Below are 144,179 nucleotides of genomic sequence, written 5' to 3'. Positions count from 1 at the left end.
ACATTATTGAGTGCAACCCATTTTATTAATAAAATATTAACATTTCAGGTCGCAATCTATTTCTTAGTGAACCATGATATTCTTGGGTGAAACACATTTTATTAATAAAAATTTTAACACTCTAGATCGTAACATATTTCTTAGTAAATCATGACATTCTTGGGTGCAACTTTATTTCTTCTTATATATAATCATTACATTTTCGTCTTTAACTTATTTTCTTATAGTGAGAAAATACAAAACTCCATCAACTTAAACTCTAATAACATTTTAGCCGGAACGAAATTTATTAATAAAAATATTAATATTCCAGATCACAACTTATTCTTAGTGAACCATGACATTCTTGAGCGCAACCCATTTTATTAATAAAAATACTAACATTCCAGATCACAACCAATTTTTGAGTGAACCATGATATTCTTGGGCTCAACCTATGTTATTAATAAAAATATTATAATTCCAGATCGCAGCCTATTTCTTACTGAACCATGGTATTTTTAAGCGCAACCTTATTTCTTATATATATTCATAACATTTTCATTTTTAACTTATTTTCTTATTGTGGGAAAATCCAATGCTCCATTAATTTAAACTTTGGTAACATTTTAAGCGCAACCTAAAATGTTAATAATATTCATAACATTGATTGTTTATAACTTATTTTTCTTACATTTTATAACATTTTAGATGTAACATGTTACGTTACTACATTGCTCGCTTTATAACATTTTTTGTTCCACTTTTAACCTATAAGATAGGTTTCCCGGTTACAGCATTTTAAGTTATTTTAAAATAGTTACAACCCAATATAATACATATAGGTTAACATTTCCGATGCCGCTAAACCTATTTTATTAAATTCCTTTTCAAATTTCTAGTTACGTCATTTTTTAACTTTATATTAATACGTCGTTCCTTAGGATTCCCCGCGATAACGTCTATTGGATGATTAGAAACATTATGGAGGGTGTTCTATGGGGGAAGCTATCAACCGAACCTAAATAATCTTTATTCCAAAAATTGACAACCCCTAACTCATCTCTCATTTTCGACCTATAAGTCTCTGCCAAGTCATGTATAAAATTGTTACCAAAGTAATAGTAAATCGAAACAAACCTTTTCTTCCTAGTCTCATCTCGGGGAACCAGACTAGTTTCATCCTGCAATGGTCCATAACCGAAAACATAATTCTTACCCAGAAAGTAATACATTCTATGAGGCAGAAAAAAGGCAAAAAAGGATGGATGACTGTTAAGATCGACTTGGAAAAAGCCTATGACCACCTTGAGTGGTCGTTCATCAAGGATACTATTTAGGATACAGGTTAATTTGGTTAACGGTTAATTCGGTTTGAAATCGGTTAATTAACCGAAATAAAATTTTAAATATTAAATATATTATATATAACATATGGGCTCAGTCCAAACCATTTAAAACTCAATTAATAATTTAAGATCCAATAACTTTTAAATCTAAATCAATATTAATTAATTAAAAAATTTATATAAAATTTTTATTTTATAATTATATATTATTTAAATTAATTGTAAACCATTTTCTGAATTAAAAAATTAAAATATATTATATATAACATTTGGGCTCAGCCCAAACCATTTAAAACTCAATTAATAATTTAAGATTCAATAACTTTTAAACCTAAATCAATATTAATTAATTAAAAATTTATATAATTTTTTTATTTTATAATTATATATTATTTAAATTAATTATAAACTGTTTTTTTTTAATTATAAAATATTTAATTTTTTTATATAAATTAGAATTTTTTTAAAAGTTTTGGTTAATTCGAAAATTAACCGAATTAACCGAAATTTATTCGGTTCGGTTAATATTTTCGAAAAAAAGTTCGGTTCGATTAACGGTTAAAGAAAAAAAAATTCGATTAATTCGGTTAATGATAATTCGGTCAGTTCGGTCATCGAATTAACCAAATGAACAACCCTACCTACGGATACAAGTTATTCTAAACAAGTAAAAAATAGGTCAGAAATTACTAGACAAAATATGGCGTCACAAGGCTACTCATCTCTAGGATAGTCTGAACAAAATTTGGCCAACTCTTAAAGCGAACACCTTCTGACAATTGGGAAATAGTCACGATATAGGGTTTTGGGAAGATATCTTAATTTCGGATTTGGGTCCCCCAAAAAATATCATTGTGTATTACATATGGATGAGCATGATATCAAATGCAAAATTAAGGACACGATTACAGTGGATGGTCAATGGAAAAGGGACATTCCTTAGCAAAATCTTAGGGATGAAGCTCTGCACTATATCGAATTCATACCCCAACCCTCAGGAATTGGTGGTGGTTTGGAGAACTCGCTAAGTTGGACTGGGTCTGGTAACGAACGTTTCACAACCAAACAACTTATAATGCGCTAGTTAACATGCTTGTTGCCCCGAATGAATGGTTGTGGTAGATGATCTCTAAACTTCCAAGTCTCCTAAGGATCAAAGTTTTCAACTGGTTGGCTAGTAAGGGTAAACTTCTGAGTATTGTTGAAAGATCCCCAAGACATATGACAAAGGAGGAATATTATCATACGTGTAGATGCGCGGTGGAAGATCTTGCCCATGTCTTTCAAGAAAGTCCGATAGCGCTTGCCATCTGGAGACAACTAATCATCGATAATATGATGGGGGAGCCTTTTCAACAGTAACATAAGACAATGGATTGAAGAAAATGTAATACCCTAAAATTTACGCAAGTGACCAAAATATAAATTTTAAAAGTTTAGTGGCCAAAGTAAAAATTTAGGAAAAGTTCAAAGACTAAAGTGGTAATTTTCCCAAAAATAATTTTTATACCATAAATGAATAGTTCTCCCCGAAGAATGATATTTTTGTGGGAATCAGACTTTTGATTCAGAGTTTGTATAAAAGCTGTAAAGCGATAAAGTTCGGTAAATAATCAGATAATCGAATAAAAAATTCATGAAAATTTGAAAGATGAAATTAAAAGGTTAATAATTTCATTTTCATATTTTTAATTGGTGAAATTTAACATTGATTTTTGAATTTAAATTGATTTTCCATGTTAAACCGAGATTGTTGGATTATAGTGACTAGATTGTAAATTCGAGAAAACTACAAGGACAAAATTGGATAGAATGAATATTTTGTACATATTTGACTTTGAATGAGTATATGGAAAAGTACATGGTAATTTGGCAATTATCATGATTTTTTAAATGGTAATATGGTCTTTTAGCATAAAATAATTTTTTAATTCATTTTAATTAGTTTTAAGACAAGTGTATCATGATATTTTGGTGGAAAAATCAAGAAATTTTCTGTACTTCCTCCTCCAAACTGTGGCCTCCATAGCTAAGGTAAGAATGTTTTTTTTTCATTTTTAAGTCATTTTGTTAGGTTTTTGGACTAAGGTGTGAAATAGAGAATTAATCTACATCAAATTCTTTATCATTGGGTATAAATATTTCATGGTTTTCTTACTTGTGTCATTGGTTTGGTTATTAGGGTGGATGAAGAACAAGTTGGATTTTAATGATTTAAGGATTGCTTTTTTATTTGGTAGATGTTGTTAAGTTGTTTCTAAGCATGTGATGAATAAAATCAGTTGAAAATACATGTACAAGGATTTGGCTAAGGCTAGGGTTTGAAGGAAAGATTTATTTTGGATTGAATATGATATGGAAATATTTGAGATTGCATAGGAATGATGTTCATAAGATGAACTCATGTTTGAATCAAGTTGAAAATCAAGCTAGATACACTTTGTTATATTCGGCCATGAAGAAAAAAAATTGGGAAAATATTGAAAAGTTTCCCTAAACTTAGAAATGGTATTAAAATGATTCTACATGCTTCGAAATGTGATTTAGACCAATTTGGAAGTTTTTGAAAGTGTAGAGACATATTCATATATTTTAAAAAATTTAGAGATTAAAGCATAATTGTTCAATAATTGATGTATTGTGCTAGAATTTAATTTTAGAATGTTGAATTTGATATTAGAAGGTGAAATTGTTTTGAAAAGTTGGTAAAGTTTGAGGACTAAATCACAAATATGGAAAAGTTGGAAATTTAAGTGAAAATTGTTTAATTGTTGAGGTATTATGCTGGAATTAGATGTTGGAATTTTTAATTATGTTAATTGAAGAAAAATGGCAAGGGACCATTTTGAATAAATTGGAAAAGTTGGGGCGAATTCTAAAAGAATTCATTTCATTGGCCAAAAATGTGAATTTAAGATGAATATGGGGATTAGTCAATGAATGTGGATAGTAAGAGAATTGAAGTTGTATTTTTAAAGTGTTAAAGTTAGTAATGAAAATGTGAAATGGAATTTATATTGAATATGTATTAATTGCATAATCAGTAATTTTTATGTTAATATACACCTATTATGTTAGTGTATATTCTAACATATGCTTTAAATTTTATATGTTGATAAATTATACTAGTGTAGATTGTACTCGAGATCGTGAGATGAGTAAGCTTATAGCTAAGAAAAGTACGAGAATAAAGGTTTATATTGAAAATAGAAGTTCACTAGTGAAGCATTACCAGGTGAGTGCATTATGGTTTTTATGTTATCACATATGATATAAGGACGGTTTGCGATGAGCCAACCTCGAATGGTTTTGAAAGAAAAGTTTTAAATTATATCATGAATTATTTTTATATTGTTTATGAAGTGATGTGTCGATCATTTGATTATAAATTACTCAATACATTTATGTGATGTTTTATTGAAACAATGTTTGAATAATTTCTAGAAATGATTTTGAAAGGATTATGTAGTATGAAGTATTTAAAGTATTTTATATGAAATTTGATAAATGAATATGAATGATTTAGGGTATAAACTGCCCAATGCAATGATTTTTGATCAAGAATAATTGAACATGTTAATATATATATTGGATAAATGAATAAGATATGAATATGACACAAAATCCCACAACATGTACATAGAGAGTTGTAGGTACAATTGGCATACCATGAAGTGGAGCGATATATGTTATCTGATCTGGTACATTGTGTACATTAAAGAATGGCACCGTTGGTGAAAATTATCCGAAGCACTTGGAGTTTATATTTCTATTTACTAATGATAGCACCTGGAGTACTTATTTTGCACACTTCTGTAACTCACGTACCTTGCATTTTCTTAAAATATACATTGGGCTATGAAAATGAAATGTGAAAGTTCTTAAATGTGATTGAATGGAAAAATATGAAATGGTTATTGTGACTGATATTGATTACCATGATTTTATTAAAATCATGAGATGATGAGTTTTGCCATGATATGCTTTTTATGTACTAAAATGTTTATATATGTGATGAGTCGAAAAAACTATTGTTTACCGAGTACTCGTATTTGGCACTATATGATTTGTTAATGAATGATTTTTCAGGTTCAATTTTATTAAAAGGTAAAAGGTTTTAATTATCAGCTTTTATATAATATATATTTTATATGATGGTAGTAACACTCTGGTTATTCATGATCTTTTCATAATTTAAAATGTCTTCCTTAGTTTATATGCCTCACTAAGTGGAAACTTAGCGTGTGATTGTTTCACGCGTAGGTAAAAGAAATGGATCGGAGTAAGGAGCATGGTTTGACATTACTTTTGAAGATCGTAACAGCTCTCCAATATCAGTATGTTATTTTCTAATGATTTGGCTTTTCTAGTTGGCATGTATATTATATGATTATTATGCTACTCTAATATCATAGTATAATTCGGACCGTAAACTATTAAATATACAGACTAAAAAATGACACTACTAAGTATAATAAAGAGTATATGCATGAATATTAGTATACTAAGTTATGTTTTAAATGTTATCAATATGGATTTTATAGTATACGGATTTTAGAGAGTTTTAAAAGTTATATGAAACAATATTGAATGAATGACTACATTACTGCCTAAAATTAGGTTTGAAATGAATGATAAAATATTTTCTTTTCAATTTTTACTCGATTAAATGTTTGTGTTAAAGAAAATATGATGTTTTTGAAAGAAACAAAATTTTACGGGTTTTTGAGTAGGAAATGTTATAAAAGGTCAATGTGACATCTTTAACTCGTACTTGAATACGTATACATGTTAAGGGTGTTACAGAAAATCTCCTAAACAAACACCAAATTGAGAATGAAGTTGTTGAGTGTTTCATTATCTTGAGCACAGTGCTTTGGACCCACTAAAAAAGAAGAAATAAGTGTTGGATTAAAATCCATAATTATGGGAACATATTTATAATGTATATTGTTATCATAAAATATGAATAAATTAAGTGATCAATTAGGTTATAAAGTCATAAGATATTAGAAGTATCATGGAAATAAAAGTGTAGATACTATTAAAGTTGTATTTATAATTTGATGAGGGTAGAGTTATAAGTACATACAATAACTGTTTCAATCAGCTATATAAAGGAGTTATGGTCTCCAACAAATTGATATCCCGTATTTTCTCTTATCCCCTCAAAGAGTTAATACCAAAAGAGAATTTTATCTTCTTGAAAGATCACAACTGGAAAGCAATATTCAAGATCTCAACCTTATAGGTAATCTTCAACAATAGATTCATGTACGTTTTCGTAAATCTAATATTTATTTTATTCTTGATTTGTTAACTTTATTAGATCCTGGTTAGGTTTTTCATATTTATTTATGGTTTGGTTCTAACAAGTGGTATCAGCGTCTCTCATGTTAAATTATTAAGAATCGATTGGTATCAACGTCTGTCATGTTAAATAATTAAGAATCGATTGGTTTTAAGATTTATAATTTAGGGATTAAAATTATTCATTGAATATTAGTATATTAACTTTTCGATAAAGATTTTCAATTCACCAATTTTAAATATAGGTTTTGCTATGTTTGGATTTTGCGTTTGGGTTATATAACTATTTATATTTTTCCCCCTTGAATCCTGACGTATTAATGTATTTCAAATATGGTTTTTTCTATCTAGGAAATCATCACGTTGAATGTTTGTGTTTGCGTTTGGTTTGGTTTTTTGCATAATCAATCTAATTAATGTCAGCGTGAATGTTGTTTTTTCATCAATTCATCGTATGTCTTCATATTAATTATTTGTTTTTGGATAATCTATGTCAAATACCACTCATCTTTAAGCTCGGGCTCGAAAATGTCATCGACGTTTTAATTTTGCCAATTTTAACACGGACGTTTATGTTTCACTGCAATTTTGCCACTCCGCCGTTAATCCATTAACGGGACGATGACATGGTATTTTTTTCCGTGACGGCGATGACATGACACCCTCATCAAAACGACGTCGTTTTGGCATGACCGTTTTGATACTCAAAAAGCTCAAAACGACGTCGTTTTGTTGATGAAAAATATGTTTTTCATGGGATTGGAATCATAGACTTTTAGAATCCAAATCTAAATACCCAACCACTAAATTAACTTAAGAACTTAAAATAACCTTAACAAAACTATTATAAATGTTCATCACTACCGCCGTCACCCTCAGCTAGATCCGTTAACGGTAATAACTGTTTTTTCTCTTAAACCTTCACTTGTTCAAGACAACACGTTGTCTCCTCCCTCTGCCTCTCTTCTCTTACCGTTCCCTCATAAAAAGAAAAAACATAAACAAAAGATAACCCGACACACAATGAAGCAAACACAGCAACAAAAATACATTTCTTCACTGTCAAAAACTACTAAAAATACATTGCCGAAAACATTTCACCAATGCCATTTCTTCACCTGTATATGCTTTCTTTCTTGTTTCTCCTGTTGCCGCCATCGACGATTTCGATACCCGAACGTGAATTGGAATCCTTGTTACTGCTTAAGAAACATTTCACCAATGCCGGCGCTCTCCGTTCTTGGATGCCCTGTTCAGTGCCTTGCAATGGACGAACACACTGGACCGGATTACTCTGTTACAATGGCATCGTCGTCGATTTGAACCTCAAAGGGATGGGATTATCGGGGAACATTAAGGTTGACGCCTTAGCCGAGATCAAGGGATTGCGTTCTTTCAGTGTCGTTAATAATTCTTTCCAGGGCGACATTCCGGAACTCAATCGTTTGGTTGAATTGAGGGCCTTGTACTTGTCCGGCAATCAATTTTCCGGTGAAATCCCGCCTTATTATTTTAGTGAAATGGTGTCGTTGAAGAAAGTTTGGTTGTCGGACAACAAGTTCACTGGGAGCATCCCGCTTTCGCTCGGTCAGTTGCCTCATCTCGTCGAATTACGAATTGAAAACAATCAATTTAGCGGACATATCCCGGCTTTTTATCGTCCGAATTTGAACTGCAGTTTATCGAACAACAAACTCATGGGGGACATTCCTTTTCGATTATCGAAATTCAATGAGAGCTAATTCGAGGGAATCCGGGTCTTTGCGGGAAGAATTTGTGTGTTGAATGTGCCAAACCAGTAGAGAATTCGACCGCATTGAAGACGGATCCAGACGAGGCTGTTATGAAACCTAATAAAAGAAGTTCCCAAAAGTATCTTGCTGCATTTATAGTGTTAGGAATGATGCTAAGAACAGTGATTATCTTAGCTTCAATTGGATGGATGAAGAAAAAGAATACCAAATTCTTAAGTTAGCTTGGTGGTTAGGTATTTAGATTTGGATTCTAAAGGCCTATGGTTTGAATCCCATTGAAAACATATTTTTCATCAACAAAACGACGTCGTTTTGAGCTATTTGAGCATCAAAACGGTCGTGCCAAAACGACGCCGTTTTGATGAGAGTGTCATGTCATCGCCATCAAGGAAAAAAAGATGTCATGTCATCGTCCCATTAACGGATCAACGGCGGAGTGACAAAATTGCAGTGAAACATAAACGTTCATGCTAAAATTGGCAAAATTGAAACGTCGATGGCATTTTCGAGCCTGAGCTTAAAGATGAGTGGTATTTGACATAGATTACCCTTTGTTTTTTTAATGCAATTGATATCGAAACCCAAATTGCTTATGTAATATTTTGCGTATAAAAATTAAGTCTGTTAATTTTTTTAATTTCTATAGTTTGTTCTATAGTGAATATATATTTAAAATGTATGTTAAATTTTGATTTGATTACAATTTCATTTTTAATTATTTTAATCATTGCTTATTAAGGAAATTGTTCAGGAATAAATAAATTCGTATTTTGGCTATGTTTCGTATTTTAGTGAATTCATTGAAACAAAATGTTTCCAAAGTGACCTATTTTGCGTAGATTAATTTGTTTAAAATATCAAGATGATTATGTGTTCTTGTAATTCATCCTTTTATTAATTTTCCCAAAGGAAAGCTAATATTTGATCGGATTTTAAGTGACACTTGTGGTAATAAATATGTATTTTATGTGAGTATTACATTAGTCCAAATATTAGTCTTTTGTTCAACAGAGTTTATTGTCAATGTTTGATTGCTACAACAAGAGTATCATTTATTGTTAGTATTACTGTCCAAAGACGGTATTAAAGCAGTGTCTTGTATCTTGGGATGGGAATTAACCATTATTTCCAATTTATTGTTTGCTTATGTGAGCTTGTTATTTATTTTGTTTAGCTAGTTCTTCTGCGACCACAATTTCGGCTAACATCAATTCTATTCACATGCTTAATGGGACAAATTTCATGGAATGGAAAAGGCACTTACTTATAGTGCTTGGTTGTATGGACATAGACCTTGCATTAAGGGAGGAATAACCTGCACCTCTTACTGTGGAAAGTAACCCTGATGCAAAAAGGGTTTTTGAGGGGTGGGATTGTTCAAATCACATGAGTTTGATAATCATGAAACATAGTATTCCAGAAGCCTTTAGAGGAAAAGAATTTAAAGAGATTAATAAGGCTAAGGTTTTCCTTGATGAAATTGAGAAACGTTTCACTAAAAACAATAATATTGAGATGACATGACTTTTGACTTCTTTGATGTCTATGAAGTATAAGGATCAAGGAAATGTGACGGGTACATTATCGGAATGTTCCATATTGCTTCAAAACTTAAGGCACTTAAGATCGAGCTATTTGAATATCTACTCGTCCTTATGGTTTTGGTACCGCTTCCCACGCAGTTTAACCAATTTAAAATCAGTTATAACTGCCAAAAGGAGAAATGGACTCTAAATGAGCTTATTTCTCATTATGTACAAGAGGAAGAAAGGTTGAAGCAAGAAAAAACTGAAAGAACTCATTTGGCATGTGCCTCTAAAGATAAGGGCAAGAAAAGAAAAAAATAAGAATAAAGCTGCTAAGGGTCCAGCTCAAAAGAAACAAAAACATGATAAAGAAAATTGTTTCTTTTGTAATAAATCTGGACACGTGAAGAAAGGTTGTACCAAATTTCATGCTTGGAGTGCAAAGAAATGTATGATTCTTACTTTGGTATGTTCTGAGGTTAATTTAACTGCAGTACCTATAAATACTTGGTGGATATATTATGGTGCTACTACTTAGATAAGTGTTTCTATATTGGGTTGCCTGAACTTCCAAGAGCCAAATGATGGTGAAATACACATTTTTGTTGGTAATGGAAAATCGGTAAAGATGGAAGCAATTGGAAATTTTAGGTTGCTATTAGGAACTGGTTAATATTTGGATTTAAAGGACACTTTTGTTGTATCATCTTTTAGGCGAAATTTGGTTTCTATTTCTTTATTGGACAAATTTGGATATTATTGTTCATTTGGAAACAATAAGTTTACTTTGTCTTTAAATTCAAATGTTGTTGGAATCGATTATTTGAATACGTATGAAAACATTTATTTAATCGATACAATTGCATCCTATAACAAAACCTTGCACGTGGAATCACATGGTATTAAGCAAAAATTAAAAAAGGAAAATTTGACATCATTATGGCATAAGCGCTTAGGTCACATCTCAAAAGGTAGAATTGCACACTTAGTGTCTAATGGTATTTTAGGGTCCGTTGATTTTACAGACTTTAATGTATATGTTGATTGAATCACCCATCTCATGTATACCTTTACGTATATGAGCTACAAATGTCACATCACTTTTAAAACAATTTCCCATTTGAAAATCTGTACAATTTTGTTTCATTTTATAAAACCATTAGAATTGATTTATAATTAAAAATGCATTAACTTAAATATAAACATAAAAAGAGATGTTTCACATTTTACCATTTTACAATAGTTCAATCAAAGGTTTCACATAGCGTTTTTACTAAACCTATTACATGCCAACTAAAATATATCAAAAGTAGAAAGGTATGTCATATTGTTACTGATTAGTTGACTCTGACTTGATGTCTAATGATCTCCTTACTCAGTTGGTATTCAACCTACGCGTGAAATGAACACACGTGAAGCATTACTTAGTGAGGCATATATAATCATAAGTAGCTTATAAACATAATATTGGGTAACAATTCTAATATCGAGTAACTCTTTACAATTTATTGTAAACCTTGTAACTTTGCACCATTGGTGCTATTATGGTCCTTTACCCCCTTTCTATTCATGTTCATTTATTAGAATGCACAATTAGTGCATATACGGGAATTCATCAACTCATAATGAATTTCGTGGGCTGCACACATGTGCATGTACGGTGATTCATCAACTCTTGATGAATTATATAGATTTACGCACAAGGTGCCTATACGGTGATTTATCAACTCCTGATGAATTCCGTGAATATGCACACGAAGTGCCTATACGGTGATTTATCAACTCATGATGAATTCCGTGAATATGCACACGAAGTGCTTGTACGTTGATTCATCAACTCATGATGAATTCTATGAATATGCGCACGAAGTGCCTGTACGGTGATTCATCAACTCATGATGAATTCCGTGGATTTACACACAAGGTGCCTGTATGGTGATTCATCAACTCATGATGAATTCCGTGAATATGCACACAAAGTGCCTGTAGTACACATATTATTGATATATCAATGCAATATATATTTTTAACAACATATCTTTATAACCATTAATGAATAAAATAAATGCACTCACTTGACTATCCTTGCCATGTATCCAACAGGTAAGGCTGATTACTCTATTAGTTTGCCTTTGTCCTTAGTTTTGCTTGTTTTGAGAGCTTGGTTCCGATCTACTCAAACATCCATAAGAACATATACCATACCCAATGTTAGAATATTTTCTAACCATTATACTTTAACAATACTCAAAAGAATATATCATTAACTTTCTATACCAATATCATCCTATTTTTAACATTTTTGTCTACATAGTATCGATACTACTACCCTGGTACCGATACTTCTATACAATGGTACCGATACCCCCTTCTGGTATCGATACCAAAATTAAGTTCGATGTTGCCTAGTATCGATACCCTTACCATGGTATCGATACTACCATACTATGGTACCAATACGCCCTTCCAGTATCGATACTAAAATTAAATTCGATGTTGCTTGGTATTGATAACCCTTATCATGGTATCGATACTACCTCATCGGTATCAATACTGATTGAATCAGTATCGATACAACTCATCTAATTTATCTCATTTTAGCCTATATTATTGGTACTATTCTTAGCAGTACCAATACCCTTGCCCAGAATTTCCAGTTTTCAACTCGATTTTCATCCCAATGTGGTCAATTCTCGTTATATTTACCCCATACAATACTATTAAACTCTTCCTTAACTATCCATACTAACATTCCTTCATTTAGCCTCTTAGAACATCTGAAATCATTCATGAACATTCAATTCTAAGAATAAAACCACTTTTTCTAATATATTCTTAATCCCATCTAATACTTCCAATCTCTCATTTACCTCTTTAGCAAGTCAAATCTACCAGTAAACCTCAATAAACACCAATATACTAACATAACATTTCAAAACCCATTTTCTAAAATCTCTAATATTTTCTTCTTTTCATGGTTTTAATCTCAAGTAATCATTCCTTAAGCTTCTATATCACTTAAGGTTGTAAAAACAACCCACAATCAAAAGGAAAACCTGATTAATCGAAACTTACCTTTGGAGCTATGGAGAAAAGCTTGACCACGTTAAAGAAGAATAAGATAGAAATAAAGATTTTCTCTCATTCTTCCCATTTTACTTAATTAAATTCTGAAATAAAATAATTATTAAATTTATTTCCCCTTTAAAGGACTAAAATGCCCTCTCTATTCATCTATAGTTGCAATCTAGTCTAAAATACTATTCCAATCATTTACCCATATTTTATAATTTAATCACTTAAATTCTCCATTTCTATATCTTTTCAATAAAGTCCTTAATTCAATAAGTGGGGTATTACAATTCTCCCCCTTAATAAAATTCGTCCTCGAATTTAAAGAAGTAACTGAAGCAAAAAGATGTGGAAACTAATTTATCATATCCTCATCTCTTCCCCAGTAGCCTCTTCAACCTTATAATTATGCCAATGCACTTTAACCAACACAATTCATTTGTTACACAATTCCTTGGTTTCCTTAGCCAAGATCCATATTGGTTGTTCCTCATAAGTCAAATTTGGTTGGATCTTTATTTCTTCAAGAGTGATAACATGCGAGCGATCTGATCTGTACCTCCTAAGCATCGATACGTGAAAAACAATGTGGATCTTGTCCATGTCCGGAGGCAAAGCTAACTGATAAGCTATGGGTCCAGACCTTTTTAATATCTCATACGGTCCAATGAACCTCGGACTCAACTTTCCTTTTTGCCCAAAACATAATACCTTTTTCCAAGGTGATTCTCTCAAAAATACTTTGTCTCCCTCCTGGAATTCTATTTCTTTTTTTTCAAATATGCATAGGACTTTTGTCGATATGAGGTTATCTTTAGATTGCTCTGAATAATATTTACTTTATTCTCTATATCTTTCATCAAATCTGGACCAACAAATTCTCGATCTTTCAATTCAAACCAATTTAATGGTTTTCTGTATTTTCTCCCATATAAAGCTTCATATGGGGCCATCATAATATTGGATTGGTAACTATTATTATATGTAAATTTTTCTAAAGGCAAATACTTTTCCCACAATCCCATAAATTCAATCACACATGCCCTAAACATATCCTCTAGTATCTGAATAGCTCGCTCTGACTGCCCATCTGTCTGGGTATTAAAGTTGTACTAAATTTCAATCAAGTACCCAATGCCTCATACAAAGACTTCCAAAATCTTGAAGTAAACCTGGGGTCTCAATCATACACTATTGATATCAGTACTCCGTGCAATCTAACTATCTCTTTTTATATATAGCTCATCATACTTATTCATTGAGTAGTCTACTCGAACTGGAATGAAATGAGTCGTCCTGGTCAATCTGTCTACAATTACCCATATCGAGTCCTTTTTACCCTGTGACAATGATAGCCCTGAAACAAAATCCATCGTGACTCACTCCCACTTTCACTCAAGAATGTATATTGGCTGTAGTAACCCAGATGACACTTGATGTTCATCTTTCACTTGCTGACATGTCAAATATTTTGCAACAAACTCTGTGACAGCTCTTTTCATGCCAGGCCACCAGTAACGACTCTTCAAATCCTGATACATCTTATTTTCACCTGGGTGCATCGTCAAAGGGCTATAATGTGCTTCACCAAGAACATCTTTCCTAATGCATAATCATTAGGAATGCAAAGTCTTTCTCGATAGTATAAACATCTATTATCCCTAATTTCAAAATCCTTGGCTTCTTTTTTTTCCCACTTACGCCAATCTCATTAAGCATTTGTTGTCTCTATCTTACAGCTCTTTAAACCAATCCAAAAAACATCAACTTTAAATTTAATTTGGTAATCAAAGAACCATCTTCTTTTAAATACATGTGTGTATCTAAAGCCCTTAAAGCTGTAAACGTTTTTTGGCTGAGCGCATCTGCTACCACATTAGCCTTTCTCAGGTGATAATCAATTACCAAATCATATTCATTTAGGAGCTCAATCCATATTTTTTGCCTTAAGTTCAACTCTTTCTGAGTCAACAAATAATTTAGACTTTATTGGTCTGTGTAAACATGGCAACGCTCACCATATAGATAATGGCACCAGATTTTCAAAGAAAACACTACTACCGCCAATTCCAAATCATGAGTTGGGTAATTTCTCTCATGATTCTTCAGCTATCTTGAGGCATAGGCCACGAATTTCCCCTCTTGCCTTAGTACACATCCTAATCCGTTATGGGATGCATCACTGAAAACGACATAATCCTTACCTGAATCAGGTTGCACAAGAACGGGAGCCTCTGTTACTATTCTCTTGAGCATATAAAAAATTTCTTGGTATTTTTCCATCCAAACAAAAGGCATATCTTTCCGTAACAACTTAGTTAGCAGTAGAGCTAACATCAATTTTTTTTCACAAAACGCTTATAGTAACCAGCAAGCCCCAAGAAACTCTGAACTTTAGAAACATTCTTTGGGCTTGAATCTTTTTGGGATCTAATCTTATGCATTCTGTAGAGACTATATGACCGAGGAAAGCAATCTCTGCTAACCAAATTCATATTTGTACAGTTTCGCGTACAACTTCTTTTCATGAAGTATCTGAAGCACCACCCGAAGATGTGCATCATGATCCCCTATTGACTTGGAATATACCAAAATATCATTTATTAACACTACCACGAATTGACCTAAGTACTATTGGAATACTCTGTTCATCAAATCCATAAATGCTACAAGAGCATTTGTTAATCCAAACGGCATTACCACAAATTCATAGTGTCTATACCGAATCTGAAATACCGTCTTGGAAATATCCTCCTTTTAAATCCTTAACTGATGGTACCCCGACCTCATATCTATCTTAGAGAACACTGATGCACCTTTGAACTGATCAAACAAGTCATCAATCCTCAGAAAATGATTTGTTCTTTATAGTTACCTTGTTTAATTGATGATAGTAAATACATAACCACATAGACTCGTCATTCTTTTTCATGAATAACACAGGTGCTCCTCAAGGAGAAACACTGGGTCGGATGAATCCTTTATCAAGCAGATCCTGCAACTGTGCTTTTAGTTCCCTTAACTCTGTTAGAGCCATTCTATACGGAGCCATAGAAACAGGTTCGATACCCGGGTAAACTTCAATTCTAAGTTCTACTTCACGATCCAGAGGTAAACTCGGTAACTCTTCAGGAATAACCTCTGGAAACTCCCTTACTGTGGGGATATCCTGCAATCTCGCTTCAGACTTTCAAATGTCTATCATATTAGCTAGAAAATCTACGCATCTTTTTGACATCATTCTCTTGGCAGTCAAAGCTGATATCACATTGGACAAGAAATTTTGCCTTCTCACCTATCACCACAATTTTAGAGCCTTCTGCATCCTTTAGGAATAATCGTTTATGACGATAATATACCCATTCATGATGTGGAGACAACCAATCGATGTCCAAAATGATTCCAAACTCATCAAATGGTAACTCCATCAAGTTTACCAAAAAATACTACCCCTAGAATTTTAATTGAATATTTTCTACACACCCTAGTCACCCTTGCACTTTGGCCCATAGGATTTAGCGCTATCATTTCACTAGCAATTGGTTCTAAAGGAATTCCTCTATTTCTAATCAACTTGGTACTAATATATGAATGTGAAGAACCAGGGTCAACTAGAGCAAAAACATGCTCATAAAAAAGGTGAAATGTACCTGTTATGATTTTTGGATCATCCCTATCTTCATTGGTCTTTATATTATAAAATCGAGCCACTCCCCGATTCTCTTATCTCTGACTAGACCCATATTGACCCCCTGATCTTCCTCTACTTCTACTTGATGCGGCTACCGATCTCTCGGTTTGTGTTGATCTATCCCTAGACTTTAGCAGACAGTTCTGAGCATAGTGACCCTTTTCTCCACAAACAAACAAGTGCTAGAAAGCACTCTACATGTTCCCTGTTGAAATCTGCCACATATCTGACTTTGATTATTTTTTTCTCCAAAAGCTCTACCTGAGCTCACAGCAGAAAAATCAGATTACTTAGGCTTCTGTACAGCTGCAGCAGCATCCGCTCTATCAGTATATCGGGAACCTGAGCCTTTGCCTCTCTTAGCATGAGACGTAGATGAAGACATCCCAATCCTTTTTCCTGACTGTACACTATAATTTACTGCTAATGTCTCCTCTTGAGCTCTTTCAATTACCTTAACTCTATTTATCACTTCCTGTAAACTAGGCAAACTTAAGGCCAACATTATCTCTTTCAACTTTGGTCTCAGTCACTTAATAAACCAATCATGTCGAGCATTGTTATTAGGGACCACCTCTGTTGCGTAACGGTTAAGCTTGTTGTATTCAGCTTCATATTCATACACCGTTCGATCACCTTGTTTTAGGTTGAGAAACTTCAACATCATTGATCTCATGAACTGTTCCTCGATATACTTGTTTTTAAACTCCTATTGAAAGAACTGCCAGTTCACTTGCTCGGGCGACGCATACATTGTTGTGTTTGTCTACCATACCCAAGCCGATCATCTGAGTAATGATACAACTCCTCCCAATTTGTCATGATCGGAGCACTGAAGGCTTTCCAACATTATCATCACATCGTTCAATCATAAGTCTACGTCCATAGGACCTTTACCTTCTTCTCCTCTGAACTCAAGAGCTCCCAAACTTCTCAACTTTTTTGGAATTAGCATTTGCGGTACTAGAGGAGCATATATAGGCGGAGAAGGTTGAAACCTTATCAAAATAGAGTCGAGAGCTTTCATAAAAGCTCCAAACTCCAGAACAAGCATACTCTGAGGTATCGGTGCGTTGGAGTTCTTAGACGGATTTGGATGTTCACTATTCTCTTCATAGCTTTCACTACCTAATTCTTCTCTACTCACTCGATCATCCACTCTTCTTGAATTCTTAGAATCTGACATCTATCATAATATTCATAAATATAATACTTAAGTTAGTAAGGAGAAACATCTTATCATATTCATTTTATACCCTATCAGTAACCTTGACATCTTAGTGTCATGTAAACTCTTTTTACCTTAAAAATCTACACTCGATTCGGTCGAGAATCGGCTAAACCTATAGCTCTAATACCAATAAATGTAACACCCATCTCATGTATACCTTTACGTATACGAGCTACAGATATCACATCACTTTTAAAACAGATTCCCATTTGAAAATCCATACAATTTTGTTTCATTTTATAAAACCATCAGAATTTATTTATAATTAAAACATGCATTAACTTACATATACACATAAAAAGAGATGTTCCACATTTGACCGTTTTATAGTAGTTCAATTCAAAGGTTTTAGAGAGCATTTTTACTAAACCTATTACATGCCAACTAAAATATATCAAAAGTAGACATGTATGTCATACTATTACTGATTAGGAGACTCTGACTTGATGTCTAATGATCTTCTTACTCAGCTGGTATTCAACCTACGCATGAAATGAACACACGTTAAGTATTACTTAGTGAGGCATATATAATCATAAGCAGCTTATAAACATAATATAGGGTAACAATTCTAATATCGATTAACTCTTTACAATTTATTGTAAACTTTATAACTTTGCACCATTAGTGTTATTATGGTATTTTACCCCCTTTCTATTCATGTTCATTTATTAGAATGCACAATTAGTGCTTATACGGGAATTCATCAACTCATGATGAATTTCGTGGGCTACACACATAGTGCCTGTACGGTAATTCATCAACTCATGATGAATTTCGAGGATTTGCACACAAGGTGCAAGTACGGTGATTCAACAACTCATTATGAATTCCGTGAATATGCACACGAAGTGCCTGTACGGTGATTCATCAACTTGTGATGAATTCTGTGAATATACACACGAAGTGTCTGTATGGTGATTCATCAACTCGTGATGAATTCCGTGAATATGTACACAAAGTTCCTGTACAATGATTCATCAACTTATGATGAATTTCGTGGATTTGCACACAAGGTGTATGTACGATGATTCATTAACTCATGATGAATTCCGTGAATATGCACACGAAGTGCATGTAGTACATATAGTATTGATATATCAATCCAATATATATTTTTAACAACATATATTTATAACCCTTAATGTACAAAATAAATGCACTCACTTGACTATCCTTGCTATGTATCCAATAGGTAAGGGTGATTCCTCTGGTACTTTGCCTTTGCCCCTAGTTTTGCTTGTTTCGGGAGCTTGGTTCCGATATACTCAAGCATCCATAAGAACATATACCATACCCAATGTTAGAATATTTTCTAACCATTATACTTAAACAATACTCAAAAGAATATATCATTAACTTTCTATACCAATATCAGCCTATTTTTAACATTTCTATCTACATAGTATTGATACTACTACCCTGGTACATATACTTCTATACTATGATACCGATACCCCCTTCCGATATCGATACCAAAATTAAGTTTGATGTTTCCTGGTATCGATACCCTGGTATCGATACCCTTACCATGGTATCGATACACTTACCATGGTATCGATACTACCATACTATGATACCGATACCCCCTTCTTGTATCGATACCAAAATTAGATTCGATGTTGCTTGGTATCGATACCCCTTATCATGGTATCGATACTACCTTGTCGGTATTGGTACTGATTGAATCAGTATCGGTACTACCCATCTAATTTATCTCTTTTTATCCTATAGTATCGGTATTGTTTCTTAGCAGTACCGATACCCTTGCCCAAAATTTCCAGTTTTCAACTCAATTTTCATCCTAATGTGGTCAATTCTTGTTATATTTATCCTATACAATACTATTAGACTCTCTATTTACTATCCATAATAACATTCCTTCATTTAACCTCTTAGACCATCTAAAATCATTCAAGAACATTCAATTCTAAGAAATAAACCACTTTTTCTAATATGTTCTTAATCCCATCTAATACGTCTAATCTCTCATTTACCTCTTTGGCAAGTCAAATCTTCTAGTAAACCTCAATAAACACCAATATACTAACATGTCATTTCAAAACTCATTTTCTAAAATCTCTAATATTTTCTTCTTTTCATGGTTTTAATCTCAATTAATCATTCCTTAAGCTTCTATATCACTTAAGGTTGAAAAAGCAACCCATAATCAAAAGGAAAAACTGATTAATCGAAACTTACCTTTGGAGCTATGGAGAAAAGCTTGACCACGTGAAAGAAGAACAAGAAAAATAAATAAATCTTTTTCTCTTATTCTTCGTCTTTTACTTAATTAAATACCTAAATAAAATCATTATTAAATTTATTTCCCCCTTTAAAGGACTAAAATGCCCTCTCTATTCATCTATAGTTGCAATCTAGTCTAAAATACTATTCCAATCATTTACCCATCTTTTATCATTTAATCACTTGAATCCTGCATTTCTAAATCTTTTCAATAAAATCCTTAATTCAATAAGTGGGGTATTACATTGATTGTATCAAGGGAAAACAAACCAAAACTAAGAGATTATATGGCAAAAAATCTATAGACGTCTTAGAATTATCATATGGATATTTGTGATTCATGGACATCTTGGAATGGTTAAACATACTTTATAACATTCATAGAGGAATATTAATGTTATGAGTACCTATATCTCGTTCATGAGAAATCTCAGTCTTTAGACGTGTTTAAAGCTTATAAAGCTAAAGTTGAGAATCAACACAACAAAAGAATTAAGAAAGGAATGTCTTATCGTGGTAGTGAGTACTACGGTAGATATGATGGCTCATGTGAACAACGTCCATGACCATTTTCTAAATTCCTAGAGAAATATGGTATTGTCCCACAGGACGCCATGCCAAGATCACCTAGTATGAATGGTGTAACGAAGAGATGTAACATGACTCTTAAGGATATGGTAAGGAGTAGCATTCCTTATTCTACCTTACTTGAGTCTCTATGGGGAGAAGCATTAAATACAACAATATACATTTTGAATAGAATACCTACTAAAGCAGTTGTAAAAACACCTTATAAGCTTTGGACATGTTAAAAGCCTAGTTTAAAGTATTTTTACATTTGGGGATGTCCAGCTGAGGGAAGGCCTTATAGGCAACATAAAGATAAACTGGACTCCAAAATAGTGAACAACTACTTTATTTTCTATTCTGAGCAATATAGGGGCTATAAATTTTATGATCCCACAATTAAGAAAATTTTTAAGACATAAATTGCATCATTTTTTTGAGGATGTTGAGTTTAGAGGTAGAAATAAGGTTAAAGACATTGCTTTTGAGGAGGAATTGAATTCCAATTTAGTTTCTATGATTACTTTTAATGGTGTTCATGTTTCTATACCTATTAATCAAGAAGTGAATCCAGAACCTCAACAAGAAAATATTGAACAACCCTCTATTCAAGATGAGGTAATTGTTCCAGAAGAACAAACTCAACATGTGCCATTAAGAAGATTTATAAGCCAAATAAGAAATGCTATTTTGGATGATTACATTTCATTTCTTAAACAAAAGTAAGATGATAATGGAATGATGGAAGATGATCCAATAAACTTTCATCAGGCCATGGAAAGTACTAACTCTCAAAAGTAGAATGATGCCACACAACACAATAAAATTTGGGAACTTATCTCATTACCTGAAAGTGCAAAACCAATTGATTGCAAATGGATATTTAAAACCAAAAAGGATGCAAATGGTAACGTGGAGAGGTATAAGGAACGTTTTGTAGCTAAAGGATATACTCAAAAGGAAGGGCATTGACTTTATAGAGACTTTTTCTCCAGTTTCATCGAAATATTCTTTTAGGACAATCATGGTACTTGTTGCTCATTTTGATCTTGAGTTACACCAATGGATGTTAAGAATGTGTTTCTAAATGGCAACATTGAAGAAAAATATTTATATGGTGCAACCGGAAAACTTTGAGTCGGGAGATCAAAGGGATATAGTTTGTAAATTAACTAAACCCATATATGAACTCAGGCAAACTTCTCGTCAATGGTATCAAAAATTTCATTAAGTAGTTATCTCATTTGGTTTTGAGATGAATATGGTTGATGATTGTGTATATCACAAGTTCAGTGGGAGTAAGCATATATTTCTGGTTAACATTTTGCTTGCCACAAATGATGCAGGTTTATTACATGAAACTAAGAGATTTTTTTCTAAGCATTTTGAAATGAAAGATCTTGGTGACGCTTCTTTTGCCTTAGGAATCCAAATACATCGAGATCGATCTCAAGGTATTATTGGATTGTCACAAAAGAATTACATCGATAAAGTACTTAAAAGGTTTGGCATGCAAAATAGTAAACTAGTTGACACTCCTATCGCTAAAGAAGACAAATTTAGTCTTTTTTAATGTCCTAAAACTGACCTTGAAATTCAGTAAATGGAAAATATTTAGTACACTTCAGCTGTTGGGAGTCTGATGTATTCTTAAGTATGTACGCATCCATATATTACATACATTGTTAGGATATTAGACATATACTCAAGCAACCTTAGTATGAACCATTTGATAGTATCCAAGAGGGTTATGAGATATCTTCAGAGAACAAAAGATTACATGCTCACTTATAGGAGATCAGATCATTTAGAGGTCATCAGGTATTCTAATTTTGTTTTGCTAGATGCCAAGATAGTAAAAAATCCACTTCATGCTATATTTTCATGCTATCTGAAGGAGCTATATCTTGAAGAGAAAAAAAAGCTAACCAAACACTTATAGCTTCTTCCACTATGGCGGAAAAATTTGTAGTATGTTATTAGGCATCAAACAATGGAATATGGCTGCAGAATTTTTTCATTGGGCTACATATTTTGGACAATGTTGAAAGACTGTTTAAATTATTTTTGGACACAACAGTTCTATATTCCAACAACAATAGGAGTTTTTCTAAGTCAAAACATATTGACATAAAGTTCCTATTTGTAAAAGAGAGATAGAAAAATGAACAAATATCCATTGAACACATTGGAACAAACTCTATGATAGCGGATTCGCTCACAAAAGGTTTAATGCCTAAGGTCTTTCATGAGCACACTGCTCATATGGGTGTTATATCACTTGATAATATCATTGTTTGAGTGGGAGTTTTGTTTACTTATGTTAGTTTTTAGATATTTATGTATTTGGTTATTTTCTGATAAAAAAATAAAGTATTCAATTTATTCACTCTCTTTTATTGTTTAGAGACTGGCCTCACTTATGTTTAAAGAGGACCCGTCGGAAATAGACATGTGCGGTTCACATTGCATCTAACTTTCATGCTACGATCCATGATTGATCTATGTCAATTGATTGTGTTTGTATACATGACCATTGATGGGTCTAGTCATGATAGATATGGCAAAGGCCGCTTTGACCCTATATGGATATAGTTGATGGACGAGAATGTTATAGAATACCTATTACATGATAACAAATTTTGAGCTCATAAGGTTGTAAATTTATTAGGAAACGTATGTTGCCCAAGTGGAGATTGTTGGATTAAAATCTATAATTATGCGCATATATTTATAATATATACTGTTATCATAAAATATGAAAAAATTAAGTAACCAGTTATGTTATAAAGTATAAGGTATTAGAAGTATCATGAAAATAAAAGTTTAGATGCTATTAAAGTTGTATTTATAATTTGATAAGGGGCAGAGTTATAAGTACATATAATAACTTATTCAATCAGCTATATAAAGGGGTTATGGTCCCAAAAAAATAGATATCTTGTATTTTCTCTTCCGTGAAAGAGTTAATGTCAAAGGGGATTCTATCTTCATGGAAGATCTCAACCTAAAAGCAATCTTCAAGATCTCAACCTTTTAGGTAATATTCAATAATGGATTCAGATACACTTTCGCAAATCTAATATTTATTTTATTCTTTATTGTTTAGCATGATTAGATCTTGGTTAGGTTTTTCATATTTATTTATGGTTTGGTTCTAACTATAAGATCATATTTGAGCCTACAAAAATTTTGAGAGAGACAATCTTGGAGGAGATACTCAGTGTAACGAGAGAGATAAATCAGAACAAAAGCATAGAAAACAATGTGGTTGACCAACCTAATGAACAGGGCGAGGAACGAGATGGAAACCACCAAGATAAAACAAGGTTAAATAAAGGGTAAACAACACAAGTGACCACTCAACTATGGTCAAAAATCATTTTGACCACTAATGTTTCAATTTGGTCAAATAAACCACCTGTAGTCACTCATTTTTGTCCCGAGTTTTATTTAATATATATATATATATAGTATATAATATATAGTTTTTTTATAAAATTTTGAAACCATATATATAATATATAGTTTTTAAAAATATTTTGAAAATATATATAATATATAGTTTTTGAAAACATTTTAAAAATATATATATAATATATAGTTTTTGAAAATATATATAATATTTAGATTTTGAAAATATATATTATATAGTTTTTAAATTAATATATTTATATATTATATAGTATAGTATTATATATTATATTTTATTTATTTTTATTTTTTAATTTTCATTTTTCTTTCTTTGGTCTAAAATTCAAGGTCCAAATCCAATAGTTCAAGAGGCCCAGCAGAGAGCCCAACCGAGCGGGCAAGCCTAACCCAACAAGCCGGCCCATCTAAGAACCCATCAAACCAACCCGACCCAAGTTTGCATGAACCATCGAATTAGGGTTTTATCTTTTGGATATCAGCGCCGCAGTACCATATCCGTTGGATTTGAACTAATCCAACTGTCCAGATGGGCCAAATGTTAGGGTTTCTATGCCGAACGTTCAAGGGGAAACATCGATCAGTCCGAGGACTCTTGGAGAGTCCTCGTTTTAGCAACAACAACAACACAAATCATTCGACAAAAATAGCAAAACAAATCAATGTTTCAGTCGAAATGGAACTCTAAATCAACCCAAAAACCATGGGTTCCCAAAGCTATAAAATCATGTACATGTAAAGTAAAAAGAAACAAGTAGGATCGAAGTAAGAGAGCACTTGTAACATTCGAAAGAAAAATATAAATAAACAAGGTATTTTTACCCTTCTCGGCTTGTTTACATGTGTTTGTGTTTGGTGTTTAGTCTGATTTTATTTCGAATTTGAAAGAAGAAGCCAAGAATCGAAAGGGGAATTTTTTTTTCAAAAGATCTTATTCAGATCTAGCCTTTTCCGAGGCTTTTTTGCGAAAAGAAATAAGATTTTCGAAGAAATGAGAGAAAAAGCTTTCTAAAAATAAGTTTTTTGAGGGGGATTCACTGCTGATGAACAGCAGTCGATGTCGATCTACGGCGGCCGACCGATATTTGGGTTTTTGGGTTGAATATTCTTCGTGTTATGAAGAACACCAAGAACAATTCAGAGCATTTTGGGTTTTTGGTTTTGATATGTTTTGAGGGGAGAAGAAAAATGAAATTTGTTTATGAAACTTGGGATTTATAGCCGACTCGAAACCCAACCCTTTTCACTCCAAGATCCGCGTGTTTTTGATCGGGTAGGGGCTAATTGCAGAACTGGTCCCTGATTTATTTTTAAAACTTGTTTTACGCTTCAAATTTGATTTTAATTTCGATTTTACTTTTAAATTCACCCCTCACTTTATTTTATTTTTCAATTTGGTCTTTTCTTTATTTATTTCATGTTTTATTTAATTATATTTAAAAGACTACCACGCTTTATAAGTCATTGATCTGATAATAGTCGTTCTTTTATTTTTTATTATTTCTTTTATTTTTATTTTTATTTTAGTAATTTTTGTCCTTATTTATATTTTGTATTTGTCATTTTTTATTTTTAATTTAATTGACTTTTTCTTTACATTATTTTTATTTACTTTGTATTTTCAATATGTATGACTTTTTTTATTCTATTTATTTCAATTTTCCATTTTATTAATTTGTACTTCTTGGTATATATATACTTTTATGATCAATTCAGTACTTCATTTTGTTAACATCTTTTTTTTTTACTTTTTAGGGGTACTCTTAAATCAATTAAAACTAAGCAACTTGGATCGAATTTTTTACTTTTTAATTTAACTTATAATTTTCTTAATTAAGACAACTATAAATTAAATTAGTACCGAAAGGGCAATACAAGGGTTCTAATCCTTACTTGACTGTAACCGACTCCCGAACTCGATATATTTCTGGTAAAACGCAGATCAGGTAAGAAGGTGTCCGATCAACCTAGATTTAATGTTTTAAAGAAAAATGATCGGTGGCAACTCTAACTCATCTATTCAAGTCGAAGCCCAATTCTGAGCCCAACCCGAAAGACGGTCGCGAAAGCTTGGCGACTCCATTGGGGACAGGTAAGTGAGTCAGGCTAAGACTAATTTATGGTTGTCTTCTTAAGTGAAAATTGTAAGTTTAAATTTTAAGTTAATATTTTTATCCTTATTACTTACCTTTGATTATTTTTCAAATAAATAGTTGTACTGACTTTTTTTAATGATTTCAGCTTATTAAACATTTTTCTCAAGCTCTACACCCGAGTTCCCAACCTTTTCTTAAGTGGAGGTGAAAGCAATGCGTTCGTGGGAATTTATTCTCTGTATAGGCCTAGCATGTAAACTTCAGGATTCATATACTTTATGTCTTCATATGAATTTATTCTCCGTATGGACATAAGGGAATGTATCCTCTCGAGTTTACTTCCACATGAGCTTGTAATGGGCTTAAGAATGAGGGTCTGGCAAACCCAAAGGGACACCAGCAAGGAGAACTCAGGTACCTTCTTTAAAACCTAAACCGGGAGACTACAGGGAATTAGAGCCCTTCCCGAAACTCTATTTCAAAACCTAGGACATTTTACTTCCTTATCATTTTTTACTTTTATTATTATATTATTTTTATCTTACTAATTGATTTTTCTTTCATGTTTTCTTTTTTATCATTTGCATCATAAAAAGAGGTAATTGATCCACAAAAAAAGTTTGTTACATAGAAATAATCCTCATTAATGGACAAAGCGGTTGTAATGGAAGAGGTGAAAAATGCCAAGGTACGACTATGGTCTGAAAAGAATCAGAATGAAAGAGAGACCTTGAAAGAACAACTAAAAAACACTCAGAGACGTTTGTTAGACAACCAATACTAGAATAAGTGTTTGAGGTTCCAGGTAACTGATTTAGAGAAGTCTCTTCAGAAACAGCAAGAGCAGGATGGAAAAACCATAGCTGAGTTGGAGGCCATTATGGACAAGTTCAAGAAACAACCAAGTGAGCTTCAGATAGTTCCTTTTGATGGAGGATTTAGTGGCGTTTTCGTTAGGAAGAGTCCCAACAAAGGTCAAAGCTAAAGATGCAGTCATCCGAGGTTTCTTGGAACAAGTACAAAAACCAGCTCGTCACTTGCACGGTTTAGCAAAGGAAGCGGGAGTGGCCCGATAAGGTATTCAACCAGTGACAGATGAAGGAATAAGACTTGTCAACCTGTTAGAAGCTATCTGGGGTTTAGAGGACTTAGTCAGAATGTACCTTTAATATATTTATGTCTCTTTAAAAATAGAACACTTTTGCCTCAATAAAGATTATTTATAATAACAAACACGTTTCTGGATCACTTTTGCCTCAATAAAGATTATTTATAATAACAAACACGTTTCTGGATCAATACCTCTAATTCTCATGCTTCATGCATTATTTTCATACCTTGCATTTCATTTTTTTATTTTCCATGTTTTTACATTCACATTAACTAATAGAAAATGTCTAATCGAAAGAGGGAACAAATACCGGTTATACATCCACAAGCCTTGGACACACATCATCCTTATAACACTCGCACAAAGAAAAGACAAATGGAAGCCAAAATTGCTCAACTCGAAGAGAACATGTTGAGGTTGTAGAGGGAGTTAGAAGAAAAGCAAGAATAACCAAAGCACTCTGGAAACAATCATTAAAAGCCAAGAGTCTTTGGTTGACCAAATTATTTCCAGGCTATCTGGCCTAAATCAGACAAGCGCGCCCGGGGCAGGGTCATCTAAAGGGGTAGATATGCCACATACCCCACAAGTGGTTATCTCACCTGGAATCCTACCAGAACTACAAGAGGACTCGTTCATTATAAAAATGAAAGCCCTGTCTACTGTAAAGGTACAAACTTCTGTATCCAACCCTGAGAATAATTTGGATAATTACCATATACTGGATTTTGATGAATAAGACAATGCAAAGAAAATGGAGGAAAAGATTTTGGTGCTAGAAGACCAAATGAAGGTGGTTATGGGGGGACCATGATTATTATGGAGTTGATGCTCTAGGGTTGAGTTTAGTCCTGGATTTGGTGCTCCCACCAAAATTCAAAGTTCTCGAGTTTGAGAAATTTGATGGGAATAATTGCCCTTCAGCCCACATTACCATGTTCTGTCGGAAGATGACAGGATATGTAGAAAATGACCAACTGTTGATTCACTGCTTCCAGGAAAATATATTTGGTTCAGCCATCTGGTGGTACAATCAGCTGAATCGATCTCATATCAAGACCTGGAAAGATCTTACGAAGTCCTTCTTGGAATAGTACAAGGATATAAACAATATGAGACCAGATCGAGTCACACTATAAATCATGGAGAAAAAATATAACGTGAGCTTCAGACAATATGCACAGAGATGGAGGGATTTAGCTGTGCAAGTCCATCCACCCTTGGATGAGAAGGAAAGCAAGAAGCTCTTCGTGCAAACTCTGAAGACTCCTTACTTCGGGCACCTGGTTACAATCACATCAGGAATATTCTCTAACTTAGTTATAGTCAGGGAGATGATTGAAATGGTTATAAAACAAGGGAAGATCGAGGGAAGGGAATCAGCAAGAACTTTCTATGAAGAAGAAAGATGGAAAAATTAATAACATTGACACCTACAACGCCAACAAAAGTGTTAGAATATCCAACTCAGAAGCAACTGTAGTTGTTCAATCAATTTCTTCAAGTCAAAATCCAAGGGAACATAGGAAAGAAAGTGAAAATGAGTATTTTGATCCTATTCCCATGACGTACAAGGAATTGTATCAACTACTCTTTGACACTCATGTAGTGTCACCATAACCGGTGGAACCTATTAAGCCCCCATACCCCAGATGGTATGATGAGAACGCTCACTGCGAATATCATGGTGGTGTGTCGGGGCATACTATTGAGAATTGCCTTACATTCATGAGTATCGTGCAAATAATGCGTAACAAGAATTGGATCTACATCGACTCAAGAGCATAAAATGTTGAACAAAATCCTTTGTCTAATCATTAAGAGAGTAGGATTAATGCAGTTATTACAGATAAAGACAGGACAGTTAAGACTAATGTTTCTGAAATAAAGTCCCCTTTGGTTTGGGTATGGAAAGAAATAACGAAAGCATGGTTTCTTGCACCACATTTTGATACATCAAGGAGTGAATATGGTAACCACTGTTGTTACCACAATGAACAAGGGCATGAATTCCAAGATTGCTCGGAGTTTAAAGATAGGATCCAGCTCATGATGGATATGAAGGAGTTGTAATTCTATGACGAAATCTAAGACTCTCTAGAAGCAGATGTTTGTCCAATTGAAGATTCATCTGAAAGCGGATATGGCAGGGGTCGTCCTTTGGTAATCACCCCTAAAGTGATAGTAGAGAAAACACATGGAAAGGTGGTGACACAGTACCCTAACCTTTTTTCGACAAGGACAATAAGTAAGTATCCTAGAAGTATGAATACCAAGTAAGAACTCTGAAAGAGTATGACAACAAAATAGGGCATGCCATGGGGAAACGCTACTTCCAAGAAGCTAAGTCCCCCTAGAGACCACTTGAGCCCTTCAAAGGGGATGTGCTAACAATAAACAAGCCAATAAAGGAGGAATAAGCTATAGAGTTCTTGAAATTTTTAAAGCACAGTGAGTACAATGTCATAGACCAATTACAAAGCCTGCCAATACGTATTTCAATGTACCACAAGACATACCAGTCAGCAAGATGGATTGACTAGTAAATAACATTCAAGCTGATAATCTCATCTCATTTTCTGATGATGAGATTTCGTCTGGAGGACGAGGTTGAGCTAAGGCTTTACACATTACCACTCATTATAAGGGGCAAGCCTTACCGTTATAATGGCTCAACCCTTAATATGATGCCTTTGGTTACAATAAAAAGGTAGCCAATAAACGCTTCTCATATGAGAACATATCGAGCATGGTCCGAGCATTTAACGGGACCAAGAGGGAGGTAATCGGCAAGATTGAGGTGCCTTTAACCATTGGTTCTGCTACTTACAATGTTAAATTCTTGGTAATGGATATTTTGCCTTCCTACAACTGCCTTTTGGGAAGGCCTTGGATACATCAAGCTGGAGCAGTACCGTCTACATTGCACCAGCAAATCAAGTTTGTAATCGATGGGACTCTAGTAATTGTTAATGCTGAAGAAGATATCCTGGCGAGTATGACCACTAATGCCCCATACATATAAGTAAATGATAAAGCAGTAGAATGTTCATTCCGCTCTTTAGAATTTATGAATGCCACATTTTTGGCTGAATGATGAAGGATTTTCAAACCATGGCTCTCCGAATACATTAAAATGGAGATTAAGCAGACCTTGGAAAGAGGTGCCAAGATAAGAAGATGATTTGGGAATCTATTTTAAGGAAGAATCAACCCCGTCTTTCCTATAACAAATCTATACCAGTTCGGGCTAGGTATTCAGCCCATCCAACAATAAAAGAGGAAGAAAATCCAGAAAGGTCGAGACAGAAGGCTGGCTAGATTGAACGGGAAAGATTTTCAATGGGAACCCATGGTTTTTTCACCTCTTTATGAAACATTTAAATCTGGTGATTATAAGTTTGGGATAACCTCACCAGATTTAGAGGCTGCTTTGAAAGATTGGAGTGTTAATGCTATAACAGTAGAGAATACCAAAAATATGGATGGATCAGGAATCCGCCCCTTGCCACCTGAATCGGTGCTTAGCAACTGGGTAGCTGAAGAATTACTTGTGGCTTTCAAATTTACTTCAGAGTAATACTCAAACTATCCCTATTCTCTTACATCTGGGGCAATAGGTGATCTTTAGAAAGGGTGAATAAATGTTTTTTGAAGTTTAATAAAAGATGCAGTTTCTTTCACGACAAACATTTTTCTTATTTCTTTTGAACTCAATTTTCTTTCATTCAGTACTTTTCTTTTGAATTCAATTTTCTTTCTTTCAGTACTTCATGTTTTTTCTCTTTGGAATTTAATTTTCGATCATTCTGTGTGGGATATTTTCCTCTCACACATACACGTTTTATTTCTCCTTCAGGTCCCAAGATAATGATAATGCAGGCATTGATGATATTGACCCGAAAGTGAATTTTGAACAGTTCATTTGTCTTGAGGAAGTTGATGAATGTGACAATGAAGACGTGTGCAGTTTACCTTCTGAATTGTTAATGATGATAGAAAGATAAAACAAGCAACTATTTCCACATGAAGAGAAAATTGAAATCATGAATCTGGGTACAGAAGAGGAAAGAAAAGAAGTCAAAATTGGCACAACTCTCTCGACTGAAGCTAGACAAAACCTAATATTCTTACTTCAATAATATAGAGATGTGTTTGCATGGTCATATCAAGACATGCAGGGGCTAGATATAGATATGGTAGCCCACAAACTACCTATCAAGACAGAATGCAAATCAGTGCAACAAAAGCTAAGGAGAATGAGACCTAAAATGCTCCTAAAGATCAAGGAAGAGGTCAAGAAACAGTTCGATGCTGGCTTCCTTCAAATGGCTAAGTATCTGGAATGGGTGGCTAACATAGTGCCAATCCCAATGAATACTGAGGTAACATATCAAAGAGCCATAGTGACCTTGTTTCATGACATGATGCACAAAGAAATCGAGGTTTATGTCGATGACATGATTGTCAAAGCACAAACTGAAATTGAAAATGTCGAAATTTGAGAAATTTCCTTCAAAGATTAAGGAAATTCAAGCTGAAATTGAACCCCAACAAATGTACCTTCAGGGTAACATTTGAAAAGCTGTTAGGCTTCATGGTCAGCAGGAGAGGTATCGAAGTCGAACCAGATAAAGTCAAAGCCATCCATAATTTACCTCCCTTACAAACACATAAAGAGGTTTGAGGTTTTTGGGTAGGTTAAATTACATAGCGTGATTTATTTCTTAACTTACCAATAAGTGTGACCCAATTTTCCACCTTCTTCAAAAAATATTCTAGAACATGGGATGAGGATTATCATACTTCATTCGATAAAATAAAAGAATACTTATCTCGCACTCCTATCATAATGTCCCCCATCCAGGGTAAACCTCTATTCTTATATTTATCCATATCTGAGAACTCAATGGGGTGCGTTCTAAGTCAGCATGATGAATCCGGGAGGAAGGAAAGGGACATTTACTACCTGAGCAAGATGTTAACTGATTGTGAAGTCATATACCCTCCCATCAAAAAGGTTTATTGTGCTTTACTCTGGGCTACATGTAGACTTAGACAATACATGTTGTACCACACCACTTGGTTGATTTCCAAGTTAGACCCACTAAAGTATATGATGCGTGTGCATGCTCTCAATGGAAAGTTAGCCCGATGGTAGATGATGTTATCAGAATTTGACATCAAGTATGTGAGCCAAAAAGCTATAAAGGGAAGTGTCGTATCGGATTTCTTGGCAAGCAGAACATCTCAAAATTACGAGCCGCTGGACTTTGACTTCCCAAACGAAGACTTGATGGCCATATCCTTAAAAGAAGCAAGTACTTCCACATGTGATTCCTGGAAAATGCATTTTGATGATGCATCAAATGTATTAGGACATGGCATTGGAGTAATATTGATCTCCCCTGAAGGAAATCATTACCAATTCACTAGCAGACTGAATGTTGATTATACTAACAACATGACAGAATATGAGGCTTATGTTTTGGGAATTCGAGCTGTTATTGGACAAAATATAAAGACCTTATGGGTATATGGAGATTCGTCTTTAGTGATCTATCAGCTCCACGGAGAATGGGAAATAAATGATGTAAAGCTGGTAGAGTACCAAAAGCTAATATTGGATCTACTCGAAGAATTTGATGAAGTCTTTTTCCATTATTTTCCTAGAGAAGAAACACAAATGGTCGATGCTTTAGCTAACTTGGCAGCCATATTCAAGGTTAGCGGGGAGTCTGATATGATGCCAATCAACATGCAGTCGTATGAGTACCCAGCTCATTATTACCAAATTGAGGAAGTAAAAGACATTAAGCCCTAATATCATGATATTTTGGAATACATCAAAAACCAAAGTTATCCAGAAGAAGCCACCAAAACTGATAAAAGAACTATTAGAAGGATGGCGGTTGAATATGTTCTTGATGAAGTGGTCTTGTACAAGAAAAGCCATGATCAGATCTTGTTGAGATGTGTAGATGCAAAAGAGGCAAATATGATATTAGAAGAGGTACATAATGGAGTTTACGGAATGCATGCAAATGAACATATGATGTCAAGAACAATTATGAGATGCGGGTATTTCTGGTCCACATTGGAAAACGACTGCATCAATTATGCTAAAAGATGCCACAAATGTAAAATCTATAGGGATAAAATCATTGTTCCACCTCAACCTCTTCATATAATGACCGCACCATGGCTATTCTCTATGTGGGGCATGGATATTATTGGGCAAATTCATCTGAAGGCTTCAAATGGTCATCGTTTCATTCTTGTGGCAATTGACTATTTCACGAAATGGGTTGAGGCTGCATCATATGCCAGTGTTACTCAGTCTACTATTTGTAAGTTCCTGAAAAAAAGAGATCATATGTCGGTATGATTTACTTGAAAGAATCATTACTGATAATGCCACGAACCTGAACAATAAAATGATGGGCGCTGCTTGTGAACAATTTAACATAAAGTATCACAACTCTAATGTTTATAGACCGAATATGAATGGAGCAGTAGAAGCAGCAAACAAAAACATCAAGAAGATAGTGGGGAAAACAACTGAGACATACAAGGATTGGCATAAGAAATTACATTTTGCTATGTTTTTTTACTGAACCTCGATATGAACTTCGACTAGGGAAACCCCGTTCTCATTAACATATGGGATGAAAGCAGTATTACCCATTGAGGTAAAGATTCCATCATTCCGAGTCTTTTCAGAAGTTAAACTAGATGTGTTGAATGGGTCCAAACTCGATATGATCAGTTGAACCTAATATAGGAAAGGAGGTTGAAATTCATTCATCATGGTCAACTCTACAAAAAACGAATGATCCGAGCACATAATAAAAAGGTGTGCCCAAGAGTATTCCATGAAGGAGATCTTGTACTAAAGAGAATTTGGCCAATTCAAAAAGACTTTAGAGGAAAATGGATGCCAAATTGAGAAGGACCTTATGTCGTAAAGAAGGCTTTCTCTAGAAGAGCACTAATTCTGACTGAAATAGATGGGCTGGAACTGCCAAATCTTGTTAATTCCGATGCAGTCAAAAAATATTTCGCTTAGGGTGAAATCTCGAAAGGGTGCCCTAAGTTGAAAAACAAACGTTTAGGGTGAAAACCCGAAATTATGCCCTAAATTTAAAAAAAATGGGTCCAACATGAAAACCCGCAAAAAGCGCTTGAGACCAAGGATGGATCCAAGTTGAAAGCCCGAAAGGGCAAATTGGATGAGGATTCAGGAAAGGTTTTGTGTCATGACATCCAAAATCTTTTGCATACTTAACGATTCAGAGAAATGTGGCACTTCCGAACATTGTCACATTTTCAAAGTCCCCTTGACAAAGGTTGTACTCAAAAGTCATTTAACGGCGTATCAGTTCAAAGGCGCCTGCATTATTAAGATCTAAGGCATCCACTTATATTTGTTTTTGACTTTCCAAAATGTTTGTCATATACTTTGTTACTTTTTCCTTATAAATAAATATGGACATTTCTCTAAGTCAATTCATTTTAAGCATCTTGGGTTGAATTTAAACTTAATGACTTATTCACTCTTGAAAAGATAATTTTGTATTAATATATAAAGATTTTCTTGAAATATACAGGTATTCGGAAGTAAATAAAGGGCTTATACATTATACTTGAGATAACTGAAAGGCATTGCCCAAACCAATCCTAGAAATAAAATTCTATACATCGGATTTAAACATGGTGGAGAATCTAAGATCAAGATCAGAAATTGAAGATTCCAGAATCAAGAGTCATCAGGACTGACAACTAGAGATTGAAGATTTCCCTCCAAATCCTAAAATAACATATTTCACATATGCATTTTAGGACACATAAGAACATTACATCCATAGCATCACATATGTGCATAGTTTTGCAGATTCCTATTAGAGTCAATTTTAACTTCATAGCAAAGGATATTAAACTCGAAACAATTCAATCTACAAGATTCAATTTCAACTTCATAATGAAGGACATCCAATTCAAAGCTCAACTTCACAGCGAATGAGCCATCCATGATTTCAACTTCACGAAGAAGGATATCGTATGTATTGACCTAGTGTAACAACAAATGAGTCATCTGCGACAACAGGGGGTTATCTCCCAACTTAGTACAGCTTAACTCAAAACGAGAAGAGTTATATGTTAATAAGAACTTTCGAGTTCGATTCTATTCAGCTCGAGGGCATATCAATAGCATGGTATACTTTTCAATGGAATTTTAAATCGAGGTCTTTAAGCCAAGAAGAGGACTAAGGTTGACTATGATTTGGCAACAATAAGTGACCTTTTGATTTTGAGCTACGATTTCAACTTCAAAACAAAGGATATCATGTTCAAACACATCTCAAGAGTCACCCACAATACGGCTCAACAATAGGGAGTCGACCTTTTTTGGCTCCCATAGGAACATGCTTGTTTCCAAGCCCATATGCCGAACAAAAATCTGTATCTTTTTAGCTTTGCCCTTTTTCGTTACACGATAATGGGCATAGAGGGGCAGCTGTAGTCACTCATTTTCGTCCGTGGTTTTATTTAATATATATATATATATTATATAATATATAGTTTTTATAAAATTTTGAAAACATATATATAATATATAGTTTTTGAAAATATTTTGAAAATATATATTATAATATTTTTTAAAAAAATATTTATATATTATATAGTATAGTATTATATTTTATATTTTACTCATTTTCTTTTTCTTTTTTTATTTATTTATTTTCGTTTTTCTTTCTTTGGTCCAAAATTCAAGGTCCAAGTCCAAGAGGCCCCGCAGAGAGCCCAACTAGGCGGGCAAGTCTAACCCAGCAAGTCGACCCAGCCAAAAACCCAGCAAACCAACCCGACCCAAGTTTGTTTGACCCAGTAAATTAGGGTTTCAACTTTTGGATATCAGTGTCGCAGCACCAGATTCGTTGTATCTGAACCAATCTAATGGTCCAGATGAGTCAAATGTTAGGGTTTCAGCGTCGAATGTTTAGGGGGAAACATCGATCAGCCCCAGGACTCTTTGAGAGTCCTCGTTCCAGCAACAACAACAACAACAACAAAACAAATCAATGATTCAGTCAAAATGGAGCTCTAAATCAACCCAAAAACAGTGGGTTCACAAAGCTATAAAATCATGTACATGTAAAGTAAAAAGAAACAAGTATGATCGATGCAAGAGAGCAATTGTAACATTAAAAAGAAAAGCATAAATAAACAAGTTATTTTTTACCCTTCTCGACTGGTTTACATGTGTTTGTGTTTAGTGTTTAGTCTGATTTTATTTCGGATTTGAAAAAAGAAGCCAATGATTGAAAGGGGAATTTATTTTCGAAAGATCTTTTTCAGATCTAGCCTCCCCCGAGGTTTTTTTGCGAAAACAAATAAGCTTTTCGCAGAAATGAGAGAAAAGCTTTCGAAAAATAAGTTTTTTAGGGCGATTTACCGCCGATGAATGCGGCTGGGGAGGCGGTGTCGGCTAGAATCTAGGTTTTTGGGTTGAATGTTCTTCGTGTTATGAAGAACACGAAGAACGATTCAGAGCATTTTGGGTTTTTGGTTTTGATCTGTTTTGAGGGCGAGAAGAAAAATGAAATTTGTATATGAAACTTGGGCTTTATAGCCTACCCGAAACCTGACCCTTTTCACTCCAAGATCCGCGTGTTTTTGATCGGGTAGGGGCTAATTGTAGAACTGGTCCCTGATTTATTTTTAAAACTTGTTTTGCACCTCAAATTCGATTTTAATTCCGATTTTACTTTTAAATTCACCCCTCGCTGTATTTTATTTTTCAATTTGGTCATTTATTTATTTATTTCATGTTTTATTTAATTATATTTAAAAGACTACCATGCTTTACGAGTCATTGATCCGATAATAATCATATTTTTATTTTTTATTTTTTTATTATTTCTTTTATTTTTATTTTAATAACTTTTGTCTTTATTTATATTTTGCAATTAATTTTTTTATTTTTTATTTAATTGACTTTTTCATTACATTATTTTTATTTACTTTGTATTTTCAATATGTATGATTTATTTTTATTCTATTTATTTCAATTTTCCATTTTGTTATTTTGCGCTTCTTGGCGTATATATATTTTTTGATCAATTCAGTACTTCATTTTTTAACATCTTTTTTTACTTTGTAGGAGTACTCTTGAATCAATTAAAAGTAAGTAACTTGGATCGAATTTTTTACTTTTTAATTTAACTTACACTTTTCTTAATTTAGACAACTGAAAATTAAATTAGTACCGAAAGGGCAGTACAATGGTGTTAATCCTTCCTTGACTGTAACTGACTCCCGAACCCGACATATTTATGGTAAAAAGTAGATCAAGTAAGAAGGTGTCCGATCAACCTAGTTTTTTTTTTAAAGAAAAATGATCGGTGGAAACTCCAACCCGTTTATTCAAGTCGAAGCCAAATTGTGGGCCCAACCTAAAAGACAGTCGTGACACCACCAAACTATTTAAATGGTTCAATCTAGCCACTGGTCATTAACTTTTTAATGGTAGAGTTGGCATGCTAGTTAAAATTTACAGAGAGAATGACTCATATGTTAACTTTTTGATATAATTATATATTTGGTCCTTGTTACTTACACAAGATGTCATTTTGATCCTAATTTTAATTAAAATTCAATAAATTTAACTGTCTAATTAAATTATGACACATTTTAGTCTCTAATTGGATGACTAAGTTTATTTTATTTTATTTTAATTTAATATATTTATTTTTCTCCAATCAAAGGGTGACACGTGTCACCCTATTAGAAGAAAATAAACCTACTGTGAAATATGGATAAGGGGAATTAAACCCAAAGACTAATGGTAAATTAGAAACATCCAAACCACTAAGCCAAGGCAGCCATTTAGTATAAAATGGAAAACGAATGTATATATCTTGTATTATAATGTGTAAATGTTTTACTTAAAATTAATAATATTTTATATATCTTAAATATATCTTTTAATTTTTTTATTTATTAAATATACTATTATATTTTTAAGTGAAGATAAGAATATTTTTTATTAATATAAAAATATATTTTATTCTTATCTTTTAATAAAATATTAGTAATTTAATATAAAAATATATTTAATAAGTTAAAACTAAAAATAAAAGATATATTTAAGATATAGAAAATATTATAATTTTAAGTAAAGCATTTACATACTATAATACAAGATATATACATTTGTTGTCTTTTATATATCAAATAGCTACTTGGCTCAGTGGTTTTGGCTCCTGCTATGTAACTCAATGGTCTTGGGTTTATTCTTATCTTTTTATTAATATAAAAATATATTTTATTAAACTAAAAGGGGTTCACCCTCTTATTGGAGGAAAATAAATCTATTAAATTAAAAATTAAAATAAAATAAATTTAGCCTTCCAATTAGAGACTAACACTTGTCGCAAATTAATTAGAGGATTTAAAATTATTGAATTTAATTAAAATTAGGATCAAATTGTCATCTTGTGCAAGTAAGAAGGACCAAATATATAATTATACCATAAAGTTAACTGATGAGTCATTCTTTTGGATAAATTATAACTGTCACATCACCTCCACCGCTAAAAGTTAACGATCAGTGGCTTGATTGAACCATTTAAATATTTGGATGGTTTGTTAGAACAAATTGAAACATCAGTGGTCAAAATAATTTTTGACTATGGTAGAGTGGTCACCCGTGTAGTTTACCCTAAAATAAATAGGCATAATGCAATAAAATAACCCTAACGTTTGACAGTAGTGTCAAATTTATTCGTATTTTTTTGGAACATTTGTGCGTTGAAAGTTTATTTTTGGGTCAAAAAAAACCCATGGTGGATGAAAATCGTCAGTCAATTAACCGTCAAAGCCGAGTGCTGACGAAACACACACGCATGGAAGAAAACGTTGATGTGGACGTCGAGGTCATCGAGATCGCTGATGAGGCACTTCCATGTCATTTTTTAAAAATTATTTTTATATTTTTATGTTATTAATTCGTACCAAACAGAGATTGACATGTGTCACTCTGATTTTGGGGGAACAATGAAAATGGTGAAATGCATGAAAGAGGACTCAAACCTCGGTCCAAGGGGTGAAATGGAAGTCACTTTGCCACCAAACTAGGCTACTCACTTGAGTAATGAATGAAACAAAAACATATTTAATGGATTCTTCTGTCTGAATTTCATTAAAAAAAATTAAAACACGTGTTGATATTTCCTCTTCTAATAATAAACTTGATTTTCCCCAACCTTCTTAGAATCTTAGTTTCCCTTTTAGCTCGATTATTCCCCAAATATTAGGGATTATATCCCTAATTTAACACATCATTTACCCTTTGATTTTGTCTCCATCAAAATCAAACAAAGCATTTCATCACGAATCGATTACGCAGTTGACATTCATTGAAGGTGAGTTTATTTTTTAAAATAATTTGTCTGATTATTTTGCATAGTTAGGATAAATGTCAATTTTTTAATGGGTTTTTTTAATTCTTTGTTAGATGTATGGGTTTAGGGTTGGGTTGTTCATAAGCCTATAACTTTATGTGATTTTTTTTTGAAATATATTTCAAATTGGGTTTTTTTTAGTTTTTTTGTTTGGGTTTATGTGGGTTTATGATTTGGGTTTAAGGTTTGGTGTAACACCTATTTCCTGTATACATTTGCGTATATAAGTCATAGGTGTAACATGACTTTTAAAAACATTCACTCATTTGTAAAACCCATAAAATTTTGTTTCGAAATTAAAACAAGACATTTTAGTACAAAAATAAAACATTCGTTGAAACATATTTATACAAATTATCACTTTAAACACATTCCATAGCATTTTTCTTAAAATCGATTACATGCCAGCTAAATTTTCCAAATAAACATGATTGTCCCACTGTTAATGAGAGAGTCAACCTTAGATTGATGATAGTTGGTAATGCACCCCTTACCCGGCTAGTCTTTGCTTTTACCTACGCGTGAAATTAACACACGTTAAGTATTTACTTAATGAAACATAATATCGTAAAGAAACTGCAATTTATACATAAGTATATCATTGCTATTTTATTACGAACTAAATCGCATACTCTATAAGGATTAGATAAATCCTTCTCAGTTAAACCAATTTCTTTCATACAATCATCGAAATTAATCTTAGTATGCCCAGCAAACCTATCTTTTTGTATATTTTTCCCAATTATTCTTTATTTGTCCTATTTATGTTAAATGAGAAAGTAATGTACATGACCAAAGTGCCAAATGATCATTTATCTTTTATAAATGTCATGAGTGGAACTTTATATGTCGTTAATACACCGTTATTTATTTTCATTTGTAGCATCCTTTCATGCCGATTATACACCGTTATGCATTTTCATTTATAGCATCCTTTCATACCGATAATGCACCGTTATGCATTTTCATTTATGACATCCTTTCATGCTGATAATGCACCGTTATACATTTTCATTTATGGCATCCTTTCATGTCGATAATGCACCGTTATGCATTTTTATTTATGGCATCCTTTCATGCTGATAATGCACCGTTATGCATTTAACTTGCATTCGTGGGACCTTTCTGCCAAAAAATGCACCATTTGTCATGTAACTTGCATTAGTGACACATTTCTACCAAAAATGCACCCTTACACATTTAACTTGCATTAGTGGCACATTTCTTCCAAGATGCATCATTTTTCATCTAACTTGCATTAGTGGAACCTTTCTACAAAAAATGCACCTTTAGGCATTTAACTTTCATTTTAGAGCAGTTCCTACTCTAAAAATTATTCATAATATCATTTCTATACACATTATAAACATATATTAAATACTGTCAAACATACCTTAAATCAAAACATTAGAGATTGACTCATTGCAAGTCTCCCTCTTCCCATATAATTACAATAGATGCACTCACCTGATATATCCCCTATTATATAGTAATGACGTCCAACTACTCGACAACTTTATCATTTACCTTTTCCTTGCTTGACTCGAGAGCTTGGATATGATCTACACAAGCATCCATTAAGTAAACATACCATACCAATGTTATTTTACTCTCCAACATCTATACTTTAATCATACCAAAAATTACTATTATTTTCAATTTCTATTACAATTTCAGCCTATCTTACAATTTCAAGCTCAATAGTATCGAAACCGCTACCATGGTATTGATACTTCTATACTATGGTATCAATATTTCCTTTTAGTATAGATATCATTTCTATATTCTGGAATCCATGGTATCGATACCTTTCTCTTAGTATCGATACCCACATCAGTATCGATACTAATTGCAGCCGTATCAATATTGTTCATCAAATATTTTCAAATTTAAACCTATAATATCGGTACTGTTCTTCCAGTACCGATACCCTACCCAGATTTTCCATTTTTCAGTTTGATTTTCACTAAATTTTTGTTTAATTCTCTTACTTTTACATCTAACAATACCCTTAAACTTAACATCACTTAATCTAATTGACTTTCCTCCATTTAGCTTCTTATAATATCTAAATTCTCCAAAGAACATCTTAACTAAGAATCATACTACTCTTTCTAACATGTTTTTAATCACATCCAAGGCTTCTAATATCTTATTTACTTCTTTGACAAGTCATATACTTGTAAACATCAATAAAAACTCATATTTCAACAAATCACTCAAAAACCCATTTTCTTCAATCTCAAATAAAATATCCATTTCTTAGTTTTAATCCTCTTTAACCCTTCCTTAAGCTTACACATCACTTAAGTTTTCAAAAAAAAACCAAAAAACAAAAGGAAAACCAATGTTGAAGAACCCTTACCTTGGCTATGGAGGGCACGAGACTAGGGAAAGAAAAAAAAACTTACCTTTTCTCACCTTTTCCCTTTCCCTTTTTAAATACCCTAATTAAAAATGGATTTTAAATCCATTTCCCTCTAAAGTACCAAAATATCCTTTCATTCTTCCATTCTTCCATTCTTACTAATTGGTCTTAATCACAAATTTCTAAATTATTTTCTTATACTTTACCATTTATTCAATTTAATCCTCCAAATTTTTAAATCCTTTCAATATAGTCACTGACCTGATATTTGGGGTATTACATTTGGGACCAATTTTTTGCTTTTCGATGCATATATGATTGTTGTGGTTTCATGAAATGTTAGTATACTATTTGATTATTATATGAGTGTAGGGACTGCATTGTTTATTTTTAACTTGAAAAGTGGTCTCTCCATGTGTAGTAAAAAACACTTTGTTTTTTCTGCTTTGGGTCCCTTCATGTGCATGCTAGTAGCCAACATAATAATTATTTATTGCTCTTACCATTACAAATGAACAAGGATAAGGAGTACTACATGAATTTACATATTGGTGGAAAATTTTGTGATATCCAAATGTGAGATATGAAGGTGTTCAGATCATTAGGTTGAAAGAGGATCCATATACAATTTCATACTTTGAGGTTCGTAAACTTATTCAGGATGTTTTACATTTCAATATTATACAAATAATATACTTTCATGAACCCTTTAGTGGTGGTTTACAAGATAATCTAAGGGTGTTTTTCGATGATACAAGTACAATTTCCATGTTGAACTACTGGGTGAAATATGGGTTTTAGACATATATGTTGAGCATGAAGTAGACATCCCTGATATTATTGATAACATCTTACTCATAAATGTTGGTGAGGGTAATGATAAGGGTAATTGTATTGCTGAAATGGTTGTCGAAGGAGAGGGTGGTGTTGAGGTTGATACAGATGGTGTTGAGGGTGTTGATGCTGATGTTGGTGAGGGTGTTGTTGATTTTGCTGCTGAAAGGGTTGTTGAAGATGTAGGAGAAGGTGTTGATGGTGATTTTGTTGCACGAAACGATGTTGTCGTTGCAAGTGAAGATGAAGAGAGTAATAGTGAGGAATATAATGCCTACTACATAAATGTTCCATATTTATTTGATGTTGAGGATGGTGAGGAACTACATTCTTCAAAGGAAAATATAAAAGGTAAGGAACAAGTAGAGGTTGACATCGATTATGAGAATGAAACTACAACTTAAACTGAGATACATGAGGAGGTTGTAAATGGGGGAGAAAATATTGGAGCTACAGAAGGTGTAGGTGGGACTGAAACCGATTACTATGAGAGTGATGACCACTGGAGCTTGATTGGGTTAGATGATGATGAACATTAAGAGGTTGCTAGGAGAAGAGGAAGACATACTATTTATAACCTATATGCCAAGAGTCCTAAATTTTGTTTGGGGATGTTATTTATAGATGGCAAAAAATTCAAAGATAGCATCCATAAATATTCAAGATGCAGTAGGAGAGAGTTGAGAATTGTACATTGTGAAACGACTAAGATTAGTTACAAATACATTGCATCAAAAAATTATCCATGGAGAATCTATGTGAGTACAAACAAGAGGATAGGTAGTCTACAGGTGAATACTTTCATAGATGAACACAACATCTCTTTTAGTTTTAGTAACATGATGGTTACTGCTAAAGTTATTGCAGAACATTTTGAAGATACTATTAGAGACCACCCAAAAATGAAGCGTAAAGATATACAAAGAAGGGTGAAGTCTGATATACATGTTAATGTTAAGCTTAATAAATTTCAAAGGGAAAAGAATTTAGTGACAACAAGGTTGGCTAGAAACTACAAAGAAGAATTTACTCAGTTATGGGACTTTGCAGACGATTTAAGGGTAAAACATCCCGGGAGTACAATATAGATGGCAATGAATAGGGTGTCATATATTTCTCCACCTCATTTCAAGAGATTTTATATATGCTTTAATGCTATGAAGAGAGGTTGGAAAGAAGCGTGTAGGCCTATACTTGGTCTTGATGGTTGTTTCCTTAAGGGTCCATTCAAATGTATACTTTTGTATGCTGTTGGAAAATATGGCAATGATCATATTTACCCTATCGCATTGACTGTTGTGGAGGGTGAAAGCACATATTCTTTGTCTCAGTTTCTTAGTATAGTCACAATATACTTTGGATTGGATGATGGATTTGGCTACACCATCATTAGTGACCAACATAAGGTAAATTATGACCCTGTAGTAAATATACATATTTTTGGTTTTTTTAACTAAATCTCAATTTGTTTAAAATTTTTTGATAGGGTATAGAGATTTTTGTAAATGATATCCTACCACAAGTAGAACATAGAAATTGTGCTAGACACGTGTTTGCAAATTGGATTGGCAAGAAGAGAACAAAAGCATATCAGTTTTTATTTTGGAAAATTGTTAAGCCAACCACTGAGATAGAATGGCCGAAGAAAAAATATGTACTATCCAAGATTGATGGTACAGTTGCTACTAAATTGTTCAATAAAAAAGAGAAAATGTGGACCAAGGCTTTTTCGAAAATTGCAAGCCAAGTAGGATATAGTCGACAATAATTTGTACGAGGCATTTAATTTGAGCAATGTTGAGTCAAGGTACAAGAGTATTATTACAGTGCTTGAGGAGATTAGAGTAAAGATTATGACAAGAATAGTTGATAAGATGAGATTCTTGGCTACATGGAAGTACAATTATGAGTCATTAATCAAGAAACATATTTGACAAGATAAAGGACAACATGGAATGGAGAATGATTTTGAATGGAGAAAATGGATATGAGGTTAAGAAAGGGAATAACCAGTTCATCGTGGACTTGAATGAAAGAACATGTACTTGTAGAAGGTGGCAACATTGTGGGATTCCTTGTCCTCATTCTTGTTGTGCATTATGGCATAGTGATGGGGACCCAGATGAGTATTTTCACTCCTATTATCACAAGGACACTTACAGTAATGCGTATAATTATGTTTTACAACCTATTAATGGGCCTCAAGTTTGGAAAAAATCTATACTTGAGCCTGTTCTTCAACTGGTTGATAGAGATATGCCTAAGAAAAATCGAAGGAAGTCAAAAGATGAACCAAAAAAGTAAAGTCGGATATCTTAGTATGATGGGTCTTATTATGACTTGTAGAAATTATGGTGGACATGGACATAATAAAAGATCATGTACTCATTCTAAAACTACAAACCATGTAAGTTGCATTTATGTGTTGTATGTTGTGTTCCATTTATATATTTCATTAATTTGTTTCACTGGTTTTGTTGTAGGGAAGCAATAGGGATGGCAATTCTTTAACATGATCGACAAGTACAATGGTATCAAACTCTACACAAGTATCAAGAAAATAGAAGAAAAAATATAAGGTCAACAGTGTTTTTGATTAATCAACAAGAAATAGAAGATACCAAGGGATAGGTATCTACACTAATTTGAGGATTGAGGAGCAGACTTTCTATGTAAGAACAAATTTTGAACTTATTTTATGGAAATTAAAAATTTATGCTTGTTTTAATATTATTATTTTTTAACAGTCTGGTTCAAGTCATCCAAAGAAAAGGAAATTAGTTGAATAATCTATGGGCACTCAAGAATCAGTTGTACCAACGAAGAAAAAATAAATTGTGGATTGCAGTAGTTCTTGGGGATATGAGTGTTGTTTCTTTTTGTTCCTAAACCCCAATATTTTCCCCCTCATATTTGCATAACTTGATATGGGATAATTGTTTTTATTAAAACTAGTTATTTATGTGGATTGCATTTAATATTTGACATAATCGTTAACACTTAAAATTTTGAATACGACAAATATTGGAAACATTTTGTTTGACTTACACACATAAACATGGTTCAACCTTTTAATTCTTCAGCAAGCACTAAATTGTTATTATAAGTACTATTATCACAAAGATACATATGACACACAATAAAGAGCAAATGAACATGGTCTTGTAAAATTCTTTTTCTTTCTTTAATGTTTTAGATTTTCCCTTTATGCTTTTAATCTTTCATTTTAATTCATTGGCATTAACTTCACTTTGCATACACTCATTCTCTTTTACTTCACTTTGCACACTTTTATTCTCTTCCAATGGCATACTGTTCACGTCACCAGTTGAAGTACCTCCACAACTTCTAATCTCTCTTCTAAGTCTTTTATTTCCATTTGCTAAATTTTGTTCCCTATCACATAATTATCGTAGTAATTGATTTTCTCTTTCAGGAATACTACCATCATACCATTCAAAACACCTACAACCATGCATCAATAAGAGAAATAAATAAATTTCCATTTTCAATTCATATACACATTTCTTATTAGAAGCCAAATAACATGATAAAGTATCAAATTTTCTTACCAGAAAATTTAAGCAACCATAATATCTTCTTCCAGGGTTTAAATCACTCCATGAAGTTTCTCTAGGAGCCAATCTATTGCAATAACATTTTTTCGGCTCTCCATTGTACATGAAATCTCATTGAGAACAACTTAAGATGCTTGGAGAATCGAACCTCTCCATTAGTGAGTTTCTTACCCTGCATACATCCAAATATGGGTTTCAAAGAGAAAATATCAACATTGTTTCTTACTAGAAACCCAAATAAAAACCAAAACAATACTCCAATAGAATATCCCAAATGAATTCAACTCAAACTAAGCTATACAACAATGCTCAAGGGTTATAAACAACCCATTAATAAAATCTATAAAACCCAATCAAAACTCATTCAAAAATCAACCCCAAAGATTATAGAAAACTAATTTGAAAACCCATTTGAAAATAAGGAAATAGTGCATTATTCCGTTCAACAAAATAAACTCACCTTCGAAATCATTGATGTAGTTAGAATAATAGATTGGAAAATAAGAAAAAACACCTTCGTTATCAACTTGAAGTTGTTGCTTCAATGAATTTGAAAAAAATTGTAGGGTAAACAAAACCCTAAACCCTAATATTTTGGGGAAAATAAGGTATGGGGAAATCAAATTGTGAGCATATGTAAGGGGAATAGCAACACGTGTTTTAATTTTGTTTAATGAAATTCAGACGGAAACATCTATTAAATACATTTTGTTTCATTCATTACTCGAGCAAGTAGCCTAGCCTGGTGGCTAAATGACTTGCATTTCACCCCTGAGACCCAGGTTTGAGTCCTCTTTCATGCATTTCACCATTTCATTGTTCCCAAAAATCAGAGTGACACATGTCAATCTCTGATTGATACGAATTAATAATATAAAATATAATGATTTTTAAAAACTGACGTGGCAGTGCCATATCGACGATCTCGATGACCTGGACGTCCATATCAACTTTCCCCTCCACGCATGCGCGCTTCGTCAATACCCGACATTAACCATCAGTTGCCTGACGATTTTTATCCACCGTGAGTTATTTTTGACCCAAAAATAAACATTCAGTGCACAAATGTTCAAAAACAAATACGGATAAATTTGACACTACTGTCAAACATTAGGGTTATTTTATTGCATTTTGTCAAAATAAATACAAATGGAGCAAGTAACACGCCGTCGGGTGTAGAAACGTGTGGAGGAATCAAGATACCATAGAGGAAGGTTGATCAGGGGGTTGCAAAGAGAATAGGAATATGTTCACCCTGGAAGCTGTGTTATGGGATATTCTTGAAAGGATAAAGCTTGCGTGGGAGATGGGAAAACAACAAATTATTTTAGAAACTGACCGTTTTGATGCAAAGAATCTAATCATGACCCAGCAGAAAAATAGGAGGAATTTCACTATTATTCAACATATTGATTATTATCTAAGGAGATATTGGAATTTGAAACTTGAGGATACCAGAAGAAATAACAACAAAGCAGCTGATTACCTCGCCAAATACGCTTGAAATTTGCCGAAAGGTTTGCATGTGCTGATGGAACCTCCTATCGACTTGGTATCTATAATCTACAGTAAAAAGATCATATAGGTTGTTCCCCATTGTAAACAAAAAAGATTTTAAACTTTTAATCTATATAATTTAAATAAAAATTTAGATTCATGGTTTGAACAGAAAACTTGAAATTTACACCATTGGGAAACTTAATAGCAATGGTTAAATCATATTGTTGAAACAAAGAAATCATGTAGATGGGGAAGTACATGAAATCTGCTGTCTTTTAATGAAAATATCGATGGAAGAACAAATTCTAAATGAGAAAATAACTTCAGTGACTGAAAACGTCTTATAATATACAATTTTAACCAACTTTTTTTGGATTTGCAAAAATAACCAACAAATTCGCAACGCGATCTCGAATTCGCAACACGAACTCCAATTTCGCAACACAGTTTCCAAATTCGCAACGCGATTTTCCAAATTCGCAACGCAAATATATAAATCGCAACGCGAATTTGTAATTCACAACACAGAAGTTAAATTCGCAACGCTATTTCCAAATTTGCAACACTAAATTTCAAATTCGTAACTCGATTTTTGAATTCGCAACTCGATTTTCGAATTCGCAACTCGATTTTCGAATTCGCAACACGAATTAATTTCGCAACAGGTTTTATTTTCGCAACACAAATGTTTTGGGTATATAAATACACAACAGCAGCAACTCATAACCAAAATCCCTAAATCACGTTCCTATATCCAACTACACGAACTCCAGCGACATCCGTTCCTATATCCAACGACATCCTTCCCTATCTCTATTTTTTTTTATATAATTTTTTTCTATATAATTTTTCAATGATTTCTCTCCCAAATTATCAACTATCAACTTAATAAAGGTGATTTTCTCTAAGTTAGTGATGATATGTAGTTTATAGCTCTTTTTTTAGTAAATTAATTTACAATTTGTAGAATGAAATCATCTAATGTTGATCATGTTTGGATAGATTTGTGTTTTGGAGGGTCATGGGAGAATGTTCATGGTGTTTTACAATATATTCCTTTACCCATGAATCTTCAACTAAAATTGTCATTAAAAAAGTTAACTTATGAATCTCTAATGTTACGTGTTGCAAAGAAATTGAATTTAGAGCCTCTACGTGGATTTAGGCTATCTTATCAGAGAAAAGGTAAAGTTTATTTGTTAACCGACAATGAACATGTTAAACGATTCATTTCTTACATTAGTGTTTCGCAAGAAGATGATGTTACATTATATGTTGTTGAACCTAGAAGTAGTGAAGTTGGGTCAGTAGCAGGTAGTAATCAACTAAGTTCTTCAACCCCAGTTTATGGTGCTCACAATGTACAACGTTGTTATCAACCTCAAAATTTAATGGTTCCACCACAATTTCATCACCAAGAAAATTTTGTTTCACCACATTTCCAATACCAAACACAATCTCAAACCCCACAACCTTTTCTTAATCCAAATCCCAATCAACTTTCAGCACCAAATTCCAGTTTTCGTATTGACTAGTTAGACGATTATGAGTCAATAGAAAAAATTGTGAGTACTAGTTAGTATTCGAAATTTGATCTTGGTCAATACCCAGACTTTGATCTTGGTCAATACTCGGATTTTGATGATGTTTCAGAAGAAGAAATAGACCCTGCGTGTAATGATTTTGATATTGGTCAGTACCCAAATTTTGATGATGAAACAGCCACTGCCGAGGAAGATGTTGTTGATAATAAAGAGGAGGAAGTTACGACTGTGAATGAACATGTTGAACATCCATTCTGTAATCATATAACCCTGAAGAAGAAAAAGAAGAAGACTAAGTCCCCGAAGAAAAGAAAAAGAAGAAAATGCCACGGGAGTATAACTGGAATATGCCAGAATTACTTTAGATACCGGAAGAAGAGTTGGTAAAGATAGCAGTTGATTGTTACACAAAAGTTATTCGTATTAAGAAAGATGATTGTTTTTATACAAAGGAAGAATTGAAGATAGCATTGTATACGAAATGTGTGGAAAATGGCTATCAACTAAAATTTAACAAATCAAGCAAAGATCAAAACGCAAAGTGGATAAAAGATTACGAAATGTTTCAAGTTAGGACTTTTATTGATAAACATACATGTTCAAGAACCCAAGTTTTTCCTCACCATAGACAGGCAAACAAAAAGGTGTTGGGTGGTTTTCTGGCCGAGTTAATGTTTTTGAATGGCAGGGTATATCGGGGACATGAAATTATGACTGACATGAATGCTCGGTTCAAGATTAGTATCTCATATTCTCAAGCTTGGATAGCCAAATCTTATGCCTTGGAATTGTTGATGGGGTCTCCAGAAGCATCGTTTGCCCAACTGGCGGCTTATTGTCACAATTTAAAGCTGAAAAATCCTGGGTCGGTAACTCATATCAAAACAGATATAGATGGACGCTTTGAGTTACTATTTATCGACATTGGTGCTGCGGTTAGTAAATCAATATAATTTTGTTGACTCATTTTTATTAGTTACATGCATTTCACATTTAAATGATTATATTTCTTGTGTATATTATTTTGTAGATTCGTTCGTTTATTACTTGCATGCGCCCAATTATTATAGTTGACGGAGCACATTTGAAAGGTCGATACCTTGGAGTAAACTTATTAGCAGTAGCCATGGATGCTAACAATGGGATACTGCCAATAGCTTACGGGGTTGGTAAATCTGAAACCTCTGATTCATGGACATGGTTTATGGGGCATCTTAGGGATTGTATAGGTCTTATTAGCAATCTGACAATCATATCCGATAGGAAAAAATCAATTGACAATGTTGTTAGAACATGTTTCCCATATGCTTTTTATGAACTTTGTGGTGTTCATTTGTACAGAAATCTAAAATCAAGGTCTGCTGGTATAAAAAATCACAAATGGACATACGGGAAGGCTGTAAAAGCTTATCGGGAAATGGATTTTAATAAGCATATAAATTGTTTAAGACGTGATTTGCCTCAATGTGCTCAAACACTAGAAGATGTCGGGTTTGAAAGATGGTAAAGAGTACATCAACTTGGAGCAAGATATGGTTTCATGACATCTAATAGTGTAGAATCAATCAATGCTCTAAGTCGTCATTCCTGAAAATTACCCATTACTATGTTAATGGAGTTTTTTCGAGCCTCTATTCAACAGTGGTACTACAAGAAAAGAAATCATGCAGGTATTATTTCTTTAAATTCGTAACTTATCATATTTATATATTTTACTAAGTATTATTTATTTAAATTTATAGGAACATTGGAACGTCGTGTTACTCCATGGACTGAAAAAAAGATAACGAAACGTGTTGTGAAGTCAACGTCATGGAGAGTTGAACCATGTTCAAACACTTTGTTTGAAGTATTGGATAATAACTTAAATGGGCTTGTCGATCAAAATGAAAAGACATGTAGTTGTATGAAATGACAAACATCTGGTTATCCGTGTGGCCATATTATAAAAGTTGCTCTTCATCTAAACTAAGATGATTCAAGCGCATACGCTATGGATTGCTACACTACAGAAGTATATCGATAGACTTATGCCGAGATTGTCTACCCTATTCCACATCCTTCTGAGTGGGACATACCAGATGACTTACAAATAGTTTTGCACCAGTCATGGATAGCAGGCTACCTGGCCGACCAAAAAATCATGATCATATACCGTCTAAGGGTGAAGAGAAGAGGATATCGACATGTAGTCGATGCAAGAAAAGTGGTCATACAAGGTTGACCTGTGGATCGCTAGTTCCATCACAATCATCTTTTCCTCTACCAAAATATAGATCCTCATCAAAATCCAAAGCTCATATGGTGCCAAGCAAAAGGAAATCAAAATCGCAATCAAAATCAAAATCCTAATCACAACCGGCTTCACCTTTTGGGACATATTAACTTAGGTGAGTTTTAAATGAAAACGTTGTATTATGTGTATTTTATGTGTGAATGCATACATTTTCAGTTAGACATGCATTAGTAACTTGAGTTTAAACATTGCTATGATCTGTTTAGTTGTTATCACTTATCAGATTATTGTCTGTTATCTTTTTGAAGGTATTTTCCTTGAATTCGCAATGCAAAAGTCAAATTCGCATTTCGATTTCCGCGTTGCGATTATTGCGAAAGTCAAATTTGAAACGCGAAAGTAAAATTCGCAACGCGAAGATCAAAATCGCAACACAAATTTGACTTTCGCGTTCCGAATTTTACTTTCACAACACGAATTTGACTTCAACAGGTCTTTTTGTAAAGAGCCTACCTTAATTCTTATCCTTAGAAATCCAATTTTGAATCTAAGCCTTTTCAAATAAAAACCTCAAGTCGTACTAAGTTTTTCCCCGCCCGGGCGAAAAACGGTGTCGACACTTGCCTTGAAGCACCTCAATAACAATTTTATATTTAGTAAATATTCTTTAGACGGCCTCAAACACAGTATCGTGTCATCCAAAAATTGAAGATGCGAGATTGAGTCATGGCGGATTATATTGTGGATTCTTTCAAATAGGTCCAAATTTTTCTCTTTCTTGAGGAGTTGGTGTAAAGCTTCAGTAATAAGAATGAAGAGGAATGGGGAAAGAGATCCCTTGTCTTAGGCCTTCGCTTATATTGAATTCTTTTGTAGGGGAGCCGTTAAGTAGAATTGAGATCCTTGCCGATGAAACAAATTCAAATATCCACCTACACCATCTATTACCAAACCCCATGCGATCCATTATCCTCGGTAAAAAGCCACATGTCACACAATCGTAAGACTTGGAAAAATCCAATTTCAATATTATGCCTCCCCTATTACTCGCCTCATTTTCCATTGTATGTAAAACTTCACTCGCTATCCAAATGTTGTCAAAGATTTGCCTCCCTTTAATAAACGCACTTTTGGTTTCGCTGACAACCTTGGCCAAGACCGCACTCAACCTTTTAAATAACACCTTGGACACAATTTTTTAGATTGAGATAAATAAGCTAATAGGCCTAAAGTCTGAAATGCTATAAGTAATGGTGGGTGTCGAATCAAAAAAATAATAATACTTGTTTTTAGAAATATTATATTGTAGTAGTGATAAGCAATGTCGAATCCCTAGGGATTGGGTAGACTTATTTTAAAGAAAATTAAAGCAAACAAAAGGGGTTTTGAAATTGAGAGAAAAATCAAAAGAAAAGACAATTATAATCAACCAAAAATTTAGAGAAATTAATATTAAGCAAATATCCAACTAAAAATATAATTTCAGAATTGGTTCAGAGAATTGATCATAGATACAATAATAAAATTTTCTATTTTCCACTAAATTGGTTATGGTTATTGACAAGCTCTAACAACCTGCCTCTCCTTAGTTTCTTGATAATCAAGAGAAGCTCTTTGATTATTTCCCTTGTTAATGAACAACCCTAGACAACCCCTTAAGATTTAATCCACCAACAACATTAACTAATAGAGAGACCACCAATTCTAGCCAACAAATACACAAGCTCGATTCATTTAGACTAGATTATATACCTTCATAACATAATAAAAAATCAACTATGTTACTTTACCAATAATATTATAGAACGTTTAAACAATTACGGATTTAAAGTTCTAAATGGCAATTTATCAACATGATGATTTAACAATGGGCCCTTTGCAACAATCAATCAAGACAATATTTCTTAATAAAAACATAAGATATATAAATAGTGAAGAAATAAAAGAACAATGAAAATTATTTAGATCTCACAATCCTTGAAGAACCAAAACTTCAATTATCCTTCAGTTGGAACAAAAGTATTTAGTTATTCATAATTGAAAAAACACCAAACGAAAATAAAGATGAAGTCTGTAAATAATCCTAGAGAGAAAACTTAAAACTTAATGCCTCCTATAAAAACCCTAGATCCCCTTTAAAAATGATTGCCCTATTCTAGATAATGAATTTTCTCAAAAGTGAATCCCACCAAAATAGGGATTTTTGAATATCCTTATCATTCTCTAAAGATAAGAATGATTCAATAGTCTTTCAGCCGTCATTAAACTCATTTTTCCTTGTAAATTTGTAAACCTAATTTAGGGTTGTACGGGCTGGTAAGACGTCCCCACGCCTTAACTGCAGACTTCTTCTGTGATAGCTCAGGATGAATAAACCATTCCCACGCCTTAATTGCAGACTTCTTTTGCGATAGCTCAGGATGAATAAGTCGTGCCAACGCCTTATGCGAAAACCTCTTCTGGTCTTGCCAACTTCTTGAATTCTGATTTTTCCTCATTAATTGGGGATTTCGTGAAGATCATACTAATCATTAGATTTTGAACTTGTTTAATCCAAATCTTCAACCTAATCCACTAAATATGAAATATAATCAAAATACATGATTTAAGCAATTTTAGTTATTCAAATATAAGGAAAATATCATAGAATATATGGCTAATATGCATCTTATCAAATTCCCCCACACTTAAACAAATGCTTGTCCTCAAGCATACAATAGTTCAAATTCACAACTCTTTTCAACGTCAATCCTTCTTCTTCCTTTGCTCATCCTTCCACAATCAAAATTATCATGCCTTAAAGACTCAAATCTGGACACAAGTAAGGAACGAGCAATTCGTAGAAGAAATTCTCATAAACCAACAGACATGAATAATTACTCTATTAATATTTTCGAAATCAAAATACAGTGGGATGTAATACCCTCGCATTGGATTCACTCAATACACTTGAAGTGTTTAGGGTGTAATTAAACTCTCAAGCCAAAACATAGAAAGATTTTTACCATAAGCTTGCTAACCTATCACATCCCCACCACTAATCAATGAATTGAATGCATAAAAACCTCAGGGTCTTAAACAGGGTGTAATGGGGCTTAGGTGAGGTTTGATAGGAAATGAATTTGAGTTGTTTTATCGAAGAAGTCATACAAACTTATCCACATGGAACTCAATCTCAAATGTTCTCTTCAAGCCACATAACTTTTTTTTAATTGCACAATCTCTCTTTCTTCCTTTCCTTTGCACAAATTTTTTCTTTTTTTTCAAATGAAAGAGATTGCAACTCGAATCACTATATTCCAATATCTTCCTATCTTCTCAAGATAATTTGAAATTTCCATGTGAAGAAGCTCATACAATCCACCAATTCAAGGTTCAAAAGAGGGGAAATTAACAAAAAAGGATTTGATATTTGCTTGTAACATGGTTAATTTCAAACAAAAAGGCTCAGGCTCAAAATTGGCTTTCTAAGGATAAGAATTAAGGTAGGCTCTTTACGAAAGCTAAAATGGTTGCAAAAGTGTACCTTCAACAGGTCTTTTTTGCCTTCAACATAATGCAGATTGAAATTTTCTTAAACAACAAATCAACTTTAACAAATCAATTAAACAAGCAAAAAACAATTCTTATTTACACATCTAAAAAAACAAATCAACAGCACATTGATACAATTAGCCCCAAACAGTAAATTTCACGCAGCTCACTTCAGGATTAACCTGTATAAACCAAACATTTGTTCAAACAACACTTTCTACAAATCTAAAACCAACAAACAACAAATTACTGAATTCTAGGTACTTAACCAAACATTTTTCAAACTGACAAAGAGTATACATGTTAACAACACTTGCTCAAACTTACCAATAACAAATGGTTGTTTATGCACACTTTCAGCACGCGGATGCAGGTAGGCAACGTCTCGAATATATCGCTCTAGCCATAAAATGATGAAACCACAACCCTACTGCACCTCTATCTCTATCTATGGGAGGTAGAAACTGTTTACCTCCTTTTGTCAAACGTTCCAAGCGCATGCATACAAGAGGACCACAATCCCCTCTGGCTCACGCCGTTTGTTGTGGTGTTGTCTTGTCTTTCATCATTGAAACTTTGAACTTTTTTGGCTTCTTGTTTCCAGAATTAGTCCAATAATCATTCGCATCCAAGTATTTAGCCAAATGAGTGCTCCATCCCTTACAAATAATATCTTTCAAATCAGACAATGGTATGTAATTCAACATGCTGTCATATTATATCATCTTCAGGGATGGGAGCTAAAACTCGACGAGAAGCCAATGACGACGTTCCATAATAGGGATAAACACCTGCAATCATAAATAATAATTCAATTGCGTACATCAAATAAAATTTATGAACACCTTTAGAATATTCAAAAATAAATACTAACCTTATCAACCTCCCATCACGCAGGATAAAGCTTAGCTTTTCTATTATCCAATGCATATGAAGCGTCTCTCTGATCCTTCAAGTGAGCTACGTGAAAAGACGAAGGCATAATAGTCCATCGCGTCTTTTTTATTTTCTTCAATTTCCTTATAATCTGAAGACGTGACACCCATGCATCAATATGTTGTGGATAAAAAAATACATATATTAGTGAATTTAATAAATTTTAAAAAAAAAATCAAAATGCAATATAAAAAGAATATAAGACTTACCCCCCATTTGAAATAGCCATTCTCTTCAACCCCTAATAAAACACCCCACCAAGACCGATCAAGAAAGAAATGCATACTATCGTCGATTTTGCATATGTCAGCGTAACACCCCTGGCTCCGCTCATGTAGATAAAAATCAAGTGCGGTCTTAACCCAAAGGGTATTATCCATAATTGTGTCTGGTAGTGTTCTCCTCTCCTGCTGAGGAATGGTACTGGCCGGTAACTCATACGAAAGCCAACTCTCATCCATCATATCAGGCACGTTTATCAATATGTCGACATAGTATTCCATGTGAATCGGGCTCTTGAACGGTGAGAGGGACCTCTTGAACGATAACAGGGGCCTCTTGAACTGTGGGAGGGGCCTCTTGAATGATGACAGGTGAATTGTATTGCGAAATAGGAGTTCCCGTTGCGAATTTGTTGGTTATTTTTGCAAATCCAAAAAAAGTTGGTTAAAATCGTATATTATAAAGCATTTTCGGTCACTGAAGTTATTTTCTCTTCTTTAAATTGCAATTTAACTCAGTTGATCGTATCATCTAGTGCTGATTGTGGTTCTCTTTAGAATTGGCTGCTTGTGAATATGTTTCATGTATCAGATACCGATTATAATTTCATGGTCATAAAACAAAATTTGACCGAATCCTTACAGAATTTCTTGAATCTGCAATTAAATTCAATTGATTGGATTATTTGGTACTGAATCATAATTCATATTAGTTCGTGCATGAACCCTGACTGTCTAACATTGTTTTTTTTTCCTTCTTTTAAAGTGCTAAAGGCGGGCACGCAATTCTGGGCTGCTTAGCTGCATGATGTCATAGTAGGAACTTAAAACGAAAAAGAAAAATGAATAGCGGTGAGGATTTTCTGAATTTCATACCCTGTGCCTTGTCAATAAAGATACTTAAGTCTCTACACGATCCATCTGACCTTGTTCGAATCATTGCCATCTCCCACTCTTGGCGACAATTTGGTGAGCTAGATAATTCTTTTATATTCTTCCTCCTTTAATATTACAATTTCTTTTCCATTTTGGAAAAGCTCAAATGGAGCGTAGCACCATCTGGAATTAATGTAGTTTGGTTGTTGAGAATTCAGTTTAGTTTTGTTATTTGATTGGTTGATTTTCCTGCTTTTTTCTTGTTTAATGTTGATCTATCTAAGAAATTTGTGAATTTTGAAGTAAGATGGTTTACAAAAAAATGAGAGAGCTGGAACTAATGAAATTTGCATAGTTGAGAGAGCTGGAACTAATGAAATTTGCATAGTGTTTCTTTGCCACTGAGTTAGTCATGATTCAAACTATAGCGTATGCAAGCCTATCCCCTTTTCCTAGACAAAAAAGTAGAGGAGATTAATTATCGTTAGAAGAGAAAGGAACAAAAGGAAGTGACTGGGTTAACCTCCTAGGACAATGGTGGACAAGTAAGAATCAGGAGTTCCTCCAGGTATTTCATTGACTTGTGGAATAATTGACACCAATGGAACACATTATTGTCATGGAGCCTGACAGGCTCTGCTTTTTGTTGGGTTTATGTATTATTTTTGCAAAATGTGTTGCTTCTGTACGATTTGGAGCTGATACACTTTTCAGTTGTATATCGTTATAATTTCTGATTCCAACCTGCTCTGCTTCTTTTAATTAGTTTTCCTAATTCAACTGCAGTGCAGCTATCTGTCTTTGTATATCTGGCGTTTCCGTTTCATGCCAAAAGGCGTTTCCATTGATTAACTAGCTGTATGCTTTTGCTATGTATACTTTCTCCTGTTTCTACATCTCTTTATTCCACTAGGACCACTGCTGATCTTAATAAAAACTGCTTTGTGTCTCATCTGGGCTTGTTGTCTTCTGATGTGGAATTGGTATAAAACAGTCGTGTATTTTACTTTCAAGTTCTGAAAAACTAAAACCCAAAATTGAAAATTCTACAAATATGCGAGTTGTTCTCTAGTGTCGTAATTCATGTGGTCAAGATTTGTTCTGCTGGGCCTTGGTTATTTTGCATGATAGTTTCAGTCATTGCTGACGAATTAGTTTTCAATGGTTTGTAGTGATTAGAAATGGTCTATGTAAACATCTTTCCCTGCGAATGTTTCCTCAATTATCTAGAGTTGATCATGTCAATGAACTATGTGGCTCTACAAAAGGTCATATTGGACCTGGATCCTGCAATTTTATGAAATGGAAAGCTTTGAAGAGGGAGTATAGAGTTTATGCCTTTCTAGCCCGACAGTGTTCATTACTTACTGTTTGGGACTGTCTCTCAGAAGCAATAATTGCTTCTACCACTGGTAATTTTCCAAGGGAAAGTATAAATAATACTTTGGAGGAAAGTTCAACTTCTTATTGGTCAAGTAAAGGAGATAGTAATCCTGCAGTACTTGAAACGTTGACATATAAATTGGCTGCTAATTTTTATCTTATTAAGGAAATCGGGATAAGACCTTATAAAGGTAATTATTTTAATGTTCTGGCAACTTGGTTTTCCATCTTTCATCAAACTGATTTTATCTTAGCTTGCAAATGTTATTATTAAATTCGTATTTGATCCAGCCATCTCAGCAAAATCTGTGAGATTTCGCTTGGGCCATATCAAGTCTTCCCCTAGCAATCATGTGGATGACCCGTTCTCATGGACTTACACCTTACAGAAGTTTGAAATGTCTCAGGTTGGTTCATATCTGGGATTCGTTTTCTTTTATCTATTTGATTGATCATTCTCTATATGTTACCACAAGAACTTCAGTTTTGGTCATTTATAAGCATCCATTGTCTATATTGAATAAAGAAATTATGTATAATACATACAAATACAATCCTGAAATGTTTCCAAATAGTTTCATTTCTGTTTTCTCATTCTTATAGTCTTGTGACATTGATGGCCTCAAGTACGTTTTTATTAATTTAAGCTTTGAGAAACTTATTTCGGCTGAAGCTACGGTCAAAGGCACAGTTAATAAAATCCTATAAGCAATTGAAGCATTCGGATAACAATCTGCAGATTTGACAAACTTACGGTCACATGCACAGTTAATAAAATCCTATAAGAAATTGAAGCATTCGGATAACAATCTGCAGATTTGACAAACTTAAGAATTTCAGTGGAGGATAACAATTCTGTCGGCAAAGTCATTTGTAAGACTTTCAATTTAGAGAAAAGATCATCTAAGTCAACATCCGATGAATTGCCATGAGAAAATGTAGAATGAAAATGAGCACAACATTCTTTCAACTCATTATCGTCTAATGACTTTAACTTATTTGAATCATATAAAAATCCAAAAATACTTCCAAATGTCTTCAATTGCTAAAATCTATTCTTCAAAGAAGTAATTGTCATATCTACTAAAACAACAAAAAATTGACTCTAAATGACTCTTCAGGCGATTCAACTTCGTTATCCTCATTATTCTCTCCAAAAAATTTATTCCTAATCACACGACGTTTTGTGGGAAAGATAGGCTCCACATCCATTTCAAGTGCAAGACTTTTAGCTACATTCATACTAGTTGTAAAGCCTTTATCTCTATATTTTTCAAAGTAGGACATCACACCTTCTAATTGCCTTATGGTAGTATCAATGCACATAGACTTAGATTGTAATTTATTTCTTACCATATTAACAACAAATAAAATGTCATACCAAATGACAACACCAAGCAAAAACTCAAAACTTGAGAGTGCATTCACCAAACTTTCAGCTTCACTTTTTGACTTTGCACCATTTTCACAAGATTCATATAATTCACACAAAGCCAATCTTATTTGGGGACATTGAAATCTAATAGCTTTGACACTTTTAATTCGACTCTCCCATCGAGTATTTGATAAATATTTCACAGTTAATACAGGAACATTATCAAGTAAAATTTTTCATCTCTTTGTAGAATCCGAAAACAATGCATATATGCGTTGAACAACTCCAAAAAAAAAAAGAAATAGCTTTAACACAAGAATGTGTCATATCACCAAGAGTAAGATTTAGACTACGACAAGCACAAGGCATGTATAATGCTTTTGGATTAATTTCAAGAAATCTTTTTTGAACACTTTGTAGTTCATTAAAGAGTCCTAATCCAGATGTATCATCCACTTTTAGAAACTCCAAAAAGAAACCCTCAATTTTAACTTTGTTATTTAATATATTAACACATCGAACTATGAGGGTCATTTGTTCTTGATGGCTGACATCAGGCGTACAATCAAGAATTATGGAAATTAGCCTCTTTAATGATCTTAATGATAGAATTTCTCACACTTTGAGACAAAAGGGAAATGAACTCATTTTGAATTTTATGTCCAAGTTAATGATAATGAATTTCACGATCCAGAATGCGTCTAACATGATCTTGCATAATCACATCAAACTCTGTAATCATTTCAATCAATACCAGAAAATTACCATTGTTATCTTGATATAGTTTTTCATTGGATCCTAGAAATGCAAGATTATGTTTAGCAATACATTTCACAACTGAGAATATTCTTTGTAACACTTGTCTCCAACGCTCTTTCTCTTTCATAATCTCTTCTTGCAAATTTTTATCGATTGTTTGATTTTTATCCAATCTTACTCTCAATTCATTCCAAGTATTCATATTAGTCATATGTTCAACACTATTTTTCATGTTATTTAAGCCTTTGGCTAATATGTTTCCAATCACTTAAGCCATCATTTGCTAACAAACTTACATTACTAATCGATTTGAACAACTTGCAACAAAAACAATATACTTTGTCAACATTTTTGGAATAAACTAACCATTTTCTATCACTAGTCTCACCATTGCTCAACTTTCTAGAATAACAATCATATGAGAAATGTTTATAATATTTATCAATAGGAAATTCAAGATCCATTTCTCTTATAGGACCTTTTTCAACTAATATATCCCTCGCATTATTGTCAAGATTCTCCCAATTTATAGGATCATATATATTCGAATGAGGAAGTGTTTCTTCACCAATGTCTAAATTTTCAACATTTTCACCAATTGACACATCATTAAAGTCAATTGGATCATTCACCTCATCATTCACATTTTCAGAATTTCCAGGATTTTCAGTATGCAAATTTTCAGTTGATTGATTCAAAGTTTCATGATAATCAGCCTTTTTAAACACAAATTTATCAAGAGCACCTTTTTGTGAATTCTTTAACTCCTACTCTAGCTTCCTTGTTTTCCTTTTTTCACTTCCAGAAAAATGTTTTTTAGGCAACATCTCATCAAAGATTCAAACACAAACCAATTCTAATAAATAAGTATAAGAAAAGAACAATTGCACCTAGATTCTTCAATTAGAATTGTAACCCATTGGAGTAAGATAAAATCCCAAATTCTCAATTTGATATTTGACACTGTTGACATAAATATTAGTTCTAACATGAACACCAAAATAAAAACATCAAAAAGTATATTAAAGATACAAGGGTTGGAATAAAATAAACTAAAACTTGAAGTTTAATTTGAAATAAAATAGAAATAAATAGGCTGATGACTACATCCAAAACCCTAAAACTAATATTGAATCTAACCCGAAAATGACCCGACCCTTCGAATACCTTGCACTCTGACAACCCTCGACGACGGAGCAGACTCTACTCACCCCCAAAACCGCCGAACCTACCTCTCAAAACCTAGATCTATGTATAAAACCAAAATGCAAGAACCCTAGAACGTTTAAGCTATTCAGCCTCCTTCCCTATGACCTAATCGTCAGCCCCAACTCCGGTGAGACCCCTCCTTTCTCAAGTAAATTATAGGCTTATTTATTTTTTATATTTATTATTTTGAATATATGTATGAATCGTTACTATGCTCGACAAGGAAAAAATGTTATGTATTCGAACTAAAAAAACATAATCTCTCGATGAAATAGAAGTAAACCAATCAGAAAAAAACACATACATTCGAACAGAATAAAAAAAAAGAATAATATGTAACATTTTGAGTCTGCTATTTCTTGAATATGAGCGTTTACAATGTATTTTTGCTAAGATTTTCCCTTGTTTCAATCTGTTTTTTATCTTCCCGTTCGACTCCTCCCACATCTCGTTGTTATGCTCCTTTTATTTATTCTCCTTAGGTAAAATGATAAGGTCTAATGAGTACGATTCCATTTTTTCTCTGATTTGGTGAAGAAATCCCCACTTTTCAAGATTTATTTATTTTTAAACCTTAGTGGTTTAGGTAAAAATTTGAGTGGGATTATGGAAATGGTGGAGGTATGGGATGCTTGGCTTCAAGTGGGAGCTAAGTTGTTGTAGCATGTGTAATGGGAAAGTGTTTCACGTGGGGTCATGGGTTGTTGAATAAAATAAGAAAAAAGGTGCTTACATTTATCTATTTTTATTATTAGATTAACTATATAATTATTCGTTAAATTATGTAAAAATATTTTTTAATTATTAAAACTTAAAAATTATAAAATTATTATTATTTTTAAGAATGGGTTCCTCCAAATCTGGGCCCTAGGCGGTCGCACTCCCCGCCTGGGCTCAGGGTCGGCCCTGCATGCAAGAACCCTAGAATGTTTAAGCTATTCAGCCTTTTTCCCTATGACCTAACCGTCGGCCCCAACTCCAGTGAGACCCCTCCTTTCTCAGGTAAATTATAGACTTATTTATTTTTTATATTTATTATTTCGAATATATTTATGGATCGTTACTATTCTCCACAAGGAAAAAATATTATGTATTTAAACTAAAAAAACATAATCTCTTGATGAATTAGAAGTGAACCGATCAGAAAAAAAACACATACATTCGAACATAACAAAAAAAAAGAATAATATGTAACCTTTGGAGCCTACTATTTCTTGAATATGAGCGTTTACAATGTATTTTTGCTAAGATTTTTCTCTTGTTTCAATATGTTTTTTCTCTTCCCGTTCGACTCCTCCCACCTCTCGTTGTTATGCTCCTTTTATTTATTCTCCTTAGGTAAGATGATAAAGTCTAATGAGTAGGATTCCATTTTTTCTCTGATTTGGTGAAGAAATCCCCACTTTTTGAGATTTATTTTTTATAATCCTTAGTGGGTTAGGTAAAAATTTGAGTGGGATTATGGGAATGGTGGAGGTATGGGTTGCTTGACTTCAAGTGGGAGCTGAGTTGTTGTAGCATGTGCAATGGGAAAGTGCTTCACGTGGGGTCATGGGCTGTTGAATAAAATAAGAAAAATGGTGCTTACATTTATCTATTTTTATTATTAGATTAACTATATAATTATTCGTTAAATTATGTAAAAATATTTTTTAATTATTAAAACTTAAAAATTATAAAATTATTATTATTTTTAAGAATGGGTTCCTCCAAACCTGGGCCCTAGGCGGTCGCACTCCCCGCCTGGGCTCAGGGCCGACCCTACATGCAAGAACCCTAGAACGTTTAATCTATTCAGCCTCCTTCCCTATGACCTAACCGTCAGCCCCAACTCCAGTGAGACCCCTCCTTTCTCATGTAAATTATAGACTTATTTATTTTTTATATTTATTATTTCGAATATATATATGGATCGTTACTATGCTCCACAAGGAAAAAAATGTTATGTATTCGAACTAAAAAAACATAATCTCTTGATGAATTAGAAGTGAACCGATCAGAAAAAAACACATACATTCGAACATAACATAAAAAAAAGAATAATATGTAACCTTTGGAGCCTATTATATCTTGAATATGAGCGTTTACAATGTATTTTTGCTAAGATTTTTCTCTTGTTTCAATCTGTTTTTCTCTTCCCGTTCGACTCCTCCCACCTCTCGTTGTTATGCTCCTTTTATTTATTCTCCTTAGGTAAGATGGTAAAGTCTAATGAGTAGGATTCCATTTTTTCTCTGATTTGGTGAAGAAATCCCCACTTTTCGAGATTTATTTTTTTTAATCCTTAGTGGTTTATGTTGAGTTAATCGAATGACGAAATTGGCCAAGAGGGGGGTGAATTGGCAATAAAAATTTTGTGGAAGCTTTTGCAGAAAATTGAAAGTAATTGTACAGCGATTTACAGTGGTTCGACTTTCTCAAACAAAGTCTACGTCCACTACCTTAGCTATCCACACTAAGGATTTTCCAACAAATTCACTAATTTGTTCTTTCTTTTGAGGCCAAAGAGATAACCTTACAATTCCCTCAAGAGTATACCCCAACTCTTGAGAACACTCTTTTCTCAAAGAGAAGATTACAAATTTGCAAACTTACAAGAAAACCTCACAAGGTAAGATGTTTGCACAATTCTAGAACAAAGAAAAGAACACTCAAAGATGAATACAATTGAGCACAAAAAGTGTTCTTGAAAGCAAAATGAATATTGAATAAAAATGGGCTTGAAATGCTCAAACTTGAGGTTTGATGCTTTCTCTTTGATTCTCTCTTGATTCTAGTTGCTTGATGTTTCTTGTTCTTGATCAATGGCTTCTAAGCTTGCTTAAATACACCTTGGATCACTTCTGAACGTTGGGGATAATTAGAGAAGATATTATAGCCGTTTTAGTGTGAAAACATTTAATAAAACAGCTTGGACAGTGGGGGGAATCGGTTCCCTATCATAGGGAATCGGTTCCCTAAGTGTAAAATTCAAATATTTCGACCGTTGAACAGGGGGGGAATCGGTACCCCCTTGGGGGGAATCGGTTCCCTCCGAGCATTCTGGAAATCTCGGAGCCAAACCATTCAGGGGGGAATCGGTTCCTCCTATGGGGGGAATCGGTTCCCTCTGAGTATTCTGGAATTTTTGGCTTTGAATTGGTTCGAAATACTTTGTAAAATATTTTGAAATTGTTTTATGATTAAAACTTAATTTTACACTTAAGTAAGGATCAAAAATGATTTTTTGAAATATTTGGAGTAATGTTTTGATATTCGAATAGTTATATCGAATATACTTAGAAAATCATTTGGAAAATCTTAAAATCCATTTAACTTAATTTGTTATATCGAAATATTAAAATGTTTCAACAATCTCCCCCTTTTTGATATAACAAAACATTTTAGTAATTTTAAGATTTTTGAAATCAAGTTTTGAAATTAGAAAAAATGAAATTAGAAATTACTCCCCCTTACTTTAACACTTATTCTTCTCCCCCTTTTTGTTAAATCAAAAAGACATTGTAAAACAAGGTTTTGTAAATCATTTAGCCAATTGATTTATTAATTATAAGCTTTAGCTGCTAAGATCATAATCAAAAGAGAGGTTAGCCATTAGTTTCATAAATCAATATTCATAAATAATGTGATATGGCAAAATTGGTCATATTGCTAATGATAATGTAAATGATGCAAAAATGAATAAAACAAACCAAACATATAAGTTCATACCATTCATATATCCAAAATCCAACAATCCACAAAATCAAACATATCAAAATGTTGAAACAATATTCATTTTGTTCAAAGTTTTAAAGCTAAACATAAAATCAAGCATCCGGATCGGTAGGAGGAAAACGGGCTCACATAGCGGCCATCTCGTGTGTGAGTTCATTGATACGAGCGTTGGTTGATTCATTGTTTGCACGCATCTCCCGAAGAATCTCTAATTGTTGAGCTCCCATTGTGGATAAATGAGACTCTATAGAGGAAAAGCGCGAGTCCATGGTAGCGTATCGGAAATCGAATGTCTCCATAAAGGATTGAAAATATGGAGGCATTTGATGCGTTTGTTGAGCTTGCTCCTCGGGCTGCTCTTCGGGTTGTTCAGGTTCTTCTTCAGCTTCATCAATATCCCTCATTAATTGTTCAAACTCGGGATCTTCGTCAGCCTCGGGTGGAGCTTGTGAAGAACTAGCTCCCGGAGTAGAAGAACGAACCCATTCACCGGTTTCTTTGTCCTTTACCCATCCCGCTCTCGTTAAGGAAAGAAGATTTATTTGTTTCTTAAGAGGAAAAACGGCATCTAGACCGACTCTAAGCCCAGCTTTGGAAAACAGATTACTCAAAAAGCAACCGTAAACTAGAGATGAACAGTGTTTCTTGTTAGGAACAAGATTTACGGTTTCAACAATTTCAGCAAATATAATCTGAGGTAGGTTAATTTTAATACGGTTTTCGAAACAATGTAACCACCAAAGATCCAAAGCTCTAAGAGTAGAATAACGACCTCCGGATGGTCGAAACCACCAAGAAATCATTAGATGAAGAAAACGCTCATGTAGGTCTAAGACACTCGCACTATCTCTTCTTTTATAACGAGAACCTAAGATTTGTTTTTCATTCGAAATACCATCATTATCTAATCCAAAAGTATTGGCTATATATGCCGGGTCAATATATAAGAATTGTCCTAGAAGGTAGGAACAAATTCCTATGGTTTCGGTTTCAGCTTGGTTTTTAACGCATACGGCATTAGAGTAGAATATACGAACAAGTTGATGGTAAACGATGGGTTCAAGATCAAATAGTTTATCAAATTTCCATTCTTGTAAAATGGGAAGATATTTAAAATTGATAGCTAACATAGCTTGACGAGAAGGAATACGTTCTTCCCGGATTTTGTAAGAATCGAAATACTGATAATACCAATATCGGTGATTTCTAGACCCAGGATGATTGAAACACGAATTTTGGATGGTCAAGTTAGGATCAGTGGGATTGGGATTAGAAATTGGAATAGAATGAGGATTTGGAGGTGGATTTGGTTGACGACTGGAACGACTAGATGAAGACCTAGGACGTTTAGGATTTGACATGGTGAAGGAAATCGGAATAGATATAATAACCTGCAATTTTAAAACAAGTGTATGCAATTCAATTAATCCCAAAACTCAAATGAGTCCTCAATATTTCAAGATTCTCTAAATTAATCCTAATGGGCAAAGTTTTTGAAAAGCTTTTGAAAAATATGGTTTTGAGAAACAATATATGTATAGTTTTTTCATAACAACAATATAATTTGATCAAAACACAATAATAACAATTTTTTTTTTTTATTTCGAAAATTTTTAAAAATTTGAAAAATTCTTGTGTTTTTGATAAAATTAGTTGTAACATCTTGTTTCTAATCACTAAATAATCAATGCCCGATCACTATTTCAACCTAGAACTAATTGAAACTAATCCTATGTTCAAAAATAATGAAATAAAGAGTTTAGAAAAGTTTACCTTGAAATATGAAGATTGAGGGGATTTAGATGTTGTTTGCACGATTTTAATGATTCCAACAGGTTTGGAAGATGATTTATGAAGCAAATTCCGATTAATATCGTTGATTTGAAGCAAAAATGGAGATTTGAGGGGTTTAGAGGGTGAGAACGGCGGAGAGAGAGAGGAAGAGGGTTTTTGAGAGTTTGGGGGTGATTCTGCCCGATTTTAGCAGAACCCCAGGGGGGTATCGATTCCCCTGTGGGGGGAATCGGTTCCCCTTCAAAGGGGGAATCGGTTCCCTCATGGGGGAATCGATTCCCTCTGCACCAAAATGCTAAAATCCGATTTTTTAAGCACAAAATGCTAAATTAATCTTTTCTAGTGGTATTGGCAACTCATATATCAAACATTAATTATGTTCAAATAATTAAATTAGTCTTTAATTGTTTTTGAACATAAAATTAATTTTCATTAAGAATCACAAACTCCCCCTAACTAATAGCAAGAATGCAATCAAAAATTATTATTATAAGCATTTTTCAAGATTTATTAAAAGTGCTACAATTATTTTAAACACTAAGTGAAGATAGGTTGGTCAAACCTAATTCTCTCCTAAGTGTCCAAAATATTTCCTTGTCTAAGGGTTTTGTAAAGATATCCGCTAATTGGTGCAAAGTATCAACAAATTCTAGAACTACATCTTCCTTAGTGACATGGTCTCTAATGAAGTGATGTCTTATTTCAATGTGCTTAGTTCTAGAGTGTTGGATGGGATTTTTAGTGAGACAAATAGCACTAGTATTGTCACACTTGATAGGAATGGTACCTACTTCAATTCCATAATCAAAAAGTTGTTGTTTCATCCATAAAACTTGTGCACAGCAACTACCGGCTGAAATGTATTCTGCTTCAGTGGTAGATAATGCAACACAATTTTGTTTCTTTGAAAACCAAGAAATCAACATATTTCCAAGGAATTGACAAGTACCGGAGGTGCTTTTCCTATCTAATTTGCATCCTCCATAATCCGCATCAGAAAAAGCATGCAAGCTAAAGCTAGAGTCTCTAGGATACCAAAGTCCTAAACTAGGAGTGTCCTTAAGGTATCTAAAGATTCTCTTAACAGCTAGTAAATGTGATTCCTTAGGACATGATTGAAATCTAGCACATAAGCAAACACTAAACATAATGTCCGGTCTACTTGCAGTTAGATAAAGCAAAGAGCCAATCATTGACCTATATAATTTAACATCTACACATTTACCTCCTTCATCCAAGTCAAGCTTTGTTGAAGAGCTCATTGGAGTGTTATGAGGTTTCCCATTTTCCAGTCCAAACTTCTTGAGCATATCTTTGACGTACTTAGCTTGATTAATGAAGATGCCATCTTTTCTTTGCTTGATTTGGAGTCCCAAGAAAAATGAGAGCTCCCCCATCATGCTCATCTCAAACTCACTTTGCATTAGCTTAGAAAATTCTTGACAAAGAACATCATTAGTAGAACCAAATATTATATCATCAACATAAATTTGAACTACTAATAAATCTTTACCTTTTCTCTTTAAAAACAATGTAGTGTCAACCTTTCCTTTTAAAAAACCTTTTTCAATTAAAAAATTTGACAATCTTTCATACCAAGCTCTAGGAGCTTGTTTTAAACCATAAAGAGCTTTTGTCAATTTTAAAACATGATCCGGAAAATTTGAATCTTCAAAACCTGGAGGTTGTTCCACGTACACTTCTTCTTTTATAAAACCATTTAAAAATGCACTTTTAACATCCATTTGATATAATTTAAATTCATTGAAACATGCAAATGCTAATAACATTCTAATTGCTTCCATCCTAGCTACGGGAGCGTATGTTTCATCATAGTCTATGCCTTCTTCTTGAGTATATCCTTGAGCAACAAGTCTAGCCTTGTTCCTCACTATATTACCACTTTCATCAAGTTTATTTCTAAAAACCCATCTAGTACCTACAGTAGATTTATCACTAGGCCTTTCAACTAATGTCCATACTTTACTTCTCTCAAATTGATTTAATTCTTCTTGCATAGCCATAATCCAATGTTCATCTTTTAATGCTTCTTTGATGTTCTTAGGCTCTATGCATGAAATAAATGCAACATAATTACAGAAATTTCTAAGAGAAGATCGAGTAGTTACCCCTTTTGATGGATCACCTATAATTTCACCATCTTTGACATAGTTGTACTCTCTTGGAAAAGATACTTCCCTTTCTTCAATGGTTGGATTCTCGAGGGGATCATGAGTTTCCTCATCTTTTGTTTCTTCCTTTGATGATGATTCTCCAACGTCATATCTAACGTCATTTGCTTGTACAATACCTACATCATCATTAACAGAAGAATCCTTCCTCGGAAGGGGATTATCATCGAAAACAACATGTATAGACTCTTCTACAACTAAAGTTCTTTTATTAAATACACGATAAGCTTTAGAGTTTAAGGAATAACCCAGAAAAATTCCTTCATCACTTTTAGCATCAAATTTACCAAGATTTTCTTTACCGTTGTTTAAAACAAAACATTTACATCCAAAAGGATGAAAATAGCTAATGTTAGGCTTTTTATTTTTGAGAATTTCATATGGAGTTTTCTTTAAAATTGGCCTAATCATTACTCGATTTATAACATAACAAGCGGTATTTGTGGCTTCCGCCCAAAAATATTTTGGCAAATTATTTTCACAAAGCATGGTTCTAGCCATTTCTTCTAAAGTTCGATTTTTCCTCTCAACAACTCCATTTTGTTGAGGGGTTCTAGGTGCTGAAAAATTGTGGCTAATACCATTAGAATTACAAAACTCAATAAATCCAAGATTTTCAAATTCAGTTCCATGATCACTTCTAACACTAGTGATAGAGTATCCTTTTTCATTTTGGATTATTTTTGAAAATGTGATGAAATTTTCTAATGCTTCATCTTTAGTACTTAAGAATAGAACCCAAGTGTATCTAGAATAGTCATCTACCAAGACAAATGCATATTGTTTTCCTCCCAAGCTAGTAGTTCTAGTTGGTCCAAAAAGATCTAAATGGATCAATTGTAATACTCTACTAGTTGATACATCATTAATAGATTTAAAAGAAACTCGTTTTTGTTTTCCTTTAGCACAAGCATCACAGATTTTATCATTATCAAATTTAAGCTTAGGCAACCCTCGAACTAAATCACCTTGAATTAGCCGTTGCAGAACACTCATACTAGCATGACCTAGTCTCCTATGCCATAACCAACTATCATGCTCATCCTTAGCAACTAGGCATAAATTAGTCATATCAATAGAATCTAAATGCACCATGTAAATGTTTCCTATTCTATGACCAATAAGCATAATCCGATTAGATGCAATGTCAATGACTTTACAACCATTAATTTCAAATAAGACATTGAATCCTTTATCGCATAATTGACTAATACTCAATAGATTATGCTTTAATCCATTCACATATAAAACATTTTTAATTTGTATGGAAGAGGTATTACCTATTGTACCAATACCTTCAATGTGACCTTTTGAATTGTCTCCAAAAGTCACTTCTCCTCCATTTTTGGCGTTAATCTCAATGAACCGGCTTTTGTCTCCGGTCATATGTCTTGAGCATCCACTATCAAGGTACCATGAGTTTGAATTTGTTTCCCGTGCCTTGTAGCAATGCTCCTTTCCCTACAAACATAGATTAATTTTTGATTTTTGGTACCCAAATTTTTGGGTCCATATTCATTAGTTTCCAAAATCCTAGTTCCCTTAGGTATCCATTTTTGTAGGACATCTTTATCTTTAGTAGTAATGAGTCCTTTAGGAACCCATATACTTCTAAATATTTTACCATTTAAGGTTCGTTGAGTATTTCTATGATTGTAGTTTCTAAAATCTTTTCTAACAAAGTTGGATTTTGAATTTTCTCCTTTTTCAAAACGTTTTGTTCCAACTTTTTCAAAAGAGATTTTAAGATCATCAATTTTCTTTTGATGATCATCATTGACCTTTGAAAGTAAATTTTGCAAATCTAAATTTTTCTTTTCAAACTCTTCTAGTTTGATTTGCAAATCTTTAATTTTACTTTCAAGATCATTGTTGGTTTTGGATATGAGTTTATTTTCATTTTTCAATTTTGAAACATCATTTTTATATTTTAAAAATAATTTCTCATAATCCGAAGCCAACCCATTATATTCCTCTAATAGCTCATCATAAGATAAATCATCAAAATCAGATGAGTTAGAGGTTACCTTAGAATCTTCCCCGAATGCCATCAAGCACAAGTTTGCTACTTCTTGTTCCTCTTCATCGGAACCTTCTTCATCGCTCCATGTAGCCACATGAGCCTTGTGCTTATTCTTTGATTGACCCTTTTTCTTCAATTGTGGGCAATCATATTTGACATGCCCCGGCTTTTTGCATTCATAGCAAATGATTGGGTCCTTCTCTTTTGGTTCATTTTTGAGGCCTTCGTTTCGTTTGAATTTTCTTCCTTGGTAAGGTCTCATCATTTTTCTGAACCATTTGGCAAACAATGCCATTTCCTCGTCATCATCATCATTAGAATCACTCTCATCTTTTGTGGATTTGAGAGCAACTCCAATGTTTTTCTTCTTCTCCTTCTCCTTTGGTGTCTCTTCAACTTTATCAAGGTCCACCTCATCTTCAAGCATCATCTCATGAGTGAGGAGTGAACCGATAAGTTCTTCAAGAGTTAAGGACGATAGGTCCTTAGACTCGATGATTGCCGTCTTCTTTGATTGCCATGATTTTGGGAGGGAGTAGACTAACTTCCTCACAAGCTTTTCATTTGAGATGATCTCTCCATATGATTTGAGACCATTGACAATCGTTGAAAATCTATCCGTCATAGCTTTGATGTCTTCATTTGGTTTCATCCTGAAATTTTCATAGCTATGCGTTAGAATACTAATTTTTGATTTCTTTACCTCATCTGTACCTTCATGTGTGACTTGAAGTTTGTCCCATATTTCTTTGGCGGTTGTACACGATGAAACTCTTCCGTATTCATCTGGTCCAAGAGCACAAAAAATAATATGGATGGCTTTGGAGTTGAGCTGGAACATTCTTGTCTCTCCTTCACTCCACAACCTTGGATGAGTGAGAGGTTTGATGTATCCTTCTTCTACAGCATTCCATGCTCCCATGTCACTTGCTTGAATGAAGTACATCATTCTATTCTTCCAATAGGCATAGTTAGCTCCATTGAAGAAAGGAGGCTTGTTGACGGGCATCGAATCAAGACCGGAGTCGAAGTTTGAAGTGGAGGCCATTGATGACTTTGTAATCGATGTAACTCTTCCCGGATCGACTCAAGAGGCGATTAAACCTTCAAATGAGTTAGGCTCTGATGCCAATTGTTGAGTTAATCGAATGACGAAATTGGCCAAGAGGGGGGTGAATTGGCAATAAAAATTTTGTGGAAGCTTTTGCAGAAAATTGAAAGTAATTGCACAGCGATTTACAGTGGTTCGACTTTCTCAAACAAAGTCTACGTCCACTACCTTAGCTATCCACACTAAGGATTTTCCAACAAATTCACTAATTTGTTCTTTCTTTTGAGGCCAAAGAGATAACCTTACAATTCCCTCAAGAGTATACCCCAACTCTTGAGAACACTCTTTTCTCAAAGAGAAGATTACAAATTTGCAAACTTACAAGAAAACCTCACAAGGTAAGATGTTTGCACAATTCTAGAACAAAGAAAAGAACACTCAAAGATGAATACAATTGAGCACAAAAAGTGTTCTTGAAAGCAAAATGAATATTGAATAAAAATGGGCTTGAAATGCTCAAACTTGAGGTTTGATGCTTTCTCTTTGATTCTCTCTTGATTCTAGTTGCTTGATGTTTCTTGTTCTTGATCAATGGCTTCTAAGCTTGCTTAAATACACCTTGGATCACTTCTGAACGTTGGGGATAATTAGAGAAGATATTATAGCCGTTTTAGTGTGAAAACATTTAATAAAACAGCTTGGACAGTGGGGGGAATCGGTTCCCTATCATAGGGAATCGGTTCCCTAAGTGTAAAATTCAAATATTTCGACCGTTGAACAGGGGGGGAATCGGTACCCCCTTGGGGGGAATCGGTTCCCTCCGAGCATTCTGGAAATCTCGGAGCCAAACCATTCAGGGGGGAATCGGTTCCTCCTATGGGGGGAATCGGTTCCCTCTGAGTATTCTGGAATTTTTGGCTTTGAATTGGTTCGAAATACTTTGTAAAATATTTTGAAATTGTTTTATGATTAAAACTTAATTTTACACTTAAGTAAGGATCAAAAATGATTTTTTGAAATATTTGGAGTAATGTTTTGATATTCGAATAGTTATATCGAATATACTTAGAAAATCATTTGGAAAATCTTAAAATCCATTTAACTTAATTTGTTATATCGAAATATTAAAATGTTTCAACAGTTTAGGTAAAAATTTGAGTGGGATTATGGGAATGGTAGAGGCATGGGCTGCTTGGCTTCAAGTGGGAGATGAGTTGTTGTAGCATGTGCAATGGGAAAGTGTTCACGTGGGGTCATGGACTGTTGAATAAAATAAGAAAAATGGTGCTTATATTGATATATTTTTATTATTAGATTAACTATATAATTATTCGTTAAATTATATAAAAATATTTTTTTAATTATTAAAACTTAAAAATTATAAAATTATTATTATTTTTAAGAATGGGCCCCTCCAAACCTGGGCCCTAGGCGGTCGCACTCCCCGCCTGGGCTCAAGGCCGGCCCTGCATGAAAAAACTCTAGAACGTTTAAGCTATTCAGCCTCCTTCCCTATGACCTAACCATCTGCCCCAACTCCAGTGAGACCCCTCCTTTCTCAGGTAAATTCTAGGCTTATTTATTTTTTATATTTATTATTTCGAATATATGTATGAATCGTTACTATGCTCGACAAGAAAAAAAATGTTATGTATTCGAACTAAAAAAACATAATCTCTTAATGAATTAGAAGTGACCCGATCAGAAAAAACATATACATTCGAACAGAACAAAAAAAAAGAATAATATGTAACCTTTGGAGTCTACTATTTCTTGAATATGAGCGATTACAATGTATTTTTGCTAAGATTTTTCCCTTGTTTCAATCTATTTTTTCTCTTTCCGTTCGACTCCTCCCACCTCTCGTTGTTATGCTCCTTTTATTTATTCTCCTTAGGTAAGATGATAAGGTCTAATGAGTAGGATTCCATTTTTTCTCTGATTTGGTGAAGAAACCCCCACTTTTCGAGATGTTTTTTTAATCTTTAGTGGTTTAAGTAAAAAATTTAGTGGGGTTATGGGAATGGTGGAGACATGGGATGCTTGGCTTCAAGTGGGAGCTAAGTTGTTGTAGCATGTGGAACGAGAAAGTGTTTCACATGGGGTCATGGGCTGTTGAATAAAATAAGAAAAATGGTGCTTACATTTATATATTTTTATTATTAGATTAACTATATAATTATTCTTTAAATTATGTAAAAATAATTTTTTAATTATTAAAACTTAAAAATTATAAAATTATTATTATTTTTAATAATGAGTCCTTCCAAACCTTCGCCTGGGCTCAGGACCTACCCTGATTATTAGATGAGTCGAGTACCTATGGTTTTGCATAGTTTTAAAATTCTTCCCACATAAAATCCATATAATAACGAGAAACAAAATTTAATTTGCACTTTCTCACTTCCTTTCATCCACTTTCATAGCAACCAAGCAGATCATATCACCATTACCAAAAAAAGACACAAAATTCACAGAGGAATCAAATCATCATAGCCCAAAACACTCAGAATGGAAGCCCTAAATACCCAACAAATCATAAAAAAAAACCACCACCACCATAGAACATAACACGAAGCAAGAAATACCCAAAAACAAACATTTCATAGAAGTAGTGACTACAGCGATAAAGAATAACAGCAGAGCAACAATCCAAGACAAAAAAAAGCTAATTCTCAAACAACAAGAATGGTCAATTCAATCAGTAACTTCAAATAAGGAAAAGAAAGAAAGAGAGGAAATAGTACCGAAGGAAGTGCCCGATGATTTGGCCTTGAAATCCACGAACTTTTTTTAACCTTTTATATAACAAAATTTGGGCAGACATATAAAAGAGTTGTCAGTCATGTCGATTTCCGCGTTTCTCTATCTGTGTGTGATAAAGGATTGTTTGATTCAATCTTTTCAAATAAAAAAAAAAGAAAACTGACTGTAACTTGCTTACAGTGCTTGAGTTTTGAACCGTTTGATTATGATCATTGAAGATTCACGTCATAACTTGTTTGAAGGAGATGATTATAATATTGGGAAAGCGGTGGCTTAAACTGTAGTAAACACGCAACTCAATAAATCCTAAAGAAAGACGGCTTCTAATTAAAGGTGTTTAGATCTAATTCGATCTAAAAAATAATCAAAAATCGATTTAAAAAAGTGATAATCGAAAAAAACTGAAATCGATTTAGTGTGTTTGATTTTTTTTAAAAAAACCGATCTATTCAATTCGATTTCGGTTTAAAAATCTGGAACTGATCCAAACTAAATCGAACCGATATATATTATAATGAAGTATAGTCTTACACTATTTGAAATGTTCAACATAGTGTCTATTACACTTAATCTGAATTACTAAGAGAATATTATTCAAGTAAATCTATATGCAAATTAGGACATTATAAGAATTAAATTAACTTGCATTAATCATTCCTATATTCTAAAATGTTGATGCAAGAGCTTAAAAAAAGTTTTCCATGAACAATTACAATTAATTCTATTAGTTGACTTATCATTTCTAGTATTTACATTATTTGATATGGACAGATTGTTTACAGATTTGTGCCAAACTTGATGTGTGTTTGTTCTTTTTATTTTTATATTTTTTTCTACTGTTTGTTTTGCTGATATATGTAGATTAGTTGTGAATTGAATTGAAATTTGATAGATTTAGCAATTTTGATGAGTTGCCTGAGATTATGGTTGGGAGCAGATTTTTTCCTTTTATGTTCATTAACAGTGTTTATTTGATCGATGCTAATTTAGGATGTGAAATAGTGAAATTGTTTGACCCCTTTGACAGTGTTGTTGCTTTGAATTATTTTGAAAAATTAGAATAAAAAAACCGCATAAATCCAAACCAAATCAAACCGCACTTAATTAGATCATATTTTATTTTTAGAAACATTCAAATCGATCCAAACGGTAAATATTTACACTTTCGAATCGGATGACTTTTTAATCAAAAATCGATCTAAACCAACCGCGAACACCCTACTTTTAATTGGATTGGCATTGCCTTGCCTTGGCCGCCTTATCCATATTGAAATCCTCTGCAATTTAGAATTCAGACTCAACCGCAATAATTAAGTCACCTATTTTTTTAAAATTTAAATTCGAGTATAAGAAATATAAAAAATATAATAAAAATTAAAAAATATATCTTTAAACACATATCACTTATTTTATATTAATAAAAATAAAATTTAGATACGTGTCTACCACTTAAATAATTTTAGATCTGTCATTGATTTAATCACATATATATTAAAGGATATACTAAGATAATTATTTTTTAAAAAAATTAAATTTTTTATATAGTTTACATATTATTTTATATTTTTTTATTAATGATATCATTTTTTTCATGAAATTTTATAATTTTATACTTTGAAATTTATAATATAACTTACTAAATTTGTATTCTAACAAAATTTATTGAGTGATCTTAGTGATAAAAATATTATTTTTCTCAGTGATCTTGAATTTAAACAATTATATTTGTAAGGTGTATGTGTGCTATCAATTAGATAAAAATAAAATAATACTAATTTCTAATTACTTTAAACTATTAAAAGATTGCAATTTAACATAAAATAATGCATCTTTTGTGGGTTTAACTCTAGGTAAGGACGAATGTAGAATTTTATATCTGGAATGAATTTTAACTTTTTCAAATTTTAAGAATTGAATTTGAATTTATAAAATTTTAAGATATGAAAATAATTTTTTGATAAAAATATTGGCGTTTTTACCCAAAACTCATCATGACAAGAATTAATTACCTGTCAAATACCGTTTCAGAAAATTTTACCTATCTAACACCCTTTCTGACAAGGTACATATAATGATTCGCGCCTTTTGCTAACGTGGCGCCAGCTCGGGTAAGGCGCATGATGATATGCACCTTTCTTGGATAGGTACTAGATCTGTAAAAAAAATTTGAAACAATGCTTAACATGTAATTAATTTCTATTAGGGTGATTTTTGTGTAAAAACACCAATTTTATTTCATATATTTTTTTGTGTAAAAAACTTTCCTCATTAGAATCTTTAAATCTGGTTTTGTAAATTATTTTATAATTCGACATTTTTTTTTGTTTTTGCATGAAACTAACTACACAATACAATTATGTCTACCAATTATCACTTGACACTTTCTAATGCCTTTTTCACAATTTCAAAATCTTATACGTATAGTCTAGTCTAGGAAACTTTGAGGGTAAGTAATTTAAAATATAAATAATTTTATAAAAGTTTTATAATTAGTATTTATTTTTCAAAATGATGATGATGATGATAATAATAATAATAATAATAATAATAATAATAATAATAATAATAAATATTTTATAATTTAAAAATTATAAATTTCATATATTTTTGAAAAAATATTAACTTTTAAAATTAATTGTTTAAAATATTAAAAACTATTAAAATAAACTTTTAATTATAATTTAGGGATTAAATGAATTATTATTCATTAATTATAATTTTTTAACAACAGTTAATAATGTATATTCATTTTTAATAAAATTAGAATTTAATATTTATTTATATTTTTTAAAATTAATATTAGAAAGAATATTTTAAATATATATGTGATATTTTTAGCTTTACCTTCTTTATTTTTATTGATTTTTTTTTTTGCAAGTTTAGAGAGTAACACAAAAGAAAGCAAAATCTTTAGATTTTCATGTATGCATTTATACTTTTCTTTTATAAACATTTCACCATAATTTTTCTTAATTAATTTGAATAATTACAGAATAAATGATTAATTTGAATTATAACTAATATGTATACTCCATTAATTGGTCGATGATGATGATAAAAAAGAAAAATATTTTATCATAATTTATAATTTATTTTTAATACAATAATTGAAAATACATGAGTTATAATTATACCAAATATTTTAATATGTTTTATTTTCATCATTGATTTTTCAAAAAATTATTATTATTATTATATTTTAATGTGTGTCATCCCCTTAACAACGCATCCCCTTAAACCAGCAGTGGTTTATAAGAATTCACTAATTATTCATTCAATCAACGTATCAGAAATATATTAAAATATAGATTTATAAGAATTATATATATATATATATTAAGAATAACTTTGAAGCTCAATTAAATTTAAAAACGTATTCAACACAAAAATGTTGGTTAAAAAATGACAAAATCAAAAGACGAGACAAAGTTTACTGACACTATTTTTCATTATTATTATTATTATTGAATAGAAAATGTATTTTATTATCTTATTTCCAGGATTTAATAAAAAAATTATTAAAAAAAGAAAAAAATAATTATTTGAGGAAAATGATAAGTGTGAAAGGCATGCGATTTTCTTTATGTCATAAGACCTAATTTTTTATAAGACACGAAATGAAAATGATTAGCTAATTAAATTTTATATTTTTTACAACAAGCAAAACACAACTACTTCCTTAATATTCTGTGGTGTTTTTACACAAAAATCACCCTAACATAAATTAATTAGCTATTAGGTATCGTTCCATAAAAGTTTACAGATCTAACACCCATTCTAGAAATGTGCAGATATCATTCACGCTTTACCCGAGCTGGCACCATGCCAGCGAAAGGCGCAGATCATCATCATCATCTTGTCATAAAAAATATTAAATCGATAAAATTTTCTAAAATATTGTCTAACATATAATTAATTTTTTCAGAATGATTTTTAAGTAAAAACAATAAAAATATTTAAAATATATAATAATTTTAAAATTTCAGAAGATACCTCGATCCATGTGAGTATAGGTATTTGCTTCGTAAGCATTGATGCAGTGTTTGACTTTTACCGAGAGTATGCAAAGTTCAAATGTTGCGTTTGGTTCACGGAATATAAGATTACCAGTGGGAATAAAAGATTACTAGGGAATAGGATTACTGGGAATGTTGTATTTTGTGTTTGGTTAACTTAGCATGAATGTAAGATTACCGTGTTTGGTTATATGAATAAAAGATTATTGGAATAAAAGATTATTGGAATGTATATTTGATCAAATTGTCCTTATTATATATTTGTTTTTTTAACAAGTTTGAAAATATTTATATATTTTCTTTAAAAAAATTAAATTCATTAAATTTATATAATTTTTTTTACAAAATTGAAAATATAAAAAGGTTTAATGAAAGGGTAAAATTTTATATTACCCCTGAACTTCATATAAAATTTTAATTATAGATTTTTTTTTGTAAATTTAAAATAGTTTAAGGATAAATTTGTAATTTAACCTTCGTAGAATTTTTATTATTCAATGACAGAATAAGGATATTTTTGAAAGAATTTTTAAGGGCATTTTAGTCCAAAATACCGGTAATTCAACAATACATAAAGAAAGGGAAGTAATGACATTCTCGGTAATATACAAAAAAAATATACTATTGTAATGTAAGATTACCGAGAATGACATTCCCAACTAACCAAATGAAAAAAAAATATAAATTTCATTCTTCTAAGAATCTCACATTCCACAAACCAAACACATCCAAGGTTTTGCGTGCTGAAGAGATTATTTGTTTTGTATTAAATCATGATAGGATGTGCTGTGTGATGAAGGCAATCACCTATAATTCTCATTAATTGTTTTCTGACAGTCTAGGCTTATGAATTCACAATTTCACATGGGAATATACTGGGCATATGTGTCCAATCAATTAAAGAGAACCCTTGAGGAAAATTATATGATTAACCTTCGAATTTGCAATGACAATTAAGAGTAACTGTTCGTAAAAAAGTTTAAATCATTCAAGTTCGCGAATTTTATCATATAATTTAAATTTAATTTAAAACTTTTTGAGTCGAATCTTTAAATTTTAATTTAAATTTAATTGTAAATATTTATAATATTATGACATTATCTGTTCCCAATTTAAATGCTATTTTATAACCCTATACAATATATATATATTCATTCATATGTGATTCATATTTTTCATATGTGATATACAAATATCATACAAAGTCAGATATTCAACTCAAACTTGAAAATCAATACATTAATTACGTAAAATATTTGAATTATATTTTATAACTAGATTTAAAATTGAAAATTTTTGAGTAAAGTCACATTTATAAAATTATAATATAAAATTTATTAAATTCAATTTTTTCAAATCGAATAAAATATTAACTTTTTAATTAAATTAAATTTATTCCCATCTAATAATAATAAATTAGTCGATGTTCAATTAGGTGCCTCAAATGAAAATGGAGTATTTATAATAGGATTTTAGAAATTTTATTCCTATTGCCAATAAGTGATGCTGTCATCATATTTTTTTTTAGAGAAATGCAAAGGAAAAATATGGACTTTTAACACTAAGGGGTTGTTTGTTTGCCTCTTAATAGAACAATTTAGTGTTGAATGTTGAACCGTTCAGCATTCAGCGTGTTTGTTTCGCACCTCTGAATGATTCAGTGCTGACTGATTCAGCAAAACAGTGCTGAATGATTTAGAACAGAAGTACATTATGAATGATTCAGAGCAATTATCAAACAACATGTCACATTCAGAGTTAATTCATACAGAGCCTCTGAATCATTCAACATTTGAATCATTCAGCGCTTAATCATTCTGAAGTAAACAAACAACCCCTAAGTGTAACTTGATGGTGATGGGAAATTGGAAACTATTATTTTAATTCATCTTTGTTGTAAAATCACTTACGATGATTTTTAGTTTATTATTAGTTTCGACACAACTTATATGATAAACATGTACAAGATGTCATTTATTTTCTTCTACATTATTTTTCTATTAAATAGAGATATTATAACCCAAAATAATTAAAATTTAATATTCTTTATCACTTGATTAATTAATAGATTTTCTTTTAAATTAAAATTTTATTAGATATTTTGATGATAATAATAATAATAATAATAATAATAATAATAATAATTAAAGAAAGGGAGAAAGGGAAGGAAAAGGTAGAGGGAAGAAACTTTTCTGTCTCCAAAACGTGGGTGAGGAACAAAGAAAATATATTTTCTTCATTTTTCTTCATGAATCACATATCCTTGAAGTTTATTTTTTATCTTCCTTTTAATTTTAAGAATATTTTGTAGGGAAAAACATTATTTAAGTAGTTTCATGAGATTTTTTTTTTTGTTTTAAGTTCAAAAGATAAGGAAGAGTTTATGGTTATTGTATTCATATATATTGGATTAAATAAGAAATTTATATTATGTTCGCATTTCATTTTTTAGTATATTTATTTTTTATGTATCAAAATATGGTAAGTTAACCCTAAATATATAATATGTAACACTCTAAACTTGATTGGACCTAAAGTGTCACATTGAGTTGCATAGATAACCCTTAGCTTTCAAAATTAAATCTATTCGTTTTCATTTCATAATGTAAGGTACTTTTACCTTGTTGATTGATTGTGGATCTAGGAAGGAAGAAAAACAACATGTATAAGTGAATGACTCAAATAGATGGTTTGGTGGTAGATGTAAAGGAAAAAGGGTAGGCTATTTATGATATGAAAGATGGTAGCGGAAGATTGTTGTTATGGCTTATGGTTTGGGTTGATGAAACAATGGAATGGTTGTAAGGATAGTATCTTAAAGAAGACTCAAAGAAGAACCAATGTTAACTAACAAAGACCAAGACTTTATATTGCTTCTTTAAGGGGAGGTAACAAGGACTTGGACCGACTATCTATATGAAGATATGAACCACAAGTATCAAAGGGAAAAGGGGTTGACACCACAAGTAATTAATTACTTGATAAGTCGATAAAAGTCACAAGGACTTAAGCAAAGAAAAATATCTCACTTTAATTGATAAGAAATGTCTACTTACAAATGAAATATGACAGCATATTTATAGACTTTGAACGGGCATGGCTGAATTGTTACATGGTGTTTTGGACAAGCCTTGTGTCTCTTTAAAATGACATAACTTAAATGCTAAAAGAGATGATGATTCGGTCCTAAATGAAGGGAAATAATCCTTGGTCGATTGGTTCCTTTTTCTATTCATATTGGTGCCAAATTGAAGAGTATGGAGTGCTTGGCCAAATGGTGATGTATCCTTTTAAGTTGGCACCTAAAAGAGACCACATGCAAGGCACACGGTTGCTGGTCATATGGCATGCACATGGGTTTTCTAGGGAACCTTGTGGTGCAGCCTTGTGCATAGGATGAAGGCTGGTCATGTGCATCATCTTAGGCGTGCATTGGTCATCCTCCAAGCTTGCTTCAGTGTGTAGCTAGCTAGCAAGCAAGGGCTGGTTGTGAATGAGCTTCCTAGCCGAGACCTTCCAATCTTCATAGCTTCTCATTCAGCTACATTGAGCTACACTTGATGTCACCTTTAGCAACTTAGCTTTAAATAGTCCAACTAGCTGAGATTAGCTGTACTTGAGCTCCTCCAGCTAAGTTGAGCTTTCCTTAGTGTTCCTTGAGTTGCCACGTTATTTGTGAGATGTTTGTGAGCTGCATATGACGTCCCAATAATCCATCAAGCTACTCCAATGTGTGTCATGCTCCAATGTTCCTACATGTGCAAAGAAATAAGGTAATTCAATGGCATTGAGCTTATATGAGCTAAATACCTTACTATCATGCATGATTATGGTATTGTGAGCTATGATTGCATGTCATGAGCTAAATATATCATCATATAATATGTGTGAGCTAATGTATAAGACATAGGAGCTAAAATGAATGCATATGAGCTAACAAATGAATGAATAAGCATGTTGTCATTTCATTAATGTAATGAATCATGGTTAAATGGATGCAAGGCTATTCTAACATGCTTATAACATTGTGTATCAATCATAAAGATGTGGGTATAAGTTGTATGCATAAATATCATATAACATGGTATTCATAATAAATGATAAATGGAAACATTTAATAATAATATCCTAAGAAATTATATGTGATCATATAATATATTTGAATGATATGAAAGACATGTTCAACTAAGCATAAGATAGAAATAATAATATGATAATTTATACTAACATGTGAATGCATGCTTATAACATTAAATGATGCATATAGAAGATAATAAAAGATAAAGTAAGAAAGAACTCCCTTAGAATAAGCTTTGAATAAAATCCATGGTGTGATCAAGTCATGGAGAAAGTTGGAGCTAGTTTGGATCGTATCATCCCCCCATTCTTTTAGGCGATTTGTCCTCAAATCGAAGTAGTTTCTCATTGAAGACCTTCTTGATGTAATAAGGATTGAATCCTTATGCTTTCCTCCAATAGATGATTCACACGAAATGTTCAACCTCTTGGATTCAAATCTGGTAACTTCACATCCTTTAATGGGAGGACACAATGTTTGGAAACCATCACATGTCATTTGATTCAAAAATTGTGTCTTATACTCCAAAGATTGTATCCTGGCAAAATATTATATCTTTTCACTCTTACTCCTTGAATCATCATAGTGGTTGGTGAAGAAATTTGACTTTTGATCTCCTTCAAGAAAGTGGATAAAGTCAACAACTTTAAGCTTTGTGCTCTTCCAGATGATGGCCTTTAAAAAGGTGGACAATCCTTGCTTCATACCATCGTTATAAAATGAAAAACTAATAACAAAATGAATAGAATTAGCAAACCAGGGAGGATGTTTAATGGGCGTTGGTTGCTTAATGATGGAAATCTCCATTGGTTTCTGAATTCCCTTCAATATGTGCAATTTACTTGGATTATCAATGATCTCATTCCTTGGCACTTCAAGTGGTATATCCTTTGGAACGTCAAGGGACAAAACTGTTGGATCTTCAAAAGACATGTCGTGTGGATCACCAAAGGTCATGACTATTGGTTCCTCAAAAGACATGTTTCTTGAATCTTTAACTTGAAGTGACATGTATCTTGGATTATCCTGCAAATCAAAAGAAATAATTGGAGGAAAAGAATTGTTAGGTGAATCATGCTCTTTTCTACACCCATCAACTCCAATGTTTCTTATATCAATATGATTTTCCACTCGTTCTACTTGTTGCTCTTGCAAGACTTCTATTTTATCTTTCTTCATGGCTTTAGTTTTCTCCCATTCCTCTATACGTGACTTAAGGGTCACTTGGCATTCATGGACTTGACTTAGAAGCATAAGCGCCAATATGATTTTCTTTCATTGATGTTGGAAATAATACTTATTGGAAAATCTGTCATGAGAAACCTTCTTATCAAATTGCCAAGGTTGTCCTAATATAATGTGGCTTGCACTCATGGGCACCACGTCACAAATAACTTCATCCTTGTATCTTCCAATTGATAAAGGGACAATAACTTGTTCGGTTACCTTGGCTTCCCCCACATCATTGAGCCACTGAAGTTTGTAGGGATGATGATGTTTACACGTCTTTAGGCTCAACTTTTCCACCATGTGAGTACTTGCTACATTTGTAAAACTTCCTCCATCAATGATCACTATACAACCTTATCTCCCACGTGACATTTTGTATGGAAGATATTCTCTCTTTGTTCATCTTCTTGACTTTGAATGTTCAAAGTCCTTTTGACTACAAAGATGTTGGATGGAAGAGACATGTTAGAAAATAAGGAAAAAGAAAATATGTACAAGACCTTACCAGATAATACTCTCACAAAACCTCACGAGTTCACTCCAAGAAACTTGAATGTCATTCAATCCGCTCGTGTTTGAACTCTAGAACTTCAAGGCTTTTACTAGTCCTCTTCTGATCTCACAAGCTCAAGCCTTTTTCCTCTCAATTATCTTTATCTCAAGTTCTAAAATAACTTTACTCAAAACTGTATCAAGTAAAGTTTACTTGTTGTGCGTCGGCTGCAAAAGAGTTAGTAGGAATAGAAGGTAGATAATAATGAAAATGGTGGCTTAGAAATAGAATGAAGAGAATAAAGGACTTACACAAAGTCAATTCACAACCTTCTATCACCACAATCAATTTAAAGGCTTACTTGAATGGCTTGGTGATGAGAATTATTGTTGTGTGCTATCAATTTTTCTTTCTTTTGTTTTCTTTTCTTTTTCTTCCTTTGAGTGCTTACAATTTCTTCTTTTGAGTACTTAAATTTCATTGCTGATTTTTTATTTCTTTCACTTGCACTTCACTTGCACTTCTTTTTTTTGTATTTTGTTTTTGTTATTGTTGCACGTTGCTTCTTCCACCAAAGCTCTGATACCACTTGATGTAAGGTACTTCTACCTTGTTGATTAATTGTGGATCTAGGAAGGAAGCAAAATAACCTGTATAAGTGAATGGCTCAAATAGATGGTTTGGTGGTAGATGTAAAGGTAAAAGGTAGGCTATTTATGATATGAAAGATGGTAGCGGAAGATTATTGTTATGGCTTATGGTTTGGGTTGATGAAACAATGGAATGGTTGTGAGGATAGTATCTTAAAGAAGACTCAAAGAAAAACCAATGTTAACTAACAAAGACCCAGACTTTATATTGTTTCTTTAAGGGGTGGTAATAAGGACTTGGACCCACTATCTATATAGAGATAGGAACCACAAGTATCAAAGGGAAAGGGGTTGACGCCATAATTAATGAATTACTTGATAAGTCGATAAAAGTCACAAGGACTTAAGCAAAGAGAAATATCTCACTTTAATTGATAAGAAAGGTTTGCTTACAAATGAAATATGACAGCCTATTTATAGGCTTTGAAGGGGCATGGCCGAATGGTTACAAGGTGTTTCAGCCAAGCCTTATGCCTTTTTAAAATGACATAACTTAAATGCTAAAAGAGATGATGATTCAGTCATAAATGAAGGGAAATAATCCTTGGCCGAATGGTTCCTTTTGCTATTCAGCTTGGCGCCAAATTGAAGAGTAGAGAGTGCTTGGCCGAATGGTAATGTATCCTTTCATCTTGACGCCTAAAAGAGACCACATGCAAGGCACATGGTAGCTGGTCATATGGCACGCACATGGGTTTTCTAGGGAACCTTGTGGTGCAGCCTTGTGCATAGGATGAAGGATGGTCATGTGCATCATCTTGGGTGTGCATTGGTCCTCCTCCAAGCTTGCTTGAGTGTGTAGCTAGCTAGCAAGGGCTGGTTGTGAATGAGCTTCCTAGCCGAGACCTTCCAATCTTTATAGCATCTCAGTCAGCTACATTCAGCTACACTTGATGTCACCTTTAGCAACTTAGCTTCAAATAGTCCAACTAGTTGAGATTAGTTGGCCTTGAGCTCCTCCAGCTAAGTTGAGCTTTCCTTAGTGTTCCAAGAGCTGTCACATTATTTGTGAGTTGTTTGTGAGCTGCATATGACGTCCCAATAATCCATCAAGCTACTTCAACGTTGTCATGCTCCAATGTTCCAACATGTACAAAGAAACAAGGTAATTTAATGGCAATGAGCTTATATGAGCTAAATACCTTGCTGACGTGCATGATTATGGTATTGTGAGCTATGATTGCATGCCATGAGCTAAATATATCATCATATAATATGTGTGAGATAATGTATAAGTCCTAGGAGCTAAATTGAATGCATATGAGCTAACAAATGAATGATTAAGCATGTTGTCATTTCATGAATGTAATGAATCATGCTTAAATGGATGCAAGGCTGTTCTAACATGCTTATAACATTGTGTATCGTTCATAAAGATGTGGGTATAAGTTGTATGAATGAATATCATATGACATGGTATTCATAATAAATGATAAATGGAAACATGTAATAATAATATCCTAAGAAATGATATGTGATCATAGCATATATTTGAATGATATGAAAGACATGATCAACTAAGCATAAGATGGAAATAATAATATGATAATTTATACTAACATGTGAATGCATGCTTATAACATTAAGTGATGCATATAGAAGATAATAAAGGATAAAGTAAGAAAGAACTCCCTTAGAATAAGCTTTGAATAAAATCCATGGTTTGATCAAGTCATGGAGAAAGTTGGAGCTAGTTTGGATCGTATCATTTCAAAACATGCTAAATGGTACCAAATAAAAATCAGACATACATGACAGATAAAAAACACTTTTATAAATCAGAGCTCCATGACACATAGTTTAAAACCAAAATAATACAAGTTGAGTTATAAATCTGAATACAATAATAAGGGTAATATGAATATATATGCCCACTAAAGCTACAATACAATACTCTGAAAAAAGATGTCAAAGTCATGTTGCAAGGGTGTTCCTCGAACAACTCAAGCTAATAACATGCAAACGGAAAACATTTGAACGTTAAGCTTACAAAGCGCAACAATATAATCGCTAATCTAGAGCAATATTATGAGTCTCATATACATAAGCATGCTAAAGACATGGTACTAAGCAGTAGGTGTGATGCCTCAAATATCGAATTATGGACTTTATTGAAATGATTTAAAAATATGAGGATTTATTGGATTAAATGATAAAATATGAGAATGATTTGGATTAGTGGTTTAGATTAAATTGTAATAATGGATGGTTTAGAGGGCATTTTGGTCATTTAAAGGAAAATGAATTTAAAATTATTATTTAGTAAGGTATTCAAGCTAAGGGAAAAGGAAAAGTAGATACCAAAAAGCTATTTCCTTTTCTTATTCTTTCACATGGATAAAGCCTCCTCCATAGCTCCAAAGGTAAGCTTCAATTAATCAGTTTTTCCTTTTGATTATGGGTTGTTTTTACAACCTTAAGTGGTATAGAAGCTTAAGGAAGGATTAAATGAGATTAAAACTATGAAATGAAAGAAATAATGGAGAATTTAGAAAATGGGCTCTGAAATGATATATTAATATATGAGTGTTTGTTGATGTTTACTGGTAGATTTGACTTGTTAAAGAGGTAAATGAGAGATTAGAAGCATTGAATACGATTAAGAACATATTAGGAAAAGTGGTGTGATTCTTAGAATTGAATGTTTTTGAAAGATTTTAGATGTTTTAAGAGGTTAAATGAAGGAATATTAGTATGGATAGTTAAAGAGTTTAATAGTATTATATGGTGTAAGTATAATGAAATTTGACCCCATTTGGGTGATAATCGAGTTAAAAACTGGAAATTCTGGGCACGAGTATCGGTACTGATAGAACAATACCGAAGCGAATGGGATAAATATGCTAAGTAGTATCGATATTGATTCAATCGGTATCGATAGCGAATGGGGAGTATCGATACCGAAGGAAAGGTACTAGTACTATTCAAAAACAGAATGCAAAAATGGTGTTGATACCATAACATAGTATCGGTACCATAGTATGGTAGTATCGATACCATGGTATAGGTATCGATACTGAGGAGCCAGAAATTGTAAGATATGCTGATAATGTTGTAGAAAAGTTAATAATAGGTTCTATTGAGTAATGTTTAAGTGTAATTGTTAGGAAATAGATTAACAATTGATATTGTACATGTATTTAATGGATATTGAATAGATCGAAACCAAACTTTTGAGTCAAGTAAAGCAAAAGGCAAAGTCAATGTTCCAGAGTAATTAGCTTTACATTTTGGATACCAAAGCGAGGCAAGCCAGGTGAGCACATTTATTGTATGCAATCTAGATAAAGATGATTTGCAATGAGTTCAGTAGAATATTTAAATTTTAAAGTATGTTTTACAGTAGTTAATAAGTTTTATTTGATGTATGGAAAGGATATTATGAATGAGTTTTAGAGTATGAACTACTCTAAAATGAATTAACAAATAATAATGCATATGGGTGCATTATCGACATGAAAGGATGCCAAAAATAACAATGCATATGGGTGCATTATCAGCATGAAATGATACCAAAAATAATAATGCATATGGGTGCATTATCGGCATGAAAGGATGCCAAAAATAACAATGCACATGGGTACATTATCGGCATGAAAAGATGCCAAAAATAACAATGCATATGGGTGCATTATCGGCATGAAAGGATGCAAAAAATAACAATGCATATTGGTGCATTATAGGCATGAAAGGATGCCAAAATAATAATGCATATAGGTACATTATCGGCATGAAATGATGCCATAATTGAAATGAATATGAGTGCATTATCAGCATAAAAGTATGCTATAATTGAAAATGCAAAATGGTGTATTATAAATATAAATAGAACACAGTTTAACTGAGAATGATGGTAGAATCATTAAAGAATATACAATTCGATGTGAACTAAATAATATGGTATACTTATGTATACATAAAGATTATTTTACAATATTATGTCTCACTAAGTTAATATTTAACGTGTGTTGCTTTCACGCGTAGGTCAGAGCAGAGACTAATCAGTAAGGAGTGCAACTGTAGCAACATATATCATCTATTAAGGTTGACTAATCAATAACATTAGGACAACCTTTATCATTTTGGAAACTTATATGGCATGTAATTAAATTTAACAATATATTTTGTAATATGTCCTCAAGGAATACTTACTTAATATGTTAAATTATGTGAAATTAAGTTTGTAACAAGTTTTTAATGGATTTTCAAATTGAGTAAAAAAATTTAAAAGTGATGTGACATCTGTATTTTGTATACGAAAATGTTTAGGGGATATGTGTGTTACATTTATTGGTATCAGAGCTATAGGTTTAGTCGATTCTCGACCAAAACTAGTTCTATTTTAAAATAGAAAAATGATTACATGCCATTAAGTTTGTCAATGTTATTGAGATGGCATCATTAGGGGCTGATTGATGAAACTCCTTACTAGTTTTATTATTATGTATGATTTAATAGATGCTAGAATCCTCAAACTCATGAAGAACGTGGAAGAAAAAATGCAAGAAGGAATGGGTAGTGAAAGTTATGAGGATAATAGTGCACAGCCTCTTCCCTCTGAAAATGCAAGTGCACCTACACCTTAAGGGATTCTGATGCCTGAGTTTGGAGCTTTCATGAAAGCCCTTGATGCCATACTGACTCGGTTTCAATCTCCCATCCTCATTCAGTACCTAGAATGTTAATCCCAAAAGAGCTGAAGAGTTTGGGAGCTCCAGAGTTCTGAGGAGATGAGGGTGAGGGTCCTATAGAGGTCGATCTGTGGTTAAATGATATAATGTTAATGCTCGAAAGTTTGTAATGCTCAGATCTAGAAAAGCTGGGAGGAGTTGTATCCTTACTTAGAGGATCAACTCGAGTATGATGGTCAAACACTACGATGTATGTACCACCGGAGCAAGTGACCTGGTAATTTTTCCTAGAAAAAATCAAGAACAAATATGTGGGTGAACAGTTCAAACGGGCAATGTTATTAAAGTTCCTTAATCTAAAGCAAGGTGATTGAGCCATATATGAATTCGAGGTTGAGTATAATAAGTTTAGCCATTTTGCTATTGAAGTTGAGCCATACGTGATTGGTTTATAGAGGGTTTGAGGCCAAAGTTGAAAGAGATGATGTTAGCCTTGAACTTGTCGAGTCTACAAGAAGTCATAAACAGAGCCAAAGATATTGAAATAGCTCAGGAGGAGACATTAGCTGCTGAGTAGAGTGTTCAGAATGGGAAAAGAGTGGGAATGCCTTCCACTCCCCATTATGTTAAAAGAGGAAAGGGTTCGAGCTACAGATATACTGATAAAGATAGTTTTGCAGCAGCTTCATAGAAAATAGACAATCCCAGTCTTTTGCTATTAGCTCGGGTAAAGAGTATGGGGAAAGGAATCTATGTCAAACCTGTGGAAAATTACACCGTGGAGTATGTGGATTTATCAGTGGAGCTTGTTTTCTATGTGGCAATACGGGTCACTTTGCCCGAAACTGCCCTAAGAAATCTGGGGATAATTCGGCACAGTCTGAAATATCGGTGACAACCTCAAATAGAAGCAGAGGAAGAGGTAGATCCAGGGGACAATCAAATTCAATACAGAGACAAGAGACTTAGGGAGTCACTAGAATTTACAACATTAAGACGAATGATAATAGGATGACCCTGAAATCATAAAAGGTATTTTCCATCTTTTTGATGATCATGTATTTGTTTTAGTTGACCCTGGTTCTACATATTCATACATTAGTACACAGTTGCTTAGAGCTAGAGGAATTCCTTTATAACCAATTGTGAGTGAGATGATAGCGGTAAACCCTAAGGGTTACAGTGTGAGAGTAGCTAGAGTATGTAGCAAATGCCCTATAAAGATACGGGGGATTGTGTTTTTGGCAAACTTAATAGAATTGCCCTTCGATGAATTTGAAATTATTCTAGGCATAGATTGGTTGTCTTCACATTATGGATGGGTCGATTGTTGTAAGAAACGTTTGTTTTTAAAGGATGTTGAAGTTTCAGAAATTGTAGTAATCGACAAAAGAGCGAAATCACCATCAAATGTGATATCAGCCATGACTGCGAAGAAGATGATGTCGAAATGATGTATAGCTTTTCTAGCCAATGTGATAGATACTCAAATTCCGGAAGTTAGAATAAATGATATTCCCACGGTTAGAGAATTTCTAGATCTTTTTACTGAGGAGTTACCGGGATTGCCTCCAGATCGTGAAGTAGAATTCAAGATTGAGATTTACCCGGGTACAGAACCTATTTCTAGGCTCCATATAGTATGGCTTCGACTGAGTTGAGAGAATTAAAAACCCAGCTATAAGAATTACTCAATAAGGGGTTTGTAAGACCTAGTGTTTCTCTTTGGGGATCATTTGTGTTGTTTGTAAAAAAAAGGACGGGTCTATGCGATTATGTATCGATTACCGCCAGTTGAATAAGATAACGATAAAGAATAAGTATAATCTTCTAAGGATTGACGATCTGTTTGATCAGTTGAAAGGAGCAATGATGTTTTCTAAGATAGATCTAAGGCTGGGGTACCATCAGTTAAAGATCAAAGAGGATGATATCTCAAAGACAACTTTTCGAACTCGGTATGGGCATTATGAATTTGTAGTGATGCCATTTGGGTTAACTAATGCACCTGCAACATTCATGGACCTGATGAACCGAATATTTCAACTGTTTTTGGATCAATTTGTGGTGGTATTTATAGATGATATCTTGGTATATTCCAAGTCAAGAGAAGAACATGATGCTCATATTGGAGTAGTTCTTCAGACACTCTGCGAGAAGAAGTTGTATGCCAAATTATCAAAGTGTAAATTTTGGTTAGTCGAAGTTGCTTTCCTTGGTCACATAATCTCTACAGAAGGAATACGAGTAGATCCAAGAAAGATCCAAGCTATAGTGAATTGGCAACCTCCAAAGAATGTTTATGAGGTTCAGAGTTTCTTGGGACTTGTCGCTTATTATAGACGGTTTGTGAAGAACTTCTCAATGTTAGCTTTGCCGCTAACTAAACTGTTACGAAAGGATATGCCATTTGTTTGGACAGAGAAATGCCAAAAAAATTTTAAAAGGCTCAAGAGAATATTAACAGAGGCCCCTGTACTTGTACAACCTGAGTCGGGAAAAGTCTATGTTGAATTTAGTGATGCATCCTATAATAGGCTGGGGTGTGTGCTGATGCAAGAGGGAAAGGTTGTGGCTTATGCTTCAAGACATTTGAAGAACCATGAGAAAAATTACTTGACGCATGATTTAGAATTGGCAGCAGTTGTGTTTGCATTGAAAATATCGTGTCATTATTTGTATGGTGAACGATGCCATATTTATACATATCACAAGAGTTTAAAGTATTTATTGACTTATAAAGAATTGAACTTGAGGCAAAGAAGATGGATTGAGCTTCTAAAGGATTACGATCTAATTATCGATTATCATAATGTGGTAGCAGATGCATTAAGCCGAAAGATTTTTGCCTCTTTACTGGCCTTGGATGCGCATGTGTCATTAAAGGAAGATGGTGCCTTAGTTTCTGAGCTTAATTAAAAGCCGATGTTTTTGGATGGGATTAAATAACTACAAATTCAAGATGAGAAATGCTTGGCGAGAATGGCACAAGTTGAAAAGAATGAGACCAAAGACTTCGAAATAAGAGTGGATGAGTGTTTATATTATAAGAGAATACTTTGGATTCCCAATAATGATGACTTGAAGAAAGATATTCTTGATGAAGCACATTATAGCCCATTGACGATGCATCCAGGAGTTAATAAGTTGTGCCATGATTTAAAAAGTCGTTATTGGTGGCCTGGTATGAAAAGAGCTATATCGGAGTTTGTGGCGAAATGTTTGATATGTCAGTAAGTAAAAGCTGAACATCAAGTACCCTCTGGATTACTTCAACTAATATCCATTCCGGAGTGGAAGTGGAAGCGAGTTACCATGGATTTTGTTTCAGGGCTACCTTTATTGCCTGGTAAAAAGGATTGCATATGGGTTATTATAGACCGATTGACCAAGACAGCTCATTTTATTCTAGTTCGGGTAGATTACTCGATGGATAAGTATGCAGAGTTGTACATTAAAGAAATAGTCATACTGCATGGAGTGCCTATATCAATAGTGTCCGATCGAGACCCAAGGTTTACTTCAAGGTTCTGAAAGTCGTTGCATAAGACATTGGGTACTCGATTGAACTTCAATATAGCTTTTCATTCACAGAAACATGGGCAGTCAGAGCGAGCCATCTAAATACTTGAGGATATACTAAGGGCGTGTGTGATTGAGTTTAAAGGATCATAGGAAAGGTATTTTCCTTTAGTACAATTTGAGTATAATAACAGTTACCAGTCAAGTATTAAGATGGCCCCGTATGAAGCATTATATGGGAGAAAATGTCTATACCATTAAATTGGTTTTAATTGAAAGACCGAGACCTAATTGGGCCGGAGTTGATTAAAGAGATGGAGGAGAAAGTAAAGATTATTCAAGGAAATCTCAAGATAGCCTTCGATCACCAGAAATCTTATGCTGATTTGAAAAGAAAAGAAATCGAATTTCAAGTGGAGATAAAGTGTTCATAAAGGTGTTGCATTGGAAGAAAGTCTTGAGATTTGGGCGTAAGGGAAAACTGAGTCCGAGATTCATTGGACCTTATGAAATCTTGAAAAGAGTCAGATCGGTAGCATATCAGCTAGCTTTGCCTCTGGATATTGATAAAATCCACAATGTTTTTCGTGTATCGATGCTCAGAAGATATCGATCCGATCCATCCCACATTATTAAACCAGAGGAAATAGAGGTCCGAATGGATTTAACTTATGAAGAAGAACCAGTGCGGATCTTGGCTTGAGAAATCAAAGAATTGCGTAACAAAAATATTCCTTTAGTTAAAGTACTCTGGTAAAATCATAAGGTTGAAGAGGCTACCTGGGAAATAGATGAGGACATGAGCATGCAGTTTCCCTACCTTTTCGCTCCAAGTATTTATCTAAATTCGAGGACAACTTTTCTTAAGGGGAAAGAATTGTAATGCCCCAAATATTGAATTATGGACTTTATTGAAATGATTTAAAAATATGAGGATTATTTCGATTAAATGATAAAAGATGAGAATGATTTGGATTAGTGGTTTAGACTAAATTGTAACAATGGATGGTTTAGAGGGCATTTTGGTCCTTTAAAGGAAAATTAATTTAAAATTATTATTTAGTAAGGTATTAAAGCTAAAGGAAAAGAGAATGTAGATACTAAAAAGCTATTTCCTTTTCTTTCTTTCTTTCACGTGGATAAAGCCTCCTCCATGGCTCCAAATGTAAGCTTCAATTAATCAATTTTTCCTTTTGATTATGGGTTGTTTTTACAACCTTAAGTGGTAAACAAGCTTAAGTAAGGATTAAATGAGATTAAAACTATGAAATGGAGGAAATATTTAAGATTTTAGAAAATGGGTTTTGAAATGATAAGTTAATATATGAGTGTTTGTCGATGTTTATTGGTAGATTTAAGTTGTCATAGAGGTAAATGAGAGATTAGAAATATTGGATAGGATTAAGAACATATTTGGAAAAATGGTGTGATTCTTATAATTAAATGTTCTTGAAAGATTTTAGATGTTCTAAGAGGTTAAATGAAGGAATATTAGTATGGATAGTTAAAGAAGAGTTTAATAGTATTATATGGTGTAAGTATAACGAAATTTGACCCCATTTGGGTGATAATCGGGTTGAAAACTAGAAATTCTGGGCACGTGTATCAATACTGATAGAACAGTACCTATACTATAGGCCAAAATGAGATAAATCTGCTAAGTAGTATCGATATTGATTCAATCGGTATCGATACCGAAGGGGGTGTATCGTCGGTATCGATACCAAAGGGAAGGTATCGATACCATTCAAATATAGAATACAAAAATGGTATCGACACCATAGCATAGTATCAGTACCATAATATGGTAGTATCGATACCATGGTATGGGTATCGATACTGAGGAGCCAGAAATTATAAGATAGGCTGATAATGTTGTATAAAAGTTAATAATAGGTTATATTGAGTAATGTTTAAGTGTAATTGTTAGGAAATATATTAACAATTGATATTGTACATGTATTTAATAGATATTGAATAGATCGAAACCAAACTCCTGAGTCAAGTAAAGCAAAAGACAAAGGCCAAGTTTAGGAGTAATCAACTTTAAATTTTGGATACCAAAGCGAGGCGAGCCAGGTGAGTACATTTATTCTATGCAATCTAGATAAAGACGATTTGCAATGAGTTTAGTAGAATATTTAAATTTTAAAGTATGCTTTACAGTAGTTAATAAGTTTTATTTAATGTTTGGAAAGGATATTGTGAATGAGTTTTAGAGTATGAACTGCTCTAAAATGAATGAACAAATAATAATGCATATGGGTGCATTATCGATATGAAAGTATGCCAAAAATAACAACGCATATGGGTGCATTATCGGCTTGAAAGGATGCCAAAAATAATAATACATATGGATGCATTATCGGCATGAAAGGATGCCAAAAATAACAAAGCGTATGGGTGCATTATCGGTATGAAAGGATTCCAAAAATAATAATGCATATGGGTGCATTATCGACATGAAATTTTACCAAAAATAGCAATGCATATTGGTGCATTATCGGCATGAAAGAATTCCAAAATAATAATGTATATGGGTGCATTATCGGCATGAAAGGATTCACTAGTTGAAATGTATATAGGTGCATTATCAGCATAAAAGTATGCTATAATTGAAAATGCAAAATGGTGTATTATAAATATGAATAGAATACAGTTTAACTGAGAAGGATTATAGAATCCTTAAAGAATATACAATTCGATGTGAACTAAATAATATGGTATACTTATGTGTACATAAAAATTACTTTACAATATTATGTCTCACTAAGTAAATACTTAACGTGTGTTGCTTTCACGCGTAGGTCAGAGCAGAGACTAATTGAGTACGAAGTGCATCTGTAGCAGCAGATATCATTCATTAAGATTGACTCATCAGAAACATTAGGACAATATTTATCATTTTGGAAACTTATATGGCATGTAATTAAATTTAACAACATATTTTGTAATATGTCCTCAAGGAATACTTACTTAATATTTTAAATTATGTGAAATTAAGTTTGTAACTAGTTTTTAAAGGATTTTCAAATTGAGTAAAAAAAATTTAATGTGATGTGACATCTGTATTTCGTATATAGAAATATATACGGGATATGGGTGTTGCAGTAGGTACATGCATGATCATAATCAGGTGCTACCTACTTAAGGTTTAATTGTTTCATCATTCAAGTATGTGTCTCATGCTTCCCTTAAATGGGTCTCTAACCACAATAACTGTAATTGTTATGCATTATCTAAATGTAACCCTGACACTATTGTGAAATATCTGAATGTGACACTAACACCGTTGTACATTATCTTATTGCAACACTAACACTGTTATGCATTATCTGAATGTATCACTAACATTTATGTGCATTATTTGAATACAACACTAACACTACTGTGTGTTATCTAAATGCAACATTGACACTGTTGTGCATTATCTAAATGCAACACTTTACTAGTATTTGGTCTCACATAGCCATCAAACACTAATTAACTGAAGGAACCAGTCTCACATAGTATCGGTAAAATTTTCACTAAGTTGCTTAATGATCTCTTAGTCTTACATAGCCATCAGGTAGATCATGAAGGGGGAACCCGGTGTCATATAGAATCGATATAATTATCGCTCAACTAAAGTATTGGCTCGATCGAACACAACCATAAAGCTAGGCTTTAAAGATATTTGTTGTATTGGAGTGATGAAACTACACATGAAAATCTGAGGGCCCTAAGGCCACGAAACATTACAATGCCCAATGAGGGCAACTGAAGTAGTCTAGCTACACACCACTGATAATGCCCCACTAGGGCAACTATGGTAGCCTCTCCATGCGTTAGCATAACTCGGCATACTAAGGTAAGGTCATCCTCTTACTAGCTGTTATCTCATGTGTCCTCTCATCTAGAACATTATATGAGGGTTTATTAGTCTATTATTTCTAATAATTTATTAAGATGCTCTATTCTGGTCATTAGCATTTAAGGGTATTTTAGTCATTATTATCTCTAAGAGGCCTTTATGTGTTTTATGATTTTACGAATATTATTGTGTTTGTTGTTCACTGCATGTAATACTAGCTAACTCAATACCTCTCTCGAGTTCATTACTATGTAGCAACCCTCTAGTCACTCTTATCACACTAGTAATAGCCTAATCCAATCTGACCCGAAGGTCATTGGACCATGATGTCACACGGAACCACCTAAGTGGCTAACCTCAAAATTTTTCTTTAAAATATGAAAATTGATTCAATTATCTGATAAAATCCATCCACAACAAGGAATAAGTAAATTAAGATGTCATTTACAAATATGAGAAACTCCTAAAATATCCAACATAATACAAACACTGAGTTTACAAAAAATAGAGTTACGACTGAATACAATAAGGGTCCATAAATAGTATATGCCCTGTAAAGTGACTCAAGACGTATTCTGGCTGATCTGATTTACTGCTCTGAAATGTCTGTTGATGATAACTCCCCTCGAGCTGCCTCCTAAGAACCTGCGCATGAAAACACGTTCTGAATTCTGAGTTTACGAGCTTAGTGCTTTATAATAATTATACTATAGTAAATGCAGTCACTAGATGAATTAGCTTATGGGATATGTATACAAAATATGAATATGTACTGATCTACTAATATGTGGATGACATCATCATGCGACTGAGGGATTCTACATCTTGGAGCTCATACACCACTCTAACACTACCATAATACCCTCAGGTACTCTAGGATGAGATCTGGAAACTGCATCACAAACAAACACCTTTCCAACTTACTCTGTCCAGTCTTGGGGCATCTATGCCCAATTGGTTACTGAAGTGCCTTGGCACTGACTTAGATCCACTGGCTTTCAAAATATGATAAAGAGACTCGGGTGTCCTAACAGTTTCTCGAGCATAAAAAAAGGCTAGTTTTATGTAATCCTAATTGTTATTGTTTCTATTGTTCTGATATTAATTATGGTTCACACTTGTAGTTTCATTCGCAAATATAATGATATTATGGCATCCTTCGAGTTTATTGCACTATTCATTGGATTACTTATCCAAAACTGCTCATCAGTATCGATACCGATGCCCTGGTATCGATACTAGACTCTGGGTATCGATAATAAAACGAGTATCGATACCAAAATGGTACACTGGAGATGTAAGGCTCGATACCCCTCTTGCGAGTCTCGAGACTGAGCCTGTAATATCGATACCCTATGTGGAAATATCAATATCACTTTTTAAAAACCTTCTTATTTCTACATATCTGAAGAACAATATCGGTATTGTTCCTCCAATACTTCTTTTGAGTACAAAAAGTGATACAATTCCACTCTAAAGGCCCTACTGAGGTCCCCAATTGTTTGTTAATCATTATGTATGATCAAAGGTATCATAAAAGGCCTTATAACAATGAAATAAGCTTCAAGTAGTACAATTAAGTTAGAAGTGATCACCTTTTATTCTAAACTTGCTGGGAGGTGGGCCTTGGAGCTTTCTCCAACCTCTCCCACTAACAAGGAATAAACACATAGATTACTAACTGAATTTAGAGGTTTAGAGAGGTTTGAAAACACTTTCTAAGGTTATAAATCACTAAAAATGAACCAAAACCTTTAGGTTCCTTAAACCCCCACAAAACCCACTCATTGAGAACTAAGGCCAATGTTTGAGTTTGAAGGCTTGGATTGGAGCTTAGGGTGAGGAGATTCTAAAACTTACCTCATAATATTGAACTAGGATTGTCAATCTTCAAAGTTCTAACATTTACCAAGGTTTGGGAGAAGAAGCAAGTGAATAGGCATGAAGATAAATAGACAAGCTTGTGGAGAAAAAGAGGGCTTGTTTCAGACATGATATCACCAATTCTTAATTTGTTTTTAGCTTTAATTTTTAACAATGGCATAATTACTCCCTTGGCCCCTCTAAGCTTGGGTGTAAACTAAAAATACCCCTTTTATTTACTAATAGGCTTATTCAAAGACAATTTCACTTATTCTTGGGGTCAAGGCTTTCTACAACTATGAGTTATATTCGAAGCCCAAAACAAAAATAACCTGAAACTTCTAACCCAAAAATTCAGGTTGTTATAACTCTCCCATCATATTAGAAAATTTTCCTCGAAATTTACCTAGATAGAAGATGTGAGGATACTAGAGCTGTATGTCCTTCTCGGCTTCCCAAGTCGCTTCCTCAACGCCATGGTTTCTCCATAGGACCTTAACCAAGTGAATCCTCTTATTCCATAACTCTTTCACATCATTGGTTAGGACTTCAATTGGTTCCTCTAAATAAGACATGTCAGGGCTAATCTCGATATGCTATAAGGATATGACATGAGAATGATCGGAATAGTATCTTTTGAGCTTGGATACATGGAATACATTGTGGATACGCTCTAACTCTAGGGGTAAGGCTAACCTATAAGCCACATTTTCGACTCTCTTAAGCACCTTATAAGGTCCTATAAAGCGTAGAGTTAATTTCCCTTTGCACATAAAGTAGAGTACTTTCTTCTAAGAGGAAACCTTGAGGAACACTTTGTCACCTACTATGAAATCAATGTCTTTACACTTCAATTCTACGTAAGACCTTTTCCTGTCTGAAGCTTCTTTCAACCTATTCTAAATCAACTGATCTTTTTCTTCAGTCCCTCTGATCAAGTCTAGACCTACTAATTTACCTTCACTAATTCCTATCCAACATAGCAGAGTCCTACACCCCCACCCATATAAGGCCTCAAACGGAGCCATCTGAATGCTCGACTGAAAATTATTGTTGTACAAAAACTCCACTAAACGTAAGTGATCCTTCCAACTACCTTTGAAGTCTATAACGGTGCATCTAAGCATATCTTCAAGGATCTGGATAACTTTCTCTGACTGACCATCTGTCTAAGGGTGGAAAGATGTACTGAAGTTTAGTTTGGTGCCTAAGGATTCATGAAGACCCTTTTAGAAATGGGAAGTGAAATTGGGGTATCTATCTGATAAGATAGAAATCGGTACACCGTGCAACCTCACCATCTCACAGATATACAACTGAGCTAACCTCTCGAGGGTATAATCCATCCTAACTAGAAAGAAATGAGCTGATTTAGTTAGATGATCGACTATGACCCAAACTACGTCGTACCTCTGTCTGGTCATTGATAACCCTGTCACAAAGTTCATGGTCACCATGTCTTAACCTATTAAAAAACTTGAAGAGACCTGATGTTCCATCTTAACCTATTAAAAAACTAGACATCTAGCTACAAACTCTAGCACATGCCTTTTTATGCCCGATCACCAATACAACAGTCTAAGTTCCTGGTACGTCTTATTACTGCCTGGGTACACTGAAAGCAGACTACAATGTACCTCATAGAGAATCTTACTATGTAACTTAGCATCTACGTGTATTCATAAATTACCCTTAAAGTACAACACGTCTCTATCTCGTAACTCAAAACATGGGGCCTAACCTTAACAAACTTGTTTGACCCAAGTTCTCAGCCGGTCGTCTAAACTCTATAACCTCTTGGCCTCATTTATAAATTTTAGCTCGACTCACAACTCAACTAGCAACCCACCTTCATTGGTCAAGCTCAAATGTGTTCTAGGAGAGCTTGCAACTCTGTCATTGACTTCTTACGCAAGGCATCTGCCACCACATTCGCCTTACTCATATGGTATTCTATCACACAATCATAGTCCTTAAGAAATTCGACCCATCTGCGTTATTGAAGTTTAACTCCTTCTGAGTTAGTATGTACTTAAGGCTTTTGTGATCAGTGAAAATGTTACACATCTCACCAAAAAGGTAATGCCTTCAAATCTTTAAGGTAAACACCACTGCTGCTAACTCAAGGTCATGGGTAGGGTAGTTTCACTCATCGGGCTTAAGCTGACGGGATGCATACGCTATGACCTTACCCTCTTACATCAAGACGCATCCGATGCCATTCAACAAGGTGTAACAAAAGACTGTGAAATTCTTATCCGACTCTGACTGGGTCAAAATTGGGGTATAAGTCAAAATAACCTTCAACTGTTCGAAACTCTACTATTGTTTTTATCCCAAAAGAAAGGGAATCCTTTCTGAAGAAATTTGGTTAGCATGTCAGCTATCATTGAAAAGCCCTGAACAAGTTGACGGTAGTACTCGACCAAACCAAGGAAACTGTGCACTTCTGACACATTCTTAGGTGACTCCCACTTGACTATGGCCTGAATTTTCTATGGATCAACCCTGATATTATCTGTTGATATGACATGGCCTAAGAATGCTACATCAGATAGCTAAAACTCATACTTCCCTAACTTGCCTTATAACTGACTTCCCAAAGTGTTTGAAGAATGATACGAAGATGCATTCTCTTCCTCTGATCGGGAGTAAATTAGAATGTCTTCTATGAATACTATGACGAACTAGTCTAGGTATTGGTGAAAGACTCGATTCATCAAGTCCATGAATACCGTTGGGCCGTTGGTGAGTCCAAATAATATTACTAAGAACTCGTAGTGATCGTACCTAGTCCTGAAAGTTGTCTTTATTACATCAGCATATTAACCTTCAACTGATAATAACCGGACCTCAAGTTAATATTTGAGAATACACACACCCTCTAAGTTGATCGAAGAGATCATCAATCCTTGGGAGGGGATAATATTTCTTGACGGTTAGCTTATTTAACTTTCTGTAGTCGATGCAAAGCCTCATCGACCCATCATTCTTCTTTACAAACAAGATCGACGCTCCCCAGGAACAATGTTCGGTCGGATAAAACCATTTTCTAAAAGTTATTGAATCTAGACTTTTTATTCCTTTAAATATGTCGGTGCCATGCAATAGGGAGCAATGGACACTGGGGCTGAACCTGGCATTACCTTAATGCCAAAATCTAGTTCTATGTCGGGTGACAAACCTAGAAAATCTTATGGAAACACATTGGGAAATACTTTACTGCTCAGATACCTCGAGTGTCAAAATTGGGACTCGAGTGTCAAAATTGGGACTCGAGTGTCGACTACGTGAGCCAAGAATGCCTTACAACCTTAGTCGATCATTCGATGAGCTTGAATGACTGACACTATCCTTGACTAACTTGATCTCTCACTAGTCATCACTAACTTAGTACAATCGTTTCCCTGAGCTTGAGCTATTTGGCTTTGCACTTCAGCCTGGCATCATGCTCGGACAACCGATCTATTCATAGGATCATGTTGAACTCGCTTAAGGGTAACTTCATCAAATCTACTAGAAAGATCTGACTCCTGTAAATTTCCACTGGGCATCATCTGAAAACCTTGTCTACTAGGAAATCTGACCTAGGGGACTTGATACCCTAACAACTATCTCTAGGTCTTTTATTAAAATCCCTAATTCCTGAGCTAAGTAAGAGAAAACATAGGAATGGGTGGAACCGAGGTCTATTAAAGTAGTAATTGGAATAAAAAAAGACTGTGAATGTACCTGAGATCACATCGGCTTTATCGTACTCCTCACGGGCTCTCACCACATACTGTTTCGAAGCTACCTTTGGCTCTACTCCAGCCTCTGATCTAACTGGCCCTCTATTCTATTGTCTAGACACTATACTGTCACCCCTAGCTGGCCCTCAACCTCTCTGTACAGAAGGTGTGGATCTTTGAGTCACTATTGGAGTCCCTCCCTGAACTCTCGGAGAGTCCCTCATAAAGCGGTCTAGAGAGCCACAACTATAATAGCCCCTCAATCCCAACTCGTATGTCCATGGGTGTCTCTTTCCGCACTGACTACAAGTAGGGTGAGTAAAGCCTATAGTTAACTCGTTGGCATTAACTCCAGTGACTAAGGTCATTGGTCTCTTCCTAACTTGGATCTACCTCCTCGACATGAACTTTGTCCGGTCCTCCTCGACCAAACTGTTGAGGGTATCCCCAAACCCTAACCAGCCCTCACTATCTTGGACGATGGTTGAACTGACCCTACTAACTTGGTGGTTCTCATAGTTTGTCCCATAGTATTACTAGCCTACGTAGACCTCCTAATAAGGACCCTCTCAATTATCTTTGCGTAACGGGATAACTCAAAAAAGACCCTAGGGGATCAACTGCCTAGTACGACAGGATATTGAGGTGTAGGTCCTCCCTAAACATACGATAGTGGTACTCCTTAGTGGGGATTAACTCTAGTGCGTATATACTCAAACAGAGGAATTCACACTTGTACTCCATCACATATAGTCTATCTGAACTAAGTGCAAGAACTACTCCCTTAGATCATCGGTGTGGGCTTCACCAATTTATTTCTACCTGAACTCTGATAGGAACATCTCTCACGACGGTCACTCTGGCTCCTGTGCCAGTTCTATGGTCTCCCATCAATCAATGTTGTCACCCTTGATCAGAGCGGTGACACAGTCGAGCTTACCCCAGAAGTGGGGTGTAACTATCTCAGGGTGCACAGGGTCTCTCGGAGCCACTAGTTCACCTCTATGGGTCCATCGCCTCCTAAACCAAGAAACTATATGGTCTTCTATCTATGGAGTGTCTCTATTAGGGACTCTTGAGGAACTACTGTTGGCTGGACTAAGGGTATTGACGGGGAAGGTGGTACAACTGATTCACTAGGTAGGGACCTAACAATCTGTCTAAGTACCGAGGTGAGGTCCCTGAAGAAAAAAACATCTCTTGAACTCCTAGATCTACTGGGGCGTTCTGCTGATCTGAATATGGGACGAACTGATCCCCAGAATTAACTGCTAGGGATACATGACACTCTACGCTACCATCCTGACCATGGGTTGGATTGTCTTCCATTAGAAATTAAAAAGAAATATGGATCATTATTGTTATTCCAGTCATAAAAGTACTCTTTACACTTAAAGGCATGTACACTTTCAAACGTTGACCCACGAGCCCTAGAAACAACTAAAACTGACACTCTGATACCACTAAATGTAACAACCTAATCCAATCTGAACCGAAGGTCATTGGACCATGATATCACACGGAACCACCTAAGTGACTAACCTTAAAATTTTTCTTTAAAGACAAAAAATTGATTCAATTATCTGATAAAATCCATCCATAAAAAGTAATAAGTAAATTAAGATACCATTTACAAATATGGGAAACTCCCAAAATATCCGACATAATACAAACACTGAGTTTACATAAAATAGAGTTACTACTGAATATAATAAGGTTATATAAATAATAGTACATGCCCTCTAACGTGACTCAAGATGAACTCTGGTACTCTGGCTGATATGGTATATTGCTCTAGAATTTATGTTGATGATAACTCCCCTCGAACTACCTCCTAAGAACCTGCGCATGGTAACACATTCCAAACGTTGAGCTTACAAGCTTAGTGCTTCACTAATAACTATACTATACTACATGTAGTTGTCGAAGTGATTTTTTCTTAAGTGAGATTTAAAAACCACACATTTTTTAATTATATCTCTTTTGGTTAATTTTTAATTAAAAAGTAATGTTATTTAAAAAACATCTCGTTTCAAAAAATTTGGGATTCCCTTTAAAATAAAAAAAACATATGGTTTGAGGAGTTGCCACCAATCTTTAATTAGGGTGTGATTGGACACCCAAAACGTATTTTGCATTTTAATAAAATTTTAATTTTAATTAAAATAATAAATTGAGGTCTGCATTACCAAAATTTGAGTTCGGGAGTCGGTTACGCGTGGGGAAGGATTAACACCCCCACATAGCTCTAAAGCGATATCTAGTTGATTGATTAATGTCTTTGCAATGAATTTTACAAATTCGAATTTAATTTAGCTTATGATCCCATAAAACAACAATTTATGAATTTTAAAATGAAATATAATAATATTTAATTATTTCCTATCAAGAAGAAAACAACCCTCATACCTTGAGGGGATCGATTCTTACTCCAATCGAAATAAAGAAATATTACAGTTTCATCATAATATTCAAATGCACAAAAACAAATTAAATTAAAAATTACCAATTCTTTTTAGAAAGAAGAAGAATATTCTATTGTTTGCAAACATCGAGATCAGACTTTAGATAAGTTCTAACAATCTTTTCTCGAAGAATTTAAATGAACGAATATTTCTTATTCTATCATTTCCAAATTTTAGGTGATAAATGATTTTTAGGTTTCAATTTTGGGATACACTTTTATTTTAAAATCATCGAAAGTGGCTCTTTAATAAGTTAAGACAAGCCCCTCACAATGATTTTAAAATAAAAAGGGTATTACCCTTAATCCAATTATTTGAATCGCGTGAAGATATGCTTATGAGTATATCATGCGCATTAATTAAAAGATGTCATGTACCTAAATTTATATTTACAAATGAATACAACCATATATATAATTTATAACCATGTTAAAAAAAGGGACTAATAATAGTCAAATTTGGCTAAGGAAACATACATATACGATAATCCAATTAAAATTGTGATACATATAAACATAAATATGAGGCATTATATACGTACACATTAAATCAAACTATGATATACTAAAAGGTAATGAAAACATGACAAGCTGAAATACAATTAACAGGAAATTGACAAATAAGTAGATGAAGGATCAAAGAAAAAAGGTGGTGACTTTAAAAGCTAAACATCTAAATCAACAAGAATCAAGGTCACACATGCAAATATCATATAATATGGGTACTGGAATCACAATGGAACCATAAAACTTAATATATTGAACTAAAAATGGTATTTAACATGCAATACGCATAAAACAAAAGGGATAATCCCAACTTCATTTGATAGCTTGAATGGAAACATTACAACATTAGAGACCTTTATTGTAGAAATAACCCTTGAATCCAAAACATACAAACCCAACCCCATTTGTATCCCTCATCTCATCGCACAAATGTAGAGAAAGGGTCTTTCTTTGGAAATCTCCACAAATGATGCCTTGAACATTTCTAAATACCGCAACTCTTTTGGGTTCTCCGATGAAGGCTAAATCCATGAGGAATAGAAACCCGAATGCTCTCCTCAGTATAAGGTCTTCTTTGAACCAGGTAACATTCTCTTAAACCACACATTTTCATAAAGATTTAAACTACAGAAAAATAAAACCTTAAAAAGGAGGTTTTTTTTGCTTCGTGTTACACCTCTATTATTCCCGTTTATATCTTCTTCTTCTTCTTTTTTTGTTTCTCTCGTTTTTGGTTTCTTTTTTTCTCCCCCTTTCGAATGGTGTTACCCTCTTAAGTTATATGGAGGCCTTGTAAGGTGTTTCCAATATCAGAATGAAGTTTGTATAGCCTTTGGCGTGAGGGCACTTGTTGTTATGGATTTTGCAAGGAACCACAACAATTTTACAAACCATGGCTGAGGGAGGGGGACTAGTACACGTTGCTTCCAAATTATTCCAAACCATCTTCCATGGCGACTTACTATAATTTGGCTACTTAAGACCACTGTTGCAGCAACCATTGTGAAGACTTCACTTGATACAAGCACGCCTTACTCCACTTGGTGAGGTAAGACTTGCACTTTGATTGTAGGGCCTAGGAAGGCAACAAGTGTTCCTAAAATAAGAAGACTTAAAAGAAAATGGTTAAATATGAATGAATAAGTTGGTAAGAAAAAAATTAAAATGGAATAGATGAAGATGATGATATGTTTGAACGGATTTAAAGAAGTATTTGTATATGGAACAATGTTATGGTGATGGAAGAAAGAAGTATGGAAATTATTGTGAATAATGAAGATAGTATCTCAAGAAATAAAGGAATCAAACGAAGCTATATTAAAGCTTAACCCTAGACCTTATAGAAACTTGAGGGATGGTGTTTAAGGACTTTGAGCCTTTAGGTATATTAAACCAAAAGTAGTAGGGTGGATAGAAGGTTGGTGACGCCACAAGAACAAGAGCACTTGATAAGTCGATATAGTTCTCAAAGAACTAGAAAGAGAGAAAATCTCACAAGTTTTGATTAAACAAAGTTAGTTTCATTACAAAATGAAAGCTAAACTATTTATAGGCCTAAGTATGTCTAGGATGCACATACAAGATTTAATGAGTGAACATTCATGGATGAATGTTCATCCTTTAGGGAAATACAATGTATAGTCAATGGTGAATGTATGATGAATTAAAAGAAAAAAAAAATCTTCATGAATGTATCTTCATGGCAGAATCCTTCCTCCCATGTGTGAACATGTTGATTTGTCTTCTTTGGATGAATGTTCATGAATGCATCTTGGTTGAAATTCTTCCCTCTAGTGTGAACATGACCATTTGGCTTCTTGCATTAATATGCATGAATAGATGAACATAAAAGCATTTGAATAAACCTTGAACCTTCTCACAAATGTGTTGATTCATTTTAATATTGTTTTCTCGTCCATGCATGTCTCCATTAATGCCTCCCATGCATAAGTCCTTTGAAGGAGATGAATGGTTGCAAATCTCGTATTTATTTCCAGCCTGCACTGTCTTCAGTAATATGGGAATATCTTGAGTTCCTGATATTGTATTGATGTGATTCAAAGTGCGTTGAAAATTTAATAGACAGGGGATTATATTTCAAGAAGACACCATGACCCAAAGATGCCTCAAGCTTGTGAAAAAAATGGCGATCAATATGAGTGACGTGAATTGTCCATTGGATTGCCTTGAATGTACCTTGCACTAAATACAAAATGTATATAAGTTACAATGCTCAAGTTAATGAATAAGTAATAAGTAGCATTATAATGTAACAGATGATTCCATGGCTAATATAATAATGCAATTGATATGATAACATAAGTAAGGAACGTGTAACATATGCATGAAATAAGCTAATTAAATATGTGACATGCATGAATATCATATAGGATGTAAGCATAGGACAATATATGAATATTCAAGCATAGTTTAGAATGTCAAAGCATGCTTATAACACATATAAAGCATAGATGAGTATAAGTAATAAAATAAGGAAGAATTCCCTTAGAATTATCTTGGAAGAACTTCAAAGTTGTATGCATGTTTTGTTTGAACTTGGTAGTCGTTAGAATCACATCACCCCCTTATTTAAAGCGATTTTTCCCCAAATCGATGATTAGTACATAAGGGAACAACTCTTATCTCCATTGAATTGGAAATTATTTCATCTTTCACTGTTTTCTTTGCTCAAAATACTTCATATGTTCAAGTCTTTGCTTTTGAATCAACAATTTGAAAAATAAAACAAAGTTAGAAGTAGATAATTTAAAATCAAAGAAAAGGAAATGATTAAATTCATGAATGAAGAGTTTGGACTCTTATTGTTCTCCATGGTTAGGTTGATTGAATCTTCCCTTTTATAAGGTTCATTCGATCTTGAGTATGAGGTGAATGTACTTTAAAGGTTAATGAACATGTTCTTTGTAATTTCAAGTGACACATCTTTTGAAATTTCAAAATAAATGGTGCTTGAATCGTCTTATATGTACCTTGGAATAACCCGCAAACTCAAAGAACAAATAGAAGAAAAAATTGATTAGTAGAAAGCAAAACTTTATTCTCCTCACATTCTTTCCGAATTTTCTCTTCACTCTCTTGTTTTGTACTCTCAATCTTTTCAATGCTCTCATTTTCATTTTCAATCACTTCAATGATTTTCTCACACAAAGTCTCATTTTCAACTCCAAATTTCTTGGTTTTCTCACAACGTTCTTCTTGCATAGCTTCAAAGCTTTTCTTTAGATGGTGATGATCTTGAAGCACTTGTTGTGATGATAAAGGAGTCAACGTGATTCACCTCGTCCCATGGTTGAATGAGTAACGATTTAAGAATCCATCATGAGTGGTCGTTTTATCGAATTGCCACGGTCTTTTGAGCAGCAAATGAGTTGTACTCATCGGAATTACATCACAAAGAACCTCGTCCTCATACTTACCAATGGAAAATGGGAGTAACACTTGTTGAGTAATGGTAATTTCATCATTATTAATCCATTGCGCTTCATATGGATCCAGATGTTGCATTGTCTTTAAGCCTAATTTGTTCACTATGAGTGTACTTGCAAGGTTGGTGCAACTTCTACCGTCAATGATCACATGGAAAATTTTACCATCGACATGGCATCTAGTGTAAAATGCATTTTCCATTTGTTGCTCATACTCCATTGATTGAAAAGATAAAAAATCAAAAAACATTGTTAGCGATTAAAAAAATTGAAATGTGAAAATAGAACCTTACCAAATTTCACACAACAAAACCTCACGGTCACTCAAACAAAATTGGTGTCGCTTCACTCAAACGCTCGTGTATGCACTCAGGAATGTGCTTTTGGATTTTGCAATTCCCCTTCTGATCTAACACGCTCTTATGCCTTTTCCCACTCATTTCACTCTTGTTAAGTTCTAAAAGAACTAACTAAAGACCTTCAAATGAAGTGCTTAGGCGTTTGCTACAAAATGATGTTAGGTAGGAAAAAACAAATAGATGGTAAAAGGTTGGCTTAAGAAGAAAGGAAAGAAATTGATAGAAGGAAAGAGTTCTTACTACAAGACACTAACAACCTTCCTAGCCACAATCAAAGTGCTGAAAACAACTTTAGGCTTGTTGGCACTTGTTGATGTATGAAACAACCTTTTCATTTAATGATTTTCTTTTATTTCTTGCTTTATTTTTGCATGATTCTTCAACGATTTTGAATAGCACTTCTTTTTCATTTTGGTTTTTCTTGATTCGTTCAATCAAAACTTCACAACTTGCTTACTTCCACCTTAGCTATGAATACCATATGATACAAGCACACCCTACTCAACTTGGTGAGGTAAGACTTGCACTTTGATTGTAGGACCTAGGAAGGCAGCATGTGTTCCAAAAATAAGAAGACTTAAAAGAAAATGGTTAAGTATGAATGACTAAGTTGGTAAGATAAAAATGACAATGTAATAGATGAAGATGATGATATATTTGAAAGGATTTAAAGAAGTATTTGTATATGGAACAATGTTATGGTCATAGAAGAAAGAAATATGGAAATGGTAGTGAAGAATGGAGATAGTATCTCAAGAAACAAAGGAATCAAACTAAGCTATATTAAAGCTTAACCCTAGACCTTATAGAAACTTGAGGGATGGTGTTAAAGGAATTTGACCACCCTTTAGGTATATTAAACCAAAATAATCAAAATTAGTAGGGTGGATAGAAGATTGGCGACGCCACAAACACAAGAGCACTTGATAAGTCGATATAGTTCTCAAAGAACTAGAAAGAGAGAAAATATCAAAAGTTTTGATTAAACAAAGTTGGTTTCATTACAAATGAGAGATAAACTATTTATAGGCCTAAGTATGTCTAGGATGCACATACAAGATTTAATGAGTGAATATTCATGGTTGAATGTTCATTCTTTAGGGAAATACAATGTACGACCAATGATGAATGTGTGATGAATTAAATGAAAAAAATCTTTATGAATGTATCTTCATGGCCGAATCCTTCCTCCCATGTATGAACATGTTGATTTGTCTTCTTTGGATGAATATTCATGAATGTATCTTGGCTGAAATTTTTCCCCTAGTGTGGCAAGACCATTCGGCTTCTTGCATGAATATTCATGAATGGATGAACTTAAAACCATTTGAATGAAACCTTGAACCTTTTCAGAAATGTGTTGAATCATTTGAATATTCTTTTCTCATCCACGCATGTCTCCATTAATGCCTCCCATTCATAAGTCCTTTGAAGGAGATGAATGGTTGCAAATCTCGTATTTATTTCCAGCCTGCACTGTCTTCAATAATCTAGAATATCTCGAGCTCCCGATATCAAATTGATGCGATTCAAAGTGCGTTGAAAAGATAATAGAAATGGGATTATATTTGAAGATGCAACATAACCCAAAGATCCCTCAAACTTGTAAAAAAATGACAATCAATATGAGTGACGTGAACTATCCATTGGATTGCCTTGAATGTACCATGCACTAAATGCAAAATGTATATAAGTAACAATGCTAAAGTTAATGAATAAGTAATAAGTAACATTCTAATGTAACACATGATTCCATGGCTAATATAATAATGTAATTGATATGATAAGATAAGTAAGGAATGTGTAACATATGCTTGAAATAACCTAATTAAAGATGTGACATGCATGAATATCATATAGGATGCAAGATAGGACAATATATGAAAATTCAAGCATAGTTTAGAATGTCAAAGCATGCTTATAACACATATAAAGCATAGATGAGTAAATAAGTAATAACATAAGGAAGAATTCCCTTAGAATCATCTTGGAAGAACTTCAAAGTTGTGTGCATGTTTTGTTTGAACTTGGTGGTCGGCAGGATCACATCATCATTACTGCCGTAGGGACTATCGATGAGCTGCTAGAGGACCACTGCTAGGGTGGCTATTAGCCTGGGCAAAATTAGGGTATTACAGCTACCCCTCTTTGCTTATTGTTGTGAAACAAGAATGTAGCAAAGACAAATAATGACCTAATTTTCTTCGGCATCAAATGTAATTCTTTGATATTCTATTGACTATTGCCTCCGTCTCAATCAAACTATTAATTCTTATGGATTTGAATATCTTTTCTCTTGATCTTCCCCATCTCACATGTGCATGTCCTTTTAATCGATTGATTCGTTTCTTCGTACCCGAGAATCTTTTTTTCCTCTTACATCTGTCGGTCCTGTGAAAGAGATATATGCCAGAAATTAGCGCGTCTGAGGGTTTATTTAATTATTTAATTTCTTTTTCTTCCTTCTCTTTTTCTTCCTTCTTTTTTTATTTTTCTTTTTAATCAAATTTTTATTATTTTACATCAGAAACTTTGAAAATTGCTTTCTCATTTTTTAAATTACCATATGGAAACATCTTGCCCAAAGGTCTTATAGATGGCCCGAAAGACTTATCATCTAGCTCGAAAGACTGACAGATGACCCGAAGCATTTAATCATCATGCTCGAAAGACTTACTGATGGCCCGAAGAACTTACCAATTTTGGAAATAGTTTACTGGATAAGAAACTTTTGAAATCATTTTCTTAGTTTTTTAGACTAATTTTCAGAAAAGATTTAAATCAGAAACTTTGGAAATTGCATTCTCTTTTTCAAAAATCATGTGAAAACATCATGTCCGAAGGTCTTATGGATGGCCCGAAGGACTTATCATCATGCTTGAAAGGCTTACTCATGACTTTAAGGACTTACCGATTTTGGAAATAGTTTATTGGGTAAGAAACTTTGGAAATCGCTTTCTTACTTTTCAAATATTTCACTTTTTAAAAATACTAAATGAGAAACTTTGGAAATCGCTTTCTTATATTTTAAAAATCACGTGACAATATCCTGCCCGAAGGTCTTATGGATGGCCCAAAGGACTTATCATCTTGCTTGAAAGACTTACATATTACCCGAAGGATTTAATCACCATGCTTGAAAGACTTACTGATGACCCAAAGGACTTACTAAGTAAGAAACTTTGGAAATCGTTTTCTTACTTTTTGGAAATCTCATTTTCAGAAAAGATTTAAATGAGAAACTTTGGAAATCACTTTCTCATTTTTCGAAAGTCATGTGAAAACATCCCTCCCAAAGGTCATGTGAATGGCCCGAAGGATTTATCATCTTGCTTGAAAGATTTACAGATGACCCAAAGGATTTAATCATCATGCTCGAACGACTTACTGATGGCCCGAAGGACTTACTAAGTAAGAAACTTTGGAAATCGTTTTCTTACTTTTTGAAAAATCTCATTTTCAGAAAACATTTAAATGAGAACTTTGAAAATCGCTTTATCATTTTTTTCAAAAATCACTTAATGGTCGGGTAACATGCCCCTTTCAAAGTAATGCTTATTCTGTGGATTGGCCCCCTGTGTTCGTCAAGTTCTGCCTTTCTAGACCTGATTCCATGTATTTGAGGTTTAAAATCTACCTTTCACTTATCGGGATTTTGACATCATGAATCTTCTACTTTCACTGGAAGATATGTAAACAACATGTATTTATGTGTGAAATATGAATGCAATTAAATGTATCAATGTAATGCATTTTGTTTTATGCAAATGATGTTCTCATGAATGCATAAATGTAGATTCAATCTCCATTTGACTCCAAAGTGGAGAACTTAGTCTTCTTCCACTTGATCACCATTCTCTAGGGTTTACTCAGATATTAATGTAAAACCTTATGATTTCCAACTTGTAGTTTTTTGAAGATCCGCCCGATTATCTTGTGGTCTTTATTTTCTTCATTTTGGAGGAAATGTTTTCTCTCTCGAATTCTTGTTGCGGTCAGTAATATGACCTTGCTGACATTTTCTGTCCTTTACATAATTGTGTTGTTAAAGTTGTTTTCCGAGACTTTACCATTAATCGATGCTTTACTGACTTGATTTACAATGTAAGCTCTACTCAAATTCAAGGTCTACCCTTGACACTCCAAGTTGTGAGGTTCATTCTCAACATCTTTTCAGTTTGAACCTTGTTACCTCAAAATGATATGGGTTTGGTAATGCTCCAATATGGCTACCTATGGCTCCCTTCGTGCCAAAATATCTTAATCGTGAATGGTCTCAATATGGCTACTCATGGACATTACTGACATTTAAGTATTGATCAATATTTCAAACAAAATGTCTTGCATTTTTTATATGAGTTGGGATATGTGCCCCTTTTAAATAAGGCGGTCATCTTGTTTTTGATGGGTTACTGACAACGTCACAAGAAAGTGTTACAAGCTCTATTCTTCAGTCCTTCTGATCTCTCGGACTATTTTCTTTCAAGATTGTGGAGTGCTTCATGTTCTAGCATCGCTTATTCTTTCTCCCTAATATAGGCAGAATGAGCCTCACTTGCTCCAAGGGCTTTTCGCATTTGAGATTGTCCTGTTTGAAAATTTTTTCCTTTCTTTTATTTTAGAAATCAAAGAATATAAGAATTTTGTAAAGTATTACCCCTTAATTTAGGCTCACGATCGAATCAAATCATAAACACGAGTTCATATAATATCAAAAGTATCAATAGCTCTTTAATGTTTTCAGAGTTATTGCTCTTTGACAAGTATCAAAATTGATGGGTTGGCTTCAGGTTGGTTTTCATATTTTATTAGGTTTCGGCCACCAAAATTTCATTTCTTTCTCGGTCCTTGTGAACATTGTGACATGCCCTCTTTCTTGGTTTGGTATTTTAATTGGATAAAGAGAAAATGACGCAACTAGCATAATTAATTACTAGATTTTCTAGAACACTTATATTTCAGTTCTCTGAAATATTCCATTTGTTCAAGATTTGTAGACTCCTCTAACAAAGGCAGTGCAGAAATATCAACCTAAAAATGAAAATCCTGAGTGTTCGTGTGAAATTGACTATAACAAGTGTTCCTTAACTCCATTAGTCAATCTTTACCGAAACTTCTTATTTAGATAAATTTGATTTAATTTTGCATTGTTTGGCTAGCTGAATTTAGCTTTATTGTATGTATATATATATTATAATCTCCTTTATTGGGCTAGCTGAAGGGTTCATCTCATCACAAAGTCTTCGACTTTACAATTACAGTGGAGCAAACACTGAACTGCCAAGTACCCGAGCAATGTCATGGTTTGAATGCAATATATTTATAAAGACTAAGCTTTTGAGTTTCCTCTATAACCGATTGCTTTAGTGGAAGAGCCTAGCTTTATTATATACATATAATTACATTCTGGGTATACATATTCAATTTCTTAAGCTTGTCAAGAAATACCTGTTATAGTCTAGGTATTGTTGAAAGTTAAAGAATCTCATATTTAGAGTTAAATTTCCAAGTAACTGACCTAAACTAGATTCGCCTACTCGACTATTCCATCTGTGAAGATCATCATCATCATTGAACATCCTTTAAAGAAGTGTTGTCTAGTAAGTTTTGTAATGTCATACACAAAAGATGCCCCATGTTATCTGCTCCTATGCATACACCTCTTATTCATTCCCTTATGAGATAAGAAGGCTATATCGGTCCCTGCAAGAGAAGGGTATGGTGTTCGAGTGTATCTTCTGGGGTAAGGTCAAAGGTCCTTTTTTATCAGTTTTCAATCTTGCCAATTTGTCAAAGATTTATAAATCTAATCATTTAAAGAGTTTTTAATTCAATTGATATTCAAATAATTTCAAGTTGTAAATTTGATTCAATGCTCTACGTCTTTAAAGAACCATAGATTAATTTAAGTATCCTTACAAAAAAAAATGAAAAGAGACAAAAAAAAACAAGTTCAAACAAGAATTTGCAAATGAAATAACGCTCCATGGTGGATGAAATGATCTTTTCCTAATTAGGATGCCCCATTATTCATCTAATGCAATGGCACTTAACCTAAACAGATGCTACATATTGTGCTTTGATGCCTCAATCATGTCTGTCATCCATTGTTCCACTAATTCTTGTGTCAACATTTCATTTTCAACTATCATTTATATCTCCTTTAACAACGACCTACAACTTCCCGTAGAATGCCCAAATGCCTCCAAGTCGAAATAACAGAAACTATCTTGATGAGTAGGATTAGGCAGAAGGGTTTGATGACACTTTCACTGGCCTTAGTGTGAGGTATTAACCTTTAATAAAATGAGGGTACAAATATGATAGAAGTTTGGAACACTTTCAGAGTATTTCTCGATCATGAGACTTTCTTTGTTCGGTTCGAGTGACTAGCTGCTCCTTTTATTTTACGGTTGTGGAAGCTCTGAACATGACATTCATTCACCTCATCATTTTTCACTTCTTACTCAGTTGGTGTTTTGGAAGTGACTTTTAAGTTTCCTTTGTTGATTGCGTTTTCAATTAACTCCCCATTTGTCACAAGATCCTCGAAGTCATTCGAAAAATTTGCCAGCATTAACTCGAAAAAAGGAGTAGGAAGAGAATCATGAAACGTATATGATATTTCTTCTTCTAACAAGGGAGGCTGAACTTGTGCTTCCACTCCTCTCCATCTTAGGGCATATTCTTTAAAGCTTTCAGTAGCTTTCATCCTTATTCTTTGAAGATCTATACGTTTTGAGGCTAAACCACTAATATATCAATATTGTCCCAAAAAGCATCAACTAGGTTGACCCATGTCTTGATTTGCTCTCTTTTCAAATGGTTATACCATACTACAGCTAGCCCAACAATACTATCAGGAAAGTAATGAATCAGCAGATTATCATCATTTAAGTACTCTTCCATCTTTCTACATAACATCATTAGATGAATTAGGAGATAACTAGTGCCATAAAATTTCTCAAAATTAGGCACCCTAAATTGATTTGGGATAACCAAATCAGGGACCAAACTGTGCTCTCTAGCTTCTAGTTCTTTATGGGAGACGTTAACACTTATTATACCTCTAATTGCTTCATTTAACCGCTTGAATTTATCTTCAAATTTCTCATAATTAATTAGGCTCTTCCCTAGGTTTGAGTGAGATGCTCCAAGGTAGGTTGTCACTCTTGATGCATTAGTCTGATAACACTGGTATCCTTTATCAGTGATTTCCTCTCTATCAGAAGCCTTGGTTGCCAGTGCCTAGATCATTTGATTCGATCACCTTGCAGAGAACCCGATGCTTGATTTCTCATATCCTGTTATAACCCAGCCAACTGCTCTTGCAACCGATCTTATGATTCCTCATGAGATTGCTCCATTGTTTTTATTTGTTTGTTCATGATGATGAGGAAGTAGTATGAATGAATGATCTTGGTATTACTGTCGCAAAACCCTGCCATAAATTATTTTCACATTTTCATAACTAATGCATGTAAAATGTTTAATTAAACAAATGCAATGAAAATGCATGTATGCAAAAGGTGTCATTCCAGAGTTACCATCTTAAAACAACTTTCATTGAACACAAAGGTTTCGATAAATCAAAAACCAATTTAACTTCCACTCATGCTCGGGTGTTGAGTTGTCAATCTGCTTCAATTATCTAGCAAAGCTAACTAAATCAACCAATTTGTGAGCCACGTTGCTTTCTTGGGTCATAGCTTCTTTCATGACGTTGTCTTTTTCCTCTATCTTGAGTACCGATTCTCGGAGCTATAGACACTGCTGTTGAATTTTCCTTGTAAGAAAGTATTTGCGATTATGAAGCTCTTGTACAATCATCTACAATCTTCATCAATGTCTTGTTCATAGCTCTAGTGGCTTCTAGCTCAACATTATTCTCATGCTTGTGGTGTTGATATGAAGCTTCCATATTAGCAATGGACATATTCAACATATGGTTTTCGGCTTGATATCTTCCCAAATCATTAACAGTTGTATTGCGCCTTTTTTCTTCAATACGTAAATCATAAGAAAACTTCTCGGCTCGACCTTCATGCACCTTGGAATTCTTTCTCCATTGTTTAACATCATTATTCAGTTTAGTGACCCTTGTTATCCACTCCTCTGGGATATTTCCTATACCAACATTTTTAAAGACTTGATTAATCCTTTGAAAACCATCATGCATGGCTTCCATATCTTCCTCCTGGATGCCCCACTGATACCCTTACCTTTGGACACTTTTGGCTCAAACTTAATAGGACAATTCGTTACCAAACTATTTCAACCTTTCAATTCGAACTCTAATACTCCATGATCCAAAAGATGTTTGACTCAATGTTTGAAGGATGTGCAATTCTCAATGGAATGTCCTTGAGCTCCAGCATGATATTCACAACGAACGTTGTCGTCATACCAATTTGGATATGGAGGTTGCCAAGGTTTCACATAATGCAGGGCCACCTCTCAGGCTTCTAACAACTTATCATACAACTCATTATATGATACCGGGATATAATCAAAATGAAAGCCACTTCTCGACTTGGATTGAACTGAAGTTTTCAGGTTTACCACCCCTGACGTTGGAAATAAACTATCAAATACCAATGAATTCGAATTGCATGGCTTCTTTTCATCGTTCTGAACTTCTACAGTTGTCACCATTTCATTGAGATTGTTTTCATCGAGCTCTTTCTTTCTTTTGTAGTAGTCTCTCTTTCTTTGGCCAAAGCATCTATTCTATCCATCATCTTGGACATCTGCTCTTTCATCTCTCTTATCTCCTTTTTATCTTCATCGAACATACAATCTTTGGGTGCATACCTCTCCACTATTCTTGGAGCTTCCTCAAAATTCCATTCCTCGGCTGTGTTATAGTTTACTTGATCACGAAACCCTTTGTCCATCAATAAAACCTTTTACTATGATGATCACTCACAAATCAACACCTTTTGATTATGTCATGATCATGCAAAGCAAGCAAAAAGAAAAAAAACATAAAAAAAGTTAGTACAAATAAGATAACAAAATATAAAAAAAAGCAAAAATAACAAAATTAATTAATTAATAAGCTAATGGAAAATAATAATGCGAATGCAAATGCACAAGGTGTTAATTCCAAAAGCGACCACCATAGAATAACCTTCATTTAGACAACAATATTTCATTACACCATTTAGTTAAAATAAAATTGTGATTCTTCATTTCTTCATTTTCTTGAGTCGTACTCCCAAAGTTCTCAATGTACTTTTTCACATTGGATGACGTCGGATGTCCTTAAATTATTTATGGTTGAATCTTGAGATCACTATTTTTACTTCTATTGCGAAGTGGTCTTCATGTCTTTGTGAAGGGTCTTCTCATCCTTGGTATGATTGTATCTATCTCTTGATGGAGCATCTCGGCCTTTCCGCCTTTAAAAAAGGTTTTCATTCAGCTTCAAACTTTTTCATTCATCGGATGTCCTTCTTCATGGATCATTTGAACATCTTTGGATCTTTTTGATTTTGACTACATGGTTAAGAATTTATTGTCTCATTATGACTAACCTTCTTATTTAGTCAATCACTTGAGAATTAACACCTTTGGATGACATGAAGATGCAAATGCAATAAAATAAAAATAAAATAGACTCAGAACAAAAATGGGTTAATACACATAAGATAAACAATAAAATAATAAGTATTGTAATCATTAAATAAAACCTACTCTCACATGTTGGCTACCCAATCATGCTTTAGTAGATCCTACCCAACATGATATCTACCCACATGCTTTGTTATTCACAAAAAAATCATAAATGCTTGATATTTACTTCGTATGCTTGTTTGAAAAATAAATCTAACTACATGATCTCTAGTTCTCATACATTTATCAGGAGAGTAAAATTATACTACAAAAATTAAAAAGACTCAAAAAGTATTTCATTGTGTACCCTTCTCACGGGATTTTTAAGGTTTGGGTTAGGCTCTAACGAGGCTCAGATTTCTAGGTTCACTATATGCTAAGTTCAGCTCTAAAGTAAAAGCTTTTCGAATTGTCCTTGTCAGTTCCCCCCTTAGGCTGCCATACCCTCAATCCTGGCCCATCACATGCTTTTGGATCGAGTTCAATTCAAGGGAACACACCTCCTTATGTCCGTGTGAAGGTAAATACCATCACGAGGACCATAAGGGGTGAGCTCCAGGAGCGATTCACTATCCTATGCGGAGGTGAAAACCACATAAGGGAGTAGCTTCTAACTTCTACTTAAATTGGACAGAGCAGGGTTTTAGCTCGTGTTATGATGATGCAATTGTGCAGTGTGTGAGGAAAATAAAAAAATAACACAATCAGACAAACAAAAAAATAAATTCCCAATTACTTTTAAGACACACAATTAATCTGAAAACATTAGCAAACAAGTCAGTACAACTATTCAGTGGTTAATCAAATTAAAAAATTTTAAAACCAAACAAGGGATCAAAAACCAAATTAGAACAAACTTGTAACTTTCACTTGTAAAGACAATTAACTAATTGACTATCGGCATGACTCTCTAAAAAAGTCCACAGCGGAGTCGCCAAGTTGTCGAAGTGATTTTTTTCTTAAGTGAGATTTATAAACCGCACATTTTTTTAATTATCTCTTTTGGTTAATTTTTAATTAAAAAGTAATGTTATTTAAAAAAAACCTCTCGTTTCAAAATATTTGGGATTCCCTTTAAAATAAAAAACGTATGGTTCGAGGAGTCGCCACCAATCTTTAATTAGGGTGTGATTGAGCACCCAAAACGTATTTGGTCATTTTAATAAAATATCAATTTTAATTAAAACAACAAATTGAGGTAAGCGTTACCAAAATTCGAGTTCAAGAGTCGGTTACGCGTGGGGAAGGATTAGCACCCCCACAACGCCCTAAATCTATACCTAGTTGATTAATTAATGTATTTGCAATGAATTTAACAAATTCAAATTTAATTTAGCTTATGATCCCATAAAACAAAAATTTATGAATTTTAAAATGAAATCTAATAATATTTAATTATTTCCTATCGAGAAGAAAACAACCCCTCATACCATGATGCAATAAATTTTTACTCCAATCGTAATAAAGAAATATTACAGTTCCATCATAATAGTCAAATGTACAAAAACAAATTAAATTAAAAACTACCGATTCTTTTTAGAAAGAAGAAGAATATTTGATTATTTAACAACATCGAGATCAGACTTTAGATAAGTTCTAACAATCTTTTCTTGAAGAATTTAAATGAACAAATATTTTTTATTCTCTCATTCCCAAATTTTAGGTGAGGAATCATTTTTAGGTTTCTCTGTTGAAATACACTTTCATTTTAAAATCATCGAAAGTAGCTCTCTAATAAGTTAAGATAAGCCACTCACAACGATTTTAAAATAAAATGGTACTACCCTTAATCCAATTATTTGAATCGAGTGAAGATATGCTTATGAGCATATCATGCGTATTAATTAAAAGATATCATGTACCTAAATTTATATTTATAAATGAATACAACCATATATATAATTTATAACCATGTTAAAAAGGGGGACTAATAATAGTCAAATTTGGCTAAGGAAACATACATATATGATAATTCAATTAAAATTGTGACACATATAAAAATAAATATGAGGCAATATATACGTACACATTAAATCAAACTATGATGGACTAAAAGGTATTGAAAACAAACGTGACAAGCTAAAATATAATTAATAGGAAATTGACAAATAAGTGGATGAAGGATCAAAGCAAAAAGGTGGCGACTTTAAAATCTAAACATCTAAATCAACAAGAATCAAGGCCACACATGCAAATATCATATAATATGGGCACTGGAATCACAATGGAACCATAAAACTTCATATATTGAACTAAAAATGGTATCTAAAATGCAATGCGCATAAAACAAAAGGTTCAAAATAAGATAATCCCAACTTCATTTGATAGCTTGAATGGAAACATTACAAGATTAGAGACCTTTATTTTAGAAATTACGCTTAAATCCAAAACATACAAACCCAAACTCATTTGTAACCCTCCTCTCGCTGCACAAATGTAGAGAAAGGGTCTTTCTCTGGAAAGCTCCACAAATGCTGCCTCGAACATTTCTAAAGACCTCAACTCTTTTGGGTTCTCTGATGAAGGCCAAATCCATGAAGAATAATAACCCGAAGGCTCTCCTCGGCATAAGGTGTTCTTTGAACCAGGTAATATTCTCTTAAACCCTATTTTTTCGTAAAGATTTAAACTAGAGAAGAAATAATACCTTAAAAGTAGGTCCTTCTTGCTTCGTGTTACACCTCTGCAATTCCCGTTTCTCTCTTCTTCTTCTTTTGTTTTTTTTTTTTTTGCTCTCGTTTTTTTTCTTTTTTTTTTATCCTCATTTCAAATGGTGCTACCCTATTCAGTTATATGGAGGCCTTGTAAGGTGCTGTCAAAATCAGGATGAAGGTCGTATAGCCTTTGACGTAAGGGCACCTGTTATTATGGGTTTTGCAAGGAACCACAACCATTGTACAAACCATGTCAGAGGGAAGGGGGACCAGTACACGTTGCTACCGAATCATTCCAGACCACCTTGCGTGGAGACTTGTTGCAATGTGGCTACTTGGGACCACTTTTACAGCAGCAAATGTGGAGACTTCACTACTGCAGTGGAGACCATCGATGAGTTGCTAGAGGACCACTGCTAGCGTGGCTATTAACCCGGGCAAAATTAGGGTATTACAATAGTCACTAGATGAATTAGCTAATGGCACAGGTATACACAATTTGAGTATCTACTAATCTGTGGAAATCATCATGGTACGACTAAGGGATTCTGCATCTCAGAGTTCACGCACCCCTCTAGCACTACCGGGATACCCTCAGGTACTCTAGGGTGAGATCCGAAAACTGCATCGTAAATGTACACCCTGCCAACTTATTTCGTCGAGTCTTGGGGCATATGTGCCCAGTTTGCTGTTGAAGTGCCTTGGCACTGACTTGGATCCACTGACTGTCAAAAATATGCTAAAGAGACTCGGGTGTCCTGACTGTTTCCTGAGCGTCAAACAACACTTGTTTTATGTAATCCTAACTGTTATTGTTTCTACTATTCTGATATTAATTATAGTTCAAACTTGTAATTTTATTCGTTGATATAATGATATTATGAGGTCCCTCTAGTCTATTGCACCATTCATTGGATTACTTATCCAAAACTACTTATCAATATCGATATCCATGCTCGGGTATCAATACTGACCTCTGGGTATCGATACATAATTGAATATCGATAGTAAAATTGCACACTGAATATGTGGGTCTCGATACCCCTCTTGTGAGTCTCAAGACTGGGCCTACAATATCGACACCCTATGTGGAAGTATCGATACCACTTTTTAAAAACCTTATTATTTATACATATTTGAAGAACATTATCGGTATTGTTCCTCTAGTTCCAATACTGACGCTCAAAAGTGCCCTGTTTTGAGCTCAAAAAATGCTAACTTTCCACTCTATAGGCCCTACTGAGGTCCCTAATTGTTAGTTAAGCATTATGTATGACTAGAGAGATCATAAAAAGGACTTATAAAATGTTGTAACAACAAATGATGCAATTTTCCATAGATATTTTCTACAACTCATGCAACTAAGTAAAGCTCACTGAATGAGCTCCAGGCAATACAGTTGTGTTATAAATGAGGTACCTTTTATTCTAAACTTGCTGTGAGAGTCCAAGGCTCAATCTAAAAAAAAATTCCTTCCCTTTGGCCTTAAAGCTTTCTCCAACCTCTCTCACTAACAAAGAAATAAGCACATGGATTACTAACTAAATTTAGAGGTTTAGAGAGGTTTGAAAATACTTTCTAAGGTTAGAAATCACTAAACTACGCTTTCCAATCTTTAAACTTCTAACCTTTACCAAGGTTTGGGAGAAAACGCAAGTGAATGGGGAAGAAGAGAAAAAAGAAAACCTTGTGGAGAAAAGGAGGGTTTGTTTCAGACGTGAGATCACCAATTCTTAATTGGTTTTCAAATTTAATTTTCAACAACGGTATAGTTACTCACTTAGCCCCTTTAAATTTGGGTGTAAACTAAAAATACCCATTTTTATTTATTATTGGGCTAATTCCAAACCCAATTTCACTTATTCTTGGGTTAAGACTTTCTACAACTATGGGTTATATTCGAAGCCCAAAACGAAAAAACCCAAAACTTCTAACCCAAAAATTTGGGGTATTACAACACTTCTCTTCAATACCCATTAATTTGGAGGGATGACTTATATGTTCTCGATTTATTGACGTTTATAGAGTAAACAAATTCGTTATTATGTAATTTGACTTAGTTATTGTACCTCTTATCAATACATCCTCTATAATGATCCTCGTTCTTAGTTATTCTGTATGCGATCGACTGAAGATACTTGAACATATTATGATTAGTATGGTTTCTTCAGTTGTAACTCACTCCTTCGAGTGTTTCTAGGCATCATTGGTCATTTATGTCCCCCACAGACTATGTTTTTCCATTATGGATCTTTCTTAATCTCTTACTAGTATAGGTTAACTTATTCACTTAGGCCTATAAGGGTATTTTTAGTGACTTTGCATGGTACAAAGTTTCTTTATCATATTATTCGTATACTACACCACCTCACTTGCAGGCATGTCCTTCACAATGATCCATCATTCACAAATACTCGATATGCACTCTTTTAAGGGTACTCTTAAGTTTTCTTACTCATTAAGAGTATTTTGGTAATTTATCCCTCCTAGGGAGCGTTTGGGTCATTTCATAATTTAGGACCCCTTTTCTAAGCTTAGTTTTACATTTTATAGTAATCTATAACCCTTCAAATGTAACGAGTGCTTTTTTGAATACTTTAGTGTTGAATAGTATAAGTACTCACAATATCGATAATAACAAAATTGGTACTCATAGTATAGATACTGCAAGGACAATATCGATATTACAAGAACATTATCGATACTGCAACTTAAAAACCCAGAAATAGGCTCGATAATCACCCAAAAATCATCTCAAAGGTATTAGTTTGATCCTAAAATATGAGTTAAAGCTGAAGGAAGTTATTTAGGGTCATAAAGTACCATAAAAACACATTCTTTACATAAAACATCATCTAGTCATAAAATTAAGCATAAATCATAAAATGCTCAAATACTCAAATCTTAACAAATCTTCATTCTTATGAAAGCCTTAACACCAAAAAGGATTAAAAATACATTACCTTAATGTTAGAAACCCGAAATGAAGCTCATTTAGCCAACCAACACTCTCCTTCAGGACTTGGATGATAAAACCCCTACCTTATTTAGCAAACTAAGAACCAAAAGTTTGAATCTTTAAAACAAGGTTGTTAGAGAGATTATGGACGAATTTGAAACTTAGAAGAAGTATAAAAGTTGCTCAAGAAATAACCTTTGAGCTAGGAACTTGGAGAAGAGATGGGGGAAGTAAGTGAGAATAAATGAAATGAAAGAAGGAGATTAAGAAAGCTAAAGTTCTCATCATTTTTAAAATGAGAAAATTACATTATTGGTACCTCTTCATCTTTCATATTTGCAAAAATCCTATTTTCTATGATCAATCGTGCCAAATTCCAACCCAATTAAGCCCAACTTGGTCCAATGACTTTAATTATGAACTTTATTAAGTCCACATACCTCTCGGGTAAACCCGAAACTACTAGCCCAAAATTTAGGGTGTTACATAATATGTGTTGTTACATGTATGTTTATTAAAGCTCCAAGAGAAATGGTGGAAGAAGGATATTCCAAAAGAAAAGAAATATCTAATTCAACCCTATATAAAGATCACAATTCAATTTTTTGTGGATTTTATTAAGATGAATGTCTCTAATTATTTTTATGTTAATTATATCCTAAGGGAACTATGATATTTACTCTCCTATGTGTTTGAATATTGCTATAATGAGGACTTAATCCTTTGTTATATGAAAATATGAAAAATAATGTATAATTTTTATTATGAGTATGATAGTGTAGATTATATATATATATATATATATATGAATGAATCATGACATTTGATGATATAGAGGTATGGGGAGAAATAAAGAGGGTTGAAGAGGTGAATGAAGCAATGGAGAATATAATGAAATATAGTCTCATGAATTGAAATGGTTCAATAATTTATGTTGCTAAAGACACAAATTTATTGCAAGAGTTTTATTTATGGACATAAAATAGAATTCTCATCATTTATTTGCATTGTGATATCGATAGCAATAGTATAACATTTTATAAATATTGTATAACAATGGAAATTGAAACTTTGATATAGGGTTATGTGATCATTTAAGTAATTTCTTATTAATTTATTATGATAATATATATATATATATATATATATTTTGAGCCTCATTAAAATTCATACTTAGTGTGTGATTGTTTTCATACATAAATGGTTGATCTGATATTCATAAAAGTTTGAAAGTTACATCTTTGAATAGAAATTAGTAGCATCTTAAGATCAACATTTTGTTAGTTAGTGTTGTTTTATGCCATGTACATGATTTAGGTAAATGTGATGAAACACCCTAATTCGATCTGATATAAAATCTGAAAGATTAGAATATTACATGGGACCACCGAAGTGATTAACCTAAATATTTTCTTTTAAAACATTACTTAACATTATCAAATAAGAAATCCATAATAATTTTATGTTTAAACATTCAAACATATTGTTTACAACATAGGAGCTCCCATTAGTGAAATCAAAATACATAAGTTTATAAATCAAGGTTTATGACTCAAATATGAATAAGGTTACTCATTAGTACATGCCCACTAAATATGTATTCAAGATGTACTCTAATCAATCGATCCAAACTGGAATCTCAAACTAGTAATAGCTCCTCAACTTATCACCCTAAGAGCCTACAGACAGAAACAAATTCCGAAAGCAATCTCATAAGCTCAGTGCCACAAAAATAAATCTAATATAATATATGCACTCATTACATAGGCATGCGAACAAGTATAGGCATGGGCACACAAATAAAGGTAGGCATCATGGTGTAGCCGAAAGGTCATTTAGCATATCGAGACTCACACCCTTTTATCCTACCTAAGGTACTCTAGAAAAGACCCGGGTCACTTAGCATCAAAGTATTCATCTAGAAAAGGCCCTCATAGCCCAATACTTAGGACGCCTTTGGAGTCACAGAGCATCAGAGCCTATATCCTGCTAGTCTACTCCTCAAAGTACTCTGGATGCCTCTAGGGTCACATAGCATCAAAGCCTACGTCTAATTAGCAATTTAAGTGCATAAGCACCGACTTAACATATATGGATATCAAACCACACAAGACGATCATCATATAGTTAAAGTAACTCGAATGTCTAAATTATTTCCTAAACACCACACACAAAGGCTAGTTTTATGCATCTTAATTCATGTCATTTCTAGTTATAGTTGTATTCATTAATTGTTCTCACTTATAGTTTTATTCAATGAATTTTTTATGGTCCTAAATACCCTTCCCAAACACTTGAATTTAAACGGGTCTTTTAGTTGATTCAGGATATTGGTACTGATACTAACCCTCTTTAAAGTATTGATACTTCAATACTAGGGTATCAATACCATCTTGAGTATCGATACTAAAACTAGATTTGATGTTTTAAAATTGATTCAGTATTGATACCCTTCACATTCTATCGATACTCCCATGAGTAGTGATACAAAAATAGGCTATTGGAATATGGGATTTAAAAGTGGTTTCGATATACAACTAATAGTATCGATACCCAACGAATATGTATCGACACTCTCAGCCAAAAACCCCTTTGTTTTAGGTTTCCTGATAAACAGTATCAGTACTATTCTTTTAGTACCAATACCCATATCCAGAAATACTCTGGTTTTTATAAAAATGCAACCCCTAACTTAACCCATAAGTCCCTCTAAGTCCATTAAATGTTATACAAAGTTTATGAGGTTTATAAGGTATCATAATAGATTTTTTCCATACTCTAACAATAATAAACTCATCCAAAGCCATGCTTGAACCAAAAATGCACCTATATGCTTCATACTTTTACTCAAGCCTAACATTTACATGTAATGATCTACATATGCTATAAAGGAGGTAGAAGTGCATTACCTTTCACCTAAGTTGTAGAATACCCCAAGATCAAGCTTTTTTTTGCCTTACCTTTGAAGCTATCTTCTACTTCTTTCACTAATCACAAACAAAATAATAAGTTACTAACTCATCTAAAGGCTTAAATAGAGTAAAAACTTGATTCCTAAGATCTAAAAATAGATTAGGTACACTCTAAAAACTTAAAACTAAAAACTCATCTTAAACCCCCAATATGGCTTTGGTGAGGTCTCGGCCATGTGATGCATGCTTGATATAGGTTAATGTTTAGATAGTGACATAGGTAGCTAGTAGGCTAGTAAGCTAACTAGGAAGCTTAGGTAGTTAGCTAAGTAATGTAGGTAGCTATCTAGGTACCTAGTGTCACTCTAGCTGCCTCCAGCTTCCATGAGTCCTCAACTCAGCTTCAAGCTCCTCAGCTACTCTCCAACTAGTGTCAGCACCCATTCAGCTCCTTTAGCAACACTCGAGCTAGTATCATCATGCCTTGAGCTTCCTTGAGCTAAAATGAGATATCTTTTCATATAATTAAGCTAGCTAGCACGAGCTGCCATGGTTTAAGTTAGCTATCCAAAAGCTGGCATAACATTCCTTAGCATCCAATAACCCTACAAACGTATAGAAAACAATTTTGTAAGTCTTGAATCAATGTAAACCAATGTAAATGTAATATGCCGCCTAGGTATGAGCTAAGAATGAGCTAGATAAGTAATGATATACATGAGATGATCTAGATAAATAATGATATGCATGATATGAGCTAAGTATGAATGTATAATCATATAATATGTTCAGTAAAGATGTGTATGAATACATTATGCTAAGCAAAATAAAAAATGAGCATAGTATAAGGACTATAACATGTCATGACTCTACTTAACATAATATGAACTAAGTATAAGCTAAGATAACACATATTATGCATGGCATGTTAATATAAGGCATGTAACCATCATACTTAACATGATGTAACAAGTATGTATGGCATAATATTTTAAGATGAACATGGAAATATAACATAGCATGAAACATGATATAAACTATATGCAAACTAACTATATGATGCATAAACAAGTAGATAGAAGACAAAGTAAGGTAAGACTCCCTTAGCCTTCAACTAAGAGAAAGTTGCTGCAATGAAGAAAAGTTGTAAGTGCAAGAATGAGATTGTATCATAACCCCTTAATAAAATAATGGTAATACCCGCAATGCCTAAAAACCTACGCACTTCAAAGACATTCCTTAGAGGTTCCCATTCAACTACAACTTAAATATTTTGAGGATAACCCTAGTATCATTGGCTGCTATAATATAGCCTAGAAAGCTAACCTTTGACAACCAGAATTCACACTTATTAAACTTGGCGTACAGCTTGCGCTCTCTAAGCATTTCTAACACAATTCAAAAGTAACGATCATGCTCTTCATCTTATAGAGAATACATAAGGATATCGTCAATGAACACCACTATAAACTGGTTAAGGTAAGGGAGGAAGAACTGGTTCATTAAATCCAGGAATGTTGTCAAGGTGTTGATGAGCCCAAACGATATCACTAGAAATTTGTAGTACCTATAACGAGTTTTGAAGGTAGTCTTTGTGATGTCTGCATCCTTGACTTTCAATTGATAATATTCAGACCTCAAATCAATCTTAAAGAACACACATTCCTCCAAGCTGGTTGAAGATATTGATCCTGGGGAGAGGATTTCGATTCTTTGCACTCAACTTGTTCAACTATCAGTAATCGATTCATAGCTACATCAACCCATATTTATTATTCAAAACAAAATTGAAGTTCCTAGAAAGAGATGATTGGTTGTATGAAACCCTTTTCTAACAGTTCTTGAATTTAGGCCTTAAGATCCTTCAACTCCATCAGCACCATACAATAGGGGCAATAGACACCAGAATAGATCTTGGAAAAACTTTTATTCTGAATTTTAATTCCCCAACTAGCTCTAAACGTAATAACTCTTTCAAAAATACGTATGCGAAAGTGCGTACGACTCAAATATCTTATAACACTAGACTCTGAATCCTTGAGTCGACTACATGGGCTAAAAATGCTTCACAACCTTGGTTCATCTATTTTTGGGCGTTCATCAAAGAAATTATCTTGGACTTATTCAAGATTCTTACAGGACACCACCACATTGCTCTCATCAATCTTTCTTAACTTAAGTTGTCTCGCTCAACACCTCAGGCTTAATTCATGCTCAGTTAGCCAATTTATTCTCAAAATTACATCAAACTCTTAGAAGGGTAATTCTATTAGGTTGACTAAGAAGTTTTCCCCCTGAACCTCTATTGGAAAAAATGATGGATTTTGTCTACAAGGATGTCTAACCTTAAAGGGCTTGATACTCAAACTCTTATTTCTAAGTCCTCAGCAGGTATACATATCTCACGAGTAAGATCACTATAGATGCAGGAATGAGTAGACCATAAATCCACTAATATAGTAATAGGAAAAGAAAACACCGTAACAATACTTGAAATCACATCAGTAGCATTGTAATCCTTTTAAGCCCTCACAACGTATTGCCTCAAAGCCACACTTGGTGTGGGTCCGATCGCATACCTAGCAACACCATTATTGTATTGACCGAAAGTAAACCCACCAGTTCTCAAAGGTCCCTGACCTCTCTAAATAGAAGGTTTCAGTCTCTGAGTTGATATTAGTGCCTCACTCTGCATCGTAGGATAATCTCAGATAAAGTGGTCGAGTAGACCACAACCAAAGCAAGCCTAAATTAATCGATGACACTCTTCTGGATTTTTATTACCAAAATGCATGTATCTGGGATAGACCACGCTCCTCATCGACGCACAAGCTCTCGTTACTAATGTTAATACCAATGGCCTCCTATGAGACTCATACCTACCCCCACGGTCAGAATTGTGGCATGACATCTGAGGATGTGCAATGAGGGACTTCCAAGATCCTTGAGAGTTCCTAGTCCTCTTGGTCGAATTATGATGTGTCCTAACTGGCTCTGAGGCCCTCCGACTCTACCATACATAACTGATCATCACTTGGGCTCTCACATTCTGGACCCTCTCTACCATCTTAACCTAGAGGGTAATCTCAGCAAAAACTCTTGGAGGATTAGTTGCCAACTGGGTGTGAATATCAATGTTGATGCCCTCCCTAAATCTCCATTACCTCAATTCTTCGGTCTCCACCAGCTTAGGCACATAACGACTCAAACGAAGAAAGTCCCTATCGTACTCCAAAATAGATTGGTCGCCTTGTGTCAATTGTGCAAACTACATCCTCATATCATTTTCATAAGCATATGCTATGTACTTCTGTCGAAACACAGTCAGAAAGTAGTCCCAAGTGGCTTATTGTGGCTCTAGGGCTAAATCCAAGGTCTCCCACCAATCGATTGCATCACCCTTTAACAGGGCAGTGATGCACTCTAGATTGCCCTCAGAGTTGAAATGTAGCTGGCGAAGGGTGCGCAGAGTCTCTCTCAACTACTGTTTTGCAACTACGTGATCATTATTCCCTGAACCAAAGAAATTCATCATCTTGAATCGACCCTCATGTCAACTAAAATTCCTAAGTTTGGAATGAAATCATCGACTGAATCGCCTGCTAAGGAAGCACGACTCTCATCCCTACCCACATTAATAGGAGCAATATCTTCTGCCATATTTTGAAATTCCAAAAAAGGGAGATTATTATTATTGTCATTCCATATATTCAAGTACTCTTAACACTCTAGAGGCATATATTCACTAACACTTATTGACTCTAACTCGCTGGTCATAGAAAAAACTTAACTTGACACTCTGATACCCTAAAATGTAACAATCTAATATGATCTGACCTAAAATATGGAGGATCATAATATTACACGGGACCAGCAAAGTGACTAACCCAAAAATATTTTTTAAACAGTACTTAACATTATCAAATTAGATATCCATAAAATAATTATCACTTTATACATTCAAACATATTGTTTACAAAATATAAACTCCAATCACTAAAATCCAAATACATAAGTTTATAAAACAGAGTTTACGAATCAAATACGAATAAGGTCATTGAGTAGTACATGACCACTAAATATGTATTTAAGATGTACTTTGATCAATCGATCAAAACTGGAATATCGAATTGGTGATAAGTGCTCAACCCGCTCCCTTAAGAACATACGGATGGAAAAATATTTTGAACGCTAAACTCACAAGCTCAGTGTTACACAAATAACTCTAATATACTATATACATTCATTACATGGGCATGCGAACAAGTATAAGCATGAACACACACATGTAAATTAACACACAAACAAAGGTAAGCATCATGGTGTAGTCAGAGGGTACCTTAGCATCTTGGGACTCACACCCCTCTATCCTACCTGAGGTACCCTAGATAAGAGTCGGGTCAGTTAGCATCAAAATCTTCATCTAGAAGGGCTTTTATAGCCAGGTACCGAAGACGTATATGGGGTCACATAGCATCGGAGCTTATGTCCTCCTAGTCCATTCCTCGATGTACTTGGGAAGTTTTCAGGGTCACATAGCATTGTCCAACTAGTGATTTAATTTCATAAGCATTGACTTAACATATCCAGATATTTAACCATATAAGATGATCATCATGAAACTAAAGTAATGCGGGTGTCTTAACTGTTTCCTGAGTGTCACATACAAAGGCTAGTTTTATGCCATATTAATTCATATCATTTCTAATTATAGTTGTATTCATTAATTGTTCTCACTTATAGTTTTATTTAATGAATTTCTTATGGTCATAAATCCCCTTCCTGAACACTTGAATTGAAACGAGTTTCTTACTTGATTCAGGATGCTGGTACTGATACTAAGCTTAACATTACCGATACCCTCTTTAGAGTATTGATACTTCAATACTAGGGTATCGGTACCATCATGAGTATCGAAACCAAAACTAGATTTGATATTTTGAAAATTGATTTAGTATTAATACCCTTGACATAGTAACAATACTTCCATAAGTATCAGTTCCAAAATAGGTTACTGGAATCTGGGATTTAAAAGTGGTATAGATACCCCACCCTTGAGTATCGATACCCAACAAACAATATCGATACCCGACGAATAGGTATTGATACTCTCAACAAAAAAACCCTTTTGTTTTAGGCTATCCGAGAAATAATATCGATATTGTTCGTCTAGTAATGATATACATGCCTAGAAATACTCTGGTTTCCACAAAAATAAAACCTCTAACTCAACCCATAAGTCCCTTTAAGGCCATTAAACATTATATGTGGAATGACCTACATATGGTATAGAGGAGTTAGAAGTGTGTTACCTTTCACCTAAATTGTATAACACTCCAAGATTACCAAAAAGAAGCTTCTCTTTGCCATTTCCTTTGAAGCTCTCTCCCACTTCTTTCACTAATCACAAACAATGTAGTAAGTTACTAACTTATCTAAAGGCTTAAAAAGATTAGAAACATGATTACTAAAATCTAAAAACAAATTAGGTACACTCTTGAACCCAAAAACTTGAAACCCATCGTAAACCCCCAACAATAGCCTCCATGGCCAAAATTTGAAAAATAAGACTTGGATGAAGGCTTAAGGAATAAGGATTTCAATTATTCCCTTAAGATTTTTAGAAAAGAGATTTATACCAATAAAGTTCTCACCTTTACTCAAGTTACCATGAACAAAAAGAGATAAATTTTGAATGTGAAGAGGAATAAGACAAAGGATGAAGAAATAGATGTATGAGAAGCCTCTTTCGTGTGACCTCATTGCTATAAGAGAATTTTAAACTTTAAAATAATAAAAAAGTTAATTTCTCTCATAGTTCTCCTTCTTCCAAGCGTAAATTAAAAACACTATTTTTAAGTCTTAATAGACTCAAGCCCAAATCAATTCAAGCCGAACTTAGCCCAAAACTTCTAAATGGTCATTTGGTTTATCTAAAGTTCACCCGAATTTACCCGAAACTTCTAACCCAAAAATTTGGGCATTATATGTAATCCTTCAATTATTTTGTAAAGGTTTATTTTGAGTAACATGTTTGATACAATCCCTTCTTGCACCTACTACTTTTCTTCTTAGCAACATCTTATTCACAGTTGAAGACTAAGGGAGTTTTCTCATTCTTTTCATTTGTTTTCTCTTTGCATTTTATACTTAGCATTAATATGATATATTATGCTTATGTCATCATCTATTGTTATGCCTTATTACCATATATTATGAATTTATGTTTAGGTTGCTGATTATGCATAAACACTTCATAATGTACATATTCATTGACTATTAAGCGTGATAGTAGCCTCACATTCTTATACTTAGTCTATTATATGCATATATTATGTTTTACCTTCATTCCTAGCTTAATCTATGTTATTCTATGAGTTTGCATCCTTCCATAACACTCATGCATATCTATACTTAGCTTATGTGATATTTATTTTAACTCATGCATTCATTTCCTAGCTCATCCTAGCTCATTTGCATGATTAACATAGGTATCAGCAAGCATTTGGATTGATTCTACCTCACTCATCACTTATTTGTTTGTTTTATTTTCACACATAGGTAAACACATTGATGAGGCATTATATAGCATCTCGGTGTACCTAAAGAACAAGCATAGAAGCTCAGAATTAGCTCAAAGCATGGGCAAGTATCTGAATGGAGATCAAGTATAAGTATCCTAGATCAATGTTAGTTGAGGGAGCTAAATGGTAGATGAATGGAGATAGAGAGTAGCTGGAAGTGTCACTAGCTAGCTAGCTTGAGATATCCTAGCTCACACTCACCTAGCTACCTAGTTGACACCAATTGAGCACCATGGACACCAAATGAACATCATGGTCGAACAAGACATCAATCCTAGGCGTGTAGAATCATGTACATTAAACTTATCCTACATCCTAAGGCGTGGAAGGTCATGTAAAGCAAGGAAGTTGTTTTGTACATAATACAATCATGTGTACATCATATGTAAGCAATTAGGCACCAAACTCCAAGGGATGCACTCTATTTGGCCAAAGTGTTGTTTCTATTCACTTACGCACCAATATGAAGGGATTCATCACCATTCTTCTAAGCACAATTACTCCTCATTCAAATTGAAACATCATCACCATTCAAAAGCCTTTGTAAACAATTAATTGCGTCTTTATGTAAGAAAACAAGGGCTTGTCAAATCAACAAGTTCCTATTCGACTAAACTATTCCATTTCCTATAAGGAAACAAGGGATTGTCAAATCAACATGCTCTTATTCAGCCAAACCATTCCATTTCCTATAAATAGCCTAAGGCATTGCATTGTAAACATCATCCCTTGATCATTAATATACTTGTGAGAGTTATCTCTTTTTCCTTAGTCCTTTTGTAACTTTATCAACTTATCAAGTATAAATACTTGTGGCGTCAACCCCTTTTATTTTCTATTGATACTTCTTGTAATACCCCAAAATTTTAAAAAGTCACTAAAATGTAATTTTTAAAAGTTAAGTGGTCAAAGTAAAATTTTAGGAAAAGTTTAGGGACTAAAATGGTAATTTCCCCAAAACTTTATCCCTTAAATGAATAGTTTACCCCTAAGAATGATATTTTTTGTGGGAATCAAATTTTTGATCCGGGATTTGTATTAAAAGTTATAAAGTGATAAAATTCGGTAAAATATTCGGATAATTAGTAGTTTATAAAAATTTGAAGGATGATGGAAAAAGGTTAGAAATATTATTTCTATATTTTATCATGGTGAAATTTGACATGAATCCTTGGAATTTTAGATAAATTTTCCATGTTAAGTTGAAATTGTAAATTTTGGTAACTAAATTGTAACTTTCAAAAATTACAAAGGGAAAAGGTGGAAAGTGAATTATATTTGTTTATCTTTGACTTTTTGATAATTAAAATGTAAGTTTTTATTGTATAAAATGGTAGTTATCATGATTTTTAAAGGATAAAGTTGTAATTATGTATTAAATGAACTTTATATTCATTTAATTAATATGTTAACAAGTGTACATAGATATTGTTGTGGAAGACTCAAGAAAACTCCTTTTCCTTATAAATTTCGTGCACCATAGATAAAAATAAGTAAGGTATGTTTTCTTTATTTTAGTCCTTTTACTTTGATTTTTGAAATAAGTTGTGAAATAAAAAAACGATCTATCTCAAATTCTCTACCATTTGACATGAATTTTAAATGATTTACATGCTTGAATCAATGATTTTATTTCTAGTGTGGATGATGAATAAGTTGGAGATTAATGATTTATGGATACATGTTTCTGTTATTAATGTTATAAAGTTATTTTTAAGTTTAAATAATGATCAAAATTACTTAGAAATGTGTATATACTATTCAGTCATGGTTAAGGTTCATGGAGAAATGAAAATTTTGATTAGTTTTTGTTATGAAAATGATTAAAATTTCATGGAAATGTTGTTAGGAAGATGAAATCATGCTTGAATTAAGTTGAAAATCAAGCTTAATACACTTTAATCAATTAGGCCTAAGGGAAGAAAATAAAGAAAAATTGTGGAAAATTATACAAGATTTAGAAATGATGAATGAGTGATTCTATATGCTTAGAATGAGATTTGGACCAATTTGGAAAATTGTGAAAGTATAGGGACCTAATTACATAAATTGTGAAATATGAGGATTAATGTGCAATTGTTTAATAACTGATGTATTATGTTGAAATAAATGTTGATAAATTTTATGTTTGGATGATGATTTAAATCAAATATGAAACTTGTGAAATGATAAGGACCTATTCAAAATTAACAAAAAATTTAGGGACTGGAGTGTGACTATTCAATTGATGATGTACTATGCTGAAATTTAAATGCTGAATTGATGTTATGATTTGAAATTAGACTAATTTGGAAATTTGGTAAAGTTTGGAGACTAAATCACAATTATGGAAAATTAGGAACTTAAGTGAAAATTATGTAATTATTGAGATTTTATGTTTGAATTAAATGCTGGAATTTTTTGTTGTGTTAATTGAAGTTTGAATTGAAGTTAAATTGTAAAATTGTTAATATTGGGGACTAAATTATAGATTCGTATAAGTTATGGGTTTGAAATATAAATTTGGTATTAGTTAATGAGTAGAAATTGAACGTGTTATTGGAATATTTGAATTAGTTTTATGATGATTAAATAAAATTGAAAAGGTGGAGATGAAATTTTAAAATAATTTACCTTATGGTTAAAATTATGGTCCTATGAATTAGGAATTAAATTTAGAAGGTTATAAGAGTGAAATGGTTAAGTGTAAAAAAATAGAAAAAGGTTGAGAACTTAAATTGTAAATATTCATTTGTTTAGGTACTATATTGAAGTTGAATATTAAACTATTGAATTAATATTGGAATACTAAATTTGGATTAATTTGTAAAATTTATTAAAGTTGGAGATCAAAATATAAATTGAATAAATTGAAGATTACTAAATAAATATAAAAGTAATTGAAATATAAATAATAGAATGATGATTCTGATATTAAACTGTGACTAATTTGAAAACATGTATACTTTAAAATTTAGTGGTACACGAGGTAGAGTGTATCGAGTATATCTGTATTGGACACTAATGTGTCATACTGTTAAAAGTTACTAGCAATTTGTATTGCATATCACTCATGACTGACTCAGATATCATGCATTCTCATGTTTATGCATTGGGCTATAAAATGAAATTTAAGATATAGTATAGTAAATGAAAAATACTATACAAGGAACGATACAATATAAGAAAAAGGAGCAGTACGGAAATAGAAATAGTACAAGAAAAAAAACAATGCAAGAAAAAAAAAACAATGCTTATTTGATTATTATATTTTTTAGTAAAGATTTATATAATGTTCGATTTAACATTGAACGTTTGTAGATGAAAAGTTGATTTATAAGATGTTTGTCTATGAAACGATTTAGACAAATATTATTTAATTATTGGTCTTACAATATGTTTTCATATGATGTATTGTACTAAAGTGTATATACTACATAATATTGTTAGGCGGTCTAAAAGGTAAGAGTTAAATAGGTTGCATACTAAAGTAGATTTTGCGAATAACATTAGTTTCTTTAAATATGTTTGAATGAAACGAAGAAGATTTAATAAATATAATATGAGGCAAGGATGGTGAGAATGATGAATGTATAGTACATTATCAAGAAGAAACTGACAACAGTCATAGTAAGATAAATTTTATATTAATTAATATCTTTCATAGTTATATAATGGTTGCATAATCTAAGTTGTGGATAAATTGAAGGCAAACATATATATATCTTAACTTAAGAAAATTTATATGCATGATGGAAAACTATAATAATAGTTGTTGTCTGTGGGTGGTCGTGTGGCGGTAGATTACAACTAAAATAATTTGTTTAAAATACACTGAATATAAACATTTCAGATATTTCACCTATGATGAGATAAATGATATTAGAAGAATTATATTAAATGTGAAGTAAAATAGTATGAGAAAATGTAATGAAGAGACGTAAAAAATATAATAAGTTGATAAGCAGTTATGTATGAGCGTAGTAACAAATCATGTTAAAAAGAATAATCGGTTGAATTTTTGAATTAGGCAGTTATAATTACGATATGAAATAGATCTAAACTATATAGGCACTATCTAAAAATGGATGTGAATTAGAAATTTAAATATTTCATTATGATGTTATGTGATTAAATAGTTTTATAGTAACAACTAGATTGGAAATTTAATAAGATACAAAATTGCACAGGCTTTTGAACAAGTAAATGTCATACAGAAACAGTGTGACATCCTTAACTTGTATTCGGGTATAAATGGGGGGTAAGGTTGTTACTCTTCTGGTTCCTAGGTCTTTATACCTAGTGGGTCAAAGTCCTTGTTTATCACTCCTTGAGAGAGCATATAAAGTATGTGCCTATATTCATTAGCATAGGTTTTTCTTTGAGTCTTTCTTCAAGATACTATCGTCTTATCATCACCATCATCATCCCATTTCTTTTATAAATTATCACAACGGCCATAACATCAAAACTAGCCTTCACTTTATCATTTCGAGTCCACCTTCATCACCCTACATCAACCTTCCAAGTCACTCTAATTTGAAACCAATTTTTACTTTGTATGTTGTTTGCTTTCTTCCTCGATCCACAATTAAACGTAGGTTCTCCTACATCAATGTTAATACTAAATTGCATGACATTAGAGTTTTATAAAGTATAGTAAATTGATAACCCTTCTTATTTTTTGTTGGGCAACAAAAAATGATATTGTATGAAATATTTTATAATTGGGAGATTCATGAAGTGATGAATACACGTGTGTATTTTGATATTAAAATTGTCTATGAATCCTTTATTTATGCGTGTTTTAGAGGTTTATTGAAGCTTTAAAAAGCTTCAAATTTTGAGTTTATGCCTCAAAGTTTCAAATTTTGAAGTGGGTTTCAAAATTATGCATCATGTTTTGAAATTTCACGAAGTTTTGAAAACGTTAAACCTTTTGAACAAGAATGCTTCGAAACTCTTCAAAAACTTTTGAAACTTTCCCTAAAATTAGTAGTTTTTTCTATTTAATCTAGAGAAACATGACTAATTCATATCCGATTTAGTCATATTTTTTAAGTTCATAGTTTGTCGTATGATCCAAAGAATTTTCTTCTTTCAAATCTTCGAAGGATTTTCTCTTTCATTTTAGAAAGCATTTAAAATAATAGCTCTGACCAAACTATTTCAGTGGTCAAAGAAATTGTTGTTATTCTTAGAGGTCCTAGGTTCAAGCATCTAAGATTGTACGGTATTTGAGGATTCATCGTCAAATGGTTAAAAATCTTTAGAATAAATACTATTACTTATCACTTGTAAGCATCTTAAATTAATAAAAACTTTAACCAAGTGACTTGTATGTTGTCATTCAAGGTGGTGAATATATTCCCCAAGCTCGATACCTTAGAAAACGACAGCCCAGAAAGGGAGGCAACCACCCGTCCAAGGAGATTAGCCATGGAAGAATGATGCCATAGGCTTCATAGCTTGTGATTTTCGGCACCGCACGGCACAACACCTATCTTTCATCATCCTCAAGACCTTCACTGAAACTGATTTGATTATGTTCACTACAAAACAACATTCTTTCATGTATGAGCTTGCACTTGCTCTTCCTGGCATAGCCAGGGCCAAGATCGTTGGCCGCAACAACCACCCCGTAGGCCAGCAGGGCACCCTTCGTTGCCACCGCTGCAGTTGCCCATTCCCTTGAATAGATGCTCAGAGATCTAATTGGCCTTTTAAACCGATAATGACACAAGAAATGACAAGGAACACGCCTTGCTAAGTAAGAATTTGTAAGACACGCCACATTTGAATGTGAAATCAAACATATCCTAAATCTAGAACGTAGATAATAAAAGTTGTAATGATGAGCAACTAACTTTAGAAAATCTGTTTATTTTGAATAAGGGCAAGTCATATAACACTCAGTTTCCTTCACTCAGAGATAATTGCAAAGCATGCTCTGCTTCCTTCAGGAACAAACGAGTCAGTTCCTTCTGCCCTCTTCGATACACTATGCTACACCACCTGTTCCTACTCATCAACTTGTGCCGGACTACGTCATCTGCCTCCTTGCTACAAAATAAAGCAAATAAGATGGACCATTTTTTCAATGTATAATTTTCGCAAATGAAACATCAAAAGAAGGAAGTTCAAGGTGGAATATAATGAGGAAGGATATTCCATAAAGAATCAGAATGAATCGAATAGCCAGAATCAATGAAACTATAGATTGCAATGACAGCTTGTTTGCATTGAAAGGGGGAAATCCAAACTTCTTGTATACCTTGTTTGTTGTTCAGGGCTTACAATAATGCAGGCATTCTCAAGTAGTTCGGAATCGCAATCCTCTGTTCCAGAGCCCTCTTCAAGGTCCATCATTCTTGCCAAAGATAATGAATAAATCACAAGACATTTCCTTTGATAATCACATGAATGATGTGGGAGTGTTTTAGTTTCAAACTGTGAGATGATTCTATCATAACTTACTTTTTCTGAAGAAGGTCAACAAGCAATTGCAGAGCTCCAGAATCCCCAGAGGCTTCCCACACAGCAGTTCTTATTTCCGTATCGGATGGCTGTCTTTCTCCTTCAGGCCCAACAAGCTAGAATGAGCAATCATTTTATTTAAGACAAACAATTTAAACCATTTTTCATTTTCCAAGATGAGAATTTGAGACTCACCTTGCCCTTGAGGAATGCTACCATGTAGCTTAGAGTAACATGACAGTAACTGCAATTATTATTTATTATTATTTCGGGTTAACATGTAGAAAAAGAGAAATCACACCTCTTCTAGCATTGAGGAAACTTTAGAAACCTCATCTTCTTGCATGTCTATAGTCCTCAAGCCAGTCATAAAATCTTCAGGAAAAACCAGCTTATTCAAGTAAGAAGGTGTTCTGCGATGTCCACTCCAACTAAAGTTGCAAATCCTATCAGCTTCACCGGTATTGTTTGCTTCATCATTAGAGGACCCTGTTGGAAAAAACCCACGAGCCAGCAATTTTTTTGGTAGAAGGCACCGCAGTGAAGCTTTCTACTAACCAAAAACCAAATTTATTAGTAAATCAAAATTATTTTCTGGAGAAAGGGGGAAAGGGCATAAGAATAACTGTAAAGGTTATACCAAAGAAAATTTAGAATGTCCCTAATTAAAATATTAAAAAAATTTAGGAATATTTAGATATAAACATATAATTCATGATCACAGACCTGAGCTGCAAGCAGTTGTCCTTTGAATTCGGAAAAGGAAATATTCTGGATTGCCTCCCCAGGATAATGAATCTGTACAGTTGAAAACTGTTAGTAAATAAGCCCAGAAGAACATTATTAAAGAAGTCGTATATAGATAAAAGGCAGCCCCAATCCATTCAGTTGAATCTATTCCAACAGAGTTTTTGCCTAAATAATAACGATCCCCTTCGAAGAAAATACGGGAATTAGACAAACTGCAAATTTTGCATAAACATACCATGAGATAGTCATCTGGATTATTATCAACAGCAAAACCATACAGGTACAGAAGTTCCTGCAACAAATTTACGATTATCAAAATGGCTGCACATGCCAAGTACAAATGGCCCAGATAAGAGTTCTGAAAAATATTGATTATAAGAGGAATTTAAAGTCATTCAGGGTAGAGAATGTTCTAAAACATATTGATTATAAGAGGAATTTAAAGTCACTCAGGGTAGAGAATGTTCTAAAACATATAAGAGTTCTGAAAAATATTGATTATAAGAGGAATTTAAAGTTCCTGATTTACATGTTCTAAATGTCATGCTCGGAGATGAAATCACCTTGCATGTCTGACCCCAGAAGATTATCAAAAATAGGAAGACAAACCAATGCGAATGGAATGAAATTAATCACGTGACTTTACCGTAATAGAAACCTTAAAGCAATTTACAAAGTTTTCTTATTTTTCTATTTTGTATAGTACATTATGCAATTCATAGAAATGATAAATACAAGTATAATCTCAGGATTTTGAGATACTTCTAGGCAAACAGAAATACTACCAGCCTACTAGTCATTTTTAGCATGCCACTAATATGGAGTACGTATATGTTCACAAACAAAAGAAACCATCTAGAAATTAAACAGAGGATACAAAAAAGGCACATGAGACTATCGATATTAATATAAAAACCTTATAGAAGTAAAGAAGAAAAACTCATTTTTAGGAATAAAATAATCTGTTCAGTACAAGGAAAAGTACCTCATTGCCTTTGTTACCATAACTGATGGAAATTTCTTTGTCAGCTGGCAATGGAGACTGTAAAGCTTTCCATTTTGAGTAATGAAAAAAAATAGTGCCATTACTGGTTACATTTCCTAATATATAAACAAAAAAGAAGAAAAACAGACTAGAAGTATAAAAGATTTCATCAGAATATGTTACAAAATGGAAACACAGAGGCAAGAGGAGACTACCAGAAATAAGGTACATGGATAAAGGAACTCCGGTTATTGGCGCTGTTCCATCAACTTCCCATGTTGCCACTGCCTTCAAGTCTAAAAGTAAAAATTAACAACCAAAAATGTCGATGAGAGTCAACTCTAACCAATTCACTAGAGAGCCACTGACTAACTAACATACCATGGTTGCAAAAGTCAATGCCCGGGAGAAGACCCTCCACCCAGACAGTTTCTTCTTGTTTTGATGTGGAAGTTGCTCCATTTTCGTTATCATTCTCATGACCCTCAAATCCTGATATAAACCCAAAATAAATAAAATTCTTTAACCTCATCTCAATGTTAATACGATAAACTTTCACCTGCGAAAGCAAATAAGAGGAAAAGTCCATACACAAAAGTGGTAAGAACTAAGATCATAACCTCACTTTTTCCATCAATTTCATTAATAGGCTCTCCACTTTGACTGATGGTCACCTCAAAACTTCTTTCA

The 144,179-nt window shown here is 33.4% G+C and overlaps 2 protein-coding genes across 3 annotated transcripts in view; one reads left to right on the top strand and one right to left on the bottom strand.

The window, feature by feature from the left end:
* Window positions 1–57,425: 57,425 nt before the first annotated feature.
* On the top strand, window positions 57,426–123,263 carry LOC120173999 (F-box protein At4g00755-like). The gene is made up of 5 exons (XM_039181003.1): window positions 57,426–57,552; window positions 58,632–59,047; window positions 59,097–59,249; window positions 122,715–122,777; window positions 122,979–123,263. Exons 1-5 carry the CDS (start codon window positions 57,426–57,428, stop codon window positions 123,261–123,263), a joined length of 1,044 nt encoding a protein of 347 aa, XP_039036934.1.
* A 17,881-nt stretch (window positions 123,264–141,144) lies between these two features.
* The window catches only part of LOC120173959 (protein-lysine N-methyltransferase EFM1-like), a 4,359-nt gene continuing 1,324 nt past the window's right edge, over window positions 141,145–144,179 (bottom strand). The window contains exons 7-16 of one of the 2 annotated variants that reach the window (XM_039180981.1): window positions 144,115–144,179; window positions 143,871–143,981; window positions 143,705–143,785; window positions 143,490–143,554; window positions 142,740–142,796; window positions 142,481–142,552; window positions 142,056–142,304; window positions 141,755–141,870; window positions 141,552–141,647; window positions 141,145–141,340 (exon numbers count right to left, since the gene is read on the bottom strand). The exon at window positions 144,115–144,179 is cut by the window's right edge and continues 99 nt beyond it. In XM_039180981.1, the coding sequence (XP_039036912.1) occupies window positions 141,190–141,340; window positions 141,552–141,647; window positions 141,755–141,870; window positions 142,056–142,304; window positions 142,481–142,552; window positions 142,740–142,796; window positions 143,490–143,554; window positions 143,705–143,785; window positions 143,871–143,981; window positions 144,115–144,179 (1,063 nt within the window). In that variant the 3' untranslated portion in view covers window positions 141,145–141,189. Of the gene's footprint in view, window positions 141,341–141,551; window positions 141,648–141,754; window positions 141,871–142,049; window positions 142,305–142,480; window positions 142,553–142,739; window positions 142,797–143,489; window positions 143,555–143,704; window positions 143,786–143,870; window positions 143,982–144,114 lie in introns of those variants that run through there. The other variant, XM_039180982.1, reaches the window with a different exon arrangement.

This window comes from Hibiscus syriacus, unplaced genomic scaffold (assembly GCF_006381635.1).
Source record: "Hibiscus syriacus cultivar Baekdansim isolate YM2019G1 unplaced genomic scaffold, ASM638163v2 tig00111996_pilon, whole genome shotgun sequence".
Classification (NCBI taxonomy): Eukaryota; Viridiplantae; Streptophyta; class Magnoliopsida; order Malvales; family Malvaceae; genus Hibiscus; species Hibiscus syriacus.
The sequence above is the reverse complement of the archived record's forward strand: the minus strand, read 5'-3'. Positions and strand labels throughout refer to the sequence as shown.

What these genes read in the sequence shown, in the direction of transcription:
- LOC120173999 (XM_039181003.1), top strand. Translation starts at nt 57,426, where the DNA reads ATGAATAGCGGTGAGGATTTTCTGAATTTCATACCCTGTGCCTTGTCA. An exon ending in ATAAAGGTAATTATTTTAAT is followed by an intron (nt 59,048 to 59,096) that starts GTTCTGGCAACT and finishes ATTTTATCTTAG; the next exon opens with CTTGCAAATGTTATTATTAA. An exon ending in AGAAGTTTGAAATGTCTCAG is followed by an intron (nt 59,250 to 122,714) that starts GTTGGTTCATAT and finishes TCTCTGATGAAG; the next exon opens with GCCAAATCCATGAAGAATAA.